The sequence below is a fragment of the Neodiprion pinetum genome, chromosome 6 (assembly GCF_021155775.2).
Source record: "Neodiprion pinetum isolate iyNeoPine1 chromosome 6, iyNeoPine1.2, whole genome shotgun sequence".
NCBI lineage: Eukaryota > Metazoa > Arthropoda > Insecta > Hymenoptera > Diprionidae > Neodiprion > Neodiprion pinetum.
This window is the reverse complement of record NC_060237.1, coordinates 7,477,220-7,582,063: the sequence shown is the minus strand read 5'-3', so window position 1 is coordinate 7,582,063 and position 104,844 is coordinate 7,477,220. Positions and strand designations below refer to the sequence as shown.

General features: G+C 40.4%; 9 protein-coding genes and 4 long non-coding RNA genes across 23 annotated transcripts in view; 6 read left to right on the top strand and 7 right to left on the bottom strand.

The window, feature by feature from the left end:
• LOC124221791 (heart- and neural crest derivatives-expressed protein 2-like) overlaps positions 1-4,934 on the bottom strand; it is an 11,307-nt gene extending 6,373 nt beyond the window's left edge. For both annotated transcript variants that reach the window (XM_046632110.2, XM_046632108.1), the window contains exons 1-2: positions 4,443-4,934; positions 2,183-2,772 (exon numbers count right to left, since the gene is read on the bottom strand). In XM_046632110.2, the coding sequence (XP_046488066.1) occupies positions 2,183-2,772; positions 4,443-4,545 (693 nt within the window). In that variant the 5' untranslated portion in view covers positions 4,546-4,934. The remainder of the gene's footprint in view (positions 1-2,182; positions 2,773-4,442) is intronic.
• Positions 4,935-7,109: 2,175 nt separating this feature from the next.
• Positions 7,110-11,435, bottom strand: Hand (heart- and neural crest derivatives-expressed protein). The gene is made up of 3 exons (XM_046632107.2): positions 11,020-11,435; positions 10,226-10,911; positions 7,110-7,593 (listed from the first exon to the last, which is right to left on the bottom strand). The coding sequence occupies exons 1-3, from the start codon at positions 11,099-11,101 to the stop codon at positions 7,474-7,476; spliced, it is 888 nt and encodes a 295-aa protein (XP_046488063.1). The 5' UTR covers positions 11,102-11,435; the 3' UTR covers positions 7,110-7,473.
• A 12,696-nt stretch (positions 11,436-24,131) lies between these two features.
• On the bottom strand, positions 24,132-33,662 carry LOC124221000 (nose resistant to fluoxetine protein 6). Of its 3 annotated transcripts, XM_046630546.2 has the most exons (13): positions 33,545-33,662; positions 32,323-32,937; positions 27,775-27,986; positions 27,468-27,688; positions 27,251-27,339; positions 26,972-27,165; positions 26,518-26,684; positions 26,277-26,445; positions 26,020-26,219; positions 25,812-25,944; positions 25,502-25,691; positions 25,288-25,430; positions 24,132-25,207 (listed from the first exon to the last, which is right to left on the bottom strand). In XM_046630546.2, the coding sequence occupies exons 2-13, from the start codon at positions 32,576-32,578 to the stop codon at positions 24,686-24,688; spliced, it is 2,496 nt and encodes an 831-aa protein (XP_046486502.1). In that variant the 5' UTR covers positions 32,579-32,937; positions 33,545-33,662; the 3' UTR covers positions 24,132-24,685. The 3 variants fall into 3 exon arrangements, with proteins under 3 accessions (XP_046486502.1, XP_046486505.1, XP_046486504.1); XM_046630549.2 differs by lacking the exon at positions 32,323-32,937 and having other exon boundaries at positions 27,468-27,706; positions 33,545-33,660; XM_046630548.2 differs by lacking the exon at positions 32,323-32,937 and having other exon boundaries at positions 33,545-33,659.
• Positions 33,663-36,600: 2,938 nt separating this feature from the next.
• Dak1 (cytidine/uridine monophosphate kinase Dak1) lies at positions 36,601-38,096 on the bottom strand. The gene has a single exon (XM_046630556.2). It carries the CDS (start codon positions 37,945-37,947, stop codon positions 37,105-37,107), a length of 843 nt encoding a protein of 280 aa, XP_046486512.1. The 5' UTR covers positions 37,948-38,096; the 3' UTR covers positions 36,601-37,104.
• Positions 38,097-38,209: 113 nt separating this feature from the next.
• Coq2 (ubiquinone biosynthesis protein COQ2, mitochondrial) lies at positions 38,210-40,783 on the top strand. Of its 5 annotated transcripts, none has more exons than XM_046630555.1 (8): positions 38,210-38,376; positions 38,545-38,559; positions 38,797-38,912; positions 39,016-39,182; positions 39,300-39,447; positions 39,562-39,755; positions 39,894-40,082; positions 40,244-40,783. In XM_046630555.1, the coding sequence occupies exons 3-8, from the start codon at positions 38,882-38,884 to the stop codon at positions 40,418-40,420; spliced, it is 906 nt and encodes a 301-aa protein (XP_046486511.1). In that variant the 5' UTR covers positions 38,210-38,376; positions 38,545-38,559; positions 38,797-38,881; the 3' UTR covers positions 40,421-40,783. The 5 variants fall into 5 exon arrangements, with proteins under 5 accessions (XP_046486511.1, XP_046486510.1, XP_046486509.1 ...); XM_046630554.1 differs by having other exon boundaries at positions 38,545-38,656; XM_046630553.1 differs by having other exon boundaries at positions 38,545-38,715.
• Positions 40,762-42,080, bottom strand: LOC124221003 (protein Abitram). Its single transcript, XM_046630558.2, has one exon. It carries the CDS (start codon positions 42,078-42,080, stop codon positions 41,385-41,387), a length of 696 nt encoding a protein of 231 aa, XP_046486514.1. The 3' UTR covers positions 40,762-41,384.
• Positions 42,081-44,025: 1,945 nt separating this feature from the next.
• On the top strand, positions 44,026-46,259 carry LOC124221004 (uncharacterized). 2 transcript variants are annotated; one of them, XR_006883703.2, is made up of 4 exons: positions 44,026-44,298; positions 44,431-44,563; positions 44,804-44,886; positions 45,163-46,259. It is a non-coding gene; the product is annotated as an uncharacterized lncRNA (long non-coding RNA). The 2 variants fall into 2 exon arrangements; XR_006883704.2 differs by having other exon boundaries at positions 44,026-44,350.
• Positions 46,260-53,720: 7,461 nt separating this feature from the next.
• On the bottom strand, positions 53,721-56,016 carry LOC138191088 (uncharacterized). The gene is made up of 3 exons (XR_011177382.1): positions 55,877-56,016; positions 55,281-55,571; positions 53,721-53,967 (listed from the first exon to the last, which is right to left on the bottom strand). It is a non-coding gene; the product is annotated as an uncharacterized lncRNA (long non-coding RNA).
• Positions 54,298-55,408, top strand: LOC138191089 (uncharacterized). Its single transcript, XR_011177383.1, has 2 exons — positions 54,298-54,549; positions 55,303-55,408. It is a non-coding gene; the product is annotated as an uncharacterized lncRNA (long non-coding RNA).
• An 888-nt stretch (positions 56,017-56,904) lies between the features above and the next one.
• ArgRS (arginine--tRNA ligase-like protein) lies at positions 56,905-59,877 on the top strand. Of its 2 annotated transcripts, XM_046632133.1 has the most exons (8): positions 56,905-57,066; positions 57,171-57,308; positions 57,419-57,647; positions 57,744-58,168; positions 58,295-58,436; positions 58,538-58,800; positions 58,905-59,097; positions 59,205-59,877. In XM_046632133.1, exons 1-8 carry the CDS (start codon positions 57,019-57,021, stop codon positions 59,777-59,779), a joined length of 2,013 nt encoding a protein of 670 aa, XP_046488089.1. In that variant the 5' UTR covers positions 56,905-57,018; the 3' UTR covers positions 59,780-59,877. The 2 variants fall into 2 exon arrangements, with proteins under 2 accessions (XP_046488089.1, XP_046488090.1); XM_046632134.1 differs by lacking the exon at positions 57,171-57,308.
• LOC124221805 (proton channel OtopLc) lies at positions 59,867-83,434 on the bottom strand. Its single transcript, XM_046632126.2, has 8 exons — positions 81,805-83,434; positions 72,115-72,337; positions 69,015-69,129; positions 63,523-63,745; positions 63,076-63,453; positions 62,456-62,618; positions 61,479-62,348; positions 59,867-61,389 (listed from the first exon to the last, which is right to left on the bottom strand). The coding sequence occupies exons 1-7, from the start codon at positions 82,829-82,831 to the stop codon at positions 61,514-61,516; spliced, it is 2,964 nt and encodes a 987-aa protein (XP_046488082.1). The 5' UTR covers positions 82,832-83,434; the 3' UTR covers positions 59,867-61,389; positions 61,479-61,513.
• On the top strand, positions 65,337-66,214 carry LOC124221817 (uncharacterized). 2 transcript variants are annotated; one of them, XR_006883871.2, is made up of 3 exons: positions 65,337-65,476; positions 65,648-65,851; positions 65,928-66,214. It is a non-coding gene; the product is annotated as an uncharacterized lncRNA (long non-coding RNA). The 2 variants fall into 2 exon arrangements; XR_006883870.2 differs by having other exon boundaries at positions 65,337-65,576.
• On the top strand, positions 66,722-68,805 carry LOC124221814 (UPAR/Ly6 domain-containing protein crok-like). The gene is made up of 3 exons (XM_046632146.2): positions 66,722-66,921; positions 67,552-67,737; positions 68,027-68,805. Exons 1-3 carry the CDS (start codon positions 66,864-66,866, stop codon positions 68,236-68,238), a joined length of 456 nt encoding a protein of 151 aa, XP_046488102.1. The 5' UTR covers positions 66,722-66,863; the 3' UTR covers positions 68,239-68,805.
• Positions 83,435-104,844: the final 21,410 nt, after the last annotated feature.

Here is a 104,844-nt window from a genome sequence, read left to right as displayed (position 1 = left end):
GAAGCGTCTAGCTGAAACAACGTCGGTTTGCGCTATTTATAAATTCGTTAAACACTATCTAAAGGGTGTGGATAAAGTATATAGCGCGAGATATGCAACGCTAAAATAATATACTATATAAGGTAGTAATAAAGACGCCACATGCATTGAGTGGTTTTTCAGTGAGATCTAAGTGCGCGACTTCAATACTTATCAAAGCAAACAAACGGTTGGTTCATACTTTTTTTCCATATAGCTTAAACACGTATTTGAAATAAGTGTCGAGCTTCTCGTAGAGCCCAAGACGAATCAAGCCTCACAGCTGCCTCGGTTCGCTTCAACCTTACACTCCGTTCCCACGTTTTAATTTGAATATACGCACACGTCCATTTTCCGACTTTTTTCCTTCTTCCTATCAGGATCATCATTTATTTTTTACCATCTAATGTCTACGCGAATGATTCTCAGCTGATTGGCACGCTGTGTAGATATGTACGTTTATTTTACTCTGTTCATACGTACAGTTTGTATTTTCGAACATTCTTCGAAGAGGGATCTTATCTTTTGAATCAGTCTTACTGCGTCGGATAATTGTTTTGCATTCGGAGCATTATTGAGCTGCTTCATATTCTTGAATGCAAAAATCGTTGCGTCCTCAACAGAGAAAACCACCCTCGTTCCGAATGTTGGCAAAATTAATTGGATATACTTTATACACGTCTGCTTATACACGCGGTCACGTGCAACGGGGTGAAATAACAGACGTGAAAAATATTTCAATAGGGATGTATGCTACTTCCGCCGTGCGTTGGTGGCCTCTAACGACGTTTTAAGAGTAGCGTTGAACAGACCCCGCGGTATACCCTAATTTAACAACTCGAAATGACTGTACCGAATAATCAGTGTAATTTTCAAGCTGTCAGCAAACCAGCTACCATTTTCTTTCTTTTTTTCACCCTTGTTTGACCGACGTTCATGGTCCGACTATTATCCTCTCTTCCGTTATTACCTACTTTGTAAAAGCGTACATAAACGATTTCGAGCGAACGGTGTTCATTTTTTTCTCTCCCGTCAGAGAACATCATTGAAAAAGATCAAACCGGACGTGAAACGTAAAATTAAGACAATTGACATCGTAGGTACGTATAGCGGGAATTGATTTGGCAATGATACGAATTGATAAAACTGAAACATATCGCTGCAGCAATTAATTATAGAATTTATACTACCCAACACATGGACAAATTTACGAAAGCTTTCACGAACCTAACGTGTACTTATGTACCATGAATAACTGCTCCGCTTTCTTCTGCCAAGCTGCGGTCATAGATCAGACGATGTCTTTTCAATCAGAGCAATTATGGCGCTGGAGATGGCTAGTGATTCTGGACCGAGATATCGGTACAGCCATTGTGCGATACGTTGAGATCGGTCAAAAGATAAGGGATAATTGTATTTGATTAGAAAACAAGATAAGATGATATTCCGGTAGTGAGTGACTCCGGCGTTCCGAATTTCCCGACATATTGCGATTTTAGGGGACATGCTGCGGTCCCAAGGGATGGAGATATTACCCTGCACCAATGAAGAGTAATCAAGAGTGCTTTTATCCATCTCTCTTCTCGTCCCTGCACGGTGTAGGGTGTTAATTGAATTATCACCTACTCGACGTTGACTTATTTCTCATGGAAGGTTCGCGGACAATACAAGAGGTACAAAAAGAAACAATTTCAACCCGGTCGTTTGACTGCGACTCAAACAATTCCCAACAATAGTACTGCATGCTCAACATTCGGAACAGCGCATAGCTCTATAAACTTGGGTCACGTGATACGAAACTTCAACATCCCATTGAAATTTAGGTCAATGAATTGGACCCAATCTGAATCCGATTTCAGTATTTATCTATCATAAGTGGTGTACTGCAGGAAGTGCCAATATAGTTTTAAAACGATTCAAAGAAAAAATTGTGCTTCATTGGGTTAAATTTTTATATGAATCCTGACTCGAGGAAAAATTTGATACTTAGAGATTACGATGCACCATCGAAAGATCTACTCAGTGAATGAATTGTGTAGTCCAGTCAGCGCGCAGGGTGATCCGCACTTTAGTTGTCTCGACCTGGTTCCACTTACCTCGCATCGCTTCTTCTCGCAATGTCACTCGTACTAATTCCAATTTCAAATTTTACAGTTCAACTCACCCCGGATTGCTTGGACCGCCTGCTGCCGGGTACGAGTTCCGCCCTGAAGGTGGCCGGAGGTTCGTCGCTGTCCAGGACCGCTGTGAGGTAGCCGATGTAGGAGCAAGCGAGCCTCAGAGTTTTGATCTTGGACAATTTGGTGTCGGCCGGGACGTTGGGAATGCAATCTCTGAGGTCGGCGAAAGCGTTGTTTATACTCTGCGTGCGTCGTCTCTCCTTTTTGTTGGCAGTGTTCCTCCTCTTGACCGGTCTCACCGGGGTCCCGAGGCTGAAGGACGAACCCTGACCCGCCGATGTTGAGCAGGGCGCGTAGTCCTCCCGGATTTGACCATCGACGACCTGGTCGTGGTACCCGACGCCGTAATGATTGTGCGAGGCTACGACGTGGCTCTGGTTGTGATAGGTGTGGAGGTGAAACGCCGCCGGGGGATCCGTTATCCCGAGCTCCTCCAGGCACGGTGGAGTGTCCGAAGTGCCCGGACTTCCGGAGCCGGAACTGCCCCCGGATATTCCCGTCGCGTCCATCGGACTCCAGTAAGAACTATCGGGAACGGCGTGACAGTCCATGGCCGGAACAACGGCGCTTCCACCTGCAACGGATCAGCCCAGGGTGTCTTTCTACGAGTCGAAGAATCGTGAGGATCGGGCCCGATCGAAGAGGGTTGGAGAATCGACCCTCGGACCTCGCATCTTTACGCTATCGCAACGGGGTTTCAACGCCGTTCGAACGGCTGATTTACAACGCCTTGTGTCGTGCAACTCTTACCGAGGTTAAACTCCGACTGGGATGATGATCGTGGCGATGTGCGAGCCGAACGTCGCTATCATGCGAAGTAAGTATGCTATACCCTACGCGTATGTATGCGGGATGGACGAGCTGATGAAGATTGGTGAGTAGGTAGGTTTAGTCAGGCCTCGACGTACGGGAGAACCGTATCTACTTCTGGCCTAAGAATAACGCTACGAAGGTGCTGGAAATCTAGCGTGTTTATACCACTACCCCGTGCAGCGAGGAAACGATAGGTGTTCTGGCCTCCGTCACTCCGAGAGTTTACAAAGCTCACCGCGCGGCTAGATATCCTACGGTAGGTATTCCGGCTGCTTTAACACCCTCGAGTTGCCTCGTGACGCGTGCCCGCGATACTAGGGGAACCGACTTTTTCTTCGTTCCGTACCTACTTCGATTGCTGGTACAAGGAGAACGCGTCGCGAGTTCACAGCCGTAACCGCTGCTCATTTTTATTTATTTGTATATTTTTTTGTTTTGTTTCTTTTCCAGTATTTCCATTTTTTGCCTCGCCGCGATGTAAACGAAAATTTTCAACGCTATGTGGATTACGCGATAATTCGGAATGTTAAACCTCGTTCCGACACGAGTCCACGTTCCGCGATGTCAAGTGTGAGGTATGAATTATTATTTCATGTTTTGGCGGGGAAATTGGGCTAATGACTTTCGCAAAATTTCCTTTTACTCGAATGAAAATATGTGCAGAGTATCGATTGCAAATTATTATAATATTTTCTAAACTTTATTGCAAATGTACTGTACATTCTCGTTGACGTTTGAACATCCTTCTTCTTGCTATATAATTCGCAATTCGAGCATGAAGTAAAGTTTTCATTTGACCGAAGTTCATTTGAACTGCTCTTGGCACGCGATGCACAAAATTTTGAGAACGGTATTCGACTCGACGTTTTTACGCTTATGTTAGTTACAATATCCCCAAACACTTAGCATCGATTCACCGTACTGTAAAAAAAATTGTTCTGAATATCTGAACGTTCATCAAAGTTTAATAGATTTATTATCGTGAACTTTCTACGCAACGCTACCTTCAGATAACTTCGTTAATTGACCGTTATGACATTATATACACGATCTTAGGCACGTATCAGGTTCAAAATCTCTTCAATTAGTTTGAATAACGCTGCTACGAATAATTTGATATCACTGTTAGGGTTTGCCTTCGTAAATTCCGACAAAACTTGGCATGAAATTTCTTGCTTTTATCCTGTACGTCATTGAGAACCGAGATATGCTTTTTTCGAATTACCCTGAAGATCGGCACCTCCCAGATTCAAGTATATTACCATCACCTTTTCTAAAACGACATTGCTAATTTATGAAAAACCAAATCATCTGCGATTTTTCTTCAAAGATGAAATTTGTTTTTCGGATATAAAAGAATCCGGGATATCGACGACAGGGTGGGGAAAAAAACCTGAACTCTCGCAATCCAACTTATCGCTTTTTACTAACCTTGGCGATGCGCAGGTACGGTATAAGCGTTTGGTTGAAAACACTGATTATGGGCGTAATAATTATCGAGCTGGTTAACGTATCCGTCCAACATGGCAGCCATTATGGTACACGCCTTTGTTCAAGAACGATCAATTACCCGGCGGCACTTGCGGGTGTCTAAAAGCGGTGCACACTGTAAAGTCACCGCAAATTCGACAGTCGTAGAGAAAAGCTGTTCGACAACGAGTACAATGGGTTCAAGTTGACCGACGGTTCTTGACCGCTGTTGCAAAGCCCAATTTATCTTCCGCTGGTCTTCCCCGACTAATGGATTCGCATATTTTGACACTTTTAACCGGAACACACACTAATCGCGCCTTTGGCGACTTGCCCGCTCGACGAGCGACGGTGACGGAAAATTAACGATACTTTAACGATTCGACTGTACCGTCGTATGCACATACGCCCGATGGCCGGAATGACAAATGAATATCCTCCGGCCGCGACCATCTGCGATGACTTTCCTGCGACACCCACACCGCGAGGTGCTGTACGCGGCTTCATTCTCAGCTCCGGCTCGTCCGCGTGCGCTTCGGAAGCTCCGCCTTTTCCCTTTATTCCTCCATATCTCTCGCCCCCTCTCTGAACATCAATTTATAGGATTAACCTTCTCCCCCCGTCTCTCCCCACCCGGGGTTCCCTCTCTCCCATGACATTCTCTCTTTGTCTTCGGTCACGCGGTCCATAATGGGTCGTAACTCTCCTCCAACTACCACCCCCTGCATACCACCTGCGTGTATACGATTGAGGTACCAACGACCGTCATACGCGTCGCTTCCGATGAACGGAGGGGCGAAGAACGCGACGTTTTTCAGTCGAGCTTGCGGCACGTTGGCACCAAAAGTCACATAACTTATCCCAACCGGCGACGCGGAGTTGTCGCATTAGTGTCAAATATCTTCAGAACCGTCCGCTTGCGGAACGGAAAACTAGCCATGGTCAAGAGTCCGATACTCAAGGGGTGGTTCCCTGACCGATCCGGTCAGCCCCGGAACAACTGGAGCAGAGAGAGAGGACGAAGGAGAAACGTGCATCTTCGCCGTTGACAAATAGGGACTCTTTCCGGGCTGCTGCCTTCCCGCGGGCGGGAGTGTCAGCTTTGTAATTGCCGATGTAAACTTTCCGGCCCCCTTCTCGACGATCCGAAGCCGATCGGGTTCTTCGATGAAACCGTTGACGGACCAGCGCCGATATAGGCAGGTAGTTTCGGTCTCTTGTTTGTGCCATGGTTAAACATTCGCACGGTGAAGAAGAGCTCAAAGTCGCGATCGAATCGACTCATCGGTAAACAAATTAAAATAAAATCATGATGTTATACTCTCAGGGCATTAATTGGAGACTGACAAATGCTGTCACGCGGTTCCCTAATTACTTTGTGTCTCATAGAGGATCGTTTATATGCCCTCGTACACTGTGTCGAGTATGCACACCTATATGATACATACGTAGCGCGATGTGCGACACGCTCTATAGTCTATGGTATGTATATGGCAAGACACGCGATGAGGTTTGAAATATTTGGATTGGTAAGGACCGCTATCGACGACGCTCTGAAAGTTCTGCGTCAAATATTTACTCACTCCTCTGATCATGCGAGTTTTGTACGTTGGCAGGGTCGAATTCTTATCCCCCCCTCCTCCCCCAACACTTTTTAAGTTCTTTTTTATTTTAACCAGTGGCACCGTCGCGTCGTCGCGTTACATCTACGTTGGTCATTTCGGTCCCCGTTATAATACCGAGGCTCGATCTTCTCAACAGTTCGGGATTCGTTCAAATGACGAGTGATTTTATTTGAATAGATCTAGTTGCCGAGCGATTAAACGGCAGTTAATCCGCAACATTCCATCTCTAAATTAGATTATAGACTTTTTATTTTTATTCCCTGCTTGTGTTTTTTGTTCTCCTCTTCTATTTGTCGAACCTTCAAAGCTGCACACACTTACGTTTCTCAGATAGTTTGGGGGAGAGAAAAATGTGCGCGCTCACACTTGTGTACGGTCCGAAAGGAAACAAAATTTCGACAGGCGCCCTTCTGCAATTGATACCCTCAATTGTCCCTTTGCGTCCGTCGGTTTTGGGTTACGTCAGAATTCTGGCGCCAGGCCATGCGCCGCAGCATGACACGAAATAGGCGTCCTAAAAAATCTCTCCTATATGCTTCCCACTCATCCCCTGACCTATAGTTCCAGTTCTCGTATTTATTCCTTACCCTTGTCTGTGAAGAACTTAGTTTTCGGTGCAATTATAGTCGTAGCCGGATTTTGTCAAATTTTGTCAAATTTTCCGCCTAGACGAAAGTCTTTTTATTCGTACATAATTTTCAAACACGACGAGCTTACTGTGTTTATCTATTTATTGCCGTGACATCCAAGCCTCGAAAGCACGTTGATCTGTTACACGATGTTTACTGTACTTACATCGCGTTAATCATTTTCAGACACCTGTTAAATCTCGCCTAACTTGACGTTTCTTCAACGATTCTTCTGCAAGGTTCAGAATTCTTGATGTTGAGGTATAAACTATTATGGGAAAGAAAACGGCCGATAAACAGGGTATTTTAAATTACTTACTCACATTCGTATTAGTCTTCACTCAGTAATGTATTTTTATTTGTTTTCATTTTATTTTTCTTCTTGTTTTATTTTTTTATACAAAATTTTACAAATACGTAACTCTCGAAAATTATACTCCCTTAACTCTATGCACAATCGAATCATATACAGTAATACTCTTTGGTAGGTAAAAGTATAATTCAGAGAAGAAGATAAAATGCACGGAATGAAAAAAATCGATCAAATTGACTTCTTATTTACATACATACATGTACACGAGAGCAGTAATATACAATCGGTATTATTTACAGGTACGATTACTTTTTTTCTTTTTTTTTTTTTTAATTTCTTGTAATACACAGTTCGTCACGTGTTGCAAAAATTCTCTTGTTCCCGTTCAATCAACTCCTCGACTCTTTCTCTGCGGCGTCTTTTAGTCAGGCCTGAGGTTCCTGCTTCAGTTCCAAGGCCCACATATGCTGCGGCCATCCAGTTCTACCCTTACCCTTGGGGCCTTCTTCTTGCACTAAGGAAGTGCTCTGACCGGAAGTCTCGATCTGTAAGACAGTTGCAAAAAACAGCAAGTTTAGCGTCTTTACGAATCGAAATAATTCACGGTTTGCCATTGAACTTTAATTTTCATGCCGAAAAAAATTTCAGGAGACGTGGGTCTGTATGTCTGTAACGCGGGCGGGCAAATCGTTGGAAATTACCAAGAGAAACCTTAAAAACCTGTTCAACAGGCTTAATCTGTCTAGCTAGGATGAGGAATTTTTACGGAAGCGGTCTGACCGTCAGGTGAAAAACACGGAAGCTAATCGCCCCCCCGAAGACCTCCCATGTCGCGAAACTAACCTTGCTGACAGAAAAGAGGTCCAAATTTCTGACGCGTTTATACCCATTTCTGCCGACAAATCATTCGACCGCACAAGGCGATCGTAATTTGCGATGATGCGACTTTCGAAATAAGATGCTGCGGATATATAATTCCTGACATTATCTTCATTCTGTCCTTCTCACTGGCTAGAAAACTGAATACCGTAAAACAAAAAGCTCTTCGTTGAACGAAAATCATCAACCTTTAGGCTTTAAGGCAAGGAAATTATCGTAAAATCTTGAAAGAGATTAATCGCGGAATATCGGAATTTGTGATTATTGCACGTCTAGGCACGCTTTTCGTGCTTCGTAAAACGTTATACAAAATACAGGACCGCTCCCGTCTTGCATCTTTGTCAGGAATAAAAAAAAGGTTTTAGATTTATCGCGTCGAGTAGACAAACCGTCTTGAGTGCTGGTAAAATATATTTTTTGTAGCATAGATTTTTGTACAAGAGTTTATACTTTCGTTTCGAATCGAACATTCTCTTAAATTTCTTGATTCGTTCAGCATTTTTTTTTTTCTTATGTTATGTTTTCAAACTTTCGGCTTGAACTTTGAGTTCAAATATAAAGTGAACAAATGATTGAAAATTTAAATCCTGATAACGTCGTTTGTGAGAGAGATGTTCCTGACAGAGCGGCGATATGGGGAATTACAAATTCGTGTTCATAAAGTATGTAAGCGAGGTATTCCGTCGCACTCGTAGACAAATACTCGTGGATGAAACAGCTTGAGTCAGGCTGCGGTTCGTGTTTACTTTCGGCCAGTGTACTGCGAACGCTAGCAGCTTTATTAAGTTGTTGTAAACAGTGAAAAAAGCAAGAGGGTCACACTACTCGAGCTCGATACTTTGTTGGGTGAAGTGCTAACCAACCTTTCGTCGAATCTCGGGACAATTTTCATCTCAAATCAATCAACGCGGCTTACCGCGACAAGCACGATGCCAGAGATGAAGATAAATTTTTTTAATTACAACACGCGTCCGTCGGAATGTGCCGGTTGGTCTACGCGTTTAGGCTGTATCAATAAATAATCGGCATTGTGACATAATTTTACCGACTGTAATCATCCGCAGATGGCTTTATTCTTTCTTTCCTTTTTTTCTTTTTTTTTTTTTTTAATCACATTACACCTTTAAGCGTAAACGCGATTTACGTTATGTTTCACCTTGAACGTATTTATGTTAGCCAATCGCAATCGCCGGTTTGTTGTTGAATGATTTTAACGCAATTATCTGGAAGCTTGCGCCATTTTTTACACTCGTTTGAAACAAAAACAAATTTAACGCAGCATGACGAAAGCTTCGCGATATGAACTTCTGGGCGAGAAAAAGAGCCTCACATTGCGGACATTTGCGACTTGTTATGATCCTAAGATTTTTTTTCTAAATGCGCTTTTAGATCGGAATCTTGCAGAGCATAGAGATAAACCTGCCGTTTTATTCAACCCAGTTTATGAAATTACGTTGAAACCCAAGTCTCGTCACTTATTCATTGCCGAACTCTGATCTCGTACGCGGTATGAAGATGAGAAAAAATTTCGACGTGCTAGCGAGCAGCAAGCGAGTTGAGGCGATGAGTTTTCAACTGGTTTGATTGAGGAAACGGGTAAAAAAAAGAAACGTAGATTCTTAGCACGTTTCGACATTTTGACGCTTGGGCATTTAGAATTACAAGTTCACCGACGTCAATCCTCGGCTCTTCAATATTCTTGTGGTTTTCACATTTTGATTCTAATCTACCGAGCTGGGACAAGCTTAAATAATAAATCGTCTCGGAACGATACTACAACGTAAATTTTATCTCCTCTTCACTCCTTGAGATTTTTCGAAACTTTGTAAAGTACAAGAGTGGCGCGCTTTCTTCGCGCACCGCGTAAATCACCATTTCAACTAATCTCTTGCAACAATTATTAATTTGCGTATAAGCAATGGCAGACTAATATCTCAGATATACCCTCGGATGTTTGTTTTCACGTAATATATGCCCGTGTCAACCACTTTACTCGCTTTATCTACTACGACTACAATTTATGTTCTACTTGTCAACGCGTTAACCCATTAACACTGACGAAAAAAAAAAAAAACTGCGTAAAGATCGGTTTCTCGTCCTAGTTTAGTGTCTAAACGTTGCCCCGTTGGCACGGCTGAATGTTAAAAATCGTGACGACGCACGTAGAGCCGAAAAGTTGATGGCAAAAAGAATTCGCCGGAAGACAAAATTACCGTGTGCACGAAATCTCCCTTGGTCTTCATCCCCCATTGACAAACTTTCGAGCCCCGTAAAAAACGTTAGATAAAATGGACTCACCGCGTTTTGTTGAGACTTGTTACGCCTGCTACTGGACAAAATTTCTGCCTTAAAACTCTGCGGTTCCTCTCCCTCGTCGCTGTCGAGAACCGCCATTAAGTACCCGATGTAGGAAGCCGCGAGCCTGAGTGTTTTTATCTTGGAAAGTTTCGTGTCGGTCGGTACGTTCGGTATGCAGTCCCTGAGATCGGCGAAGGCGTTGTTGATGCTCTGGGTGCGTCTTCTCTCCTTTTTATTCGCGGTGTTCCTCCGTTTCGGCCTTACGACCATCCCTTCCCTGACGTCGTGGACGCGTTGAAGGTGGTCGGAGGGCTGCAACGAGCCCCCAAGAAATTCGCTCTGCCTAGTCGCAGACTCGGTCTGACAAGCCTGGTACATCAAACCGGGATAAGATTGGTGCCCCGAGCCACTCGTCATCTGATGGGCGTTGTACTGTTGGTGATGATGATGATGATGGTGATTGTGATGGTGGTGGTTCGTCGTCGTCGTCGTCGTTGATTTCGAGTAGTGCGAGGAATGCGACGAAGGGGAATAGTGCGACGGTTCCTGGACTCCGATCTCTTCGATCAACGGCGGCGTCGAGGCCGCCGGACTTCCGGCCCCCGAACTGCCCCCGGATATTCCGGAATCAGCCGCCGCCCAATACGTCGAATGAACCTCGACCGGGTCCGGAATTCCGACGGGTCCTGAAACGCGTACGAAATACGATGGGAATGAGCGGCGTTGCGCGAATTCGAAATTCGATTAAAGATAAGTCAAACACTTGTGTCGTGAAAATTGTATGGAAAACTCACCGTAGGGCAGCTGGGTCATGTAGTTGTACGGCTGATGCCATTGAGGGTAATATTCTGCCTGAGCCTCGTAGCCTCCCAACATTTTTAACGTTCGAGGCACGTCACTGTGGCTCAAACGAGAGAACGAAGATGATTCCGCGGGGGTTGTAACCTCCCCGGGTTACCGAATACGAAGAAATTTCTTATAGCGGAACTTACGGTCCTTGAAAGCACAGTTGCAGAAAAAAAAAAGTAACAAATATACGACTAAAAATTAACGTAAACTAAAAGAACAAATGTGGAGGGTAATTATCGTCACACACGTGTCGAACGGAGGCTGACGTTGCGGGATTTTTCGTTATTAATCTCGGTGAATTTTTCTACCAAAAGGACGCGTGCGCGGCGTGACTGAGAAAACGGTTGGAATGATACTGACGTTAGAATCGGGGATTAACGTCTCCGTTGCTCAGGCTCAACCCGGCTTTTTACCGACGTTGAGAGCTTGCGGCGTGGGTGGATACCTTCGAAGCTCCGCCTGCGGAGGCGGGATCTCGACTCCCACGCAACGGCGTCCCGGTGCCAGGCGTCGACGTATCGGCTGAACGATTCAATTAGTAAATTGGATCCCGTATAGCGTATACGTATATCCGTATATACTATGTGTGTATGTCGAGTTGTTGTGCCCCCCAACGACGGGCTGCAGTCGAGTAATGCTAGAGTTGTTTTACTTTACGAGCTCGCCATCGTCATATTGTTTTCCGAAACGAGCCACCGATAATGTATTATTTTTATCCTGAAATATAACTATTATTTCACCACATACATTAGGCAATTTTAAACCCGTTAAATGAATTTTAATCAGGGGATCGCAGAGGCGAGGAAGGGCAGAAGGAAAGTCGAACTACGATCTTGGTTTAATATGCCGGCAACAATTTTCAACACTTATTAACGTACGTTTTAACGCAACATCACAGAAATCACTGCCCGAAGGGGCTGACGCACAGCAAATCTAATAATAAATAATTTACTTCAATTGATGTACTCGATTATCGTAATTCTTTACCTTAGTTTCAAACGGAACGATTAAGGAAATGCTCGGTTTAGCTCGAGTCCGTTCTGTCGTTGGTTTTCTTTTCTTTTAGTGAAATTTACTTATGTACTCAATCCTAAGTCTCGTTACTCTCGCCCTCGCACATACATACATACATACCGTACGTAATTCTACGGTACGACATGCGGATTTACTCCCTATTACGCGCCGAAGTTATCAGAACCATCAGGGAAAAGTACAGCGACGAATGTAAACCGCTGTATTGTAAAATAAATAAATGAAACTGCGAGTTCTATGAAATTTTCAAACTTCACGAAGGTCAGTCATTTCAGTGAAAATTTATTATTCGTACATTCCTACTCGGTCACTAAAACGATTACTGATTACACATATGAATCCAATATGAACATTGATTGATTACATGGCTAATTTTATTTTTACGACCGCGAAATTAGGTCACGGATAATACTTTCAAAGCGCGCTATAAATTTGTTTATCCATTTTCACCGTTGATTAATTAACCCTGAAAATCGACTCAGACTGCGATATAATTTTCCGAGTCTCCGCGGAGAAAGTAAATTATAACGATCATGAAACATTATGAGTACGGTTTAATTTCGGGTATCCTTGAAAGTGGGCGAAGCTTGAGCGGATTTATACAAATTTGTTCGTATTACCGAGGGTTCAAAACAGGACGGGAATCTAGCGTCCCCGTAAGTAGTCACGTGTTTCCTCCGAGGGTTAAAACCAGTGTAAAAAGTGAGAGTTCGAGACCGACAAAGCTTCGCGGCAAACGGTAGCGTGAATAAAATTAGTTGGGGAAAAAAAGGCCAAACAACAAGCAAAACGGCGTGACTCGTCTAGGCGGTACAACTCGGCTTCATCCCCCCGGGGAATTAAATACCCCGTCCTGAACCTGTTCGCATAAATAAATTTCTTTCGAGAACCGAACGCGCGTCCGTTTTTTTTTTTTTTCCCCACCTCCTTTTGCAGCAAGGTTCACCCCTCGCTTCCTTTTACCTGTTTTGACGAGACTACGCGGGGTGGAATATAAGAAGAATTCGAAAAAAACTTGAAACCACCGCACAAGAAGAGGCCTTCCACTTCACCGCGTGTTTTATAAGGGGACGAAATGATAAATCAGATTATGCGACGGCGTCATAAAACGTCAGAGGTTTACAATTAACGTACGTGCAGGAGTGATGAATGTAAAGACTGCAATTAGCGATAAGACGAACGAACGGTGATGCATGCTGGGCGTGTAATCAGCCAAGAAAGTAGAAGCGTCTGGTATTTCGGATCGGACGTTGCCCAGACCAGATACCATCATCTGTAATTAATGGATTCGACGATCGTCTCTCTGAGTTTCTGCAACTTGCGTCGCGATGCTTACCTTGATCCCGGAGTTTCCTATCAGGTACTACGCGTGAGACAAATAGATAGATGGTATTATAGTATTTATTGAGGTTCCGGGGTCAGAAGCTTCTAAGAACCGCAAAAGAGTACAGTCGGTACAACGGTGGCAATATAAATTATTCTGCATAAGGAAGAAGATTACAGAATTGCAGATAATTTAGAAAGTGGAGTAGGAATAGAAGCGAAGTAAGTTAGAGTGGGCGGAGAGATAATTGGACCGCAAAGTCCTCGAGGGTGTCGGCGTGAAAAATTCTTTTACGACCTTTTCCCATGGTGTAACAAATAAAAACTCACCACTGGCGCCTCATCCATCCAAATTCCACTCCGTTCCGTTTCTTGCGGGCTGGCTCATGGAATCTAAAACTCGCAGGTGTAGCTCCAAGGCGAGTTTAAGTACTTTAAGATGAAACCGTCGATCTTGTTCTCCGCGAACAAATTACCCATCCCTTGACTTTCGCGATCGAATCCCCTTCGGTAATGCAGATTTTTTAGGTCGATTTTAACGGGGTGGTAAAAATGGACCAAAATCCCCAACCGCAGACGGGGAATTCGGTGGGAAGTTTTGAGTTCCAGAGGTTCTTGAAAGCCGGGATTCTCGGAGCTTTCATTCTATCCTTTGACATTTCGGCAGATGCGAGCGAAAGTGAAGTGGCTGTACGTATACGAGGTCGCAGGGTGGCAGGTACCTACACCCCGGAGGAAAGCTCTCCCTCTCTCTGTCTCTCTTCTTCTCTCGGTGTGCCTGTGTCAGCATGGATTATGTGGAGGGAGGCCGCGCAGGCGAGGGAGAAAGGTAGAGAAGAAGCTAGATATATATTCCTCGGGTAGAAAGTAGGCAGACGTGGAAACTGGGGTGTGGGAGGCGACGCGCTTCATCTCTTATCAAAGACGAAAGCCGCCTAGCTCCGTCAATAAAGACGTTTCGAGGAGCACAGCACACTTACACCGACTAATTTTTTCACTCTTTGATCTTTGCGCCTGCACGCCGTCGACTCGGAGGTGCGGCTTATAAGCGCGGTTAAATTCACATTATTAGAACTCCGATTAGGAGGCTGGTGGTCTCGCGTGTCTCCCGCTCATCTCGAAAAGAGAGAGTGAGAGAGAGAGAAAAAAGCGGGACATCTCATTAATCGTTAAGCCGTTGAATCAACGTTCGGTTCCGTTCGCTATTCTACAACAATCCCTCTGCTATTGCAGGGATTTAACCATAAAAATAAAATGTCGACTATTTGTCCATAGAAATAATTGTTATACCCATCGAGACCGCTAGTAATAATAACGAAAAACAAAACATTGAAAGTAGAGTCGAGAAATTCGAGTGACAATATTTTTATACCCGATGTTTTACCCAGGGTGAAGATGTCGCGTTACGTTTCGATACGAGCCCGGTGTTCTGGTCCCGATGTCTGATCTGGTCCAGGGTGAGGAATGCGGCGGTGTCCTGGTGCCTCGGCATCGTGAGGATGGGGCGGGGGGAGGAGGCTTGATAACAGGCGACTATATCTCGAGTCCCCTGGGGGCCCGGTATATCTATTATGAAATAATCGCGATAACTAAGTGAACCAGGGGGCCTGCTGGAACTTTGGTATAATGTATAAGGGATGATGCAGAGGGTGCCTTCATCGAAGTGCGCGGCAAGCCGACGCGACGCAACCCAGAACACCGTGCCTTATACATACACACCTAAAACGCATCTGGACGCTACACGTTATTTGTCGGGAAAACTCTCTCCCCGCAATCAGCGAATATTATCGCGCGTTCGCTTGAATATTGCCGGAAAGCTTTACAGATGAGGCTTGTAAACGGTACCAAAGTTACAAGGTTAGATGAACCGGTTTTGGTCATTCTCACAGCGATATATTCGTCCTACGTGTGTCTATGGTTTACACGGTCATAAATTGTACAAAACGGAAAGAGTTTTTTTGCAAAATAGAAATTGTGTGATGTATGAAAAACTTAGACGTCTGAAACCGTTTAAACCGCAAAATTGAATTTTGGCTATGAAGCGAGTAATTGGATTTGATTGATTGGTCAAGTTAACTGAAAACAGTTATTCGGTAGATTCGGGGGTGACATTTTCTCAGATGAGATGACGCTCGGTCGATTATTATTACGCCCATGGTCGAATTAGCTTATCACAGCTGATATTTTGATTCCTGCTCGTTTTTCTTCGAACAATAAAAAGAAGAGAAATTGTATGTATAATATATTCTATCCGCTGCTGCGGTAGCATCACTTCTGCACATGCGGGGACGTAAACAAAAATTTTGTCACGGTGATCTGGGCTAGCTCCATCGCCGAAGAGCTTTATGAAAATTTATTTATTTTCTCAAAACGACGACACGCTTTCTTTACTCAGAGACTTTCTTCGCTCTCTAAAGCCATAGAGCTGTGTCCTTAACCCCTGCCTAGTGAAACAGACCGACGATAAACCGTCGAGTAGATACACGTTGTTCCGTGTTCTTTCATTCATAATCTTCGCCTCGGCTTCATTGCGAGGCCATTCGTATAGCTAAGTCGTACCTACAATTTTTACACCGAATCGCGGTCTCGCTTGTTTTCAGGCTTGTTCGTAGATTCGGAGATTAATCTACGTCGGTTGAGTATTTTCCTTTTTATCTAGCTGCTAATTTCACGCGTTGTTATTATTACATACATATACACATTATCGTTTTGCTGATAATGGAAACAGAAAAAATTTGGTCGCAGAGGGCTCGTAAAATCGTAGCTCCTTCCTGTCTCCTTTCCGTAAAAACAGTCGTGAAGAAGAAAAGAAAAAAGAAAACACCTTCGTCAACCCTAAAAGGGTGAGAAAATATCACAGAGCTTTGTAAGATTAATCGCGATCACTCCGCGTTTGAGAAGACGACTTCCGCATTCGCGCAGTTTTCAATTCCGCGATTGATCGAGCTTAACGAGAGGGACGAATATCGTACAGTCATAGAAATGAAATTTAAGGCGTAGGCGATTTATTCTCACGTATCGTTCGCAGCTGTAGCCCAGATTTCGGGGTCGAATGCCCGGAATCTTGTTGCGGGTTAGTTTCATTGAAACGGGAATTTGGCTCTTATGATTTTATGAATGAAACCCGCGACGCTGTTAAGTAGGAATAGTAAATGTGCGTTACGTGTATATGTATACGAATATACGTGCACACATGTATAGGGACGTGTAAATACGCTGTGCGCGTGCGTATATATAAGATGATTATAAAATAGAGGAGACACGTGTCCAGACAAGGTGTTTACGTTAATGTCTCGAGAAGCGAACGAGGCTGAAACCTATCCTATAAGTGCATTCGTACTGCGAGGAACAGAAGCCCAGCACACGCCACCCACGCCATCCGCAGGCAACCGCTGCACCTGCCATAAATGCTTCCTTCCTGTCGTTCCGTTTCTACTCCTCCTCCTCCTCCTCATTCTCATACTTTTCAAAAGGTTGCCGATGCCGGGTTGAACGAGAAAACGAGACAAAAAACGGCAATTACCCTAACTAGCGTTTAACGATCCGTGTGTTCAAAGCGATAACCGTTTCGATCTCGAACACGGATGGATAATTTTTACAGTGCAAATAGTTGCACCGTATTTCGATAAGGATGCAGACGGATTATAGGCACTCGATTCTTTTTTTCACGCGTGATTCGATACAGTGACATAAATTAATAAGGTAATCGGCTCTTCGTGACTAATGATTTTGGGACAAGCTACAAGCTTACAAAAAAATTCTTAATCCGACAAAAAAGAAACGATCGAATGTAAACATTTTCCTTTTTGCAAAGTTATATTTTAGATATTTGAAACATTTTCAAAAATCACGATTTTTATTATAGTAATAGCCTTGCCAAGTTGAGTTTGTGAAAGAAAAAAATTTCATCATGCTGATTTGACAGTTGAAGGCGCTGACAATTGGGATCTTGAAACGGAAAGAAAGTATAATTCATTCAAGTTTAAACGACCGTAATTATTTACTAATTATTTTATTGAATGCGAAATAACGAAAAAGTAATATTTTATTGAAAATAATTTTGTATTTTGCAAGTAATTGTAAATTTCAGTTTATACTTCGACCGGTTCAAACTCTACCCAGACAAACTGAGTGATAATTTTTCTCACAACTTGTTCCATAACTGTCACTTAAACGCAGTTACCACCTCGTGGCAGGCGATTCGTTGAGGAAGAGGCTAGTTATTGGGTGTTACAACTGCACATTTGTCATTAAGTTTATGCGTTTCTGAGCACGTTCTAGGTTGACGGGTACTCGAAGTTTCCTCCGAGTGGAGAGAAAAACGGTAGTAAAACGCTTGGAATCTTAAGGTGTGAAAAAGCCGGTTCCGTGCCTGTGTATTTGATCGTGATATTCGCAGCGCAGGTATTGCGGTTTATCTGTAATTCCAGCGCAACCAAAATCGTCGATAATCTTATTTTCCGTTTCGTTTTTCGAGTGAAAGACTAAAACTTGTTTCTGCTCGTAGAATGCAGAGTAGGTACGAGACGCAAGCCGTAAGTTTGGACTCGCGTTGGATCCGGAGTTCCATTAATACTTGGTAACGCAATAAACTATTTTTATATACGACGGGGTTTGCACGCCTGCGCGTATCCAGCCTTAGCTCTTCGTGGTATATGATTTGATATCTCATCCGAAAGCCACATGGCCCCCTCGATTTGCTTCCAACACATCCGTACGCCGCTGCACCGTTTACCACTCTAACAAAATGCTCCTGCATCAGCTTCCGAGTAAAGTGCCAAAAATTACCCTTCTACGTTTCGTTTGAGGACGGAACGAGAGTCGGGAAAAGTCCAGGTTCAATTTACCTGGATGCATTTCATTATCTTACGTATAACGAGTCGTAAAATAATTGTGACGCCTAACGATCAGCTCGACGTTTTCTGCAGTATTGAAGTTTTTTTTTTAAACCCGCGAACATGATTTCCACATACTTGGGTAAATGTTTATAATCATGTTTCACAAATTTACGTTAGTTTGTTTTTTCACACTCTACGTAGAATCAAAGTCGCAGATCCCCTGTTACGCAGATGCACACTGACATTTTCGATAAGAATAAATTCTGGACGCATCTTATTGTTACAGGGGCTCGGGCCGAAGTAGCGAGGTAACGCGTACGGGGATCTGAGATTTTGTAGAAACGGTGTAAAGGAGATGTGAAAAAAACAAGAAGAATACCTCGAAGCTTTGGGAAAGTCGTATTTCACTCTCGGAACAATAAACACTAACCCTTTTTGTTCGAGCGGTTCGTCTTTTCCACATAAGCCACACAGTGGGCCGTTGTTGAAAAATCATTCCTGATCTAGGTTAATAAAATTTAAGACGTATTAGGTTTCACGCGAGGCGCCGACGGGCTTAGACATCGTATACTCCTACTCTGTGAACCGAGACGCGTGTATCTATACGCCGAGCTTAACGCGCGCGTCGGTAGAAAACAGTGTATTGTAAAAAAAACAATATTTTTCTTAATTTTCGACCTCTCTTACATCGGCAATGAGCCGCATGCGTACAAATAAATTTTTAATCACAAACGTAGGATTTTTGATTAACAACCGCGACGCGCTACGTCTCGAAATAAAAAATGCCGGAAATGAGGCTGCTCGTCGCGTGCGGTAAGAACCCGTGGGTTGATACTGTACTCCCGAACCCAGCGAAACGTTCCGATTTGAAACAAAGTCCTGGATATATATCCGATTTGCTTCCAAGTCAAATTAGCTTAGATTCTGAAGTGGGTTTATCTCGGCTTTTCCCACGGTAGCGCTCGAGCCACTCAAGTACCTTAAGCTCAGCTAGCAAAAACTTCAACATAATAAATGTACGCGTGTATCAAATGGCGCAACGACAAAAGCCTGCATCAATATAGAGATATCCGTATCGGGACATCAGGCGACATGAGCGAAAATTTTCCTCCACCAAACATATTTTCCTCCATTCGTATTATTTCTGACCGTTTGATTCGTCTGCCTTGGCATTTCTTGATTGGATATGTATTCGGAAATTCAAATTCCTGGTGAGAACAGGAGGAAGAGACGTCGGGAAAAAAATGTAACGAAAAGCCGGGAAGCGATGGTCGACGTCGACGAACCGCCTTCGTTTTGGTCCAGCAAATCCCTGATGGGCGGAACCCACGTCACGGAGATCTCTTTACTCGCAAGCGTAATTCGATCTCGTGTTTTGTTTGCAGAGCTCACGTTTAATGCGATCCCATTAACGCTGTTTAACCGCCACCGTTCTTCGTTTAGTTGCGTATGTTATACAGGTTTGTAACTCGTTACATGTCGCGAAAAGTCCACAAAGCAAAGTTCCTGACCGATTTTACGGTATAAAATTGAAGCGCCTGATTTAAGTTTAGATCGGAACGAACCACTTGATCCGTTCAACAGGCCCGACGATAAAGATAAGAATCTTTGAAGGGCCGTTGTAGTAGCTGCATTTCTCGTTGCCGTGCTGCGCGAATAAACTCGAGTTGAATGTTGGTGCAATACCGGTGTTCATTTACCTACAAAAGATTAGAGAAAAGTTTTTACTGAGAATTCGTCCGTTCGTAGAATCGTGATTACAGAGGAACGGAATGTGCGAGTGAAGAACAATTTTAAGATTAGTAAACGATTTGCCAAACAAATTACCGTGAACGTTAATTGCAATTTTTGATGAGAAACCCTCGATCCAATTTACTCCCGTTATCACTACCTACGATGGCAATGTGAGCGAGTTTTATGATTACGATGTGTGCGAAAAGTCCCGAACAGCGAAGACACCGCAATCAGGAAGTACCCCGAAAAATTGAGAAAGAACAACGCGAAAGTATAAATAAAGAGGAAAGTGCTCGGGGTTCGATAAATCTGTCAGCAAGATATTTCTGCGTCGGTCTCTTCGACTTTGTTTCTCGTTCGAGAGTCGGGACTTTTCAGGGATAAACGGGTCTTGCCTCTCCCGCCGCAAGGATAGACACTCGGGAGTCCCGAAACATTGGCACACTTGACTCTGCTCTCACTTTGTTAGCTTATTCCCAATCCGTGAGCAGCTTTCCTGGCCTCGGTTTTCTCCGAGGATATTAGGAGTTCTTTTGCTGCGTGGCGCCAGGCTTGCAGGGATTTACGAGTCTTCCTACCGCGGCATCCCTCCACCGTTTTCACGGCTTATTCTTGTGCGAAGATATCCCCGTGTTCGTGGATTCGTCTCGACGTCACGACGACCAAGACCATTTTCAACCACACGCACGACTTGACCCTCGTATCACGTGCAACCACTTGAACATCTCGCTCTCCCTTCTCGTCGTCTTTCACACCGCTTTCTTACATGCTCCACGCTCACCCGTCACCCTCGATCTCTCTACTTGTCATCTCGCGATCACCTCGCTTCATGGCGGGCTTACTTTTTCGGACAATTGTCTTGCAAAAAATCACTGTCAATAATGCAGTGGCTGCGAGGTTGGAGAAGCTTTGCCGAAAAAACATCACGGCCACGCATTTTTTATTCTTTTATCTTCGTCAATTAGATTCCGATGATCAGGCTTCGATATGATTTCGGCATCCTAAAGCTGAACAAGTTTCAAGGGAAGATTCTTATTCTGTTGTTAAATCTTTGGCGTCGCTGAATACAAGTCGCAGGTCTTAATTGCACAGTTTATCCCAAATGGTGGAATAAATTTGACGAACAGTTGGAGCATATGTAGCCAAAGTTTATTTTTTTAAACATTCATCCATTTATTCGCAATCCGTTGTTCCAAATCTCACGATTTTGAGCTTGCACCTATACGTTTATAATCGGTGGTTCGATTCCGATAAAATTCTCCCTGTATTTGTTTTAACGTTATTCCCATCCATCTAACTCCTATCCATAAAAATCTACAATAGATGATACAATAATTGATTCCTTTTTTCAACGCCATATTGCTCAGCCACTCTCATATGTCGTATACCACAAGCCCGACTGAGATCGTCACAGAAAATAATCCCGAACAAACGCTGTTTATTATGCATCTGAGGTGAATGCAATCAGATCAATAAATAAATATCCGAGGGTTCGAATCGTCAGAGCGAGCACGGGCAATTAAGCAAATGTGTTTTCCGGTTCCGGAGGCGCGTATCATCAGACGCACATGGGGGAGGGAGCGGAGTTGCGGTGAAGGCGACGATTCAATTTCCCTAAATACAAATCCAGTCTCCATTATTCGATCTACTCCCTCATTGCGCAAATTAAGGGTTGCTCTCTGGTCTCGACCGCGTGCACATGCCTCGACACCCCGTCGCGCCAGACAAACGCATGGATTGTATTTACGGGTCGGACCTTCGAGGTTCGACCGACATGTGCGACACCCCGTTCAGTCACCCGTCGTCCTAGACCCCTCAAAGTCATAACGCAACAATATTCGGGGGGAAGGGAAATGAAGGGCAGAGTCGGGGGCTGAAACCGGCGGCATCGATGTCGGAACGGCGTCTTTGCCGATCTTGCTCCAGATCGGCATGTGCGTTTAAAAATATAGTTGTTGTGTTCGTTTTTCTTGCCTGGTGCAGCCTTTCGGAGGGTCAAAGGTGGCACGTTTTACGATACTTTCGACGGAGGTCTCCTTGGCGCCAACCTCCCTAGGACACCATCCGGGGTCGAACTATTGTCACCGAGTATTCGAGGGTGGCTGCCGACGCGTGCATGGATGACCGATTTTTCGAATGTTAGCGAGTCCTCGTTTGTCTTCCTGACCGTAATAAACTGTAACCGGAGATCATACGGACGCGGTGACACACGGCAAAAGGAATCCTGTGCTTCGCATTCGCGATATGGTAAGAGAGAAAAAAACAGTTTATCATTGCGCTGTGTTGTGATGTATGCGAGCACTTTTCGTTACCGATTTGTCATCCCAAAACGGATGTGTTGAGGAAAAATCGCCCCGAATCTTTTGTAGCAGGTCTGGAATTGTTTTTTTATTCATCACATACGTAGTGTCCAGGAAAATTGGCAGCTCGTTATATTCTTGAAATATTGTGTTTCAATGTTCCGTCGACCAGTAAGGTTGAACATTCATAAAAATTGTGATTGCTTTTAAAAACGAGAAATATAAAATACAGAGTACTGCGATAAATTTTTTAATTAAGCACAAAAAAAATCTGCAGCTAACTTTAGACGTTACAAATATTTGTTTAAAATTGTTTTAAAAGTTGAATTATGGAAATTTACTTGCTAAAGAGCTTGAAGAAAAGATTTACAAAGTATTCATTACTGTTTGAAATTTTCGGAACTCTTGAAGTAATACTTAAACATTTCTACGTTTACATTCCATCATATTTCGCAGGGTCGACAACAGGGGTAAACAAAAAGGACAATGTCAAGAGTGACTAAGTGAGTACTGAAAAATCGTGTCATCTCCAAGAGGGTATGCACGAGTGTTTGATTTATAAAATTTCTTTCTTGAATTGTAACATTGCGTGGAATACGAAAAAGAGGAACCGTGGTATAAATATTTACAATATCTCAGATCGAAATCCTTGACTTAGTAAAGTTATTTCATGCTATTCTCTCACTGCCCGAATAGTATAAACAACCCGTGTGTCACGCTCGAGTGTCTGCGGATGTTTGAAACTCGACATTTTTCGCATTCGCTTCGAGGAAAAGGAAATGGAAAAGAAGTCGACGGGAAAGAAGTCCTCTTTTCGTATCCTCCGAATATTCCAAATCACACAACCCTGCACCGGTCTAATTTATGCCGCTACGTTACAATTATATATTATACACAGGGTTGCACTATAATATACCCAACAGGATAACCCCTTGCGAATCGTCACGCCTCGAAAGATGCGACACAACACAGAAGCGCTAGTCCAAGTTACTTCAACGATTGCAAAACCGTACCCTGGAACTTGGCCAATTCCCACGCATTTATTCAACACCATCGCCGTTGCAATTGCGGTTCACAATCGGACGCGTCCCTCAGGAGTCGTAAGGACACGCGCCTCTCGTCCCAGAGATTCCCTGAGCGAAGTTAAACGGCTCCATTAGCCGTTAACCCTGCCAGCAAGTGCTTTTCACTTATGTATTAGAGTAATATTTGCGGAGGATTTTTTTTTTTTTTTCATCGTCCAAATACATTTACCGTCAACTTACAGTTAACGATCGACTTGGAGTGATTCTTTCTTATAAGCAAACGATATTCTTCTGAATCGTTATTGCTGGGTGAGAAAAATGGCATTAAAGGCAACCACAAATCTACTTGGAGTTGACTGATCGTATGCTGTTTCAAAGCTGGTCCAGGTCGATGTTTATGCAGGTTCGGTTCTCAAAGGGATATTTTAACACTTCTTTGTCACTTTTGGCTGACGTTTCAGAAGTGAATTGTAGTAGATGGGTATAGGCTGCTACGGGCGGTTAAGGGCTTCACGCTAGCTCGGAAGAAGAGTTGCTACCGAGTGACAATGCGGACTCTGTCCCGTACGTGGAAGTAACCGATACCTCTGCTCATTCTTGAGTGAGATGTGTTTCACCATACAGGAACGAAAAGTTTGACAGTTCCTTGACCGCGAGTATATTGTGCGTAAAATACTTGTACCATTCGTAGAATTTTCCAGCCTGAAAAGAGTCGAGATGGCAAGTAGTTGAGAGAGTGTAAAAATCACATATGCGGGAAATAAAAATTAAAACAGCTTATTCGTTTATTTGATAATATAAAAAAAAAAACACACGTTGAGACAATCAAACAAAAATACTCAGCCTCACGCTGACAACTGCATGCCTGGATATAATTGGACGTATACGGATGAAAAACATCTTACGTAAGAAAGTACGAACTGCAATAACTATCTAGAATTTAACCCGGAAATCTTTCGCTAAATAGCTACAATTGGGTAATACTTCTATTTCTCTTTTAAACCACCGTATAATAGTCATATTTTATCTATCACTCAGTGCGGTATACTTGGTTAATTTTCGCGTAATTGAAACGCTAGGTACGTTATAGAATAAATAAAATCTCTGACTCTCTGCTTGAAGAATTGCTGAAAGCTCTAAAAAAAAAAAAAATAATAAACTGTCGTACGAGATTTCACGTGCAGTAATTAATAACAGTTTTACAGTATAAACTATGTACACTCCTCTGCAGCGGTGTCGCCGATTTCGCTGTTCGATTTACGACCGCAAGTTTCGACCCGTCACCACGATTACTGCTGAGCTTGCAAAGCGCACCAACTTGGCTCAAAATTCTGTGTATCCGGTCGACCCCGATTATCGTCAAACCTGATACGCCCTGTTGTCAACTCCCGTCGTCTGCTGGGTGCCTATGCTTTCGGTGAAATTGACGATATCGTCCGAGGAATCGAAGCGACCTTCCGCGGAGTTGGTCGCCCGGTTCGTTGGCACGTCGTACCTTCTTTCGGATCGTGGAGTACCGATTTGCGATCCGACTATGTAGGTGTAAACGTTCTCGGGTTTAGACGATCTGTCCACCTGGTCAACGTAGTAGCCGTTGCTCGGGTCAAAGTTCGTCACGTAGGATCCACCCACGGATTTCGCTATGCCAGCAACGTCCGTGTATATCTGCGACACCGACGACAGCGAGCCTTTGATCGATTTGTAAATTTCTTCGGTGTTTTCCAGCTTGGCAGGATCCGGCAAATTCGCCCTCGTGTCCGCCTGCCGACCCTTGATCTTCCACAGAACTCGGTCCAGCGTCATAAACGGCATCTCGAAGACCAGGCTTATCACCGTCGACAATCCCAGGACGAGGACCAGGTTGCCCAAGAAGTCGTGAACCTGTAATTTTAAGGCAGTGAAAGATCAGTGTCGCGCTTCGGTCCGGTATGAAAATCGAGGTGAAGGAGAAAGCCGCTCACCACAGTGTAGGGCGTCACGTTTCCGGGTGCTCGGGCGATTCCGGAATTGTACAGTAGCACTATGAAGTGAGACAGATAAGCGCTGTACGTCAATCTGCTCAACGGCAGCCATCCAGTCCAAGCCAGAAGCCCGTTAATCGGACCTAGGATGAAACGGATTATCTTTGAAATCGTATCATCTGCATAAATTTCTTGAACGTTATCAACATCCCACCTGCTTTTCCGTTTACGCACGCGAATATTATCCAGGAAATTGCCAGTGCGAAAGCTGGCCTGTGAAATCCCGCGTAAAAACTCGCCTCCAGTCTGTTGTAAACGTGATCGGAGTAGTACATTCCTCGTGGTCCGAATACCGTTGTCCCTAATAGTACCGCTGTAACGATCCATCCGATTATCGCGTATGCCTGAGAAATAACGAAACGATGGTCGAGTTGCAGATAAGGATGCGATGCGTCGTACCAAATCAAAGATAGAACATTATCGCCAACGAAGGAAATATGCCCAGGGTATGAATTATAGTTTACCTTCGGTATTTGGATGGATAGAGATTTTGATTTTGCGAGAAAGTATCCAATCCCTATTCCAATCAAGTAAGATCCGGCCCTGGCGTACGTTTTCGTATAGACTTCCAAAAAGACATTGACCACGTCAGTTTGGCTGATAGAAGCAACAATCGTTAAGAAAACAAATTCCTATGGAAATGTCACACGGCTACTGAGTCGGATTGCTTACTCTTTGTAGTACAGCATTGTCCCCGTGAGTTCCATCGCGTAAGTTATGCTAAAAGGAACGACAATCGCTACGGTCAAACCGATCCCAAGAACAGCCCAGAAGATGGTGCCCCGACTGAACTTGAGCATCGGGTAAAGGAATATCGGTGAAAGCCAAAGTAGCTGCATGTCGACCGCCAGATACCATGACTGCGTTATACACTGAAGAGAGAGGTGAAAGATGTATTTTTAGCGAGATAACGGAAGTTTACTACTTACTATGTCTTCGACGGTGACCATGTTGTTGACGTAGAGCAAGTTGGCCCACCAATTTGCCTGGCAAGATTCTTTGGCCGCGGTGATCACAACGTCCCATTCCGGTCCGGAACCAAACTTGTTGTAGATCGTTGAGTAGAAACCAATCACCATTGCGTAAACGGGTGTTAACCTGACAAAGATAAGGAGAAAATAAACACCTGCAAAAGCCAGGGCAACGATCTGTTTTCGGGTCACCGCTCACCTCACGTAGCGACGAAGGTACAGCTCGAACAGATTTAAGGAGGAACCTCGGTTTCTTTGCTTCTGAGAATATTTTGTGTATGCTAGAAGCAGACCGCTTAAGAGGAAAAACGTGTCAGTTACGATGTTGCCGTTCAGCACCAAGAGCGTACTCCAATTCTCATGCATCTGCAGATTGATTTCACAAAATTATAGACACCCACTTTTCCTTCTGAAAATCACCGTCTTACTATCAGCGTAAACGTGGTGCGCCGGAAGCATGTATGAAAGAAAAATTTACAACGATCGAAACCGCCTCGGGTATTCACGGTACTGTTATTGACATATACTTTGACGAACTTTGAATAGAGTAGTTAATTTCTTACTCTGAAAATTTTTCGTAAAACGACGGCCTTTCACGATTCCAACAATATTTGTGAAAATTGAGTGTTTAGTAATGTCGTAAATGAACTCACGATATGTACGTTGCTGACATCCAATTGGACACCGACGATCGTGTAGTAATGCGTGTGACCGTAAATGATCCAGCATATACTGATGAATCTCAATCCGTCCAAGCACCCAATTGAATCACCGTTTCTTTTGGTGTTCAGCAAAGTCTTGCCATTTGTGTAAAACGAGAAGGAAGTGAGAACGACCTGTTTCACATCTGATACCGTGCAGAGAATTATGTAGTGCTTAAAGTAAAACGTGCGATAGGAAGGTGTGCTTTTTTTATTACTGTAATATTTCACCTTTCCGGTTCCCCTCGTACTTGTTTCTCGTAATCAAATCAAAGGCTGTGCTGGATATTGCAATCACTGCGAATAATATCAGGAGAGTACTGCAAACCGGAAGTTGTTATTAGGGGTTACTTGTTTTCGTCTTCTTTACACTCAGTTCTTACCAGTGGCGTGGTAAAAATTTCGACAAAGCGTTCCAAAGTATGTGCGTCACTGGGAGTTCACTTACACGTAAATCCAATCAGCTGTATCCAATTTTCTTATGGCGGTTTCAGCGGTGTGGCAGGAATTCTCTGTCATACTGACCTCCAGGTCAACTCTACCCTCCACCCTCAGAGGATCGAGAGACGTGTCGATCTTCTCTCGAATCTCTGCGTATGTGCAACTCGACGGAACGCACAAAGTCCATTCATATTTACTTGTAGTGCCTCCGATCCAGTCTGTCATCCCCTAAAAATCGGCACATGTCTGTAATAAGACGGTTATTTGGATCCTCGTTTCGAGCATTGGATAATCAAATTGAATGCCGTACGTACAGATGCCCGTGCGACGTTGATGAGAAGGTCCCCCAAGTCAGTTTCGTTCGAAGAATTGGCTCCGCGAAAAATCTCAAAACTAACCACAGCTGTGCAAGCCTGGCCGACGAATCCATTGGCATTTTTGACCCGAAGACACTCATCGTAGTTACCTAATTGCTTCACATTCCCGGTAATCAATCCCGATGGTATCTTCACCGAGGCGTCGTACACTGGGGACGAAACGTGGGAGTTTAACGATAATCGAGTTATATATTTATATGACATCAATATTTGAAGAGAAAACGCAGGCAATTAGAACAAAACGGGAACAATATCCCATGAGTTGTGCGATCCTACGAGTGGTGTATCTGAAAATAGATTTGTCATTACTGAGCTTCCGCGATATCGTTAATTTCTTGACGATTCGTAGAAGAAGAAGTAAAATGGATGATATTAGATAAGGGAATCGGGAACTTCCCGTCTTTCTTTTGATGTATTTTTTTTCCCCCTATTCTTTTCTTATTATTACTACGATCTACTTCCAAGGCATTTTTAATCCGTGCACCACGAGCGAGTGCATTGACCGATAAGACATGTAACGTTTATCCAATCGCAATTGCCTTTCGTATTTCCTAAGCATATTTAGTTGGGTCGAGAAGCACAGATTTGCTAAATATGCTCGACCTTTGAAGCATGGTCAACTTGACAAGCTGAGCCAAGAATATTTTTTCATTTCGTTAATATAATAACATCATTGCGAATCAAGGGTCACATATTTTACTCAATGAGATCACGGTGCGCGCTATTTACTTTTATACAATTTATTATATATCTCAATAAATTATATACACTATAAAAATCTATAATTGTTGAATAGATAGATTCTACAAGACTTTTTTCCTATTCGAAAACTGGTAATTACGAAAGTACGTGGTTTGATTTGAAATTGAGGTTGAAATACAATTTCACGCTAGAAGAAATCGACCGAATTTCAAACAGGTAAGAGCTACTTATTTAGGGTTTAATAAATATTTGCAATCGGGAATTTAAACCTGACATAAAATCACCATCAATGATAAGAGCATTCGAACGATAAGCTACGATAAAAGGTTTCCGCAGCACCTCGGCATATTATCTTGACTCCGTAATTATTTATATATATTTTTGTACTAGGAAATTGCCCGATTAGTTAGTTTTGATTTCTGTCCGATCCACCGAGATTCTCACGGCGTGTATGTACAGACAATTATTCACGGTCACACTTGAGTTTAATAAAAATGTCAAATTAAAAAATTAATAAATTTCTGTCACTATCGGCGGCTGAATGAGAGATAAAATCGACTTTCGGATTTGAACATATGTGTCTCCATATGTCCACCAAACGAATTCCAAAGTAAATTTGCTTTATTTTTTCTTTTCCTTTTTTTAGTAGGTACAGAAATTTCACGGTTCAACTTTATCTCCCTTCATCGCTAATTATTAACTCCGCTGCACCCTTAAAAAAAAAAAAATTGCCAGCGAGTTGCGACACTGGCAGAGCAGCAAAGTCGAGGATCGTCAAAGATGTGCATTACCACGCGTTGCGTCGAGATATCAACAGTCACAAAATAAATCGGATTACAAATACTACAATATGAGTAATTCTATCGCCACGCTTCCCAAAGCGAGATAATGTCTTCAGTGTATATGCACTGCATGATTTATATGTATGTTCGTAGCGATCTTTTATTCGATAAACATTTCCGACACGACGATATTGTGTACAGTTAGAGCAGTTACGTCAGTCATGCAGCTCTGATATTGCAACGTTGATCGGAGACGTCACGAATATCTGTGATTGATGGCCTTACAGCGGCAGAAGTATCTGCGTATGAAAGAAAAAGAAAAAAAAAACAAATTAAATCTCTCTTACTATAATGTGAAAGTTGGATACGAATTATTTTCCTGTAGGGCTATTACAAACCTGCCTTGACCGCAAAACGTCATTCAAGTAACCTTTTCAAGCATGAATCCGGTGGAATTTAGGACTAGTCAGAACTTTTCAACACGCGATGTAGCCCGTCAATAGCGTATTTCGACGGTTGCATAGAATAACCGGCTATCTCGAGTCAGGCTTGAAAAATTGGCTATATCGAGTCAGGTTTCAAAAACCGGCTATTTCGAGGATCGTTTACAAAACCGGCTATCTCGAATGTCATTACCAATTTAATTTAATGTCAATGCTAATTTAATGTCATTATACCGAAATGATAATCTTTCATTTCATCTCAACGTACGCCTGATGCTTTATACTTTGATTTCTTCATTATAATTATGTAGATAACCATACAATACGTAAATTCGCAAAACGGAACATGTTATGAATTTTGTGAGGCGCTGGCGAATTTCGTATTACGAACTTAATTTGCGGCCAAAAAATTTCAAAACGCGAAATAGCCGGTTTTTGAACTTTACTCGAAATAGCTGGTTACTCAAGCCTGACTCGAGATAACCGGTTATTCTACGTCTTTCAAAGGCTCGTTGCGAAATGTATTAGCATGGTAAACTTTTATCGATAATTGCCCGATGAGAGTCAAACGGAAATCGTGAACTTGCTCTATGCAACTATTTACAAGAGTACACATTTCCTTCGGGAATTTCGAATTTTTCTGTCCAGAGTGGTGTTTATATTATATTAATAAACGATATCGCGATCAAAGATCGTGCATCGGAAACGCATAAGCTTTAGGACGGCGAAAAATTGTTACGTACAACAGATGCAATTTATCCGGTTCACGGAGAAGGTCACATTGTGTCGTACGATGAGGGAAAATTTTTTCGAACAATCCAACAAATCTAGGCCAAGATCTGCGTTAATGCATAACCACACGCGATTCAAATTTAATGCGACACGTTCTTACACGGCTGATGATAAGTAGAAGCTCGTTTATAATATTCTCTGTGTTTTTTACATGCTCTCTTATTGCAGCTGACGTTTCTTCAGCCGTCACTTGGCTTATCGATGATTCGTTATTACGATGAATTCCGTTTTTCATTTACTGTAACTATAAACTCTATTGAAAAGCTAGCTCATTATATGAACACTTCATCGGACCGCGACCTACAATTTAATGATCCAACTCATTAAATCTGGTATTGAATGGCATATCGTCAAAAACAGATTCCCGGTTTCAGCTACTGTAGTGTTGCTTAATTAATTAAGAATGCCAGTATGTGTTCAGTTTTAGTTTGAAAAATGGCAGAAAGTGCAAAGTCCGTCACGCTATTGTTTTGGGTGAAACTATAATCAACGTTAACGTGTTTAACCAACAGAATCAATCGCTTGATCCGAGATCACGCGACTTCATTATATTCATTATGATTTTTCCATATTTTCAATCATACCCAATAGATAAGTAATTAATTATGCGAAATCGATATGTGGTTAGCACTCCGTGTATTCTATAGGTGTTTTAAAAATGTCTTCAGCCTTGGGTGTTATGCAATTACAGAAATATCCTCACCGTCCAGAGTACGCGTAACAAATTACAATGGTCAACAAAATTTCATAACATGGAAGATGCTTACTAATTTTTAAATACCTATCTACCCCCATTATAAAAACCATATTTATTTCATCAGGTCTAGTTTTTTTGTTACAGCTATTATCAGTAAAATTGAATGTCTATTGTCTTGACTGATCTTTTTTGATTCAGGGTATTTTATTATTTACAATAAATAGCAGTTAGTTGGTTATAGTAAATAACGATACACCCTGAATGAAAAAAGGTCAGTGAAAACGATAATCGTTCAATTTTACTGATAGTAGCTGTGACATAAAAACTAGATACGAAATTTTGTTGATCAGTGTACTGGAACACTGTATATAACCTAATTTTTGTTCACAAGAACTGTACTTTTATAAACTCTAAAAAAATCATGTCACCATAAAACTATTCGTATCTAAAATATTATAATATCAATTCTATTAAACTAAACCTTATTCCTAACATAATCAGTTAAAATTGTTCATGTTACACACGGAAAGTAAAATTTTGCTGACCAGTGTTATTATAGCTCTGTATCGCGACGTTATAACAGGCAATTATTTCCTCAAAGTATATGAATCTAGGAGTTATTTCTTTTTTCGGGAAACACACGCCGCCAAGGCTGACTTCTAAAACCTTCGGCATTATATTCGCGTCGGTGCGCAAACCGAACCAAGGAAATATATCGGTGCAGCGATCCGTTTATTATTTTTTTCCCTCCACCTCAGCATACCACATGGCTTTTACAATCAAACACGGACTTTTTCCCGTCCTGGTACAATCCGCGTCTGTACCTGCACAGTTTCATTTTCATCGATCATGACGTCGAAACGGTATCGCAATATCTCAAAGTGCGCCACGCGGTTGCTGATCCGTAACCAGAATGACCCGCGACATGATTTAAACCAGCAAATGTTAAAAAAATAAAAAGTCAACCGGACACCGAGGACACGGTCATACGCCAATGGAACGAATGCCATGGTAGTTGATGCAAACCGGGGATAAACCCGGCGTTAGAGAAACCATCGAACCAACTCACTCTGCAAAGCCCACGGTGTGTAATTTCCCAATGATGTAATGTAAACGGCACTGTCCCTGAGACATTCGGCCGATGCTGCATCGGTCGGAACAAGAGGTTGCGCCACGACATCGAGCAGCGTCACTTCCGGACGAATTCCGTTTCCTGCACAAGACTTTGTCAGGTAAGTAAAAATCGTCACGTATGCGGCGAGTATCGTCGTCGATTTAACGTGGCTCAAACGGCTGTTCGCGCCGCGTATCAATTTTCGGGTCATTTTTCGACCTCGGTAATCTTCTTTCACTTAATTTTCAAGAGGCGAGCTCTTTCATCCGTTTCCGCCCCTTTTCAGCCCACTGTATATCGATCGATTGTTCGCACGGCGTTGACCAAATATTAACGAACTTCCAACCGAACGTTCTTATTGTACTGTTCCGCGGGACAATCGGCACTGCTTATATATCGTCGACGGGACCGCGATTGCATAGACGGGGGTTGTTCATTCGTACGTTCATCGACGTTACTGGACACCAGCCTTCCAGTCGGAACGACTTCGGCAAACGCTAACGCTTATCTGGACTGAATGACTTCCCGGAGCTCGTGACATCGCCGAGGATCCCAATCACGGCTTTCCACCTGCGTAAATAACTTGCCGCTAAATTATATTTGGCGCGCCGCTGTACTTGAGTTTTCTTTCTTTCTTTTTTTTGTTGATTTTTTTTTTTGTGTTTGATACTGACATAACGATGGATAAGTCGGTAAACTGTAAGCCTATATTTGAATCAGCTTTGCGAATCGGCCTTGGCACCCCCTTACTGTCAGTATCTCTCTTCCATTTCCGTCGATTTGTTTTATTTATTTTTTTTTTCAACGATACAGTAGACGAAAAACTAACAGTAGCTATTACTAACGTTTGACGTCAAAGTACATTGTCCAGCCTTTGGTGATAGGTCAGTGTGAAATGAACTTACACGTCATATTTCGCGGAATTTTATTACGTTGAAGACTATTATTTTATTCTTTCGAAAACGCGGTTTCATCCTTCGTGCAGCGCGGTAAATGTGTGAGTGTGTTATTCTTACAAGACAGCGGAAGTCTTGGATTAATATTGCTAAACATTTTATTTGTAGACATTTAATAATCATTTTCAATTTTCAATGTGATAAATTCGTCGAACAGTTTACCGTTTTCCAAAAATTTATAATTGTCAATAGGAAGTATTAAAAAACTGGGTTAGACTCACCTAGAGCGATGTGTCAGTTCCATCGTTAACGAAGGTACGACGTCTTGGTGAGAAGACGTTTGCAATACACAATGAATTCGACTTGTAAGAACACGGCCGGTATCCGCTCATTACATGCATGCATTAATTACGTTCGTTAATTTTAACGTGAAAAAAAAACGGATGTCGAAGAGCTTCAATGCACGAATGCTGTAGCATATTGCCTCAAGTGGACGGCTTTCAAGTTTGACAATGAGTGAAAAGAAAATATTTTCGGCACACTTCTGGAATGCTTATTCAATTGCTATAATAACCCGCTTATAGGTCACCTTGCGTTCACAGCCGATACTTTCGAAGTATGATAGCATGTGATCTCATGTTCGTTTATTTTATACAGCAACATATAATCATACATATTTTTCATATATTTATTAATCTAATTGTTTCTTATACTCGATGTTTCTTAATCACACTGTTATGATCATATTCAATTTACAACATATAAACTTTTTGTTGTAAAAGTATGCGGATGTCACGAATATCTAGAAATTCAGTAGAATAAATCAATATATCTATATTTAATCTTTACGTATATCGTGATAATATAAGAATGTTTACAATTTTATTGATAAATAACAGTTGCTGCTTACGGATAACAGGTACAATGAAAAGTGATAAAAGCGAGAGAATTTTTTTTTTTTCCAAAGAAAATCGTTATCGTTTAAGAAAATAGCAGATTCCCTCGGAACCTGTATGCCAGGGAAATATGTGCAATAAATGATTATTAGTGTTTTCCGAACCGGCTGATAATTAAACACGAAACACAGTTTCTTTATCGTTCACATATTCCGGCAAGCTTATCTTGCTTGGTATGCACGGTTACGTGGATTTTTTCTTTAATGTACGCTATTGTACTATAGTCAATTTTTACGTGGTGCTGCAGTGCGGATGTAAACGCAATTGTACTATTCACGATTAGGTGTAATTCTTTTTTGTATATAGTCGCAGGTTATTCAGGCTTGGAGTTTATGAACGGTGACTTTAAGACCGGACATTTATTGTTGAGAAATATCGTGTTTCTGTAAACGTTGCAGGTCTATGACCTCACGAACGTCTTACCACTCGCCTTCAAAGTATAGAACAAAAATATTTTTCAAATGACCCGTTTGCAAATAGTACTGTATAATCGGTAATACCGTTTTAACAATTTATGCAAGTCACAGGCTTTGTGAAAATTTTCTCAGTATTCGTGAAAATTGTCTCAAATACCTACAACTTCTGCACCTATATAAGATATCTTCTCCTGGAAGTCAGTACGACTATAATTGTAAGTCTCGTAATTGTTGGGCCACCGACATGAAAAAAGTATAGACTATCAGATAACTTTCCATGTCTGCGATTTTTAAAAGACAGATTCCAGATTGAAACTCCATCATGGAAATACCAGGTAAGTGAAATAAAATACTCAGCAACGAGAATTTATGACGATATGATCGTGAACATTTTTTACCTACGCAAGTTCCAATTCGACAAGAGTTCGCAAACTGGTTAAATGCCATTGTTCGTTTCATTTTATCGATATAATAGACGTAAATCAATAAACAACTGCCGTTCTACTTTTAGTTCATTTTGAACTATCAAGTAATTTGGTGAACCGTTAAATGTCATCCGAAGACAATGCACGCTAATTGCTCGACCGGTTTATTTCTCTTTGTTAATTTCTACAACAGAATCATTGTTATTCGATTTTGGGTGATGACAGATGATACTTGCCTAACAACGAATAGGGCCGTGTATCTCATTATCGAAACCGAATCTCGGCCGATTACGCCATTGCTGCCGATGATCACTTATCAGAATTATCAGTTGATAACCGATCCCTCCTTGGGATTTTAATTTTTGTTTTTTTTTTCCGAAGCATCGTGTAATCGACGTTGAAGTGAATGCCCTCTCATTGACTTGAACACTTGTCTCCGCGAAGAGGGTCTTGTAGTTTCTCTAAATTGATACTTTTATCTGTATAGAAAATCGAGTCTGTGATTAAAATTTATACTCGATTATTTCGATAATTGTGTTTCGAAAGTTCGTCGACCGATACCACCGATAATTCTTGCGTGTTACTTGTTATTGCGGATTAGAACTGCATGTGGGGATAATCACCGAGGTGACGAGGTCGATCTCTTCCTTGTCTCATATGCGGAGGTGAACAACTCGAGTGACACAGCAATAACCCTTGGCTGTAGACATGAGAATCAACGCGTTTCGCGAAACTCTCTCGAAAAGGAAAAAAAAACAGCAATTTATGTTTTGCTACAAGATGAAGTTACATCAGTGCGTAGAATTCAATAAAGTACCATGTTCAATTTACGATTAAACGTATTCGTTGAATCAATCACAGTTGATGAAATTTTAGCACTTAACAAAATACCGGAAAAAAGTACCAAAGAATTTAAGCTCAACAATGCATTAGCTTAAACATTAAGCGTCGAGATGTCATTTGAAAAATGAAATCGGTATTGGAAATATATCAAAACCAAATATTTTCTGTTCACTGATAAATGCAACTCTGCTGTGTTTCAAATGGAAAAAAAGAATTAATTGATTATTTCATTATATGATTATATTATATACTGAGAAAGAGAATTGAAAACTGTCGAGTGTAAAACGATTATAAAAACAATTATTGGCTTCGAGAGATTTTATGTAAAATACCGGCGGGAAAAAATGTGTTATTTGAATCACAAGACATCTAGAGATCTCTTAGTTTCTCTAAACGGTGAGGGATGACGCTACTTTCTTTGCCGGCGAGACAACACCGAGTTTTCAAGGGCGCAGTAGAACCGACACACATATTACGAAATTTCTGATATCGCTAAGGCCTCGCGTTTTAAAATAGAACAAGATCAAGATATCCAATGTAGAGCAAACATAGTTTTCACAAATGAAGTGCCTCCAGTCTAGAATTTTATGTAATGAAAAATCCAAATAGAAAATATCTTTGTTAAATAAAAAATGACTAAAACAATGATCTATTCGTTAATTTTTCTGATTTTCTATTAACAATGATATATCGACTCTCCGGTTAAAGTAGCTTTATTACAGGTGAAATACTAGTCATACATATTATGTGTTCAAACACAAATAGTGGGCAAATTCTTTCTGCAGACCGCATATAATGCAAGGCTGGCAGTTCGTTGCATTTACTTTTCATTCTAAATGAAATTGATTACACGATCGCATTACATATTCTATATATAATCATCAATGACAGTTACTAACATTGTTATTACGCAACAAGAGTATCCTGCAAAATTTAATGAAACTTTTTCTACTTCTAGCATTGTACATAAATCATAAGTCATACAGCATGGTTCATCCTCCAAGATTTGATAGCGGAATGCTAACTAGATCTGCACAGCTTTGTGTGTATATATATATAATATTAAATAATACAATGATTGGATAAATTCATTAATCTAAGCCATAATATTCAAGCGTAGTTAAATGCACTCAGGCACACAGGTGTGTATCATCATAGTTGATTAAAATTGCACCAATGTGGATTATCAGTTAGCGGCTGGTTAATGTTGAAGCCTTGCCAAGACTTTTTGAACATCCTCGAATACCTGATCCGCAGCTTTGTTGGCATCTATCTTATAGGCGAGTCCTTGGGCTTCGTAGTGCTTAATTATGGGAATAGTCGAGTTCTGGTAAGTCTGAAACCGTTTTTTCAGCGTTTCTTCGTTGTCGTCGCTGCGACCGCTGCCGGATGCCCCTCTCAACAAGCAGCGGTTGATGCAAACCTGCTCCGAACAATCGAAGAACAGTACGCCAAGGAAGTTGACCTTGTCAGACATGGCCTCGTTCCACCCATCAAGATTGTTGGTGTTGCGAGGAAATCCATCGATCAGGAAACGGTTTGAGCCTGATTTTTCCATCGCCTGAGCCAGCAGGCTGCAGGTTATCTGGACGGGCACTATCGTTCCATTTACCATGTGGCCTTGGATCAACTCGCCGTATTTAGATCCTGGTTTGAGCTGTTCTTCGCGGAGGAGCTCGCCGGCCGAAAGATGAACATAACCGTATTTGTTTACTATGTTCGTACACTGGGTGCCTTTTCCTGCTCCTGGACCACCCAGGACGAAGATAACTTCGGGCTTCGATACGGCCGACATGACAAACTTACGTAAACTGATAAGTAGCCCCGGATGACAGAGCATGGAAAACTTAATTATCAACGATATCTGGTATGCACAATTTCCGGAATGAACACCACATGATGTCGACGAGCCTAATCTATCGAATAATACGACAGGTATTGGCGGGCCGCTTCGTTCCATATCGCATCTGTCCTCCACTCTGTCGAGATACAATCGCGTATTTACCGCTCTTCGTATGAATAACCTTAAATACATGCTTGACATATTCCTCAAAGTTGGCAAGTCGGCATTATGTTTGTCACCTCGGACAAGTGACAGCCGCTGACATCTCTTCGAATCATAATTAATTCATAATATAATTCAAGTCCCCCCCGTTCGACGGCCGCTAGTTAGTGCTTTGGAACTTGCTTACTTTGATCTTCGATAGTCGATACCATGAATATTTTCTCAACTACTTCGATATGCTCGAAATATTCTAATTCACCGAATATCCAGGAGAGGACGCCAAAGTATGTTAAGATCACGACTCGCAGTGCCGTCAACGAGGTGGTCAAGGTGGTCAACGAGTAACTCGAAATTATGGAGAATGTGTCGGGATAACCTTGAAAATATTCTACAAAAACAACTAATTATGTAACTAATAAAGTGCACACGTTTACTCTTCGTTGCATTTCAATCGTACGATACAGATAGGTAAATTATTTCATAATAACATCATATCGCTTGTATCGTCGATGCTGCAATTGTTAGAGGTTATGTCGATCAATAATAGACCACTTAAGTTTATATATTGGACTTAATGTTTATTCAAAACTGATTTTCAAGTAAATAAATGATTACTTAACGCTGTTTACGTTGCAGATCCGGATTTGAGATGTTAGTACCTGGAAGGTGTCGTGTTGTACCTAGTCTAACTCGCCTTTTGAGATGCTCTGTTCGATCTAGTCACAAAAATTGGTTCAAATTACAGGCCGTTAGTTACTGCCCCTGCCAACAGATACACACGTCATACTTTTTGAACATTGAAAAAGAGTATAAAAAATTGTACAAACAAAATGTCAATCAGTTAAGAGTAACACCTGTACAAAATATAACTAACTGTTTACCTCCTAGTGATAATGATATCTCACAAGCGAAAAGAAGAGTGAGCTTAGCCGCTACGCTGGTAAATAAATCTCCAATTTCGATACAGCCTTATATGAGGCTTATGAGAATAGACAAACCCATAGGTAATCAATTTATATAAAGATTCATATTTATTCAGCGAACATTTACAGCATTTTTCTTCATACTATCAGAATTAATCTGATCACAAAATTATCTGAAAAATAGGATCTTGGTTGTTATTCTGGCCTTGTGGATGGAGCATAGCACTGAGTGCACCACCTGGTATGATTCCTGACCCACAAATGCTAGCATTATTTTGGCTTGGAGCATTTATCATGCGTGGCGCTGGCTGTACGATAAATGACATGTGGGACAGAGATATAGACAGAAAAGTACGTTTGAATTTCTTTAGGGTCTGCTTTGAAATACATAGGACATTCTTAAACAAAGAAAGTTAAAACGAACATAGGTAGCAGCAGTATTCACATCTAATCAATTGTTACTTTCAGGTAGCCAGAACGAAAGACAGGCCCTTAGTTAGCGGAGAAGTAACTCAGTTGGAAGCACTAGTTTTTCTCTCTGGTCAGCTCGGTGTGGGTCTTTTAGTTCTTTTGCAACTAAATTGGTATAGCATTCTCCTCGGTGCTAGTTCATTGGGTATGTCTCATTACATCGCAAATTTGATTAATTATTTATGTATTGTTTTTTATTTATTGTTTTTATTAGTTCCAGTGCTAAAACTTTGTACTTGACTTTCAAACTACATTACAGGTCTTGTTGTCATTTACCCATTGATGAAAAGAATTACTCATTGGCCTCAACTTATTTTGGGTATGACCTTTAACTGGGGAGCATTATTGGGATGGTCTGCTGTACAAGGTACCTGCGACTGGTCAGTTTGTCTACCTCTTTACGTAGCAGGTGTTTGTTGGACAATTTTGTATGACACAATTTATGCCCATCAGGTATGTTAAGTGATCACATGATTTCTGATTCATTTGTATTGACAAAAAATTTGTAGAAACACGAGAAGCTTGCCTTTAATACCAATTTCCAATGCACCAATGCTATTACATATGAGTGTAATTTTTCTTTTTAATTAGGACAAAGTTGACGACATTTTGTTAGGAATAAAGTCAACAGCGTTGAAGTTTGGAGATAATACAAAAGTCTGGCTATCTTGCTTTGGAACTTCTATGATCAGCAGCTTACTCACATCTGGAATTATGGTGGATCAAACGTGGCCATATTATGTAGCTGTTGGAGTCGTCGGCAGCCACCTTGCCAATCAGGTAATTAATCAACAAAACTGTATTTTTCTAATCAGTAAATGAATTCCTTCTACCCACAATTTCATGCAATAAATTGGAAATTGACAGTAACCATTCGTTACTGAAAATGCTAATATTTGCTGAAGAGAAATTGATTTTGTATTCAATGTTCGTATTTTCAGATATACACATTAAACATCGACAACCCTACAGACTGTGCAAACAAGTTTGTGTCCAACCAAAGGGTCGGATTTATACTATTCACTGGTATAGTATTAGGTAATTTATTGAGAAGTAAAAAAAAAGAAACAGAAAAGTGTCCAGATGAAACTCAGTATGTGATAAAAGAAAGTATATAATGTCAGGATATAATCTCTATCAGCCTGAGTCTAAGTCTCCGATCAACGATTAATTAATAGCACGTGCCATCGTAGCTTATAAAATAGTATTCCAAAGCAGGGTAATGCTTACGAGAGGTAAGTGTCTAATTTTATTTCAACTCGGCCATGTATTTCGAAATCATACTATTCAATGAAAGGATTTATTGTCGTATTATTCTTTGCATTATTGCAAAGTATTTTTTCTGGCTAACATTAGCTGTGATTCTGTTGCACGCACGAATGTAAGTGAATCCAAAGATGATAACTTAGGGTAGACATAGCATTATATATAATACAGTGTAAAATAAAAAAGATAATAATACATGGAAATATTCCGATCTATTTATTATAGAAGAATTGGTTTATTGTATGGATTGTATGAACGTGTGGATCTTGTGATTGAAAACAGATAATAAAGGAAATTGACTCTTGCCTATTATTATTCAACATGATAAATCGTATTAATAGAAAATTATAAATCAGAATGTTCCTAATAAGTAATACTCAAGTGCCAACCATCTATACAAGTCTACAAGGTCACTTATTGGTTGCTGAACGTTGATCCTTGAATGAGAGGTAAAATTACTGCTTCCGTCGCAATAATGTTCAACAATGAATAAATGAGTGTATGTGTATTGATAATTCATAAGATAGAGAACACAGCTACACAAATTCTTGCTTAAAACCCATTCAGATGACATGAAAGAAATTGAATTCATGAACGGAGGCAATCTGCCATATTACTAAGAAGAACTAAATTGTTAAAGAAATTTTTTCGGATCAGTAAGTCATTGAACTCTAGATATAACAGCTGCGCATGAATTTTACAAATTTTCTGATGTATTCAATTTGTTTTTTGAAATTTGAGTTTTGAAGATTACCTAACATTGTGCAATTTGAAGGAGAGGAAATAGATTTATGTACAAAAAGTTTCATTCTTTCATCACGTAGCTGTTTGTCTTATGGCCATCTTGGCATTGTACCTTTCTTGGGATAGTAACTCTGTTGTTAATATTTCAAATCGATTAATATTGGGTAAAGCAATTGCAAGATACCCTCCTCTGTGTGGTGGCTCAAACAAGAGCTCTGGTTTTTTCAGCAGTGCGTCATTGATCTCCATTAATTTTCCAGTCATGTTACATTTGACAGAATAATTTCCACCATGCTCACACTCTATTGAACAAATGGTAGAAGAAGGTTGCAGGGGCTGTGCACCATGTTTACTTTTACCTGATACCTTATTCGACGCCCGATCCAACTTTTCAGTGACTTTGAAATTGATACACTTAATATTTTTCTGCATTTTAATAATATCATGACTTGGTGCTAAACTAATCAAACAAATACGATTACTGTGAACCCAAATACAAGTATCGTCACCTGGCGATTCTTCATTCACATAATAATATGGGGTCAAGTAACGTTCCGTAACATTGGGAAATGCAGGTGTCGGCTTAAAACTGTTCAAAATATGTAACTCTTTTCTATTCTCTATCGCTTCTGAATCTTCAATAGGAATTGATCGTTTTTCCTCAGTTTCTCTCACTGCATGTTCTAATGATTGAGCTTTATTCATTTCGGACACCTTTCTCCTTTTAACTTCAGGTTCCGGGCTATCAGTGGGCAGTTCATGATTCATTATATTTCGTCTTCCTGTTCGCGTAACCTTGCTTGAATCCTGGCGTGCAATACTTTGGATTGTTTCAAATTTTCAGCCTGCTTGATGCGCCTCTGTGAAAAAGATCACCGGCTCAGTTTGTATTTTCGGTATTGTGATGAAATCGGTTACAGATCCAATCAAATACATTGGCTTTTTACCTGAGATTTCAAGCACTTCCTCAGAGCGTTGTGAAGGGTTGTGCAGTAGCCGAAAAATTTGCCGACCGAGTGCTGCGGTAATAAACAAAAGTATAGGTTATGTTTCGGTCGTAAATTGATATGATTTTAACAATACCTCTGCTTGACATTCTTGAAACTCTGCGAATATATCATTACACGCGGCATTGTGAGGGGCTAATTCACGCGGCATCGTAATAATCTGTTCGCAAATTAAGTCTATTACGCAATTATCTGAATGGAAATCTAACCTCACTCTTTTCGATGTGTTTCAAATTTCGGAAATATCCACGCATCAGTATAAACCCAGGCAAACCAAGCGAGGATATCGACAACAGAGGGCGAACATTTGTGTGAATTTCAAATGTCCATGGCAAAAGCGGTGACGGTCAAGTTACGGGTGGAGAAAACGCGGAGAAACGTAACTTGAATGAAGACAAATGGAAAGGTAAAGTCACTATTGCTTCAATGATATTTTATACATTGTAGGCATGATTTTAAAACGATTAAACTCAAGTATTATTACTGTCTGTCCAGTTTTGCAACGAAGTAATTTTGTATGGAGCCAGCGACAGAGCTGATGGTGCCTCTTGTCTCGATACATTTAGACAACCGTTTGCAAGCCTGTTAGCAATATTTCCTGCATATACGGAGTTAACGATAAACCTCACATCTAATGAGAAGGGCCTGTCAGCGATACAAGAAATTACTAATGAGAACAAATTTCTTCCGAAATTCGTAGCAAAACAGTGATTTAATTAAAGTATAAGTAACCGAGAGAAGAATGTATACTTAAATCATAAATAATAGTAGATCAGATGTAATAATGATGCAGAGAGTGAAAAGTATATATGCATGTGCGGTCCATGTATGATATTAATAAATATGATCCATTTATGATTAATATGTGATGCATAATATAAATTTTATGATTTTCCAAAAGACAAACTAGATTATCTACAATAATTGGCTATAATATGAAAATAGAAGAATTATTCATTTCGAAATGGGATTCTATTCGACACGCGCTCGATGTATCCCATAACATTAATATTCAAAATTATTCCAACAACTTTTCATTTGCTCTCTCGATCTTGAATTTTCGTAGGCATAGAATCGAAACGCTGTTCTAGCTAGTCGCAAGTGAAGTATCTACGTTGGATAGAGAAGCAGAATTGTTTTTCGAAAAGTATTCGGATGGAAAAAAATTCAGAGTAACTGTAATACATCACGGATGCGCTAATTTTGAACGAGATGAAATGGATGCTTCGTATATGAGACGGTATTTAACGCAGTGTACGGATTTGAAGATCTAAAAAGGTGATTGTAGGCGATTCTTTTTTTTTTGTTTTGATAGGAAGAGATAGAACGAAACTTGTTAAAACTTCCAGTGTAGTCGAAAACATTTGAAAGGTATGAGTAAAAATTTTTATCATGCAACTGTCGCAGAACGGCAGCCTTATTAGCTAACCCGTTAGCTGAAGAATACATCTTTAGTCATCTGACCATCGAAGGGCCTAGCCGCTTGAGTCGAGAATCGGCAAGAAAGATAAAGTGCGTATTTCTTGTCCGAAATGTGAAAACTAAAATCATTATACATCATACATCATGATACATCATACATCATCATATCATACATAGCATTAAATTCCTAAACCAAAGTTTGGATATTCGGTTGTTCAGAAAGTGACGTCACCCAAATTTTTTTTTCTCTTGACGTCATCGATCTAGAATCAGCTAAACGAAATCTTCAGTTTGCAAACAACCGCGCAGTAGAGCGGACGGATGAGAATCGCGCTCCGCAAATTTCGAGTACCGGGTTCTCAACCTCCTGGATCCTGCGCTCGGGGTCCGGTACCTGGTGAAAATCGACTTTCAGGACATGCGCTTCGTGGTTCCTGCGCTCCAGGTCCGCTATCTAGTGCAGCTCGACTTCTAGGACAAGAGATCCGGGGTTCCTGTTTCATGTTAACAATGAATTATTTCAATTCATTATTAGCGCAAGCCCAAATTCAGTAGCTGTCAGTGTGATAATAAGATTTCTACAATTATAATTTTCTCATGATCTTCTAGGTAAAATGAGTCGATACAAAAGTAATACTAATCCTTACACAATATATTTGAAGTGTTCTAATACTGAAAATATCTATTAGTGTTCGCGGTATAACCCGAGATCGTTATCGGTGGTTGTTGGAGGTGGTTGGCGGTGATTGGGGGTGTTCGGAGGTGGACGAGGAGGAGGACGAGGAAGACGAAGAGAATAAGGTGGACGAGGATTTGTGCACGGTGAGTAAAACATTTTCATAATATTTTGTGGCGTTTGTAATTGTATTTTATCTAAAATATTTCAAACTTGTCATGTTTACAATGAGTTATTTCAATTCATTTTTCGCACAAGCACAAACTCAATAGCTATAAATGGGCTAATGATATTTACTATATTATTAATCAATTAATTATTTATATTAATCCTTGAACAATATTTTTGATGTGTTCTTATACTAAAAATATTCATTACTATTCAAGGTATAACCCGAGGTAGTTCGCAGTGGTTGCGGATGATCGAGGTGGGCGAGGAGGAGGACGAGGATGACGAGGACTTGTACACTGTGAGTATAACATTTTTATCATATTCATTAGAGTAGGAGTAGGATCATATGTAGGAGTAGTAGGAGTAGAAGTAGATGTATGCGGTGAGGGGCGGGGAGGGGATATTATCATATCAAGTTATCAGTAATAAGCAATTGCGGGTAAAATATTAGCTTACTTTTGTAAGTATTTATGAATACAGCCTCTATGAATATTCATTGTTGTTATATAAGGTCTGGCAACGTACCTACCTTCTGTAAGAGATTTTGAAGATTTTCAACATAATTATGTTTCAGTTCTGTGCCCCACCTAGTGATCCACTAGAACATATCCTCCGACGTGACATCGCTCCGCTACGTATGCAGAAGAAAAGATTTATTAAGATGCAGATTGCTCCTCTCTTCTTGCCATTGTGCTTTCAGCCATTGTTGTGCTGTGTGTTTAAAATTTAGGACAGTATATAATATAGAATAACATGTACATCTACGAATATAGCACTGCAATAAATCTTATAGAAATGAGCTCACATTGAGATTTCTCTGTATTTATAACTCGACGCGAGAAGGCAAAAATCAATGTAATGCCATCTGTAAGGTAATTGGACTCGTATTTGCACTACGAGAACTCGTTGGGCATTTTGCGGTGAAATTTGAAAAATTGTTGTACAAGAAATTAAATAACTATAAAAATGGATAAAAAATATTATCTCCAATAGTGAATGTAGCTAATACAGCTTTAACCATAGATTGATTATGTTAATGATCTATTGTGACAAGATCGGAATTAGATAAGCTCTCTAAATACTCTTTTCCAGACTATTAATTTATATTATATATATGTAAATGTAGATTTCTTCAGTTTATACAATCACTGCACTAGGATTACCCTTGCCACGTTTTATGGTGCGCTTGTGTAATTTGTATATTATTAACCTTACGTTTTACTCTATTTGCGACAAGTTGCGAGTGTTCCTAATTTCTTGGCAATTATTTATGTACATGTATGTGTATATATGTATATGTATACTTATGCATGTGTATATACATATATACTCATGTTTAAAACTAGATTTTTACAATAAACACAGAGGTTTTAGTATATTCTCATACGGATTTCTGTGTATAGATATACTTGAACTAAAATATCCTTATCTCTAATACGGAGTTCTTCGTAATTCGCATTTGTTCTTGTAACCCAATGTCCTACATACAATGGCAAAAATCGAGATCCAACTTAGCTGAGTCTCAAAGCCCTGTTGACATAAAAGCAGCTATTTGATGGAAATTATAGTTTATAGTTTACACAGCCCATTGCATGATATTTCATTATAAATACATGTATTTCAATGTATTTAGGAATAATTTATCAAATGTACAGAGGTCATGTGCAAATAATAAATGAATTGATTCGACCGCAGTTTGATGTATTCATTAGAGCTATAACAATAAATTTAAGCTTTGTTACTTGTTTTATTTTATTATGGATAATCAAAAACATTAGCGACTATTCGTGCTGTGGAAGCATGGGGATTAAACCAAATGTAGCAAAAGATTAGAAACAGTGTATGTAGAGTACGGGTATTTTTCTAACAATGCAAACACGTGCCGCTAGCTTAGTTTTGACATATCTAGAATACCACGCTTTGCGAATTAGCTTTCCAGACAGAGATGAATGATGAATTTTAAGGACTGCATTATCGTTGTTGAATACTCTATGCCTCATGGGAAAAGAAAATCTGTAACGATAAAATTGATGCACCGGATCATCGTCGACTTTAAATTTCGCAATGTCCTACCATTTCCGAACACCTCCAACCATCCTATTTACCTATATTACTAGATTAGCTATGATATGAAAAGAGAAGAATTATTCATTTCGAAATGGGATTCTATTCGACGCGGGCTCGATGTATTCCATAACATTAGTATTCATAATTATTCCAACAACTTTTCATTTGCTCTCTCGATCTTGAATTTTCATAGGCATAGAATCGAAACGTTGTTTTAGCTGGTCGCAAGTGAAGTATCTGCGTTGGGTGGAGGAGCAGAATTGTTTTTCGAAAAGCATTCGGATGGAAAAAAATTCAGAGTAACTGTAATACATCACGGATGCGCTAATTTTGAACGAGATGAAATGGATGCTTCGTATATGAGACGGTATTTAACGCTGCGTAGTGGTTTAAAGACCTAGAAAGGTGATAGGGAGAGAAAGAACGACGCTTCTTAACACTTTGAGTGTATTTCAACAGACATTTGGAAGATACGAGCGAAATTTTTCATCATTCAAGTGTCGCAGAACGGCAGCGTTATTAGCCGACCCGTTCACTGAAGAATATATCTTCAGTCAACGGCTGACCATCGAAGGGCCTGGCCGCTTGAGTCTGGAATCGGCAGGAGAGATGAAGTGTGTATTTCTTGTATGAAACGTGAAAACTAAAAGCATTATACATCATATCATATCATCATACATCATACATCATACATCGTACATCATACATCATCATACATAGTATCAAAGTTCGAAACCATAGTTTGGATGTCGGATGTTCGGAAAGTGACGTCACCAATTCAAAATCAGCTAGCCGAATTCCTCAGTCGGGAAACAACCGCGCAGTAGAGCGGACGCATGAGAGTCGCGCTCCGCAAATTTCGAGTACCGGGTTCTCAACCTCACGGATCCCGCGCTTCGGGTCCGCTACGTATTTCGACTACCGGGTTCTCAACCTCCCGGATCCCGCGCTTCGGGTCCGCTACGCGGTGAAACTCGACTTCCAGGATAAGCGCTCCGTGGTTCCTGGTTCATGTTTACAATAAATTATTTCAATTCGTTTTTCGCGCAACCCCAAATTCGGTACCTGTCAGTCCGCTAATAAAATTTCTCGACTTCCAGGATAAGCGCTCCGTGGTTCCTGGTTCATGTTTACAATAAATTATTTCAATTCGTTTTTCGCGCAACCCCAAATTCGGTACCTGTCAGTCCGCTAATAAAATTTCTCGACTTCCAGGATAAGCGCTCCGTGGTTCCTGGTTCATGTTTACAATAAATTATTTCAATTCGTTTTTCGCGCAACCCCAAATTCGGTAGCTGTCAGTCCGCTAATAAAATTTCTCGACTTCCAGGATAAGCGCTCCGTGGTTCCTGGTTCATGTTTACAATAAATTATTTCAATTCGTTTTTCGCGCAACCCCAAATTCGGTACCTGTCAGTCCGCTAATAAAATTTCTCGACTTCCAGGATAAGCGCTCCGTGGTTCCTGGTTCATGTTTACAATAAATTATTTCAATTCGTTTTTCGCGCAACCCCAAATTCGGTAGCTGTCAGTCCGCTAATAAAATTTCTCGACTTCCAGGATAAGCGCTCCGTGGTTCCTGGTTCATGTTTACAATAAATTATTTCAATTCGTTTTTCGCGCAACCCCAAATTCGGTACCTGTCAGTCCGCTAATAAAATTTCTCGACTTCCAGGATAAGCGCTCCGTGGTTCCTGGTTCATGTTTGCAATAAATTATTTCAATTCGTTTTTCGCGCACGCCCAAATTCAGTAGCTGTCGGTACGCTAATAAAATTTCTATAACTTTACAATCTTCTCATAATCTTTTTGGTAAAATATGTCGATAAAAAAATTATATCAAACCTTACACATTATTTTTGATTTGTTCTCACCCTGAAAATATTTATTAGTATTCGAGGTATAACTCGAGGTGGTTGGCGGTTTTCGTTGGAGGTAGTTAGGGGTGGTTGCGGATAATCTCGGTGATTCAGGAGGAGGGGGACGAGGATTTGTGCTCGGTGAGTAAAACACTTTTATAATATTTCATGGCAATTGTAATTATATTTCATCTGAAATATTACAAATTTGTCACGTTTACAATAAATTATTTCAATTCATTTTTCGTGCAAGCACATATTCAGTAGCTATGAATAATCTTATACAATTTATTATATTATTAATTAATTAATTAATATTCCTACAATATTTAATGGCAATTGTAATTATATTTCATCTGAAATATTACAAACTTGTCACGTTTACAATAAATTATTTCAATTCATTTTTCGTGCATGCACATATTCAGTAGCTATGAATAATCTTATACAATTTATTATATTATTAATTAATCATTTAATCAATTACTAAATTATATTAATCCTTACACAATATTTTCGATGTGTTCTTATACTGAAAATATTTATTACTATTCAAGGTATAACCTGAGGTGGTTGAAGGTGGTCGGAGGTGGACGAGGAGGAGGACGAGGAGGACGAGGATTTGTGCTGGGTGAGTAAAACACTTTTATAATATTTCATGGCAATTGTAATTATATTTCATCTGAAATATTACAAACTTGTCACGTTTACAATAAATTGTTTCAATTCATTTTTCGTGCAAGCACATATTCAGTAGCTATGAATAATCTTGTACAAGTTATTATATTATTAATTAATTAATTAATATTCTTATAATATTTAATGGCAATTGTAATTATATTTCATCTGAAATATTACAAACTTGTCACGTTTACAATAAATTATTTCAATTCATTTTTCGTGCAAGCACATATTCAGTAGCTATGAATAATCTTGTACAATTTATTATATTATTAATTGATTGATTAATTACATTAATCCTTACACAATATTTTTGATGTGTTCCTATATTAAAAATATTTATTACTATTCCAGGTATTACCCGAGGTGGTCGGAGGTGGACGAGGAGGAGGACGAGCTGGACGAGGAGGAGAACCAGGTGGACGAGGAGGAGGCGGGGTGGGTCGTGGGAGAGGACCTCTCCTCTCCTCAGAGGAGAGGAGGGGGAGGGGCCGGGAAGGGGGAGAGGTGGGTGAGGAGGGGGAAGGGATGGGAAGGGAAGGGAAGGGAAGGGAAGGGAAGGGGTGAGGAGGGAGGCGGGAAGGGGCGGGGCGGGGGGGGGGGGGGGGGGGGGGGGGGGGGGGGGGGGCGGGGGCGGGCGGGCGGGCGGGCGGGAGGGAGGGAGGGAGGGAGGGAGGGAGGGTGGGAGGGAGGGAGGGAGGGTGGGCGAGGGGGGGGGGGGGGGTGTACTGCTCTTTTAACTGTAACGGGCTCACATCGACATTCGTCCCCCCCCCCTCTCTCCCTTCCTCCCTCCCTCCCTCCCTCCCTCCCGCCCACCCTCCCCCCCCGCCCTCCCTCCCTCCCTCCCTCCCTCCACCCGCCCGACCTCCCTCCCCCCCCCCATCCCCCTTCCCGCCACCCTCCCCGCCCCTTCCCTTCCCTTCCCTTCCCTTCCCCCTCCTCGCCCACCTCTCCCCCTTCCCTGCCCCTCCCCCTCCCCTCCTCTGAGGAGAGGAGAGGTCCTCTCCCACGACCCACCCCGCCTCCTCCTCGTCCACCTCGTCCTCCTCCTCGTCCACCTGGTCCTCCTCCTCGTCCACCTCCGACCACCTCGGGTAATACCTGGAATAGTAATAAATATTTTTAATATAGGAACACATCAAAAATATTGTGTAAGGATTAATGTAATTAATCAATTAATTAATAATATAATAAATTGTACAAGATTATTCATAGCTACTGAATATGTGCTTGCACGAAAAATGAATTAAAATAATTTATTGTAAACGTGACAAGTTTGTAATATTTCAGATGAAATATAATTACAATTGCCATGAAATATTATAAAAGTGTTTTACTCACCCAGCACAAATCCTCGTCCTCCTCGTCCTCCTCCTCGTCCACCTCCGACCACCTTCAACCACCTCAGGTTATACCTTGAATAGTAATAAATATTTTCAGTATAAGAACACATCGAAAATATTGTGTAAGGATTAATATAATTGAGTAATTGATTAAATGATTAATTAATAATATAATAAATTGTATAAGATTATTCATAGCTACTGAATATGTGCTTGCACGAAAAATAAATTGAAATAATTTATTGTAAACGTGACAAGTTTGTAATATTTCAGATGAAATATAATTACAATTGCCATTAAATATTTTAGGAATATTAATTAATTAATTAATAATATAATAAATTGTATAAGATTATTCATAGCTGCTGAATATGTGCTTGCACGAAAGATGAATTGAAATAATTTATTGTAAATGTGACAAGTTTGTAATATTTCAGATGAAATGTAATTACAATTGCCATGAAATATTATAAAAGTGTTTTACTCACCCAGCACAAATCCTCGTCCTCCTCGTCCTTTTCCTCGTCCACCTCCGACCACCTTCAACCACCTCGAACAACCACCGATAACCACCTCAGGTTATACCTTGAATAGGACTGACAGCTACCGAATTTGGGCTTGCGCGAAAAACGAATTGAAATAATTTATTGTAAACATGAACCAGGAACCACGGAGCGCTTATCCTGGAAGTCGAGAAATTTTATTAGCGGACTGACAGCTACCGAATTTGGGCTTGCGCGAAAACCGAATTGAAATAATTTATTGTAAACATGAACCAGGAACCACGGAGCGCTTATCCTGGAAGTCGAGAAATTTTATTAGCGGACTGACAGCTACTGAATATGGGCTTGCGCGAAAAACGAATTGAAATAATTTATTGTAAACGTGAACCAGGAACCACGGAGCGCTTATCCTGGAAGTCGAGAAATTTTATTAGCGGACTGACAGCTACCGAATTTGGGCTTGTGCGAAAAACGAATTGAAATAATTTATTGTAAACGTGAACCAGGAACCACGGAGCGCTTATCCTGGAAGTCGAGAAATTTTATTAGCGGACTGACAGCTACCGAATTTGGGTTTGCGCGAAAAACGAATTGAAATAATTTATTGTAAACGTGAACCAGGAACCACGGAGCGCTTATCCTGGAAGTCGAGAAATTTTATTAGCGGACTGACAGCTACCGAATTTGGGGTTGCGCGAAAAACGAATTAAAATAATTTATTGTAAACGTGAACCAGGAACCACGGAGCGCTTATCCTGGAAGTCGAGAAATTTTATTAGCGGACTGACAGCTACCGAATTTGGGTTTGCGCGAAAAACGAATTGAAATAATTTATTGTAAACGTGAACCAGGAACCACAGAGCGCTTATCCTGGAAGTCGAGAAATTTTATTAGCGGACTGACAGCTACCGAATTTGGGGTTGCGCGAAAAACGAATTGAAATAATTTATTGTAAACGTGAACCAGGAACCACAGAGCGCTTATCCTGGAAGTCGAGAAATTTTATTAGCGGACTGACAGCTACCGAATTTGGGGTTGCGCGAAAAACGAATTGAAATAATTTATTGTAAACGTGAACCAGGAACCACGGAGCGCTTATCCTGGAAGTCGAGAAATTTTATTAGCGGACTGACAGCTACCGAATTTGGGGTTGCGCGAAAAACGAATTGAAATAATTTATTGTAAACGTGAATCAGGAACCACGGAGCGCTTATCCTGGAAGTCGAGTTTCACCGCGTAGCGGACCCGAAGCGCGGGATCCGGGAGGTTGAGAACCCGGTACTCGAAATACGTAGCGGACCCGAAGCGCGGGATCCGTGAGGTTGAGAACCCGGTACTCGAAATTTGCGGAGCGCGACTCTCATGCGTCCGCTCTACTGCGCGGTTGTTTCCCGACTGAGGAATTCGGCTAGCTGATTTTGAATTGGTGACGTCACTTTCTGAACATCCGACATCCAAACTTTGGTATTAAACTCTAATACTATGTATGATGATGTATGATGTATGATGTACGATGTATGATGTATGATGTATGATGATATGATATGATGTATAATGCTTTTAGTTTTCACGTTTCATACAAGAAATACACACTTCATCTCTCCTGCCGATTCCAGACTCAAGCGGCCAGGCCCTTCGATGGTCAGCCGTTGACTGAAGATATATTCTTCAGTGAACGGGTCGGCTAATAACGCTGCCGTTCTGCGACACTTGGATGATGAAAAATTTCGCTCGTATCTTTCAAATGTCTGTTGAAATACACTCGAAGTGTTAAGAAGCGTCGTTCTTTCTCTCCCTATCACCTTTCTAGGTCTTTAAACCACTACGCAGCGTTAAATACCGTCTCATATACGAAGCATCCATTTCATCTCGTTCAAAATTAGCGCATCCGTGATGTATTACAGTTACTCTGAATTTTTTTCCATCCGAATACTTTTCGAAAAACAATTCTGCTCCTCTACCCAACGCAGGTACTTCACTTGCGACCAGCTAAAACAACGTTTCGATTCTATGCCTATGAAAATTCAAGATCGAGAGAGCAAATGAAAAGTTGTTGGAATAATTATGAATACTAATGTTATGGAATACATCGAGCCCGCGTCGAATAGAATCCCATTTCGAAATGAATAATTCTTCTCTTTTCATATCATAGCTAATCTAGTAATATAGGTAAATAGGATGGTTGGAGGTGTTCGGAAATGGTAGGAGGTGGTCGGCGCTGGCAGAAGGTGATAGGGGATGGTCGAAAGTGGCCATTGATGGTGGGAGGTGGCAGGGGGAGGTAGGAGGTGTTCGAAAATGGTAGGACATTTCAAAAGTTAAAGTCGACGATGATCCGGTGCATAATTTTATCGTTACAGATTTTCTTTTCCCATGAGGCATAGAGTATTCAACAATGATAATGCAGTCCTTAAAATTCATCATTCATCTCTGTCTGGAAAGCTAATTCGCAAGGCGTGGTATTCTATTCTATTTGCATTATTAGAAAAATACCCGTACTCTACATACACTGTTTCTAATCTTTTGCTACATTTGGCTTAATCCCCATGCTTCCACAGCACGAATAGTCGGAAATGTTTTTTACTATCCATAATAAAATAAAAGAAGCAACAAAGCTTAAATTTATTGTTAAAGCTCTAATGAATACATCAAACTGCGGTCGAATCAATTCATTTATTATTTGCACATGACCTCTGTACATTTGATAAATTATTCCTAAATACATTGAAATACATGTATTTATAATGAAATATCATGCAATGGGCTGTGTAAACTATAAACTATAATTTCCATCAAATAGCTGCTTTTATGTCAACAGGGCTTTGAGACTCAGTTCAGTTCGTCCTTCTCCTCGTCCACCTCCGACCACCTCCAACAATCGCCAACCACCTCGAACAACCACCGATAACCACCTCGGGTTGTACCTGGAATAGCAATAAATATTTTCAGTATAAGAACACATCAAAAACATTACGTAAGGATTCATATAATTAATTAAGCGATTGACAATATTAATAATTTCACTAGCGCATTTATAGCTACTGAATTTGTGCTTGCGCGAAAAATGAATTGAAATAATTTACTGTCAACATGACAAGTTTAAAAAATTTCAGATAAATTAAAATCAACATTGTCATTAAATATTAAAAAAATGTTGCACTCATCGTGCACAAATCCTCGTCCTTTCCGCCCCACCTTGTCCTCCTCCTCATCTACCTCGATCATATCAGAATAACTAGTTTCAAAACACTTGCTCGCTAAAGCCCGCTCCGAGTCGGATGCCTAGTGTAACTGGTTTTTGTGCTCGTGTGCTCGTTTACTCGTCGTCAGTGTTTTACCAGATAACATGTTCGTCAGGGAGACTGGGGCACGATGACTCGGCAGAAAATTCTGGTATTTGCTTTAGAGTCTACAGAATGAACACTGTCTTTGTGCATGTGACGCAAACCGAATCTGCCTGTAAGATTTTTTCCACATAATGTTACGAATCACGTTTAAACACGCATGTAAGTATAACTTATTGTGATTTTATGACAATAAATTTCGTCAAAAAATACCACAGAACAATCAGCTAAGTGCTGACAGTTTTGAAACACTACGCACGGCCAGCGCCGAATTTACCTATAGGCCCGAGAGGCCCGGGCCTAGAGCGGCATTTTCTAGGGGCGGAAAAAATGAGAGCTGGAAATTCAATTTTTTGGTAAATCAAAATCATATGCAACTTGTAGAATGGATTTTTTGAAGTGAAACTTCGATAGCGGTGTTGGAGAATTTTGGATGGGAGTGAATTCATGAGTAGTCCTTCAAACCGCAACACTAATATGGGGAAAAGTCATTATTATTCCATTATTATTATTATATGTATGCAGCTATATCGAAAAATATTGAATAAAATGACTGCTGATGAGCATGTGTGATACAAATTATCAAATATTGATCGATCCTGATTGAAAAAATCCCATTAGTGAACAGATCACTCGGCAGCGGCGGGGGGGGGGGGGGGGGGCGGCGGCAAATAAGGCTGCAGGCGGCTTCGAGTTAAATTTGGCGCTGCGCACGGGAATTTCAGTTCCACCCGAACGACTTTATTGTCACGTATTCCTATGTATACAATGCCAACCACTCAACAAACGCAATTTGTTGATCCTGGTCGTTCGATTTTTTTTCCTATTCAAAATCTTATCTGAAGCATGCATATTGGTTTGATAGTACAAAACATGACGTTTTCAATAATCACACTTGTAAACTTGAAAATTCAGCCGGAAGGTCAAAAGTCACCAGGTCAAGGACCTGGACAGCCAGAACTACGGAACGCTTGTCCTGGAAGTCGAGTTTCACCAGGTAGCGGACCTGGAGCGTAGTAACTACTGAGCGCTTGTCCTGGAAGTCGAGTTACACCAGGTCGCGGACCCGAAGCACAGAATCCAGGAGGTTGAGAACTCGGTACTCGAAATCTGCAGAGCGCGATTCTCATCCGTCCGCTCTACTGCGCGGTTGTTTCCAGACTGAGGAATTCGGCTAGCTGATTCTAGATCGATGACGTCAAGAAAAAAAAAATTTTGTGTGACGTCACTTTAATACTATGTACGATGTATAATGTATAATGTATCATGATGTATGATGTATAATGATTTTAGTTATCTCGATGGTCAGCCGTTGACTAAAGATGTATTCTTCAGTTAACGGGTTAGCTAATGATGCTGCCGTTTTGCGACAGTTGGATGATAACAATATTTGCTCGTACCTTTCAAATGTGTGTTAAAATACACTCGAAGTCTTATGAAGCTTTGTTCTATCACTTCCCATTAAAAAAAGAAAATCGACGACAATCACCTTTTGAGTCACCCAACGTAGGTGTTTGGCGGTATTTGGCAGCGATCGGAGGAGGTCGAGGTGGACGATGACAACGTGGTCGACGAGGGGCTGATGGAGGAAGAGCAAGGCGACGAGGTGGTCGAGGAGGACGAAGGTGGTCGGAGATGGTCGGGGGTGGTCGACGGCGGCTAGTGGTGCTCGGTGGTAGTTGAGGGTGGCTAGCGGTGGACGCGGTTACGCGACTCAATCTCAAGCTTTGATACCGACACTACTCCAGCTGCTACGAATGTCGGTGCAAGCTCGTTTGGTAGTCGATAGAGCAGAACCTTCCTACGCTTCGAGGCCCACCTGGGCCCACTTGCCCGCCGAAAACTGGTCACAAAAATTTACCTAGGGGTATCCGTCTTTATGTTCTTCAGTCAACGTATTGTACATTAATAGTATGCCAAACAATGCCAAATAATACTTGCGAAAGACAGAAAGAAATGCGAGAGCGTGATTAAGCCAGATCACTGACGTGAGGTCCAATTGACCTCAAGACCATCTTTCACCTACAAATTTGAAGTCAGCGTGCTTGGATAAGGGTTGTTTGTGCAAATAAAATAAAGAATAATTGAAAATACGTTGAGGTCTCAGAGACCCTCCGAATGTAGTGCATATCATTTTACTTTTATTGCATCAAGAATTTCTCCCGTATGCTCCATCATTTTTTGCTAAAACTGAGATAAGAATGTATTTCTGATTTGTTAAATGCTGTCTCGGAACCTTTTTCAAGTCCTGACTGTGCATAACGTGATGTTATATACAGTAATAATAACGTTCCAATTTGGCTGGGATTTGAGTAACCCCGTGTAAGTAATCTGGGTGACTGTGGTTGGATACGACTTCAAAAATCTAACTATTATACGCAACAATGGTAAAGTGTAAACGTATAATCTTTTCTTTCTGCGTATAATACTCAATGAGATAGCTGCATTTTGTCCGTTGCTTCATTGAAACAGTGCCTTAATTCCAACCATTTTCATGCGAACTGCGGAGGCTCTCTGCGGCTCTCTGGTATAATGGAGGAAATATACCTAGGTCCGTGCATTGACTCAATCCTGTATCAAGCACGGCACATGTTCGAACACGTTTTGTTTATTGCATTATAAACATTTGAAATGCCTGGATCGAATTTGGAACCATTTCAGCAGAGAGCTGCAGCTGCGGTAATAGATATCCTCGACTTGTCGTAATTAAATATTGTCAAATTGTACTGAATTTCGATGGTAGTTTTATATTTCTATAATGATCTGTATGATTTGCTTCTAAGGAACTGGAAATTGTCAAATTAAAAGAAGAGATTAAATTATTACAAGGTTTCTCTAATTCGAATATTGATAATGAGGAATTGGAGAAGTTACAGACGGAAAACGTCAAGTTGAAACATCGTCTTGCCATTCTGAAACGGGTTTGTTCAATCTAACCTAACTTAACCTCTTTCCGATTTTACATTTCATTTTCGCCAATCAGAATATTTAAATGTACGTTACAAACTTACTTTGTTTTTATTGTTTCTAGGCTGTCGAAAGTGAAAAATCCATTGCATCTGGAAGTTCATGCCAGAATCCTACTGCTATGTTGAGTATTATTGAAACCCTGTACAACCTGTTTGAAAAAGCCATTGGCAACGCTTATCCTGATCTAGTGGATCCCCCAGTAATTATAGCTTTGGGTGGTAATGACCCTAAATTCGGAGACTATCAATGCAACAGTGCTTTACCTCTTGCAAAACTGCTTAGAGCGCAAGGTATTTAAAAAGGATCGTATATATAAGTTTGTCCTTTCAACCTAATACCATCTGGAATTCATTGCTCCGGTACTCTGTTGTGACATCATTTTGCAGGAGTCAAGGCTTCTCCACGGGACATCGCCAATAACATAGTCTCTAGTGTAAAGCAAAGTCCACTAGTGGAAAAGCTCGAAGTTGCAGGAGTTGGATTTATAAACATTTTCTTAAAACGTGATTTTGCCATTTCTACCCTGGCAACTTTAGTGACAACGGGGCATGTCCCACCACCTTGTACAAAGAGACAGAGAGTTGTTGTTGATTTTTCAAGCCCAAATATTGCCAAGGAAATGCATGTTGGACATCTGCGATCGACCATTATTGGCGACAGTATCAGCAGGCTACTAGAATACTTGGGTCATGATGTACTTAGATTGAATCACATTGGCGACTGGGGAACACAGTTTGGAATGCTTGTAGCACATTTGCAAGACAGATTCCCCGATTACTTGACTGTATCCCCACCAATTTCAGATCTTCAGGTAAATTATCTAGAAGAATTTTATTCTATTGCATGATTCTAAATTTCAAACTATTATAAAAGTGTAATTGAAATTTTGTGGAGTTGATGCCATAATTATGACATTACTTTGAATTGTTCTCATCAGGAATTCTATAAAGAATCGAAAGAAAGATTTGACAAGGATTCAGAATTTAAAAAACGAGCGTATGAGTGCGTTGTAAAGCTCCAGTCATTTCACCCTGAGGTCACTAAAGCTTGGGAGATGATATGTGATGTATCGAGAAAAGGTTATCTTTTCATATTTTTCCCCATACATTTTCTTTTTACGTCAACATTTGAAATTCTCCCAACATTCTATTATTAAATACATGTGTCTTATTCTCGACAGAAATTCAGCAGGTTTATGATCGGTTGGATATAAAACTGATTGAAAGAGGTGAATCCTTTTATCAGTCCCGAATGGAAAAGATAGTCAAGGAGTTAGAAGCTCAAGGATATCTCGATGAAGACGATGGCAGAAAAATTATGTGGGGTAATGAACCAGGCAATGGTATCCCATTAACAATAGTGAAATCTGATGGAGGATTTACTTATGACACATCAGATATGGCTGCTATAAAGCAACGCATTGAAGAGGAAAAAGCTGATTGGGTATTGTATTTTCTTGAATTTGTGCCAAGCAATTTTAATGTATATATGCTTTCTATGTAGCGAGTACGATATACTTATTCTATTTAATATTTGAACACCTCCAGTTGATATATGTGACTGACGCTGGTCAAGCCGTCCACTTTCAAATAATCGAAAAGTGTGCAAGGCGGGCTGAAATCCTGACTAACAAACATAGAATGGATCATGTCGGTTTTGGCGTTGTGCTTGGAGAGGATAAGAAAAAATTCAAAACAAGGTCCGGCGATACTGTTAAACTGACAGAGTTATTAGATGAAGGTAATAACTTAACTATATTGGCTAGGATTTACAAGTAATACTTGTTTGAGTAAATTAATCTGCATATTCTAAAGCTATTGTATCAAAACCGTTTTGTGTAATTACAGGTCTAAAACGGGCTTTAGACAAACTGAAGGAAAAAGAACGTGATAAGGTACTGACTGAAGAAGAGTTGCTCGTTGCGCAAGAGTCTATAGCCTATGGTTGCATCAAGTATGCGGATCTTTCACATAATCGAAATCACGAATACGTCTTTTCGTTTGATAAAATGTTGGAAGACAAGGGAAATACAGCCGTGTATCTCCTTTATGCTTTAACAAGAATACGATCGATCGCTAGAAACGCGAATGTTACTCGAGAACAACTGCGAGCAGCAGCTGCAACCACTTCAGTGTCATTATCACACGAGAAGGAATGGAAGCTAGCGAAAGTCTTACTCAAATTTCCGGACGTTTTGCTGAAGATTACGAAAGATCTGTGCCTTCATCAATTATGCGAATTATGCTACGAAATTTCGACTGCGTTTACAGAATTTTATGACAACTGTTGGTGCGTTGAAAAAAATCAGTTTGGTGAAATTGTGAAAGTCAACATCGATCGACTGCTGTTAACAGAAGCGACTGCCATCATCATGGAACAAATTTTTCTTTTGCTTGGTTTAAAGCCAGTTTCAAAAATGTAACGAAACTACATTAAGTTATTTGCAAGAGTTATAAATATAACCAATAGTTGAGCTAATGTGCAACTAACAATAAAGAACTTGAATATCTGAATTTTAAATATTTATTTGGTGTATTACTACTACAAATCCATTACTGCGTTGATAAGTTGGTGAGAGAAATTCTTCATCAATCTAAAGTAAGACTGATAGAAGGAGATCGTTAAGTGGTGCAACTTTTATAGCCGTCGTTTTCAAGATTTCAAAGGTTTATCTATATCGTCATAATCAGATCATACAAGGTAAACTTGGCGGTAAAAAGGAATATAAAAATATGGATGGATTGATTGCGAAACAGTTTCAATATCGCCTGGTAAAGTAAAGATTACCAAATTCTCAATACATTTTTCATCACGGTGATATTCGAACTCTTAGACAGCTGAGTCACAAAAAAAAAAAAGCTTTGGAGGTATGTAATATAGGTATACAAGGGTTACCTGATTCCGACAATTGAGGTTCTCATTTGAGAAGTAGTTAGAATCCCGCAACCCAAGTATACTTCCTGAATGCATTCGGTACACTCAGCCTTGTGTAATAAAAAGAAGAGCTAGCAGAATACCTAATACTAGCAACATACTTAATAGTTGAATTACGTACGAATTGGTCCCTGATATTTTTTTTCCTAACAGTACAATAGGTTTAAGTAAAGCGGTTGTAATTAAAATCTCAATGATACATACAATTTTATTAATCTATCACTCTTATACCTATACATATAAACAAATCTTTATAAATTATTTAATGACGACGAGTATTGGGTAAAACAATTCTCACAAGTTAACGGTTAATTATACATTTAATAATTATGGTATCTATATTTCGATCCTATATACTGTAATATATTACGTTATTCGTGTATACATAATAGTTATCTGGAATAGTCGATGCGATGGCTGCACCTTGAATACACCGTAGTAAATCTTTCGCGATTAACACGAAACACCTCTAAACTTGGAAATACTCAGGTACGTCTGATCTTGAGCATATGTAAGTTCGGGTGCCATGGCACTTTTCTAAAAGTAGATGTAGGCCCTTCATCTGGCGACGGATTCTCTTCACTGGCCTCAGGTATCGCTCTGTTCACTTCCGGCCTGATCCCAGTTACGTCATTATTGAAGCTGAAAACACGTCGGCGTTTCCACTCACGGTGAAGGCCACTACTCCACGCTCTGATGCCCGGATCACTAACAACTCTCCGATGCGTTCTGTGATGGTGATGTGAACGCTGTTGCTGTTGCTGTTGCTGTTGCTGCTGCTGCTGGTGATGATGGTGATGATGGTGATGATGATGAGCAGATTTTCTCCGAGGTGGAGGCATCGCGTACTCTAAATTCTGAGGATGCATCACAGGGGAGGTTAAGTGGAGCACTGGTGTCGAATCCAGGTATAACCAGCTTGCGCTATCAATATACGGGCGTAAATAGGTCGCAGATTCAACAACCCCTGGTTCAATTGGAGGTTCGGACCTCTTGCATCCCCTCGACCATGCAATCGGTGCCGAATCTTCATCCCGGCCCTCGAGGTCGAGGGTCACTCTTCTTCGACAGTACGGGTGATGCGAGCGAGCATGCTTTCTGAAGAGAAAAAATCATCTAGTTCGATTGAAAAAAATGAACTCCTCCCACCAAGTAATCGGAACAAACATTCAAACGCGACTACTAACCCGGTGCGCAGGACGTGGTGAGTGGTCCTATGCTGTCAGTTGAGGGGATGTTCACCTCTCGGTATTCTGTAGCACTTATTCCAGGCTTCGAGCAGTAAAACGCAGCTGTGAAATCGGTAAAATACGAGAAGAGGTAGTCCAATTCTCGAGATAACACCCCACGCAAGAACCCCGAAGAACCTAAGTTGAAGTTCCTGTGACAGCCAGCTCTGAGTGACGACAGTATCAAAAGCCCACAAAACTGCATTGCTGAACAGCAGGAAGGTGATCACCTGCCTCGCAGGTTTAGCCATCATCTGAAAACGAGTTATACACGATCTCTTTGACGCCTCAGCGATCAGGGTACTCTGGGCGCAGCACTGGACCAGCTGCAGGATCGAGACCCCCAACAGGACGATGTATCTGCCCCTCGGGTTCTCGGACTTTTCGTCCATCGTCGCCAGCGAGCATGCGGCCACAACCATCGTGAATACCGAGTAGATCTGGACCCCGAACAAGGCCACGGTTGACAGAAGTCCGTCAAGGGCAGCCGGAGCTCTAGTGACCACAGACATTTGTCTGACCTGAACGAGGCCGCTGGCGGTCATGAGTCCACTCAATGCCAATATCCCGATTGGAGTGCCACATGTCAGCCAGGCCAGAGTCTCCGTTGGGAAATTCTTGTCGTCTTTAACGACGAGGAATATTATGATCACGACTATGCCGGCGACCATGCAGAGGATACCGAGGAATAGGCCCTTGCTGGAACCGTCACATCCGATCCTCGTGTCGTTGGTCAGATCCTTGCTCACGTGGAACTTCTGCTTGTGCGACAGACGGTTACGGCCAACGTTCTGACCCATCACGTAAGTTACGGCTGCAGCAATAAGGCTGAAATTTGAAAATTCAAGACAAAAATGGTCATGCATGCATGTATGATTATTTACTAGTGATTTTTCAACCAGTTCGCTCCGGCGGCGGAAAGTTTCTATAAATACCTGAATTGCACGATGAACGGGTAAAGAAAAGGCACGCTTGATGTCCAGAGTCGACCCAGTGTGTTTGTATTCAGACAATCGTGGAGATCTACGACCTGGGATATCTGTTCGTCAGAAATTGGCTGGTAGGGGTTCAGGATACTGTTGCTTGGCACTGATTCATCTGCGAGATGTTGAAATAAATCTTACGCTATTATAACTTCAATTACAGACCATGTTTATACGCGTCCTCGTACCTATAAACTCTGTTTACAACTTGTAGGTACCATTTGTTATAGAATATGATTTCTGCTATTAATCACAGCAAATTAATAATCTTTGGGTTGTTCCCAGACACTGCCAGGAAGCCGTTATAATGGCCATGTATAATGCAAATGTGTGACGATGAAAATGAACAGCAGAGATCAGTGTCACAATTAGCAGTGAATTTAATGGAATTCCATTTGAACCAGTCAAATCACTTGTATGATTATGCAAAATAATCTATCTTATCATGAAACAATATACACTATGCATACATATAAGGGACTGAGAATGCAATGGTTCAGAATGACGTTGGAAAACGTGACGGGTGGTCATCTAATACTAGAGCGAAATACGATTACAATGTAGTTGATTACCCTGCAGTAAATCGCGAACGTGTCTAGTGATTGATCCAGGGAATCCACGAAGGTTTAGGGGTGACGTTTCGGCTTCGGGTCCCTGCTGGGCAAGATAAACTAGGTAGGTCCATTCCTGAGCAGAATCCCAAATGACGAGCCTTGCCCAAACAGCGATGTTAGTAGCTGCAAGATGAGTGAATCCGAATCTGGCGACTAGACCAAAGCGTTCGACTAAGACCTGAGAGTTGACGAAGAGAAAGTGCATCTGAAGGAAGGTGAAGAGGCCGTGGAGAACCGGATGTACGAAGACGATTTCGTTGTGGCATTTATCCCCCTGCATCATCGAGTGCATCGCCATTTCCAGACCGTTGAAGACGAGCGTTGCGAGTCCGAAAACTGGAATGAAAAGGATATTGATCATTTTGTTCAGAGCTGTGAAACGATCGAAAATCGCTCGAAACTTACGCAGAGCCCCAACCCGGATATAGAAACTAGTCGGTGCTGTTCTCGTCCGAGAGATATGGGCTCGCTTTAGCGAACCAAATCTCGTTAAAGAAGCACCCCCTAATTCTGCGTCATCGACGCCACCCCCGCTCCCCATACTACTGCAGCTGTCGATAAGGACCCACAGGTAAATACTAATGATCACCGCGATGCTGCCCACGTAGAGATACATCAGAAAAACTCCCTGAAAGAGAAGAAAAAATTTTCATTTTAATCCGCATTTCATATTTAACCTTTGGATTTTCGTCCGAATAAGATTTAGGAAAAACAGTAATAAATTCGTAGAACCCTCAAGGCCTAATAAAACTGCAGCTTGCATATTCTGTAGAGTTCTCGTTGTAACGAAGATATCGAATTATAGCCGCCTGAGATACATAAAACTATGGTGAGGTCGCGGATCGGCCATGACTCGTATTCCATTTTTCAGTATAGAGTACCATAAGTTAATCTCATCCATCCATTATTTAATGCACCGCAAGAGAAAAAGAAAGCGAAAATGAATGGTGATACAGTTCTGCGATCAGAACGTGCGTATTTCTACCTGATATCAAGAACATTCCAATAATCAAATACAGTGTATGCCGAACGTTAAGACAATCGATATGGAAGTGGTCGTCGGAGGTATTTTCGAATCGCAAATTTAATTCATCATTTTATTTGGCACATTACATAGATATAGGTATACTGATAACGTAGTAAGTGACCAGCTGGAAGTTGGGTACCAATTGCAATCGCTTTCATGTCAGTCCTTGCATTTTTCTCACGTGTAAAACTGGCACCATTCAACATAGTCGTAAACAAATGAATCGTTAATTATACGTAGAAATTTTCCGAACAACAAAGTATCGACTAGCTACTCTACTATACATATCAAGAAAGCAAATTGAGTAAATTATACGGTACCTAAGCTAATATTGCGAGTAGACCTAAGTAGATATCTCATTCGAATACATACGGTACAATTGTAGAACGGCGTGACGCTAGTGTTATAAATATATTTGCATCTAATTTGAAGGGTATTACAGCCGAGGTGTAAATCGTTTTGATTGATGACTCGGCTCAAGTTAATCCTGCAAATGAATTTATTACGTACAAGCGTTTTACGTATACGATGCCCAAGTTATATGTGAACTTAAGACTAAGAAGACAGAGTTTTGATCGGGTACGTCGTAAACTGGCAATTTAAAAAATATTGATGATACTACTTTGAACCGTTCCGTAGAAGAGTAATCAATAAACGATAATAGATGAAAACGTGAACTCGTGACAAAGAGACGGGTAAACCAAGCGAGAAACAAATAGTAATCCCGTTCTAAGCAATTTCATTTTGATTTTGACGGATACGAAAGTTTCTGACACTCGTCTGATGTTACGTAATGCACAGATGTATTATACCGACGCTAACACCAGGAGGTTAACGATAAGCATATCACCCAAATTAATAACAAAACTTGGGAGTACGGACTTCTAACCGCGCTGTCATAAATTATATGAAATGAAAAATGTTAATCACGTTATTTTAAACGGGCACAGTTAAAATCGATACTCAATCAGAGGAGTAGTTGAAAATACATTGAAGCGGTTAAGGTCAAACACGTTAGAATCATGCGTGCTCACAGTTAAATAAATTGCCTCGTAGTACATGAAAAAGATAAATGAACGATAGGATTAATCGGACAATCTATATTATAGGTATGCACACGTGCGTGTGTACGCTTCACATGCATGAAAGATATTCGTGACTTGGTTTCCGACACTTAGAGAATGAATTTATTCTCAGCTTTTCGTGCCATCATTGTGAGTTCGTCGCGACTCTCCACGTGTGACGCGCTTCGACGATTCCGACGGTAGCAGGGAACCGGGGATCTCACTTTTCCTTCACCAGCAAACATGCGATACTCCTGTTACTTTTGATGTGAGTGAGAGAATAAAAAGCATCCAACTACGTTGTACAATGCAAGCGTCGGCGATTTCACTTGTACTCTTTTGTACTTCTAGAATAGGGAACATGAGATGTAAGCTGTACATTGTATACAGCCAACTATACTATATATAAATTCTATCAGTCATTCACGTTTGATTTTAGTTTGATATACGGACAGCATTTTATGCACGCCAGAGCACCGGATACCGTAAGCTCACATGAAACGCAATTGACTTACAGCAAAGGATAGAAGAATCATTCCTTTTAGTCATTTCACGTTATTATCCGATGGAATTTATGCGTATATGTATTTCAATCGCATGATCGTCGGAATTCTATCGTTATGGATCAGCCGTGCCTATTACGGTGAGTAATAACATCTTCTGCATCAAGACCCTATTACCCTTCATGATACTTCTTCTTCTTCTACCTACGAATGCAGTTTATGCCGTTCCTCGGCGATCGAGTTCGCGATCAGTGAAGCTACAGGTTGCAGCGGGCCCTTCCAAATAAGACTATTATAGTTGTCAGGGTCAAGGACCTGAACTGTACAGACTACACGGAAGAGTTTGATGAAAGTTTGAAACTACGGACAAACGATCATGAAAGAATACCAAGTTATATTCCCTCCTCTAATCCTCTAATAAAAAATTAGAATCCTCTAATAAATTGTTGCAGGACAAGCGTACGTCTTTTTGCACGGATTCAAACACTCAATTGTAATCAAGTTTTAAAACTTGAAACAATAATATAAATTGTTCGTCATCGTACGTATATGTATAGATGAATTAAAAAATTATTTTCTTGAAATACTCGAGTAAATGTATTTTCTACCAACTTATAATCAATAATGATTTTCGTATAAAGAATGATTTCAACTTCTTGGATGGAAATTCATATAATAGCGTTTGCGTAAGATGGTTATCACGAAATTTTTAACGCTGAGCAAGTTTACCTCAACTAGAAAAACATCTAGAACTTCGATTATTTTCAAAATACGGTACCGCCGCACGTTCAAAAGCATAGATCGTGTGAATGGCAGGATGGATTTGTGTGACGGGTGCGTCAAGTAATATGCATATATGCATAGTTAGCAAGCTAGTGTGCGTTTTACGTTATACGGTACGGTAACTCTGGGAGAGTGGGAGAATCGAATATCGCGGAGCTCGGCGTCGACGCCCAGAGGATGACGTCAGATGAGTGGCGAGTTCTGGAACCGAACGAATGCTGTAGGCAATACGCAACCGTAGAGAAACTACAGGCAGAAACACAGGAGTTGCGGCCGAGCGTGCGCCTCAGTCGGGGCGTTAACCATGCGTTCTTAGCGCGAGTTTACAAAGTTTGTTTGCAATTTAAAAGCGTTTCGAGAACAATAAAAATGGCAAGTTCTAACGCGTTTATAGCCGCGTTGGTGACGGTGCTGTTTTTAGCGAGGGGTGAGTGCTAAACGGATTAATAAATCAAACGGATGTAAAGTTGACGTGAAACGGTAACGAGTAACGTTGTTACGGGCGTTTACGTATTGCGATGATTTTGAGAAATGAAAACGTCGCTACGCCTATGCGTATCAACGATAAAACAAAAAGATTCCGTTAGTAACGCGGGACGTGAACGCGGGTGATAAGATCGATCTGACAAACATATCGGGCCAAAATGAAAGCAGCGAGATGTTCATTTATTTTGATGCAACTGGCGTACATAACCTAGAAAGGTTCGCAAAGTATGCCATTCGAAAGTCGACGTGCGTGTATGTTATGCTGGCCGACATTTTATCTCACGTGATGTACCGTTGCATTCTGGGTAGATTGGGCGGGTCTTTCGTTGGTCGTTTCCTCAAAACTATTCGCGAATCCACAAAGAATTTTTAGATGAATGACGCAGTGTATTCCGCCTGGCTGTAGGCAACTCGGGTTTCTTTTTCGTAACGCAGTTTGCTATCCTAAAGGCGTCTCCGTATTACTTGGGCGAAAAGAATTTGCCAAATTAGATTACATTTATTTATACTAACTTGGAAGGAAATGCCGACTTGAAAGTTTTAAATTTGAAAATTGCCGTTTTATTTTCAGGTTCCGAGGCTGTTAGATGCTACCAATGCAGTTCTGACCAAGATGGCAAGGGGGAGGACAATTGCGGGGCTTACAAAACATTTAACACAGAACAAAACATCGCCATCGAATGCAATAGCGAGGAATCGCACATGCCCGGTTCATTTTGTGTCAAATTAGTACAGCAGTCGCCGAGGGGTTTCATATGTAAGACGAATTATAAATTTTTCAAAATTTAAAGGTTTCACAAAGCAAAAAGAAAAAAAATCGTTTAAATAAATTTGTAATAATCGTATAAATTGGAATGCATAGAATGAATTAATTTCGTTCCCAGCATATCTGGTATTATGTAATGAGTCATCTGAACCCAAAGTTTAAAACCGTAATATCACACTTGTCCTGATTACTTTTAGATCAAGAAAACGATAATGCATTCTTAACGTAAACAAAAATTGATAATGAAAGAATCGAATTCTTATTCGCGATTAATTTTCAGGGGATGGAAGATGGCGTCAAGTGATTCGACGATGCGCATCGATCTCGAGTACAGGTGTAACAGGGGTGTGCAATTGGGGGGTTTACGAGAATGGAATTTATTGGGAAGAGTGTTACTGCTCCGAAGACTCGTGCAACTCGGCACCAAACGTACAAATATCAGCTGCGATCATTGGAGTCACTGTAATAGCATTGATTTCCATTTTGAAGTAGCATTTAGGGTATATTGAGAGATATACTTTGAATCCTTAACTCCATTTGCTTATTATGTACCTTTTAGCGCTTTTTACCTTTTACTAATGGTAGTATCTTTTACGTGTAATTACATCGTATGTAACGATAGATATTATCCACATTCCGTCCAATGGCATCATACGAGTACATAAAGAGTTTTTTGTTTTTCATTTCTCAAGTTTTTATATTGCATAGATACGTAAGTATAAAATTTTAACTGTTTATATTAAAAGGACCTGAGCATAGCTATTCTTTTATCGGCATTAAATGTCTATTTATCTAATTTATGATCTTAGATCACATGAAAAATGAAATTTATACATCTATATTTACCTTCATGGTATATGCCTTTAATTTAATTTTACAAATAATATATTTCTTACTTTCCATTTACACATATTATATTTGACCATTATTGTAACGTATTCCGTCCACGAACATATGGTAACAAAAAGAAGAGACATGAAAATTTTATACATGTATATATATATATACACACACATATATACACAGTCTTTTAAAAGAAAAATAAATAAATAAGCTCAATTCCTATCGTATCATTCTTTATACCTAAATCATAGTTTTATAAATAAACGTTCCAAATACAGAAAATATCCTCGCACTATATTTGTGTACATTTACATGAAACTTACCCATAGTGTTTTACAGTCTTTTATATTTTTTTTCCGTAAATTTTTACCGTAAAACAAAGCTTCGAATAGATTTTTATGGGTGGAACAAGTTTAAAAACTCACCTGCAGGCTATGCAAAGGGACCGGCGTGTCCATCACCTCGGCCAGACAAAAAGCCAGCATGATCACCACGACCAACTCTCCATAAACGTTCGATAAAACAACCCATAATTGAGAGCTGAAACGTGAATAAGAATTGTTTATTTCATGTTATTTTCGAAAATTTGTTACCCTACGAAAATTTTTTTTATCAATTTGTTATTGATTCGTTTGAAAACAATTGATACTGCGAACATATCGACAATAATTGCAATTCTATCTCAGTATTACGATCTATTGAAGTTGTATGAAATACAAAAATGAAAATATACGCCGAAATATTCCTTAGAGTACAATTTATTCCCTCGTAATTTATTTCCAAACTTGCGGGAGAAGACAGAACTGTACGTACAATAATAATAAACAAGTAAATATGTATGCATGTGTACTCTGTAATATGCATGGTTTCTAGGAAAATAAATCGTGAAGCATATTACCCCGTAGAATTTTCTTACACAAAGCTGCAACAGCGAGATGTGAAACCTATATCAGCTAAGTGAATAAGCTGGTATATAAAATACAGAAAATATGGATATGTGTGTATATATCTATTTTTATACCTATTTCTAATTTGTGAATACGCGTTATCTAGTGTGAGGTGTGCTGTTATACGTAAGCATAGATGTGAGCATTCTCGATGCGTATAATCGTATGCTTTTCAGACCGATTGTTTAAACCGCAAACTGCTGACCTCGCAGTTCTTCGTGCAAGTTTGATTTTTTTCTCAAACCGTTTGCCTGCCGTACGGTTTGCAAAAAGTACTGCGCAATATACAGCGAAACAGAATAAAAAAATTGACGTGTACAGCAAGTTTGAGGGTCCAGAAAGAAGAGAGTAGGTATGGGGCATTCCACGCTAATTAGTTCAGGTTCTGATACCCGACCTCCCAGATTTGGTACGCGATTTTTTATACGGTTGTTCCGACTATAAAAAGCACGGGTATTTGTTTAAAATTTTTTAGGGTAAATTTGTTTTCGTTTAACTATGAAAAATCTTGGGTCGGATATAGAAATTTTTAAGCTTAGACCCAGAATATCAACCGTCGGCATTTGCTAATACTCTCTTTTGAACTTTTTAAAGAAACAAAGTGCAAGAAGCAATTTTCACTCTTTTGTGGATTGCTGCTCAAACATTTTTATAGATAACTCAGTATTTTTGAGACATTTTCCACATCTTCAAATTACGTTCAAAGATATGTTGGTTTTCGACAATCATAACTAAAGCTTTACTCCAAAAGCCTGAAAAATAAATTTAAGTACTTTTTAGAGTTGGAAATCCAAGAGGTCGAGGGTTGGACTCTGGGCGATCCGGCGTGGAATGCCCCCTATATATTACATAATATTATTCGAAACTTCGTTAGTTTTTCAAATACAGCCAAGTGGAGGTAGAAAACCACGGTGTTGATCTTTGTGGTATAAGAAAAAAAAAGAAAAAAAAAAAGAAAACAAGTATAACTAGTTTCTGAGGATGTTACGTGCGCTTTTTTCGACGATATTTAACGGGTTTTGCACTTTGCGTCGGTCGCACTACAGTTTGTCGTCGGCCGCAAGACGTTGTAAATCCTAATCACAAGTGAAATTTTCCTGTAAAATACATTCACGGTTGATATTGATATTGCAAACAAAAAATATATAAAATGCAAAAGTCACCGTTTCCTATTCCGAGATTTACAAAAAAAGAAAATAATAAAATGATGACACGAGAAACTTGTTATAATTCAACAATCGTGTAAAAAGTCTCAGATAATTGATATTCACTGAATGACAATAATTAAAGTGATTATATATATATATAATTTGCCAAGAGAGAATATTGACTCATACTATAGATAGATATTAATACCTTGCAGAAATATTCAAACAGGTGTTTACTCGATTCGAGTACATTTTTTTTCACACCATCTCACACTGTAGTCGTCAAAATACGAAGGCACCGGGCATAACTCACATTGCATAAACAATGCTCGTTTTTTTGCAATGCTCCATATAGGAAGTGCCTCTGTACATAATGTTTATTAATATCAATAAACGATCGGTCGATTCAGTCGCAGGTGAAAAAATGAATAAAACCGTCAGCAATGAGGGGCCTGGCCTCATCGCACTGCAGTTAAACCCCTGTACCTTACACGAAACGATGAATACGTGTACATGATGCATCATAACCGCATCGAAGCGCAGCAATAAGAAACGAAGTGTCCGTAACGACATAAACAGTGATCATTGCCGCTGGTCAATGCTCCTGAATCTGGAATATAGCTGCATGCAGCATACACGTATATGTATGTATGCTAAAAAGATGATGCTCAAAGCGAGTTTCACTTCCATTGCTGCGCACGCGATATTATACGCGGCGTGTCCGATCACAAATAACAACATCTCGATCCCGCAGGTATTATAACAAGAAATACGTGCGTGCGTCTAACGCAATGAAAATTTTCTCGCGGTGCAATTCATATATGGATATAAGTGTACGTACACCTATACAAGGATATTAGGGTGGCTCATGATAAAAAAAAAAATCGATTTTCTTTTTCTATCGGCCACTTTATGAAACCATAGTTAATAAGATAATATTGTACCTCCTGGAGTGAAAACGTTGTGGGATTTTTTCTTAGAGGTCTCGCATCGACGTTTTCTACTCGCTATTTGTTTTTCTGATCGATCAGATTATCATTTCCTTATATTATACAACGAACGGAACTTTACATGGTAGAGTTTTGCAACTGATTTGGTTTCCATAAAATCCAGACGTCGTAGAATATTTCAAGTCCTACGATCTTCAAGGTATTCAACATGGTGTAAAACGCATTTTTTTTTTGTTTATTACCTTTTGAAAAATCGCTACCTAGGATAAACTCCCGGCTTCCTCGAACGAGTCATAGTAAAATTTTGAATAATACACGTCAAATACATGGTAAGGAGTTTTTGGTTTTTTTTTTTTTTTTTTTCGTAGGTACCCTGAAGTAAAATAATCGACTCTCTTCAATTACAAACGGTGCAGGGTGAAAAAGAGGAGCGAGAAACGAACCAGTAATTGTGTCACAGACATCGTCGATGGTACTCACAAGGGTTCGGCGTGGTCCAGGAGGTCGTGGGGCGATCGAGCTCCCGCCAAAATTCGCGATACCAAGGACCTGGGGGGCGGCGAGGCGGAAGCGGCGGATTGCGAAAGAGGATCGCGCTTTCCGCCGCCTCCCGAAGGATTGCCACTCGGATGCCCCTCCACGGCGCCCCCCGTGTTGCTCACCGCCTCGTTCAGGCTATCCTTGTCCTGGTGTTCATTGTTCGCTGAAACAAAAAGCATAGATTTATCGGTAGGTAAATTAGTTTTCCCTTTTTTACACCATTTAATTTTTTCCACGAGCGTAGTTATTGGTTGTAACGTTTTTTAGGCCTTGTTAATTTACACGGGTGAAATTAAATACGTTTTGCTGATCCGGTATTATTGAAATACGATTGCAAATCGCTATTTAAAATTAAAATCAAGTTTGCGGTTTGCGGGTCGCCCCGACGTGTGTTTTATAAAAACAACATTGTAATTTGGGACGACAACGGCACGGTTAAGAAAAAGCAATTTAATTTCTCCATTTCGAATGTATCGTCAAATTAGCAAATACGTCTGTATGCGATGAAAGACAAGACGTCTTGATTCACTGTAGCGGGTTGATGCTAATTGATTTGTGTCGTCTGAAAGAAACACGAAATTTCGCCGAAGAGACGATATTTCATCGACCTGAGCTGGTTCCCTTTCAGCCTGGAAATTTTACACCGCTTAATCAATCTCATTGCCGATGTATTTATTCAACATCTTTTCGAACGGCGCGCGCTTGTCTCGTGAAATTCCAAATTGTTTTCTTCCATTTTTAACAAAATTAAAATACGAGTACTAGGTTCGACGAAAACTGATTGTAAAAATGTCGTAAAACGGCGCGACTGTGTTCCTTGATAGTCACACAGATACGGATTGATGGCCATTCATAATCATGAGCTCAGTTCTATGTGACGAGTGGCAAAGAACGGAATTGTCGCCAATATATTTTCGTCGATATTGTCGGTTGAATGAAGCAATTAAAGACATATACAGTCCTATAAAATTTGACAAAAATTTACAATTTATGCGCATTCCAATTGATTAATAATAAGCTTTGATATAATCCATAAAAATGTGACACGTATTCTTCCGGCAGCCCGTAATAATCTGTTTTTGAATTTGTCAAATTACTCACATTTCATTTTACCAGAACAATGGCCTTTCAGGATATAATGTACACTGTGAAAATACATCTTAGAAAATCATCATCATCATCACGAGAAAACAAATAGTAAATTTATTATTTATTCAATTTCACTTCTCTTCTTTCCCAAACTCGATAATTTCAAAAGATTCTGCACGAGATGCCGTGTACTAATAATTCATCTTATCCCTCTACTTCCCATTTTTTCCTATACTTTTCCCCGACACGACTCAACTACCTGACCAAGAGCAAAAGTATCTGCAATACTGCATTCTGTTTAAATTTCAATTTGGCAAATTAGTTAACAAATATGAGCGTTTTTCTTTCAGCTAATAAGCTGAAGCAAGATATAAAGAGGAGAATTAAAAATGGCTGTAAGTACCTGCAGCTAAAAATTTTGAAAATACGAATAAAAACTGTTTCATCTTCAAATATTCTCACATCGCCACAAGTTGACTCGTGCGGAGATGAAATTGAAGTATGTCAGTGCCGTGCACCTCACGTTTAAAGTTCCCGTGCGAGTTCAGAAAATTTTTTTCGTTCTCGTCTGTTGGCTCGTAGGCATGATGGGCGCTTAGAAATTACGCTTCTTCTTCCGCTCGCGCAGGCTACCACAATTTGTTTCAACGAATTCTAACGGTCAACTAGATACACGAAACGCTCAGCTACGTCGGTCCGATATTTGGAGCCGAATGAGTCGACAAAAATACCGCGAGCAAATTCTTGTTCATCATTCGTCCTTTACGCGCGATTCCACCTTTTCTATTCCGTCAAATAACCGCGTTACGTTCATGGAATCGAAAAAAATTTGAAACTCGCACAGCAATGAGAGAAAAAATGATACGGATTTTTGAAATGACAGGCAATTTTAATAAAAAAATGCAAAATTTTATCACACGAAACAAAATGCGAGTTAGCAATCATCCTACATTAAAGATGCAATGGTGTACTAAATTTTCTATAGTTCCCCGGTCGAAGATGAACAATATCGGTCGCGTTTGATATCAAAAATAACACACAAGCTATCAGAAATATGTGTAATATTGTAAACTCTCCAGGTTCTAAATATTTAATAATGATATGCGGATTACAGCATTTGGATTAAGCCGCAGTCTCGTGAGAAAAGGTGTTTAGAGAATAAACTCATTGCTTCGTTTTACACGATAACTTATAAACATAGATACAATAATGATGCTACCCGAGAAAGGAGGAAGTGAATCTTTAACTTTCCAATATGATCAAACGTACGTTCGTTCACGGTATGATTTTGCATAAAGAATTTTGTTATTCACGCTGCATAGAATATTTGCATACGACAATTTTACATCTATAGATCTATACACATATATGCAGCTTTGTATGTAGAGACTGAAACAAATATTATATCTGTCGATCTTTTGAACTATAACCGCCAGTGTAGTATGTAGAGAAAAAAACTTGACCGTCGAATCATTTGCTCAGATCAAATATTATCTCGTGTATTACGTTTGGCACAAGCTCCTTCAGAAGCGACCGCCTCGACGGCTCTCAGAATGTTAATCAAGTGTCGGGTTGGAGCATCGGCGGCATCCCACAAATCACTACAGCTGATGTTGCGGCTTACCGCGGGTGTCAAAATCGTGACAAACTGCAGTAACCGGTTGATCGTGCAGGCGATATAAAAATTACTCGGTCGGTTGGTTTATTCTTCCGTTCGGATCGTCGCGCGAAATATACCAGAGGTATACAAGGAAGTGTGAACGGACTTTCAAATTCATAAATTATACGGTTAACGATTTCCTGGTAAGATCAACGCCGCTTTAAAACTGATCCCTTGCAAAGTGAAAAGCGATAAAGTTATGGGCAGGGTAATTTGCATCGACATAAAATGTTTTTTCACCTGACGATGGGGGGGAAAAACGCGTAGCGAAAAAAGTAGACACTATCGACTCGCAAGTAAAGAATGTACGATCTTTTAACACCAACTCCCGTAGCTCAGTTTTCAGTGGAAACTTCAGGTAGGATATACACAGACAGATACACTCATTCTCATCGTAAGGATGTGAAGCAGACATTCGTACGTCCACCGTATGTGCCGAAAACCGAGTTTGTAACATAGGCCAACGAAAGTAACGTTTGCGATGTAAAAACATTGAGACTGCAGGAGGTTGATGATGTTGGTGGTAATCAAACCGTGAAATTAGAAACGTTACAATTAGCAAAAGCTTCGGTTTATTACTTATATAGAAGAAGATGCGGTAAGCAGGTCTGGAGTCGAATTGCAAATCGGGTAAATACGTTTGTCTTATAATATGTAATAAGTGAAGAAGGTACGCCACGTGAGCATCTCGACCAAGCGACAGCTAAATTATATGCGAATGTCGAGTCGTCGGAGAATGAATAACGACCACGCCGCAAGGAGTAAAAATGCGACAGTCACGATGCACGAACGAAAGGCTTAATTTGCTTTCAGGTAAAAAAGCCATAGATACTTATTGTTAGGTACTTGATGGAAGTGAGATTATTTCGTCGAAGAATTGAAACTGATTTGGTAGAAATTGGCTGCGTCTAATTAGTCGTTACGTAAGGTATGTATCGCTGATTGGCTTCAAGAAATGCAATAGGAACAATTTCCTATTGCATTCCACGGAAGGCGCTTTGAGCCTGGATTTTCACCAATGATTAATTACCTACCTCTACTATAGAATAATGAAGAGTTAAAAATTCATATAGAAAATAAGAGAGAAACTATCCTTTAGTCGTTCTAATTTCCGTAGCGAATTTTTTTCGCGCTACTGTACGGATAGAAGAATTTTAGGGAACAATAAGTTCACGTATGCACAGAATCGATTAGAGTATCAACTTTCCTATATAGAATTAGCATATTCAAATTCTATTGAAACTTGTGTGCAGATTTCAAACTATTCACAAATGTCACCAAGAAAATCAGACATCGATAGGTATAAAATTTAGACAACGACTGCACCAATTCCAACAGTTACCCATCTTGAAATGTCTTTAAATCGAACTTTTCCAGACGACTAAATTTTCTCTAAAATGCGCCCTAAAGTCCGGCATAACAACTACCGTTCAATTATTCTTTTTTAAACTTGACACACGATGAAAAAACATTTATGAAAATCAAAAAAAGAAACAGAACACGTCTACCTGTTCAACGTGCCAATTTAACATGAATTGTTGCAAAATATCGGCAGATGCGAGACGGTCAGCGATACAATTAGGGAAGCGAGTATAACCGCGTGCAACTTGGTAAATCGAATCTTTAGCAGGCCAATCACGAACGAGCAATAAACCCACATGGCACCGTATAGCGCCGTTATCTTGCGGCGATCGAAACGAACCGGAGCCTCTGTAGGTACCCATACCATCTTTGTACCGAACCACATCAGCGGTGTCGATGATCGTTCCATCGGCATCCCGTAACGCATACTATCCTCCGATCGCTGCAATGCGAGCAGTTCGTTCCTTCAAGCATCGTCGGCGGCAAAAAGTGTCACGTCCAGATCCAATCGAGAGGGAAAAAGCGTTAAAAATCCATTATGCATTACGCCCGGTATACCAAACTGAAATTAATTTCACCAGGATTACCGATCCAGCCTGCAGTTCGATCACGTTTTCATCGCGATGTCGCGAGTACCAAGCGCAAAAAATTGAGCTTCGTAAGTTCCGCGTTAAAAGGTGAGCTGATGACGGATAATCATTCCCGAATATCGGAGAGCAAATATCGAGCATCGTTCATTCCTTATGCGCGTAATTTGCGGTTGTTCGACAGAAAAGAGGATAAGAGGTACGTACGTTATACTCGCGTAAAGTTGGTGAAAATGAAAAAAACCGGTTACAGTGTAATACACCTCACGGACCACACATGCGATATGCTCATGCCTTCGTTTATTTGAGAAAATTTTACCTGGTTCGTAGAGACTGTCGACGGTAAATCCATAAGCAGTGGCTTGGCGTCTCGCCGTGGTAAATCTACAGTTCGCAGTGATGCGGCGATAAAATCTGCGCACCTTAGCGAGGCTCGAGGCGTTCGATGGCGGTGATTTTCCCTCTATGTGTATCTCGGCTTTTCAACCTCACGTTCAATTATTATATTATTATAAATTGTATATCGCACCGTGTTTCTCTCGCGGTATACTTTTTTTTCTCTTATACACAATCCACCAAATAAGTTAAAAGAGAAGGAATTCGTTTCTCAATTTCTACGGGCCAACGGGAAAGCTCCAAGTGCCTCTCGAATCATAGTGTATACGAGCCGACAATTTCTTTTATTTTGATAAAAATCTAACGGCTGCTGTCAGTTGTTGTAAGCACAGTGTGTATCCGCGCGGAGTGCACGGGACTCTTGAGCAAATATGTAAATATGTATAACATACACACGAGTATAGAATATGATGGATGACTGACAATGAGATACACACTGGTACGTTGAAGCAGCGTATGGATAAGAGAAAACTAACACGTTTCGAAGATATCGACGCTGTGCAAAGAGCCTTGGCGGAACTGGTACTAAGGCTCACAGAAATTCACTACCGGGGGTACTGCTTAAGCGAGAAAGAAACCACTACGGTGGTTCTGTAACGCCACGTAGAAAACGACTACTGTGTACGTAGATCCATGTTCTCGAAACGGAACGATCTCCCTCTCTCGCTTGTCTCGTTAATACCGGCTTAGGAAGTTTGTATACGTATGGTTGAAGAAAGAAAAACACAGCTAGAGCCTGTGCCATGCACAAGGAGTGTGTAAACACGAAATTCAGAAGGGGGTCAAGCGACAATGAACGGATCGTCTAATTACGCGTGGAGTGGATGCTCTTCATCCCAACCAAAGAGGAGGATTATCGTTGATCCCGCTTTGAGATGTATATCCACGGCACACGGAAACGCGGGTTTTTAATCTAGCCGAGATGAAGATATCCGCGATTAACAATGCTTCGAAACGGAATGCCGTGCCGTGCCGCGAGCGTCGAGTTGCCGCGGAGTTACTCTGATCATCTGGCCACGATGATCATCGCAACAGGAAAGACGACCACCGAGTTTTACGGTGGTGGCGATGGTGGTGGTGGTGGTGGATCGCCGCTTAGCCTCAATTCCATTTTTCAGCTTCTTTACTAGCGGCCCAGAATTCAGGCCTTACAATTCTCAAGATGGCTCACCACCACACCATCTGCGTATCAATGTCTCCGCCAATTACACGGCTTCGTCGCACGCGAAGGCAGCTCAAGATCTATATTCTAATGCCGATGATCGTTCGTTGGCATCGGTGGACATTCGATCGGACGCGTTTTATAGGCTCGTGTCAAATAAATTCACAGAGAATCCGGGTTTCGATCAACGCGGAATTCTTCAACACATCACAGAAGTTCGGGGCTATTCAATTAATTATAGTGACGATGCGAAAATTGAGTCGCGATGATTTTTAACGAGATCGATATCGCGGATCCAGTTTCACCGATCATCGATCAGTCGGAATCGCGTCAAGTTTCAAATTATTCTTCTCCATAACTCTTCAATTTTAACGCCGAGTGAATAACATTTCACTCTATGGTTACGGAGTATCTATATTTTCTATAACGCGTTTCACGAATTTATCGTGACTATTGTTATTTGTTTAAAGTATAACGCACCATTCGAGTGCACGATGCGGGGCACTCGGCTGAACGAAAACACGGGAAGACCGCAACTAACGAAAGTTTATACAGTGGAACTGCTGCATAAATGGGTGTAAGCACAACTTTAATTACACGCCTGCTAGCGCGCCGGATGCTCGTTAATATTAAAACTGAGATTCAATATAATATTTGACTACAGTGGGTATTATACCGCAGTCTTAATTATGCATTCAATTACCTTCTACAACCGGCTCAGCTACTTTTCGAGTAGAAAAATCGATTAATCTTTGTCGAGCCATCCTTATAGTCTTAATAGTTCTTCAAGCATAATTTTGCGTTGTATAAATATACATCAAGCGCTTGTAAGGCGAAGTATTAGGAAATAATCTGAGAAAAAAATCACAACATCGATTTTTTACTTTCACATCAGTCTTCGCGATGACAAACGTATGAGTAGTCACTTTTCATCACTGAATATTATAAAAAAAAGATAAAATAAAAAACATGAAGTTTGCTATTCCGCACTTGCGGAGGCTGCAGTAAATCTTCTCCCAGAAATCCGGATAAATTTTCGTTGTGCGAAATAACATGACAGTGGATTTTTCCAAAGTGACCATCACGAGTCCCGATTATCGCTACACGTGGAAACATTTCCGCGTTTGTAGTAACGGTGACAGCATACAACGCGTCAGATGCACCAGATCTGTGCAAAGTCGGCCAATGAGGGGGATGGCAGTAAGGATTGGGAAGTAAGGAACGAGATGCAGGCACATAAAAAGTGAGTAAAACGTAATAGTCGAAAACCGCTCGCTGCTTACAGTGATAGGAATGTCTAGCCGTGTAACCTAGACCCGTTCATAGGTACGTACCTACTTCATGCGCTCTCCAGACTCGGACGATATTCGAGTTCAAGTCGGCTAATGCCTGAAACGAACGGCCGAGGAAGACTACTTCGCATACAGAACAGCGCAGCGAGGAAATGGCTACCAGTTACATACACACCTGTATATACAATACGGTACGCGCTGTACTTTGAAAGAATTTGGCGTCGTTGAATGAAGGATGAAACAGAAGTGAAATAAAAAATACACCAAAAAACCAATCAAACCAATCAAATCAAGCACGAGCTACCGGGAATACGTTCTGCTCGATGGGAAAAACGTATGCTTTGAAACGTAGCATGAAATGGGACGTACGCGAAACGTTTGCGTAGAAAAGTCAGGATGGTAATTAGGCGAGTAAAATACTTCCGCTAAATTTCTCGGTCATTTCATAACGTACCGAATGCAGCAGGTAAATACCGGCGCCTGTGGAGCGAAAAAGGAGAGTTCACGGTTTACTTTAATTATTGTTCACGCCTGCTGCAGATACTATCTTTGTACGAACATTGCCGCGTTCATTGTGGATGAGCCAGACTATGCTAGCTATCCGTGTCCGATCGGAAGACGGCCTACATACCTGCCGACCATTGCCAAAATACTTTCTTCTCTTAAACAGTTTCGGTCCTGGAGTATTGCGATAATTATTGCTTCTCGTATAATTGAATTTTGCTTCCGTTCTGCGTTGCGTACTAGTTAGTTTGATGCAAATACGAATACGAGTATGACTTACCTAGTCGTTGTGTCATCTAGCTTGTTAAACGATCAGCGGACAGCAGTGGGAAGCGAAAAAAAAAGTACACCTGGGGGATATAAATGAACACCTTCAACGCGGAAATCTACTTTCTCTAGTATACGAGTACATGTACCATTGGTATAAAGTATCGTTGAAGCATTCAGCTCTTGTCAAGATCGTTCCCACAGAGCGAAAACCATGAACGTACTTACGTGTGATTTATACTCAAAATCCCAACGAAGAGACTGACACGCACGTCTGACCTTAAAGAATGCGCTATAATAGATACGCCGAGAATTTTCATAGCAGCTAATTAATCGCTGTTAATCAACACGCACCGCGGCGGTTAAACAGTAGCTGTAATATCGTTCGTGCTCGTACCGTGTCTAGATCCAGTTAATCAACCGTTGTCGATATACTTAATAGTTTTCGGAAGCTGGTCTCGTCCGTTGCTCCGTTAATCAGATACACGCAACAAATCAAGTCGTGATGGTACATATTTCTAGACCGATTTATATTCAATCTTTGATTTTGTCGTTATAATTTATATTATCGCCTCGTACTTGATACTCCGATAAACAGAGAAATTGACAAATTGAACAGGGTACGAACTGGTTCTACAGAAGTTTATTCTACAAAGTGCGACCCTAGGGAAAGAATGGGAATCCTACAGAGTTCGTTCCTGCAGAAAAATGATGTAAATAAGTTGAGAACTACGCGTCTGGAACCGCATTCAAGTGATTCGTGGCACCTTAAAGATTATAATTATAAGTTAGGCCATATGCCAAACCGCAACACACAGTTCCCTGATAAGAACGCAGAAGGTGACTGTATCACCTCTAGAGCTAGAATAAGTAAGGCTTCGCTCTTTGTAGAAGTGAACTGTTTAGGATCACATTCTGTTGAATTTTCGTTCTGTATAGGTTAAAAGTACTCTGTAGGATAAAACTTTTGTAGAAAAAGTCCTGTAGGATATCTTTTTAGGACTCCTATACTATACGACAGATTTCTGTAGAACGGGAAGCCTCTCGTCCAAGATCAGTCGATTTAAGACGACGTTCTCATAATCACGTAACGTGTGTTGAGTTTTGAAGAACCTCCGTTTCTGTTTTTACTTATTGAATAGGTATTTTGAGATTATCAATATACCTATACTGTCAGAGGCAAAAATTGGAAAACAAAGTTTAATCTTCTTGCAAAGTACGAAACCAGTATTAGAAAAATGTTCACTCTGAGATTGTCGAAATGTAATTACCCGAAAGGTAAGATGACGTTATATAATTGACCAAGCTGACCTTTGACGGGTGCAGAAACAGTGGAGGCGCCATCGGGAACGTCAACAGCCCGTTCTTGGTTCCCCGGCAATATCATGGATATCTTATTGGCTGCGGGATCACTTTCTCGAAGTTTCCAGTTCTCCCTGCCGGGAGAAACGGGCGGCGAAGATTCCCTCTCCTTCCATCCAACATCTCGCAAATGTCCGTCGTTATTTTTGGCCTCATCGGCGAGATCCTCGGAGTCCTTCCAGGCGTCCGGATCAGGAAGATCGGGAACAAGGGTCTCCTCGTCGTCGTCCCTTATCCTCCACTTGGCCCTTTGATGGGGCTCGTTTTTGATCGACTTCGCGTCTTCCTTAGCCGCGATTTCGCTCACCGAGTCAACGACGTCCTCGACGAGTTCCTCCTCCCTGAGGATGTACTCCCTGCGTTCGTTGGGATCGGGATAAACCCTATAGGGCCCAACGAGGCCCACGATACCCCTCGGAATTCCAGCCACCGGAGGATTAGCTCGTGTCCCGGCATCCCTCTGCCAGTCGTAATCGAACTTGGGTTCACCGTCCGTCGAGTACATTTCGGGATTTGGTCCCGTCTGCCGAGAGGCCGTCTGAAGCCACCGATTTAGCTCCTGCTGTCGGTTCAGGACCTCGGAGTCCTCCTCCTGCTGTCGTATCTTCGGCGGTTTCCTGACGACGCTGTAGATGGCTTCCTCCTCCTCTTCAAGGGGTTCGACTATCTCCGCTGTCTCGTTGGGAAGCCAAACGTAGGGAGATTCTTTCTGGTGAACACTCGTGGCGTCGGAAAACTTCCTACTTTTAACCGCTCCGTTCACCGCGCTGATCACAACCTGGACCGCATTTTCGTTGAGCGTTGACGGCGGCGATGTTGCCGGTGTAGCGGAGTCCGTGTTGCTGTCCAAAACGCTGTAGACTGGCTCGCGGGTCGCCGTCTGTATCCACCGGGGTCTTGGCCTTCTGCCGTTGCTGGTACCCGCACTTTTCTGCTCCGTGATCGCGGCAGAAATGCCGGACAGTTCAGCCACCATATTAATTCCCGGTCAGAGGCACAACGGGTATTTGGTTTACGATGTCAGGCGGCCGGAAGTCACGCCTTGGTCAATCCGAACATGTCGAGGTCCGGACACGCCGGATTTTTTCACGTATCAGTGTCGCGTTATCGCCGAATTCCTCTGCCTGGACGTCACGTGGGGTTTGGAGTGGCGCTTCTTTTGGCTTACCACCACTACAATCTACGCCACGCTGACGATGAGAACCAGAAGAACCAGCGGCAGAGCCGCGATAAAATTCGTCAAGTACCTACGTGGCTAAAATCGCGGATATAATGTGACAACCGGGATTGCCGGCGGTTCGAAGAACGGCCAAAAAACCGGCGAACCAAGTCAGAAGAGGCAGTCGTAATATGTAAGTTAATGTGATCGCGAAACGGTACCGCAGTCAGAGTAAACAACGTTTTCCATTTTTTTTCCTAGCAGCCAAGAACCCGATTCACGTTCGACATTCCCAGATTATTACACTTGTTTTTTCCTTTCCTTCCGATCGAATGTTCAAACGACTGGTGAATAATATCAGGATCCAGTTACCCGCGAAACGATCAGCCGCACGCTACACACTTTAACCGTCGTCTTCCCGAACCAAACTCGATGATCCACAAATGGTAAATGACGTCGAAAAACCTTTTGCGCACAAACGGTTTTGTTGTATATCCTGCAAGAGTGCGTTCAGCGGTTGGAGGTGGGCACAGGTCGATGGGATGGATCTAGCTCACCCGTGACTAGCTTGACAAAGATACAGAGTTTCACATTCCTTCAACGCCAAGCCTTCCGCCTTCCCATCAATTATTATTCAATGCGTTTTTCAAGCTCCCCCCCCCCCCCCCCCCCCCCCCCCCCCCCGCCCCTGCGGTCGCATGTGGGAATCGCGTTTCCCTCAAACATCTGCAGTACGAACCTCTGCAGATGATCTTATCTCTCACAGTGGCAGATTGCAAGCCGGCTATAATCCTGCATCAGCTGAATCTGGGAAGAGTAAATTTGTCGTAATTGTTTTTACGATGATGATGTTGTATCCCACGAACAACCATGTTTGGTTCCTCTAGGCGGCGGAGAGTTATGACCATTTAACGTGACATTCCATACCTTGTCATGGGTCATTGGACACGCTTGAATACTCAATTTGCATATCGAGATATATGTACCTACTCGAGGAGAGTCTCGAGTCAAATTTGATTAGCAAGAGCAAGCTGGCTGAGCTATAACCGAGATTCTTGGGGATATTACATTTTCAGCAAAGTGCTGCCTTGAGCACTAAGAAAGCACTCAAAGAACCAGCTTACTTCAACCGTCGCAAACCAATCAAAATTGATTGACATATTTTTGCGAAGAGACGTGGTATTTTTCCGTCACGTATTTCACGGTGAATTCAACGGATATTTACCCAACAAATATCTCCAAACGTTATACCATGATAAGTGGATAAATAGTTAGACTTGTTGGTGTCACGAGAGTTAACGCCATGTCCAAAAGTTTTTCGTACGCGTGTAGCCTTTCTCTTGTAAATCGATCGATGATCCATTTCCTTCCTGCCTTCCTCTCGCTATCACTGGTGACTTTGAGATCGCACCACTTCAATTTTCAACAAAAATGGGTTTCTATTTTTTTTTTATTATGGCCGGAAAAGAGCCGGACGATTGAGAACTTAGGTTCTCTGACTCTTTTGGTGGTGAGTATACATGGTTTCATTATTTAAACCCACAAATTAATGTCACTATGATTGTATGGCTAACCCATCATCATTCTAGATGACGACTTTGATCGCTGAAGGATACGAATTACTTATTTAGATGTAATTTTTATTCCTTTTAATATTTAATTCAAATTATTGATTAATCTAATGTGGCGACTTTTCGCACGCTTCTCTTACGTATATAATTGTAAGTAACATTTCGACTTAGTTTTGTGAAAACTTTGCTTTACCGGAGAGTTCCCGTTAGATTCGAAACCCGACCTTTTCCTTTCTTACGTTTTTTCTCAAGTTTCATCTTATCTTTACGAATAATTTCATTTACGTGTTTGTAAATAAATATATCTGAGGAGGGCCGCCCTCAAAGGGCCGAAACGTCAACAACTGACCGTTATTCTGACCTTTGACACCGAGAAACGTGTTCCCATATCCATTGATAAAGTCGAGCGACCCTACCTGCGTAACATGATACAGTCATAATAGACAAACAACCGTCGTATGCTTATAACAGGTATAGCACGTTACAGTTTCGCGTGACCGATACGCGGAGATAAACAGTGGACAATGGAAAGCCTGCGATTTGAGAAATGGAAGTCGCTACGTGACAGGTGCTCCCCATAATAATGGGCAAGTCATCAGACTGCAAGAGACGCCGGTGCAGTTTTACAATTGATTTATCCTCTGCTCCGCATTATACGGTTTACAATCGTTACGGTGAATCTGAAATTGTCTACCGCAGTCAAGATTGAAAAGGTTCCGAAGCGATTCACGATAGTCGCATACCCGTATAAGCGTCTTGCACGCCTTAAGCATCCCGCAATCAAGGAGCCCGGACCCGCAGGTCGCACACCTATCCTTATCGGTAAACTTTTAGTGTCGGTTATATGCGGTATTCCTAATTGCTAGTCGAGGTTAGTTAGGTGCATCGCTGCACGCCCGATGGTCCGCAGGATTATCATATGGCACCGTAAAGGATCAGCGAAAATAAGCGCCGACAAGTGGTTGAAGCGGAGGCGTAACAGGTGGAGGCATAGACCTGGGAATGATCGTCGCTCAACGAAATGATGACGGAAAGGAAAAAGAAACTAAAAAATCATCCGTTAGTTTTTACGTCGCTTTTGACGTAGGAACAAAGGTCGTTATGAGCGCATAAACCAAATGCCGTGGAGGCATAAGCTGGAAGCATCGACTCGAGGATGCGCGTCGCTCAACAAACTGACGACAGAAAGAAACAGGAAGTTAAAAAATCATTTGCGTAGCTTTTGACGTCGGAGCAAAGGTCGTTACGAGCGCATAAGCCGAATGTTGCGTATCATCGAGATGCCAAAATTTGAGCTGCATCGTTAATCATTCGTTGCTACTATGCCTGAACTTTTGTAAATCTTTTTTTTATCACAATTTTCGTTAGTATTTGAGTGACGCAACTGATACGGAGTTTTTTTTTTTTGTTTTTTTTTTTTAACGTAGAAAAAAGGAATAAATGTTGCAATTGTGAGGCTGATGCTGCAGATATATAAATGACTCGTCTAATGGAGATGTTTATCGGTAATAATTCAGGGTTTACGTTTGTTCGAATGTGGTAATTTTGGAAAAGACAGTATTCGCAAAAGGCTACAAACAACAGTTCAGCCAGTTCGAAGTACTTGGCTTCGGTTTAAGCGGCCAATTTCTGCTTCCCATGAGAAAGTAAAAATCCGGATAGGTAATAAACGTGAGTGTTACAGCTTGCGCACCTTACATTACAAGGCTACAAGTATGCAGGTAATGCAGGTGACTCGGCGCATCCGTCCTATATTACATGCCGTTGTCCTGGATCCATACGAAAGTCTAAAGCGACGGCTGGAATAAAGAGTTGACGTTCGTTTAAAAGCCCTACTCTCAATACAGTCGAGAATCAGTACAGAGATTACTAGATATTGTATTGGCAATAAATAGTAAATTGTATGGTTACGATGACAGCCCCTCATTACTTCCTTTGTTTTCCGGCTGCAAGAAATATGGCAGACTAAGGTCAAATTCTGCAATTCCAAGTTACCTCGGTGAATAGGATTTATGCGATTTTCTAAGAATTTTCAGAGAAATTCGAACATTTCGTACAATATTGTACAAGAAATTGTTTTCGCACAAAATTGTAGTGTCTTGTAAAGTTTTTACTGAAAAAATACAAATTTTCATGAAAATCTATAAGTTTTTATGAGACATTATGCAGAAAATATTGGATTCGTACAATATGGTGAATATTCATAATTTCTTATGAAAACTTAAAGATTTACATGAAAATTTTTGTTTTTCATTAGTAAACAATCTACAACGCACTACAATTCTGTAAGAAAATTAACATTTCTTTATGAAAAACTACTCATAATTCTATAAGAAATGATACGAAATGTTCCTATTTCTGTAAAAATTCGAGGTCATAGAAATTTTCCCCATCAGGGTAGCTTAAATAAAACTGGTATGCCATTTCTCGAACAGCATAAGGCAAAAATTCGTCGGTATTTCATCCAGACAAACGGTACTTAATGTCAATGAATCCAAATGATAGGATCGAATCTCATCGGTATTACAAAACTCTCCAAGCAGCAATAATGGATGAGTAAGCATTGAACTTGCGGATGAATGCATTTATATCTAATCGTATGAACGTACGTCCGTTTACTGTAAATTTCTTAAAACACACGCCGCGTGCTAGACGGCGAGCGAGAATTGAGTATCGTGTGGATATTATTCCGCGCGGAAGGTGGGATGCAATTTCACATGGTCAAAGGTTAATTCCTCAACAATCAATAATATCTATCATTGCCAAGTCAAGTACCTATGCAGGCAATCAGACGCGATTCACGTAGGTATAGTGCAATTTTCCAACGTTCATGCGAAACGACCGATAAGCTGTTGTCATTTTACCGTAAAACCATAATGGTATTTTACAACAACAAATGACGATCATTGCCAGATGTTTCGTTTATATTTTTTCAGCGTTACCTTAATACCTACTCACAGGCTGCATCCAAGCGGTCGTTGTTCACTATGAAAAGCTAAAAAAAAAAAGATTCAAACAAGCAAGATTCGTACGGAAAGTTATGTACGATAAACCTCTGTACACAAGCCGATCGTACACGATGCAATTACAAATTGCAGATGTGAAACAGATAACGGTGAAACGGGAGAATTACTTTTTTATCACGAAATTTCCTTCTCCCTAACCAATTCCGGTGCTGCAACTGTACGTGTTAAAGATTTGACGAATTTTCAAAATTTATTATTCTCTTCCGTTGATCAGACGAGATCATTCGCGTCACATTTGTACTATCACTGTAATACATTGAGTAATCTTAGGTACAAGAGGTGTGCGACTATGCTTCAATGTACCGCGTCAATTGTGCTTTAAATAAATTTTTTGCATAGATTGAAACGATCGAGTAGACCACTTCATCTTCTTGGTTCCAATTAACCGCGTTGCGTGAGTGACGTGGATGTCGTCGTGCTTGTATGGAAAACAACTAATTGGTAGCAAAACATCGCCGCGTGTAAACCAGCATCTAACAAACGTGTACCAAACATGCCTGAAGGAAGATTTTCCGAGTAACATACCTCGGTTATAACGGCACGTCATTCGCCGCAGGTGAATATGTGCTTGTATGCAATTAAACGTGTAAGTGTAGACGGAATTTCTTTGAAACCACTCGTCAAAGATCTGGTTTGAATTACAGAAGCTTATAACAACGCTACACCGTACCCGCGATAAAACAAATCAGCAACTACTCTACAATTGTGAAAAGTAAAAGTTTCATGCAAATATCGCGTTTAATTATATTTAATTATACATATGCAGATCAGAATCTCGAGCTGCCGATAGCAAAAAAATATCTGTGAACAATAAGTATAGTCCAAACGACGAAGAAGCACAAGGTATAACGAAGTTAGAAGCTTTCGCAATTTTTCATAACCTCCAGCTATCACTGCAGTCGGTAATTAGGTAAATACGTGAGTCAATTTTAAATATAATTGATTGTCGAGTATGCGAACGCGTTTCGACTAGCATGGGGTAAAAGGTATATTATGTACGTGAATCGTTAAAACTACTGCCGCAGTTTCACGGGGAATAATGACCGCAAGAATTTTCCCAGGTGTAAAATATTTACATCCTACACCTATCTGGTAATCGCAGGATACATATGGTATATATTTTACTACTCGAGAGATTGGAATCACCATTTTTTCCTCATTTGTCTATTAAATTTCATTCATTTCAAATAATTACATTAACAGCAGATGCTGTACCGGCATTAAAAAATTATTAATCAACTTAATACAGTTATCGTCCTTAGCAGTAATTCCGTTATCTTATACGTTATTAAACACCATAATCACACTCGTCATTATACCGCGAATCAATAATATAACGAAAGGTATAAAGAATGTAAGGTGTGTGTGGAGAGAAGGTATTAGATTATCTACCGTGAATGAAAAGACAGTTCAGCCAAATTGTGCAATGATCTAAGTTAGGGCTTTTTTCATACATTCTCTCCCCTGGAATAATGTACAACAGTTTTTGACCGATAACAAGGAAACTTAATTTCTGATTAAAGAAAATGACGCGCTGCTGCGGCTTGATCGCTTTACACAAATATTACACATCCGCTCGTATAATGCGTGGAACCCGATCTGAAGTGCATCCGATTGTGACTTGTGAGTTAACCGTAACTGCAGCAGTAGTGCCCCTGTACTATACTTACATCCGCTGTGGAATCTCGAAGCGTCGAGAAGCGCAATGAAGTGTACGAGTATAAGGTACACACTGCAGAGGTTACACGTAGAAATATCCTACCCGGTTTGCAATTATACCGCAAATTCCAACGTGTTGTCCGTCGTACGCGCCGACGACTACCAGCTCCAGAGTTTCGAAGTGGATGCAAATGCATCTCGGTTTTATCTCCTTACGCGTACCGGTACTGTAGCAAGTATTTACACAATTACCGAACAACAAAACAGCAGCATCGATGTAACGATAGTTACGCTGCCAGCGATATTTTACAAACGGTTGTTATACCGTGAGATACAATCTCTCTCCTAAAATATAATACATCCTACGCTCGGAATCGTATACTGCAAAGTGTAGAAAATGACTCCAATTGTGTTGCACGAGGATACGTCAAGGGTATTAGAAGTTACGATGGTGGAAAGATTGTGGAAAAATTGTTTAACTGGCATACCGCAATTTCGGACTAATTTACTTTCGTGCGATTATTTGAAGAAAAGAAGGAGAAAGAAAAAGAAAGAAAACTATTTGACTACTACAGAAACCATCCTGTCTTTATATTCGTACTAAACAACTAGATTCTCATATAATAAGTTGAAACGTGTTGAAATTAAATGAATCGCTTTGATGATGGACCGAAGAAAAAAATAAATAAATAAATGATAAAAAAAAACGACGTATGTGACCCGACTTCCGCCGGCGAGAGACGGCTCAAGTATGTGCCTGGCGTGCGAATGACGTTACACATTTTCAAACTCGTCTATAATAACAGGGTATATAGGGTAACCGAATAACGCAATCCTACTCTCATCAGCTGTTAACACGGATCCACATCGAATGTGAATCTGTGATGGCTATTGACACTTTCGAGTTTCGTTCGTTTCAATGGATGACAATAATGTGCGGAGCAGGGATCGTCGTAACGTACGATTTCTATTTTTACATTGTACAATTAGCGTTATTGCTAACAGTATGATTTCTCTGCACTCGTATCGACGTATTCATATATAGGTTATTGTGTCGGGATCTCGTTTAATTCTCTCCTCTATAACGAATCGTGTGCTCGATAATGCAATTTTTTTCTTCTTGCTCATTTCTATTTTTTTATTTTTTTTTTTTATTTTTTTATGTTTTCGTTACTTTGTTTTTTGTTTTTCTTTAGCATTCGACCAGCAGCTGTACAAGCGGAGAACACGTAGTTTTAAAAAGTCCGTGTGCACATATTAATTCTAAATATATGTATTATAGGTGTATGTAAGCCGTATGTTTGCACGGCGATGATTGAAATGAGAGTCGGGAATTTTTTATTATCCGCTTCCCGAATGACGCGTTACATCGGTAAGTACGTGATATACACGTATGTAGGCATATACATGTATATACAATATATATGCACATTGCACATACACAAGGCGCATACGTGCGCATCTACACGGGTTGATTTCTATTTGATATTCGCAATGTATCCGGCTTTAATCCAGCGCATTCAATGCTCTTACGTTAGTTTATTTTTTATTTTATCGTTTTATGTTTTCGCGCCATAACTTTCAGCATGCCCGAGAGTCCGGAATTCCCAGTTTTCGAAATCAAATACGATTCAAATGTTAAATGACTAAATTTGACACAATTTTACCGTATTATTATTGTTGTTGCTCTTATGTATCATGTTGACACGATAAAACTGAATATCGAAAAGTGAAATACGAATGAGCCTCGCAACGTGAATAATGATTAACAGTTAATAGTTGCCACACGTTGTGTATATACTAACGATAAGTTTACGTGTAACCCACGCAAAACTGCGCGTTCAATCTCGCGGACATACCTGTAACGGGTCGACTTAACGTCTTTCCAATTTCAACGGGACTGGATAATGGTTTCAAAGTGCCAAATTTACCGTGCATCGGCATCGGAGTATACAAAACGCAGCGAATGATCTACTTACAGAGCATCCGTCTAATACACGCCCTGAAGTTACTCAAGATCGACTCCAGAGTAACGCGCGTAAACAGGTTCAAGATTTAATAGGCCGATTAACGGTAATATGCACGGTGATCTATTTACCAAGACCGATTGGGATCGGAGCGGCACGTTGATCGCTGAAAGTACAAATTGCGTCGTTTCAAAAACGAATTTTTACTTTTTACTTTTTTTATTTCTTCATACTGTACGAGAGGGGAAAATTTAGAAAATCCCTAAGCTTGTCCTCGTTTTATGTGCAACGCGGATATACCGAAGTCGATATCTATACACATGTAAAAGTCATCTCGAAGATATGAATGGTACTTTTTAATGACACGGATCATTAGCCCACTTATCTCAAGCAGATCGTTTAATTTTCGTCATATTTCATATGCTTTGAAATTTTAATGGTAGAAAATATTTATAGCAGAGCTATGAAAGAAAAACCGAGGTATAAAGTACACGACTGCAAAATTAGGTTTTATTTGTTTATTTATTTATTTTGTAAGCGATAATTGTACGTGTTCCGACGAAAGGTTGGATATAACTTCGTTTTTATTACGTCGTCTCGACAGTGAAGTACAACAATTGCGTCCTAGAATTTCATGACAACGATCTAATTTTTTTTGTCAAAATACGATATTACGTTATAACAATGCCTATATGTAACATAAATAAACATCAAATTTGACCGAGATCTCTGAATTCTTCTTCCTTCTTAATTGGTATGTTTATAGTTCAAGTGTGCTTCTTAATTTTTTTTTCATTTTGGCTTCTCATTCAAATTCCAGTTTTGGCTACTCCCCTCCCTCCCCCCATCGTGCACGAGATTCTGTATCCACATACCGACATTCCTAGAGGAACTATGGATCGTGGTACACGCTTACAGTTCTCGCTGACTCTAGAAATATTATATTATGTATTACTTCCGTGAACCGAATATAAAGACTACATTATACCTTTGTCGCAGAAAATATTATCCCTCGCGGCTGTACGTATGCATTACCATATTTTTGCACTGAGGTCTGCGCATTGTGCAGTACGAAACTCAGCTAAAGTACCTACAAAGATATTTCATTCCGCAGGTATTATTATATTTCCGCGAACGATAAGACATCGCGCATCGGCCGACGTTGACAGACCGACATTTTTTTTCGCAAACTTTGTTAGGTAAATATTATACCTAGGTACAAAAGAGCCAATTTCCTTTACCGTTCTTCTTCCCGACGCACAGCAGCTTCATTTTTATATATTCGCGTTGTACCGCTTTACTTCTACAGTGTTCTAATGTACCGTTATAAACGTATGTAGATATGTTTTATACGTCTGACAGTGATTGAAAAACAAATCAACGTCAAAGAAACGATATTTTTTCCTTCGACGAAGAGAAAGAGAGATAGGTAAATAGATAGATGGATAAAATTTATTGCATGTACGTTGTGTTGTAAAATAATTTACAAAGGTGAGATGATGGTAGGATAGAGCGAGAGAAGGAGAGAGAGAGAGAGAGAGAGAGAGAGAGAGAGAGAGAGAGAGAGAGAGAGAGAGAGAGAGAGAGAGAGAGAGAGAGAGAGAGACGCGTTGAGAAATAAATGACGCACGACTCAACTCGTAATGATTAAAAACGTACAATAATATAGACTTGATCTTGAATATTCACTTGACCCAAATCGTATGCCGACAGTTGCAATTGGTGAATTTTTAAATGATTGGTAATTGAGTCCGTGATTTTTTTTCCCAGCATTATCTTAATGCGTTCGTTAATCAGCTTATTTTATGATTATGGCAAAAAATTTATCTTGCGTATCAACTATTGATTTCAAACCCGCATTAACCGGTTCCACATTATTCGGATATTAAAAATCCACGTGTCGTTAGTCAATTGATCGACAAGCAGCTACTTAAACATTCTACTCTTATAATTAAATTTCACCTCTGAACTGTATGAATAATAACAAGATTACATGGTTCGATGTAAAAAAACAAAAAATCGTCGTTAAAAAAACGCCACACAAGTTAATGTTGTACACAGATCGAATAATTTTTTGAACAAAAATTAACGCCGTGTAAAAATGACGGATAAATATTCGTGTTCGAATGAAAATATATCGGATATACGATATTGCAGCAATGCCACGTAGGTCAGGATCCAAAGTTCACGACGCGCGTATAATATAAATATTCAGCCACACACTCGGATCTTGGAACATGAATTTCATTTCAGTTAATTGCAAGATAAGCGGTTGGGTTAAACGACGGACTAACCAGCTACACATGTTACAGCTGTAAAGCGGATAGACCGGTTTATGTAGTGCAACAGTGGTCAATATGACGATCAGCGATGGATTGATTCGGTCCATTTTCATCTCCGCGATATTCAGCCTGTCGTATTCTGTCACGTTAAACGAACGGTACGTAAAATCGTGTGTTGCGAATTTTTCCAAACAACTGATTGTTGATGTATAAGAAAATCTCCAGCTGTTCCTTTTCCACCGATCACCCGCGCACTGCAGAATTTCCCTTTTTCTGTTCTCCTTATTGGTAATCAAATCTCTAATATATAACCTACATAGGGGTGTAAGGTGGCTAGCACTGGGGGATGAAATAACGGAGGATCAACGGCGGATGGAAAATATGAAAATAGTGAGATACAATACGAGCTACCCGATATCGACTACGTCCGAAATTTTCTACAGTACGAAAAACGACATGAGGATAAATTACATCGTTGTAGCGGCGTCTGCGATGAAGGGATTCGTTAGTGTGGAGAAGGGGGGAATTGGCCAGAAATGGGTGACGATAAAATACACGAGCGAAAACGGATCTCAAGACCAGTTGGAGGTCTTAATCGAGTCTTACAAAAGCGAGCCAAGTTTGATCGTCAAAGACAACTCGGCAAAGACTTTGACAACCGTGATCGTTATGGACGAAATCAGGAATTGGACCGAACAAATTTTACGATAAGTTGCAGAAAATTCTAATACGATCGATGAATACCCGTGACTTATCATTATATGTATACAGCGCAAGACGTAAAAAGACCATGACGCCTATCGATATTGATCTCTGCAATTATTATTGTTATCAATGAATTTCTTATTTATTATTTATTAACGTGTTCTGTATCGTATACTTTAATGCCAACGAACCAATTTCTGTACAATATATCTATAGTTGAGATGATCTTAAGAATGTTATACTTCGGCAATAATAGTTTTTGTATATCAATGGAGAATTACACTTTCTATTTAGCACATGAACAATAATTATCGTGTTAATTATCCCGTAACCGGAAATCCTAATCTGGCAAAGTTACGTCTTTTTCACTTTTCTCAATAAAAAAAACGCAACTTCCTCCCAGCCGTAGGATAGAAGAAGTGAATCATAATATTCGGGAGGCTCGCGTGTTTTCCTTTCTATACGCATATGCAAGAATTTGGAAATGAAATTATATCAAAAGAATAACAATTAGGAGAAGTTGACCGAGTTTCAATAATATTTCGCCCTAGTTACGAGCCTACGATAATAACTCAAACCGTTGTACATAAGTATACACCAGTGTTCCTAATTACGAAAATCAAGATCAAAGTATACGAAAGCAACCAAACTCACCGACCATTCCCTCAATTATCCAAATACGATAATATTATCATACGATTATGATTAAGACGTTCGGTGAAAATTGTAAATCCAGACGATTATGACCAATGTAAAAACCACTGCGTAAAGCGTGTGCAGAATCAGCGCATTGCGCGCGGTTGTATCTGACGCACCGATGTCACGTTCCAAAGAAAATCCTGCGTCAAGCTCACGCATACGAGAACGATCCTTATTCTCCTCTGCACTTCAACGCACCGGCATCCAAGATTAGATATAATTGCATGGCTGGCATAGCGAAGGTGAGGTTTATATATAATAATGCGGGAACAGTGAATACGAACGAAAAAATGCCGCGTCAAGCTTCAATCGTCGGACGTAAACTGACAAATGTAGAAATAGACAACAGAACGGTATTTCAATCAAGAATAATTCATTATAATACACTTGGCGACGATGTTTCTCTCTTTGTTGTTTGACTGCTTGACATTTTTTCTTTTCACCACCTTAAGCTAGCTTGCGGGAATATCGTGCCTCATTCAATGATGATAAGAAAAATCATCGGGATATTATCGAAGAACGTTATGTTTACACAGATATAAGTATCGTCTGATGTTATACTGTACGATAGAAGAACAGAGATCGCGTACAGTGAGGATAGTCCAGCAGCTAGCTGCATCGGTCAATTTCACAGCATTAAAGCGCGTAGCTCGTCGCGTTAAGAATTCGTCCCGCGTCTGCACCAAAGCCAACTTGTAGTACAGCTATACGTATACCATACCATGGCTGTTATACAAATTTATTTGTTAATATGAATATCATATTGAGAGTAGGCTTGAATAAATTTTTTTTTTTTTTATCGTAATTCATTTGTCACGAATATATTTCACATGTATACATATAATGTATGTTTTGGAAACTTTTGCTACTGGATATAAAATATACCTATATAATATTGACGCAGACGATTTCCTCTTTTTGTTTAAAAATCGTCGACATCCGCGTAAATCATGCGAAAGTCGTAAAAATGAGTAAAAACTTAGCTCGAATCACACGTTTCTTCGAAAGTAGAAAGCTCTCATCTCTCGCATGATGGGCGCGTGTATAGTAACCACCGGTTTTCGCGCGTAAATGAATCCCGTCTAGATACAAACACAAACACACACACAAATAAATTTGTGGCATGGTAAGGAACGTACATTACATAGAAACGCTTGGAATATATCGGTAAAACGATAATGTGCAAACCAACTCGTATTCTACATATATGCAAAAAGAGAAGAATTTCACGACCAAGGACCAAATAATCAAACAAGAAATCAAAGAAAGCTACTTCTGCGCTATTTTCTCTACTGAAATTGAAACGTTGTTATACAAATATGAAAGAACGGCAGAGCGGATGTTTTAAGAATCGATTGACCCGGTATGTTTTGTACCCTTTGAGTTAGGTACACATTATTGTGCTGGGTTAAATTTTATAACAAGGCGGTATTCTATGATTTTTCGGATCGCTGGTTACAAATCTAAAATCAACTTCCAACAATTCAAAATGGCCGATCCAATACGGCAGACGGAAATTTCGTTTTTGATCGAATACGATCTAAAAACTCTATGCAGAGGTTTTCGGGGTCGCTGATTGGGTTCGCCATACTAAATTTTCAAAATCTGATTTCAGATTCGTAATAAGCGACCCCAAAACTTGTAATTTATGTAATACACGTTTATGTGTAGAGGCGTAACTTTCTCGGAAATTAATTATTCCTTCAATTTTCACAATTTTTTGTAAATCAATTTGTTTCTAACAGTAATAATTTACATTATATCGCAATAATTACCCTCGAATATTGAAAACCTATTAGTATACTGTCAGAAATAGCTTAAAAAACCGCAAAAAAATATGCTCAAAAGTTCTCTAAATATACAAAGAACGCATATGAAATAGGTGGTAAGAATACTAAAGGGTCCAAATTAAGTACTCCAAATAGCTACCGACGATTCTTTGATTTTGCTGTCGCAACAGAACATTTCGGATTGTAGTGTCAAGGTTTTTTTTTCAACAAACAATGAAAGAACATAATATTTTCTGGTCATAAAATGATTCGGTTAAGTTTCTTCTTTATCTTTCTTTTGGTTGCATCGTCGAAACGTTTAATGAATTTTATTCCAGGTACTGTTCGTTTACAGATAAAATAACAATCGATTTAAAACGATTTCAAAGTATGTCAAATCGTTCAAGCGGTTTGAAAATTATTCCAAGATGTTTGAAACCGATTTTAATGAGTTTCAAACGATTCTTAAATGATGTCAAATGCTTTCAAAATAATTACGATTGATTTCAAACCATTTTCAAGTAATTCCAAACGTACTCAAAGTGGTTTTAAGCGGTCTCAAACGGTTTCAAACTATTTTACGCCATGTCTAAGCAATCTTGACGATGCAATTCTTACTGTCAAGAGTAAAAAAATTTTCTGGCATGATCTTCGCGTGAAACGGCATAAAAGCAAAAAAAAGCAAAAGGTCCCCAATGCGGGAATCCGTTGCAAAAGTTTCTCCGTCATCGTATATAAGCGATCCAGGTTAACACACGAACACGCCGACCGGTGCTATAAAACGAGCGTCATCGCGCGTACATATTCCGCGTCGAATTCGCGCTGCGGCAAGTTTTTACAATCCACCGCATCCCGATCTCACCCCCTTCGCAAATTTCCTCATTTCTCACGTCGTATTTTCACTCAGGATCATAATTTATTTGCACAGTTCAAATGGGGATACACGGAGAGATCGAGAAACCTGCTGCATGAAGAAGCACGGCTCAAATAATTTACCGTGCGCGGTTTCGTCGTCGCTGCAGCACACACTGCACGTGAATGAATGAATGAATGGACGAGCGATCTACGGAAAGATTTATCGTCTTCGCTGCAACGTGGTTTTTCTACGCGTTATGAAAGAAAGAGAAAGAGAGAGAGAAAAGGAAGAACGCTGTGATACCATCTCTTGTCGAATCGAACGGAATATCAAAATCATCGAATGTCAATATGATTCTTTTAGATTTTAAAGAGAAATTCTGATCTTATCACCGTGTTCATCGTGTAAATCTTTGGCTGCATAAGCCCCGTGAAGACAGTAAGCGGCACGTATATTTCCATCTCACAAGCTCGAGTCCCGAGCAAAATAATCGGCATTGCAATTTTTGCTTCGTGATTCACATGTAAGTGTCTTTCTTGTCCGTAATTTCCTACATAATCCACGATATACCGAACGATTAAGAAATCACGCCGTTCCAACAGCCGCAAAAAGTCAACTGTGTTTATATATATATATACTTAAATGTAAAAAATGCTGTGCAAAAATACTGCAACTACTTTGCATATATTGCAATAACGATTACAGATCGCGGAGCAAAATTTCGGCCGTAAGCCCGAAAGTTTATTTCACATCAAGAGTATAGAGATAAACTCTGACATAATTGAATCTTTCTTCCTCTCTCTCTCTCTCTCTCTCTCTCGCTATGCAATTACGATATCCGATACGAGGATGTAAAAGGTGCACAGTCAACGATACAATAATTGATTATAAAATTGTGCGGAAGTGAATATATTATATAGTAACTTCCTATAATATATATCTATATGTATATACATGTATAAATAAAAGCGAAAGCGAGTTGTTGAACCGTCCGCAATTGATAATGACGGAGCGTCGATTACCTGTATAATTGATGTTTGTTATAAACTTTCGACTTTCCCACAAATGATATTATTTTATTTCTGTGAGAAAGGATAAAAAAAAAAAAAAAAATTCACAAAGGTTGGCGAAATTTTCAGATTCGTACTGCATAATGCAAACGCGGTATGAATAATGATAATAAAATGAAATAATCTTTGTAGAAAGTCGGAATTGAATCGACGGTACGATATGTACGGAAAAAGAAAAGAAACTTTAACACGCCGTTAAGATCATAAGACGAAAAGTAGTGAAAGGAGTCGGGGAAGAACGATATGATTTATTCCAACTCACGAACAGATAACGAAGTATTTTGGATTTTCGGTTAACGGCAGGCGCCGAACGAGTAGATATATTGAGCGCATAATTATGACCTTATACAGCATCTACATCGACGCATCATAATGCTGTGGATTCGTGTACAAGCGATCGACAGGAATCAGCATCGATCTTCAGTTTCTAACAAATGGATATAGATAAATAAGGCTATGAGTTTCGCTGCTCGATAAATACCCAATTACCTACATCCAATGGCAGTGAGTATGCGAGAAATGTCAAAAAAACCTGCTTAGCTCGACTAGTTTATCTTAGGCTTTTGAAGGATCAGTCGGTTACCTATTAGTCGATAAACGTGATTGAAAAAATACATCTCTACACATATAAATACATAGAGAAGATTCCATAAATTTATATATAATATCTCTGTCGTCAAATATATCTTACTAATTTGTATAATATTCGCATATTCTGACTGGGACGAAATACTGAAACTACCTACATATTTCTTTTTCGTTATCCTGGATTAGAAAATTTGGGGACAGTCAGACTGAGTGTAAATTTTTTCTGGATGTAAACAAATTAACAATCAATATATAGAACGTTGCAACGATGAGATGAATTATGGAAGAAAGTTGAATTACGATATGTACCAAGTAATCGTAAAAATCCTCGTCGGTTTTACAATTTAGAGAATTGATGTGATTGAATTCCAGTCATGTCGAAAGGATCGAAAAAATCTAACACACTGACCCAAAGAGGAAGAAGGGAAATCTCGACACCCCGTTAAATAGTCTCAGTAGTGCTGTACGTTAGGTACGGGTAAGAATTATAATTATTGAATACACAAACGACGCCAGGTGTTTGACGAACGACCGTAAAAAAAAAAAGAAAAACATGCATACTGAGCTTAATAACGCGATGATTCGAAATCGAGCGAATGTTACGAGCGAAGACATGTGATGAGATTACGAATTTAAAAAAGATACGGTTTATATACCTAGATTGATCCCATATGAAATTACCAGGCCATTTTAATGAATCTTTGAAACGACTTTCGCCGTGACGGTCGGTGATTTACGAAAGTATAAAATCAATGCCAAAAAGACTCTTTTCGCATAGTTTATAGTATCTTATAAATAATATCGATCGGGATTTTTCGGCTATACCGTAAGATTAATAAATACTTGAATTTCACTTCGGTCTTAGATACATTGCAAATATAATTCTTTGCAGAAGTCCGACAGAATCTATCGGATATGTGATAGAAAAAAGTACAAGCTTTTCTAAACACGCTGCCTGCAGTAATATCAGTATGATGAGCGAGCCTGTGTTACGAAGAAAATGAAAAAAGGCGACAAGTTATGGAAAAAATTGACTAGACTATGAGCAGACGCACTTCCGACTAGAAACTAATAGGATTATCATGTTTCCTTGAGAAGTGCAGGTACAGACTGTACCATGTTCTAGGATGCACATAATACTCATTCAGCGAACGAGAGACTTGACCGAAATATATAATATGGATATTGAACATCGTCTTCTAACGACTATGAATTTCTTTTTTTTAAACATATTTATTTTTTATTGTTTTTAAGTATACTCATATAGTTGAGAAATCAACGGGTCATCTTCGGGTATGTTGAGAGAGAAAGAGAGAGAGAGAGAGGCATTAGATGTTAGTCTAGAATTCGGTTATATTCGTGTGAATGCCGTTCGATTTATAGACGGTAAATTATACGTCGTAAAAAAGGCTTTTTCCTAATAGCCTGCATTCGGTGAATACGAGGCTTGCGGTATTAATATTTCATTTTTTTTATCCCCAAACGCTAATTAACCTTTCGTTTAAAGCTTGGAATGAATTCGGTTACAATGAGCAACGTCAGATTGTACAGCTGCAGATGAGTTTTTAATTAGAAATAAATGCAAATTATCAAAACAACATCTCCCGGTTGTTCCACCGACAATCAGACGAACAGTCCTGCGGGGCATGGTGTTAGCCGAAAACTAATTGTCAGTCAACGTCAAGCTTACTCGTCATTGATGATAGATGCCACTACGTCATTATATCGATAGTTAGTTAAGCATTTCATTCTTTTTTCTATCCAAGAAGCGCGAATGCTCGGATCTACGCAGCTGATTATACGCTTGAAAAGTCATTGGCGGAACCGGTAACGGACGAAATTTTCCAATGAAAATAAAAGTGCAATGCCTGTGGCTCAGCGTGTGATTTTTTAAATCTTGACCAACGCGACTCTGGCTGTGGCGATAATTAGATTCGATGCCGAAAGAGTTTTCACTTCATCTTCAATCCGGAATCAGAGACTTTATTTTGGACCTTGTACAACTGCTAGAAGCTCTACCGATTTTTGCAAGTCTGCGCACATTGCTGGCGATCAATTTCGATCTAATACGTCCGTGGTACAATATATGCTACATTAAATTGTAATATATACTCACTCGCTTTCGAAGTATTCGATTCCGCGATGGGCTGGAGGGTCGATGTCCTTGGCATGTTCTTCTCGTTCGGTGGGTCGTCAAGGTTGTCGAAGCAATTACGGACGGAAAAGTCAGTTGATATGGGATTAACACGATAGAGAACTCGCGCGACGTCTTTCATTCACAAGTTTCAGATACAGTAATGAAATACAACAGCTTTGTCGTTGCGAGTATACACATCTGTTCCTCAATCAAAGAGCACGCAACACATACATATATACACTGACAGCGTGTTATTGTAATACGAGGAAACAAGCGAGCGCTGCGAATATGACTCGTCTCACGCACGGATAACGCGCAACTTCACACTGGATTAATCCTCGGCTAACGTTTTAAAAAAAATCGGCAAAGAATCACCCCAAATTACGCCGAAATATCCAATGTGATGTTTCTCACTCACCGAACCTCTGAGGCGACGATAAATACCGCTCACACCACCCAATTGTTATTGTTGACGCTCAATTATTATCGGCAAAATGTTCGATCAACCGTGTTCCGTGTTTCCTATCGCATGCCATCGTCTTTTGTTCTCACCCTTCGCGAGGACAGTTTCGATATGATTGCAGATGTGTTTTCGACGATGTTAACCACTTGCTCCTTTCCCGAACGAATATGCTGTCGCGTCGCCCAAACGGTTTGTCGACGATTCAGAACACCTGCGCACGGCGGATCCTAACCGACTGACGATGAGCTGGGATCTAAGATCGCAGGCCCTCGGTGAACCTGCTTCACAGGTCACGTCGAATAGAAGAACACGGGCGACGACGTCGTCGGGACGAAGGAGGCAGCAGACGCGAGAGAAACGGCTCTGCGAGCTGTCTGAACTTGGCTAGACGACGATCTTAGTCCCGCTTCGCGAGCGTACATTCCGCAACTAGATGCGATATATCCTCAACTCTCACCCTCTCCTATCTCCCGCGCACACACACCGAAGCGCAAACACTTTCGTTTCATAACGATAATTCCGATTTTAACTGCCGTATTAATACAACTTCGCCACTTCGCGTGCAAAGTAGGTAATAATCGAGAGATTTTTCTCCTGTACGCGACTAGAGAGGAAAAAGTCTGGCTTCCAGTATCGGACTCTACGGAGTAACAATCGCGAAGCGTGTACCATGCTGCAATTGTTTTTTCGTCCACGAAAATATGTATTGCTACGCCGTCTACCTGCACCTTCGCAAACGTTTACGTAAAAGTAGGGCGAATTCGAATTTCGAAACAAGAGCGATTCTTTTTTTTAATAAAATATCAGATACTGATGAGCAGTTTTTACTGCCACACTATTTCGATAGATGAATATCGGTAACTAGGACGTCCAGATTTTGAATTACTCACATAGTTAAACTTACATATCGAATTCAAAGCCAACTTCGCGTTGCTTAGGTTAATAGCTGAAAGCTCTTCAGGAACTGATTTCATAATGAATCATGGATCTAAATTGCGGTCAAAACTTCAACTGACGATATCTATGTATCTAGTAAGTAATTATAATATGTCAACCAGTTAGGCATATGAGTCGCGGGGTAGTAAAGCAACGATATTTCAAAAAGTGAGATATATCTCTAAAAGATCAAGCTAACGGTTGTCGCTGACTAAACTCACCTAATAGTACACCCATTAACATTTTTATTTCTATACATACCATTACTTATTGATACCAATACATACCACGCGAGGCATATCTCGCATGCCGTATATATATGTGTGTGTGTGTGTGTGTGCGCGCGCGCATACACACATATCCGGGACCAAGATTCATTAATAAGTGCACAAATATGGAAATTTTATTTCGGCTTCGTAATTTCTAACGCCACATAAGTGTATAAGAATTTAGAATATATATAAAATAAGTTCAAACGTCAATGAATTTTATTATTATCAATTGTGAATTAACATTGAAAGGACACCGACAAAATATTCCAACCAATTATTAACTGTGCATTGTAAAAGCCAATATGACTTAATTTTTTACATACGTGTTATGTCAACAGATATAAATCATCAAACAATACTGAATGGTACCGGTAACAAAACAGACGGAAAGTAATTAAGGATATTTTCGAAAAATGCCCAAGACATTCGAGAGTAAGAAAAAGACGACTGTATCATCAATTGTAAAAGACAATTTGAGTAAAAAGTTTGTTGGCAGCATCGATAGATGGGAAATGGGCAGTAACTATAAAGGCATAAACGAGAGTTTGCAAATGTACTGTGGGAAAGCCATGAAAAATTGCAGTCTGCCCGCTCACACTAGTTTTTTAGCATCAAATGGTGCAAATTCAAAGTCAACGTCATCGTCCTTAACTGCTCTGAAAAAGCAACAGTCGCAAAAAACTACTAGTAACGAAAATTCGATATGGTTATTTGCAAAGAACGAGAAAAGTAAGATCTACAACAAATCTGATTACAGTAATGCAATTTCAAGAATGTTTTCAGATGGCCTAAGTGACTCAGATGATTCTACACAAGAATTAAGCCATTTTACTGAGTTACCTAAACTCGGAAACTATTCATTACCTTCTCATGCGAAGGTCGCTCTGTCAGAATGTGCTAGTGATAATCAAACAAAAAAAGAAAATTTTGTACCAGCATTGATAGAACGTAAAATTGAACACGTGGAGAAAAATACAAGTAAAAACAAATTCATAGAAAATGAACCTGGTTTAATGCCAAGTCTGACTAATCATAAATCCACCTTTTATAAAAGTGCCAAAATAAATCAAAGTGAAGATGAGAATCTCAAACTTTGTGATTTATTCAAGAATATTGAGAAAAATTCTGTTACCAAATATGCAGAGGTGGATAATGTCAGATGTACAAGTTTTCACTTGTACAAGCCACCTAATGAATCGTTAAGCACTGACTCAGAACACATCGGGTCCCAGCTGTCTAACATCAGTTCTATTTCACTTACTTCTATTGAATTTGATATCAAATCATCTAAAAATTCCACAACGAGTTTTGAACAGGAGAGTCAGCCTTTCACGGAAGTTAAGGACTCTAGTTTTGAGATCACACAGGCCATGTATTTGCGATCACACAGAAAGCGTTCCTTGATTCGAAAGAAAGATGAAAATACAATGAAATTTTCATCCAGGATCTGCAACTCGGTTATAAAAGAGCAAAAATCAGAACTAGAAAACAGGTCACCTGTTAAGTTGAACTATACCTACAGTCCTAAGTACGAATCTAAAAATTTTGTCGGTGAAAAAAAACACCTAGGCAATTTTTACTTGCCGAAGCAACCTGCAATACTTGAAGATATTGCTGCATTCAGCTTAACAAAGCATCATCTTCAGCGACCCTATGTTTCTGATCAAAATCAGAATTTTACTGACACAGAAGTGATCAGAGCTTGTAACACATCTGAAGAAAAGTGTCAAGCATCTACAACGATTAACATACCTCAAAATAGTTTCCCAAAAATCCAGCATTTATCGATAGATCCATTTCCTGAAACAAGTGACTGTAACTCAAATATTT

Excerpts from the sequence above, each read along its gene's own strand:
- Hand (XM_046632107.2), bottom strand. The coding sequence starts at position 11,101 with ATGTTGGGAGGCTACGAGGCTCAGGCAGAATATTACCCTCAATGGCAT. Across the intron at positions 10,912-11,019 it reads CATGACCCAGCTGCCCTACG|GACCCGTCGGAATTCCGGAC; the intron begins GTGAGTTTTCCA and ends TACGCGTTTCAG. Across the intron at positions 7,594-10,225 it reads ACAAGTCTCAACAAAACGCG|ATCGAGACTTCCGGTCAGAG; the intron begins GTGAGTCCATTT and ends ACTGTCTTACAG.
- LOC124221000 (XM_046630546.2), bottom strand. The coding sequence starts at position 32,578 with ATGACCCGAAAATTGATACGCGGCGCGAACAGCCGTTTGAGCCACGTT. Across the intron at positions 26,220-26,276 it reads TGGTCACCGTCGAAGACATA|TGTATAACGCAGTCATGGTA; the intron begins GTAAGTAGTAAA and ends CTCTCTCTTCAG. Across the intron at positions 25,431-25,501 it reads GTGCGTAAACGGAAAAGCAG|GTCCGATTAACGGGCTTCTG; the intron begins GTGGGATGTTGA and ends GTTTCATCCTAG.
- Dak1 (XM_046630556.2), bottom strand. The coding sequence starts at position 37,947 with ATGTCAAGCATGTATTTAAGGTTATTCATACGAAGAGCGGTAAATACG.
- Coq2 (XM_046630550.1), top strand. The coding sequence starts at position 38,558 with ATGTTAGTACCTGGAAGGTGTCGTGTTGTACCTAGTCTAACTCGCCTT. Across the intron at positions 38,913-39,015 it reads GAGAATAGACAAACCCATAG|GATCTTGGTTGTTATTCTGG; the intron begins GTAATCAATTTA and ends TCTGAAAAATAG. Across the intron at positions 39,183-39,299 it reads ACAGAGATATAGACAGAAAA|GTAGCCAGAACGAAAGACAG; the intron begins GTACGTTTGAAT and ends TGTTACTTTCAG.
- LOC124221003 (XM_046630558.2), bottom strand. The coding sequence starts at position 42,080 with ATGAATCATGAACTGCCCACTGATAGCCCGGAACCTGAAGTTAAAAGG.
- ArgRS (XM_046632133.1), top strand. The coding sequence starts at position 57,019 with ATGCCTGGATCGAATTTGGAACCATTTCAGCAGAGAGCTGCAGCTGCG. Across the intron at positions 57,067-57,170 it reads AGCAGAGAGCTGCAGCTGCG|GAACTGGAAATTGTCAAATT; the intron begins GTAATAGATATC and ends TTTGCTTCTAAG. Across the intron at positions 58,801-58,904 it reads AAGAGGAAAAAGCTGATTGG|TTGATATATGTGACTGACGC; the intron begins GTATTGTATTTT and ends GAACACCTCCAG.
- LOC124221814 (XM_046632146.2), top strand. The coding sequence starts at position 66,864 with ATGGCAAGTTCTAACGCGTTTATAGCCGCGTTGGTGACGGTGCTGTTT. Across the intron at positions 66,922-67,551 it reads GGTGCTGTTTTTAGCGAGGG|GTTCCGAGGCTGTTAGATGC; the intron begins GTGAGTGCTAAA and ends TTTTATTTTCAG. Across the intron at positions 67,738-68,026 it reads GTCGCCGAGGGGTTTCATAT|GGGATGGAAGATGGCGTCAA; the intron begins GTAAGACGAATT and ends ATTAATTTTCAG.
- LOC124221805 (XM_046632126.2), bottom strand. The coding sequence starts at position 82,831 with ATGGTGGCTGAACTGTCCGGCATTTCTGCCGCGATCACGGAGCAGAAA. Across the intron at positions 72,338-81,804 it reads TGTTTCTGCACCCGTCAAAG|CGAACAATGAACACCAGGAC; the intron begins GTCAGCTTGGTC and ends TTTTTGTTTCAG. Across the intron at positions 62,349-62,455 it reads CCGTTCATCGTGCAATTCAG|CCTTATTGCTGCAGCCGTAA; the intron begins GTATTTATAGAA and ends TTCAAATTTCAG.